This window comes from Patella vulgata, chromosome 9 (genome assembly GCF_932274485.2).
Source record: "Patella vulgata chromosome 9, xgPatVulg1.2, whole genome shotgun sequence".
NCBI classification, from domain to species: domain Eukaryota; kingdom Metazoa; phylum Mollusca; class Gastropoda; family Patellidae; genus Patella; species Patella vulgata.
In genome coordinates, this window is record NC_065887.2 from 1,882,482 (window position 1) to 2,010,205 (window position 127,724).

The 127,724-nt window shown below is 36.9% G+C and overlaps 5 protein-coding genes across 12 annotated transcripts; 3 read left to right on the forward strand and 2 right to left on the reverse strand.

Annotated features, from left to right (window-relative positions):
* The first annotated feature begins 5,266 nt into the window (after window positions 1–5,266).
* LOC126831625 (calmodulin-like protein 5) lies at window positions 5,267–9,087 on the forward strand. Its single transcript, XM_050562206.2, has 4 exons — window positions 5,267–5,535; window positions 7,732–7,826; window positions 8,012–8,163; window positions 8,510–9,087. Exons 1-4 carry the CDS (start codon window positions 5,386–5,388, stop codon window positions 8,782–8,784), a joined length of 672 nt encoding a protein of 223 aa, XP_050418163.2. The 5' UTR covers window positions 5,267–5,385; the 3' UTR covers window positions 8,785–9,087.
* A 2,660-nt stretch (window positions 9,088–11,747) lies between these two features.
* On the reverse strand, window positions 11,748–26,209 carry LOC126832469 (kinesin-like protein KIF9). Its single transcript, XM_056103406.1, has 12 exons — window positions 26,189–26,209; window positions 24,817–24,872; window positions 24,213–24,303; window positions 23,384–23,553; window positions 22,930–22,959; window positions 16,860–17,027; window positions 16,316–16,401; window positions 15,360–15,482; window positions 13,975–14,154; window positions 12,945–13,063; window positions 12,418–12,522; window positions 11,748–11,889 (listed from the first exon to the last, which is right to left on the reverse strand). The coding sequence occupies exons 3-12, from the start codon at window positions 24,297–24,299 to the stop codon at window positions 11,770–11,772; spliced, it is 1,188 nt and encodes a 395-aa protein (XP_055959381.1). The 5' UTR covers window positions 24,300–24,303; window positions 24,817–24,872; window positions 26,189–26,209; the 3' UTR covers window positions 11,748–11,769.
* Window positions 26,210–35,096: 8,887 nt separating this feature from the next.
* LOC126807981 (alsin) lies at window positions 35,097–105,564 on the forward strand. 3 transcript variants are annotated; one of them, XM_050532989.2, is made up of 31 exons: window positions 35,097–35,212; window positions 70,308–70,546; window positions 72,268–73,983; window positions 74,485–74,617; window positions 75,613–75,709; window positions 76,217–76,291; window positions 76,868–76,980; window positions 77,452–77,515; window positions 78,301–78,469; window positions 79,369–79,451; window positions 80,583–80,755; window positions 81,347–81,515; window positions 82,406–82,537; window positions 83,395–83,594; window positions 84,040–84,106; window positions 84,663–84,856; window positions 85,219–85,284; window positions 85,562–85,654; window positions 86,380–86,546; window positions 87,022–87,131; window positions 87,358–87,435; window positions 88,254–88,408; window positions 89,921–90,091; window positions 91,013–91,133; window positions 92,173–92,330; window positions 93,342–93,482; window positions 94,436–94,612; window positions 95,658–95,703; window positions 98,108–98,233; window positions 99,518–99,700; window positions 101,299–105,564. In XM_050532989.2, the coding sequence occupies exons 1-31, from the start codon at window positions 35,187–35,189 to the stop codon at window positions 101,341–101,343; spliced, it is 5,487 nt and encodes a 1,828-aa protein (XP_050388946.2). In that variant the 5' UTR covers window positions 35,097–35,186; the 3' UTR covers window positions 101,344–105,564. The 3 variants fall into 3 exon arrangements, with proteins under 3 accessions (XP_050388946.2, XP_055959134.1, XP_050388947.2); XM_050532990.2 differs by lacking the exon at window positions 35,097–35,212 and adding an exon at window positions 66,539–66,627; XM_056103159.1 differs by lacking the exons at window positions 75,613–75,709; window positions 76,217–76,291; window positions 76,868–76,980; ... (22 more) ...; window positions 99,518–99,700; window positions 101,299–105,564 and having other exon boundaries at window positions 74,485–74,621.
* Window positions 43,112–68,732, reverse strand: LOC126807982 (uncharacterized). 3 transcript variants are annotated; one of them, XM_050532993.2, is made up of 2 exons: window positions 68,576–68,732; window positions 43,112–46,667 (listed from the first exon to the last, which is right to left on the reverse strand). In XM_050532993.2, exon 2 carries the CDS (start codon window positions 46,631–46,633, stop codon window positions 44,930–44,932), a length of 1,704 nt encoding a protein of 567 aa, XP_050388950.2. In that variant the 5' UTR covers window positions 46,634–46,667; window positions 68,576–68,732; the 3' UTR covers window positions 43,112–44,929. The 3 variants fall into 3 exon arrangements, with proteins under 3 accessions (XP_050388950.2, XP_050388948.2, XP_050388949.2); XM_050532991.2 differs by lacking the exon at window positions 68,576–68,732 and adding an exon at window positions 53,959–54,104; XM_050532992.2 differs by lacking the exon at window positions 68,576–68,732 and adding an exon at window positions 48,584–48,856.
* Window positions 105,565–110,941: 5,377 nt separating the features above from the next.
* Window positions 110,942–119,907, forward strand: LOC126807985 (toll-like receptor 7). Of its 4 annotated transcripts, XM_056103439.1 has the most exons (4): window positions 110,948–111,079; window positions 111,185–111,325; window positions 116,467–116,565; window positions 117,579–119,907. In XM_056103439.1, exons 3-4 carry the CDS (start codon window positions 116,542–116,544, stop codon window positions 119,019–119,021), a joined length of 1,467 nt encoding a protein of 488 aa, XP_055959414.1. In that variant the 5' UTR covers window positions 110,948–111,079; window positions 111,185–111,325; window positions 116,467–116,541; the 3' UTR covers window positions 119,022–119,907. The 4 variants fall into 4 exon arrangements, with proteins under 4 accessions (XP_055959413.1, XP_055959414.1, XP_050388951.2 ...); XM_056103438.1 differs by lacking the exon at window positions 111,185–111,325 and having other exon boundaries at window positions 110,942–111,079; XM_050532994.2 differs by having other exon boundaries at window positions 116,467–119,907.
* The last annotated feature ends 7,817 nt before the right edge of the window (window positions 119,908–127,724 follow it).

Consider the following 127,724-nt stretch of genomic DNA (forward strand, 5'->3'; position numbering starts at 1 on the left):
TAGTTTACATATGCAAAATCAGGAATTGTGAAATGAAATAAAATAGGGTTTAACGTCCTACTGTTCTGCACCGACAGATATTTTTGCAACGTGCACCCATCAGATATTTTTGTAACGTGCACCTCTCAGATATTGTAACGTGTGACAAGATAAAAGGTGTAATTATTTTTAACTTACCTTTCAATTTGTAGATGACGGGAATATTTCAAAATGACTTGAAGAGTTAATCGCCCTCTTTACCAAAACATTTTGTATCGTTACTCTCAAGCTTGGCGAACAGTGATGAATTCCTGTTTCCGGTTTTCTGTTCAGTTGTTGTCGCTTTTGGATGAGAATTTCGGAAGTAGATTTTAATTTTTCCGGAAAACTCGAGCTATATAGAGTCCAATCACTGCCTTGGCATCAAACAGAGTTCGATAATGACTTTATCTACCTGATGATTAGAATGTTGAGTTGGATGTTAATCACTGTCCAGTCCACTATCATATATCTATTACTTGAAATAAATAGGAAGGATGAGACCAACAGCTTCTCTCATTTAAAACACGTATTAATTACATGATACAATACTACTTTAGTTCCTTGGCGGCAAGACCTTTTCCTGTTTATTAGCATCTGCTTTCACAAAAGCGATATCGCAGGCAAGACCAGGAGAGTTGACGCCTTTTCCTGAATATTAGCGTCTTTTTCCACAAAAGTGATGCAAGACCTGGTAGAGTCGAAGCCTCTTCCCCGTATATTCACGTTTGCTTCCACCAAGTAATATCGCAGGCAAGACCTGGGAGCGCTGAAGCCTTTTCCTCTATATTAGCCTCTGCTTCCACCAAAGCGATATCACAGGCAGGACCTGGGAGAGCTGAAACTTCTTCCGGTTTATTAGGAAATGATTTTACAATCTGGATGTGAATCTTTATGTATTAGCTGTAGGATGGAGATGACCAATGGCTATCTGGTTTAAATATGATTATAGTAATTTAGATGGAAAGTGTTTAATAATTGGATGATAATAGATCTCAGCAGTCGAGTTTATTTTTTACCTGTATAATGCGATAATTACCGCGATTAGTTTATTAATCAACGACAGATTTAAAGGTAGTGTGTATATCACACCTGAGGTTCTGCTATTTGAGAGGCGGTGGTGGTAGAATGGTCTATTGCGTACACGTTAGATCATAGGGTCTGTAATTGAGTCAAGTGACGTAGTTTCGAGCTCAAGCATATACGTGGGAGGGGGTTGGTTGTTCGAATGGTCTGTATCTGTCTGCATCAGTCCGGTTGGTGCAAAAAAGTAGGTCGTCAAATCCCATTTCGTTTAATTTCAAGTAATTATTGGAGGTATAATGTCACCTCCTCCTTCCCCTGTCCCGTCGAATACTACGTGACAAAAGATGGTCCGCAGGGGGTTGGGGTGGTCGATTGGTCCTTTGTGTACACTTTGGATCATAAGGTCTATTATTGAGTCACGTGTGTGACAAGGAATAGGGTCGTCTGGCCCATACAGTGTGCTATGAGGGAAACTTTTCCCGGACAGGGGCAGTACGGCCTACTCCAATATCGAATTCCAACTGTCAAGGGATCTTTTACGTGCACGCCAATCTGTACACAGGTCGGAATACCTGTGTAGGTCGAGAAGACACTTGTGCTGTGCTTAAGCACGCTTTCTCACTGATCTGTGATGGCACCTGCGGGGCCAACAAGGAGTGGGGGGAGGGGGTAGAGGGCCTGTTGATGATCGCACCCGTGGGAGATAGAGTGGTTAAATGAGTGTCGATGATATTTTTCTTAAAAATGTAACGCCCAATACATTGTACGTGACATTATGGACAGGTTGATTTAATAAAGTTATTTACATATGAAAGAGTAATGAAAAAATTGGGTAAAATATAAAAAGAAAAGACAAATTTAAATTTCGCTGTCTCCCTTCGTCATAATAAAGGCAGGTTAAAACAAGAGGTCCAACTGATCGATGTTTGGTTTCCTCAATTCGGCACCCGATCCGCCTATTATTAGCCTGCTAGTAGTAGAAAGTTGTTAGTCGAATCCGGATAGAAACAAAACGTCGGGAAAAAGAATCCGCTTGTTTGATGTGTAAAAGCGAAGTTCTCGCCGTACAAACCACATAGCTGGACCTGTGGATTATTTACAAATTAAAATCTGTGCGATTATTTCCTTAAAATCTGTTCCTAAGTTCTTCATAGTTAAAAAAAAAAAAAAAATTCTTTAAAACTTTTTAACAATTAAAATCTGTGATTGCCAGTGGTGACGCTCCTTGGGCCGAGAAGGAGATGGGAGGAGAAGGAACCGTCTGGTGGGTGTTGATGATCACACCTGAACTAACACAGAAATCATAATCCATTCACTAATTACTTGATTTAATTACCTGGTCAGGTGGATAGTTGTTGATTTAATTACAAATTAACCTATTATGATGATTGTTGATCAATTTTAGTCTTAGAACCTAAAATCCAGATCTAAACCTTGGACTTTGGCTTGGCATGCCGGGGACAGGTGAGGGTGTGGCGGTGTGTTCCCACTATGCCGGCAGACTGTTAATCCTTTAATTGACCTTAAAACTATACTCTGTTTAAAAGTAGTCACTCAAGAACTGTTCACTAGTGTTCAGCGTTAAAGAGCTCTTAAAATCCCTCTTAACAAAATTTATTAACCAACTAATGAATGACATTTTGAACACAGTCCATGCCGGCGTTATGCCTTCAAACATGAATTCAATTCACTATATTAATATAAATAGATGGTCGATCTGTGTCGAAATTATATTTATTTTAAGAAATATCGACAACTTGAAAACACAGTTATTAAATGGCACTTTAATTGTAAATCAGTATGGAACAAATATTTCCTATATTTATATGTGAAATGAATAAAAAAAGAATTAAATAAAAAATAAATAAAAATATTAAAATTTCATGAAAATAATGTGTATTTGCTATGACAACCATAGTCCACCATATATGTGTAAATTAGTTAATGTTATTTAATAAATGTTAAATCTGTTAAAATCAACACATTTTTATATGTGTAAATTATTTAATGTTATTTAATAAAAGTTAAATTTGTTAAAATTCATACAGTTTTATTCTTAAAAAAGATATGGACTATAGTTTATAACCCCATTTTTCTAGGATTAACCCTGGATTAGCGGCAAAATTTGACATCAAAGCCTGCCGGCAAAGTGGGAACACCCCGGTGTGGCGGCACTTTCCCCTTCTATACTCGAATATATACGCAGATAGAGCGAGGACGAGAGGGAGAGAGAGGGAGAGAGAGAGAGAGGGTGGGGGGTAACGTCCACTCGACACAAACTAGGTCATTTTGGGACTAACATATGGTTCAATTGTATTTCATGTAGAGGTGAAGGGGTCTTTAGCAGTGGGAGGAAACCGGAGTACCCGGAAAAAATCCACGAGGTTGAACAGGCGACCCTACCCCTTGTCACGTACAACCGGGGAATCGAAACCACGCCAGTTGACTCAATGACAGACCTTATGATACAGCGCGCACGTGCTAACCATTCGCCCCCCCCCCCCATACGCAGATCAAGTGATCACATGATCCATCCTACTTTTCGTCAGTGGGACAAAATACGATTGCAGCGATAATATTTCGAATCTGGTGATGATGACTGAGTACACTTTTTTTCTTTTTTCTTACTATACATTAATTCATTTTTTAAACTTATGTTGAGGAGAGGGGGAGGGGGTATTGAATCAAGGTGGCGCAGTTCCGATCCCACTCTTGTTCGTGACAAGGAGTCGCCTGTACAGCCTCGTCCTCCGGGTTTCACCCACTGCTAAAAAAATATCTAGGCGCAAGCGAATCATTGAATTAAAATTGAACCATATGTTAGTCCCGAATGACCTAGTTTGTGTCCGGTAGACGTTAACATCCCCTCATCTCTCCTTCTCCCTCCCCCTCTCTCTCGTTCTCTCTCTCCCCCCTCTCTCTCTCTTCTTCTCCCTCTCTCTCTCTCCCTCTCTCTCTCTCCCCTCTCTCTCCCTCTCCCTCTCTCTCTCCCCTCTCTCTCTCTCTCCCTATCTCTCTCTCTCCCTATCTCTCTCTCTCTCCCTATCGCTCTCTCTCCCTCTCTCTCCCTTCTCACTCTCTCCTTCTCTCTCTCTCCCTATCTCCCCCTCTCTCTCTCTCTCTCTCTCTGGGTTTATTTATCCAGTTAATTAGTTTGTAATTAAACCACATGTTATCGTGGATAATATAAAGCAGATTATCTCCTGTCAATTACCTGTTTATATCGACATCGTCTCACACCTGATCAGATACAAAACATTCTAACATTTACCTGTCCGATTCTCTTAATCACCGACAATGACCAACCAACGCGTTCTTTAGTATATAAATACATAGGCGTACGAGCTTTGGGGGGGGGGCTGGGGGCCGGCCGCCCCCCCCCCCCCATTTTGGGCACCAAATGCTGGGAATATTTGGGCACACAATTGTACTTTGTAAAAGTTGTATAAAAAAATATTGTGTTCTTGAATGTGTCCAATTTAACAGCGAATTTCTTATTATTATGTAATATACTAAGAACCTAACTACATTTTTTGGGCACCAACCACCACCGCCCCCCCCCCCCCCAGTCAAAAATTTCCCCGTACGCCTATGTATAAATATCCCTAAATATTGCAACAAGACCAAAAAAACCGCCCTTGTCGATGATTAGGACCCAACAAATGAAATGAAACTGCACGAACCGAGTTAATGAAGACTGGTATAAGTCATGTAGTGTGCTATGAGAGCAATGGTTACCCGACCAAATTGCATCAACCGGGCTAATGAAGACAGGTATACGTCATAGAAGGTGCTACGAGGGACATTTTTACCCTGGCAATGGCGTTTCCATTTTGTCTTCGTTGAGTTCTATTAAAGGTTCTTTACGTGCGTGAGTGTGTGGGTGGGTGTGTGGGTGGGGGGGGCGGGTTTCCTTGTCACATATTCACAATGCAGCATCGTGTTTATTATTTATACATAAAAACGATTTTTCATACCATCCCAACGACTAGGCGGTTTTCCTTGCCAGATATTCATAATGCCGCATCGAGTTTATTTATTTATAAATTTTAAATAAAAAAAACAACACGAGCGCCGCCATAACATTCATAAGGAATGTTAATGTAATTATACTCTCTCTGAAACTCGATCCTGAAAACATAAAATAATTCTCATGGTTACAGCCAAGTTAAAGATTACCAGGTGTAGACTCCAGCTAAATATACCTTGACTCATCAAAACTAGGAACCCAGATCGAGGTTCTTTCTTAATGTAATTTTCTCTTTTGGCAGTGTTGTTAAACATAACGCCATTTTGCTACCGTGAAGCAGACGTGAATAATTTCCAACACAATTCTTTAAAATGGCCGGTGACTGGGCTCAACTCCAATGGGAGAAGTTTGGACTGCAGTTTGATGAGGTGGATGCCGATAAAAATGGCAGTTTAAGTTTGTGTGAAGTGGAACAAGTTTTAATTAAATCTGGATTCAATGGAGATGCAGAGACTGTCAAGGTAACGCACGTGAATCATACTCACTCATTCCTTTGTTGGATATTGACAAGGCAGCGATTTTACTGGACTTTCGATCGTCATAATTTTCGTTTCGCTAGATTTGTCTCATTCATAAACTATATTATCTTGCCCCGTATTTTTAAAACACAACTCATTTATTTCTTTGTTGCGGTCTACGCCCAAAGAAACGATATTACCACAGCAGCGACTTTACTGGACCTTCATCATAATTTGCGTTTCGCAAGATTTGGCGTCATCAGAACAATATATGTTAAAAACACATCTGACTTTTTGGGGAATAAAATTTTATTCAAGGTTACAACGATGTATTTCGAGATATCATCATCAGTTAGGCCAAAATACAATATCAAACATTCTTCTGGCTTTACTCACTATATCTTTTCTCTCAGCGACAACATAAAGACTACAGAGAGAGAGAGAGAGAGAGAGTGTACACGGGGCCTCAGTGTTTCGTCACATCCCAACGATTGTCAGCCCCCCACCCCGCCTCCCCGTCCTGCACCAGTGACAAGGGGAAACTATCTCGATGCACTATCTCGGCCAACACCGGGAGGGGAGCGAAGCCACGACCTCCATGCTAGCTAGCCAGTGTCTTACCCACTTAGCCACCGTGGCCCCAGAATGAACAGAACTGGAAGTAAGCCTCATAGTATTTTGTTAACCTCTTTTGGCCACCTGATATTATTAATAAACATTTAACTTTATAAGTAAAATTTATTTGGCACCTTTGATGAATTGTATCGTTATGTAGTATTTGTTTATTTTGACGGGTTTGTTTATATTTTGTTCTACGTGGCTCTGTCCGCCATTCCAGCCAGGGGCGTGTCGCGCACCACACAGCGGGTTTTTACGAGGGTACTGTTATGGACAGGGGGCAGCGGTGGTTCGTTGAGTAAGACGTTGACTCGGTGACCAGGAGGCCCCTTATTGTTCGAGCCCGGTCTTAACCTAGAAAGTACATCGGGATTTCCGACGTGGTTCCCTCTTGTCTTTGATGCCGGACGTGGAGGCCTGGCGTTGGAATTCGAAATAAGAGTAGACCGTAGTGCCGCTGTCCGGGCAAAATTGCCAATGTTGACAAATTCTTATTTCAGCATATCTTTGTAAATTTTTCGAACTATATTCCTTTTAGAGATTCGGCAATATTTACCCGTTGTATCTCGCAAGAGATTAACAATCCCTTAAATGACGACCATAGGCTTAATAATAGTTAATAACACCGCCCCCCCCCCCCCAAAAAAAAAAAAAAAGAACAACGGTACAACACCAAATGGGCATTATTCAAAAATATTTTAAGTACCGTAGCTGAAACTGTTGAAATTTCTTAATTAAGATATGTATTCAACCCTGTCCGATTAATAGGACAGATTATTCTGACTTGCTGTGTTACAGTATGTTTATAATAGAACCAAGGTTAGAAGAACTAACAGTAGCGAAAACACGATGTAATCTGATATATATATATATATATGTGTACTACTCGACCGCTGTATACTTATATATTCTATATCTACTCTTCCTCCTACATACATATAGTTTAACCATAATGATATTACCATTTACCTGTCTATTTACCTGACCATTTACCTGACCAGTGACCATTTACCTGGTCGATTACCTGACCATTTATCTGCCCAGTTACCATGACCGGTTACCTGGTCATTTACCTGTCCGTTTACCTGGCCATTTACCTGACCATTTACCTGTCCAGTTACCTACCCATTTACCTGGCCGGTTACCTGGCCGTTTACCTTCCCGGGTACCTGCCCAGTTACCTGAGATTTAAACAGACTGATATGTAAACACATGGATAAATCTACATTTAATAGGGAAAACAACCCCTCTGCATAGAGTAGGGGGTTTAATGCCTCGTCACACAATACTTCTGTTATTTTGAGACTAACATAATGGTAAATGTCTTTGTCTGTGATTACATGTGCAATGCAAGGTAGAAGAATTTTGCCCGGACTAGATTTCTATGTTTGTATATTCTATGTTTGTATATTCTATGTTTGTATATTCTGTGTTTGTATATTATATGTTTGTATATTCTGTGTTTGTATATTCTGTGTTTGTATATTCTATGTTTGTATATTCTATGTGTTTATAGTTTCTATATTTCATGTTTGTATATTTTCCCATTTGATACACATATATATTTTTATATTTTACTAGTTGATATTCAAGAATCTTGATACCGATGGAGATAAGAAAATATCTAAACAGGAATTTCAAGCTTCTGTTAAAGAACTACCCAAGATAGAAATGCAGTAAGTTTTCATTTCATGACTCCACTATAATACCCTTTTAGACATATCGTTTGATTAACGTCTTTAACGAATTAACGTGTGTATTAATAATAAAATATAATATTTCACAATTAATGTTGTATGTACATGTAGAGTTATACTCTATCACACTTTTAATTAAAATTGAAAATATTTTATTTCCCCAGGGAGATGTCTTTGCGACGTGCTTTTAAAATGATGGATACAGACAATAGTGGATTTCTAACCAAAAGAGAAATTATTGATGCTGTCAAGACGCTGCCTGGGTTAGATGTCTCGGCTGAAAAGCTGGCTGATCTTCTCATTTTCCAAGTTACAGGTGAGAAAGTATATTTATCGAGCGAGAGGTTTTGCCAGGATCCCGATATTACGACATTGTTAAGATCCTATTGTTTTACACCGACTAGGCTGATGAAGACATGAAATTAAATGGGGTTTAACGTCCTACTGTGCTGCTCCGAACGGGGCTAATGAAGACGGGCTTATGCCATATAGTGTGCTATGAGGGAAATTTTACCCGGGCAGCGGCACTATGGCCTACTCTTATATCGAATTCAAACTGCCAAGGAATCTTTTACGTGCACGCCAATGTATTTACGGGACCTCGGTTTTTCTTCCCATCCGAACGACTAGACAGATACATAATACTATTTTATTTGTTGCAGATAAAGACAAGAAAATCAGCTTTGACGAATTTCTACACGTGTTCGGTATCGAGGCTGCTAGCGCCCACATGAGAGAGGTCTTTAAAAAGATCGACAAAGACAACAGCGGATTCTTATCCAAACAGGAAATCATCGACAGTATCGCTGCCGACTCGGAGTTAAATTTGAAGGCGAAGAAAATCTCTCCTCTTCTCATTCACTTCAGTAAAAATAAGGGAACAGATAAAATAAATTATGATGAATTTATTACTTTGTATACAACCGAAAAACCTTAAATTAAAAATGTTCTGTCATATTTTTAAACGATAAAGGATGAATTCTTTTCAAATACGTGAATGTAATCTTTTGGTAGTAAATATTAGAAAAAAAGTTGAAAAAGAATGAAATGACAAATTTGGACATTTTAAAAAATGATTCCTAAACATAAAACTCGCCGAAATATTACAAGTTATTAAAATTCTATGAACACACAATTTTATATTTAAGTATTGTTTATAATTTCGAATTTATAAAGGAAATTAAAACCAGGTAATTTTGTAAAGGTAATTTGTAACTATGGTTACCTGTATTTTGATCAATATTTATTTAATTGTTGTAAAATTGTATTAGATATTATTTTATTCTATTTAAACTATCTTTAATTTATTTTTAACTTATATTATTTTGTCTTACTATGTTAATAAAGATCTTTTTAATTTTAAATTCTCCTTAAAGTTTGTTCAGCCAATATGATGACACCAATGTATGTTGTTCCGGGACACGTATTAAACTATGCTTCCTAATTGGGTGCTAAACGATTCCAAACAATACACAGGTCACAATTCTTTGGAATACAATTACTGCAACGTTTCGACTAGGCTTCTCTGGTATTTATGAAGCAATGATTTTTGACTGTCACATCTTCATACTTACCGATATATTGTTCCAACTGCTTATTCCTGAACGATGTTTCCACCTGGGATCTCTATTACTGAAGGTAGTTAATAAACCCGGCTCATCTCGGCTTTTTTTATTGTCCTTTTTTTTGGGGAGGGGGGGGGGGGGGGTCTTCTCTCCGAGGAATAAGCCCAAGTCAGGTTTGTTATCATATCTGAGTTACTGTATGTTTGAACAATATGGTTATGATGTGATGGAGATCAGAATCTTATAACAGCGATGATTACCCCATCGAAATCTACCCATTTGGTAAACCGAAGAGACTGCAAACACACAGGAGATACAAAAACCGAAACGCGGGCAAAAACACAGGGCATAAATCGGAGCCTCAACCCAACCCCTGCTGCCTGGGAGGATGACAAAGGCTGGGTATAAAGTAAATATCTATGAATACTAGGCTCAGTATGGATTTAAAACCATTTGTGTTGATATACTTATCCAGACGTTACTTTCCTATTTCAGATCACTCAACAAATATTTCTGTCACGTTTCAGCTATAGGAGTTTTGGTCAATTTGAAGACTGTGACTTTTACTTAAAGATGACCTGGATTAGATCTACCACATGACCAAGGGGACTAGTGTGTAATCTATCACATGACCAAGGGGACTAGTATTTAATCTATCACATGACCAAAGGGGACCAGTATGTAATCAGGGCCGTAACTAGCTCAGAGCAACGAGGGGGGCGGGAAGTGTTCTTGGGGGTGCTGTAATATTGACGGACAATGCATATCTATTTTTTTTAGGGTTACGGGCCTGTATGTAATTCTGTATTCAGTCACATGACCATGTAATCTGACATACACCATACAGGGTGCTATGAGGGACATTTTGCCTAGAAAAAGGCGCTATGGCCTACTATTATATCAATTTCCACAGGACCTTGCTTTATAAGCCCATCCCAACAACTATACATTGTCCCTTGCCAGACCCCGAGACCCTCCATCCTACACCACTGACAAGAGAGAATCATCGCAAAAACCGGGATCGAACATTGGGTCAGCAGGTTAGCGAGCCAAAGTCTTACTCACTGATTCACCGTGGTTCACAGTTTGAATTATCCAAGAGGACTCGAGTTTGGTCTCTCATTATTACCCAATAATAAAAACTAATTATTATTTTCATGTTTGTATATTAATAATAGATGTTATAATATATTTATATACATAATAATAATACTAATAGATATCACAGATAGACGTTATAATATATTTACAATAAAACATCAAATATTACATAATCTGTACTTTCATTTCCGGGACTGAATTAAGGTATAAGTTTAAGGGCAGCAGTCCAGGGGCCTCTGCCATGCAGCTGGTCGACCTCCAAAGACTGATGCTGAATAAAAGTATAAGTACTATAAAATATCTCTGTAGCGTACATATATTTGTGGTAAACATTACTACATTCAAAATAAACACTGTTCTGTATACCAGGGTTGGGGACCAGATAGACCCTAAAAAATGTTAATCCATCTTCGATTATTTGAGGTTGGTTATTATTCATTAACAATTAAACTAAAGTAAAATCTACCATCTTTAATTAAGACTGTGTTCAATAAAATATACACCTTGTTACAATGTTATAGGTGAAATATAGATCTAATAATGCTGATTGAGTATACAGGCACATTATTGTCTAAATGACCAATCTCTATATACAATTATACAAGCTGAATATATTTTATTGTATGATTAGCAGTATATAACGGTTATGGTTATTTAGGCACATTTTATCATGTAAAAAGTTTACGTTTCTTAATGCTAAGTGTAATCGTTATGTATATTTTGTTAATGCTTGAATGTAATTTAGGCACAGATTGTTTTCAATAATACTAGGTTGGTAATGGGACTATTTTATCTCTCGGGTTAATATTATAAAAAATTTAAAATGGGGGTGTCCACTGAGTTATCCCCCCTAACTCTCCAGAAAAGATAACGTACTAGATGCACATCTTTGGGTATAATAATTTCATAGCATGTGTGTAATATATATAGTGTTTAGATACTACATGAAGTCCAGATGATCAAGACTATACATCAAGTGACTTTAGTGTCTGGGTAATCTGGATGATATATAAGAGAATAAATACACCACGGTGTGTGTTGTCTTTTTAAATATATTCATATTACACGCATATTTCTAGAAATCAAATAAATGATGATATTTTGAAGGGCCAACAGATATTTAAATCGTTTCTAACAAATAAATTATTAAAATAAAATTTTGATCTAAAAATCACAAATTTGTAAATGTATAAAAAGCACATCACTAAAAGGTTTTTTTCCCTTAAAAGTAAAATTTTATAAAATTTGTAATATTTTTAATACTGGACTTGTAGTAATGTTGGCGGACGGTTTCTAATGTTCATGGTGGGTGTTCCGACACTTCTTTGCTGGTTGAAACTAGGTTGGGGCTGGGCCATCGCTGATCCGTAAGTTTTCTGAAAACAAGTAAAATAATAATATTTAAACGGATTGTTAATCACTTGATAACAACAATATGGTGATGAATTGTTTCAATGGCATGGAGAGAAAGAGAGAGAGAGAGAGAGAGAGAGAGAGGGTTTAAGTCTACTCAACACAAACTAGGTCATTTTGGGACTAACATATGGTTCAATTTTAATTCTATAATTCGCTTGCGCATAAGGGTCTTTAGCAGTGGGCGGAAACCAGAGGACCCAGAGACAACTCACAAGGTTGGACAGGCGACCGACCCTACTCCATGTCACGTACAATTGGAATTTGATATAAGAGTAAGCCTTAGCGGTGCTGTCCAGACAAAATGTCCCTCATAGCACACTTGTTGTAGAGCATATGCCCATCATTTGTAGCCCAGTCGGGGCAGAACAGGAGGACGTTAAAAAAAACCATTTTATTGCATTAAATTATATAGACAATGCTTAGTTTCTCAAAAGTTGGATGTTAAACTCTCATTTGATTTGATTCGAGTCGGGAATTATAGTACTTACTCGTCTTTGAGTTCTCATCTGAGCATTATAAAACGACATGGAATCCGGATCATTCATCAATAACTCACGTTGTAATCTATCAAACTTCTCTTGTTCATCTTCAGGCTACAATTATATAACATAACAATTACACATGATTTCATTACAATTACACAACATTTCATTGCAATTATACAGCATTTCATTACAATTACACAACATTTCATTACAATTACACAACACTTCATTACAATTACACAACCTGGTTTCTTTGTACACATTGGTTTGCGAATCAATGAACCCTTGACAGTTGGAATTCGATATAAGAGTAGGCCGTAGTGCCGCTGTTCGGGCAAAATTTCGCTCATAGTACACTGTATGGTGTATGCCCGTCTTCATTAGCCCAGGTTAGGAGCAGAACAGTAGGACGTTAAACCCCATTTCATGTCATTTTCATTTCCTATTATAAATGGCAACACTGACCCCTTTAAAAGAACCAGATAATTTTTATTGTATGTTATTTATATATATGTATAAATGTTACTTACTATAGGTTGTGTATTATAGGCCATTAAAACACCCGGTCTCATTCCATGGCCAGCAGCTAAACTCGTAGAATTCTCTTCATTTACATTTAAAAAACTCTCAGCATACCAATTATCAAACTCTACAATAATACAGGTGTAATAATTAAAATAGGTCTTTTTACTTTCTTTCACAAGCCGTTAGGGCTGTTGGGCGGCCATATTGTTTAGCATGTGCACCTTTGATCAGAGAGAAAGAGAGGGAGAGAGCGAGAGAGAGAAAAATGGGGTTTAACATGCACTTGACACAAACGAGATCATTTCGAGACTAACATATGGTTTATTTTTATTTCTATAATTCGCTTCTGCTGTGTAGGGGTCTTTAGCAGTGGTAGGAAACCGGAGGACCCAGAGAAAACCTACGAGGTTGGACAGGTGACCCTACAGGGGAATCAAAACCACACCAGTTGACTCAATAACGGACCTTACGATACAGCGCGCACATCTAACCATTCAGACATCCAACCCCCCAAATTTTGTTAACGGTTAAATACCATGGTTTCGATTTCCTGCTTGTATGTGACAAGGAGTAGGGTCACCCAGATAAATTAGTAGCTGTTTTCCATTAGTTTGTGTTATTGTTTAAAGATACATTAGTTAAGAGTTTAATAAAGGGTTGGTCATTCAAATTACATCATTCTCAGCCAAGTTATCTATAAAGTTGTGTTATCATTGTATGTAGTTTTGACAAGATGTGTGCACAGTGGTAACCAGGGCACTGGTAGAATGGGGACTTAAATTAAATTTTTAAATGGCGAACCGTTTTAATCTAATTAAAATCTCGAGTATCCGATGCCATCGAGAGTCGATTATGGTCTTGTTTTGTTAATAAATGTCTAATTAATAATTTATATAACATTTCAGGCCTAAAGAAAGACCTGCAATAGGCAGATTTAGCTCTTGCATAATGTATGTTTAAATATCATATATCTATTTAATCTAGCTGGAAAAATTTGGAAGTGAAAGCCATGATATAAAAGTATAAAATCCACACCTTGTATGAGTTTCTGTCGACATTGATCCACCAATTTCTGACAATATTGTACTTCTGATTTTAAATTCTTGAGTTCATCAAAGTTCACGCGATACGACTGCTTCATTTCTTTAAGTTGTTTGATCGTATTAAATTCCTCTTCACTGATAATCACATCACCTTCTTCATTAAACATCGTACCTGATAAAAACACAACAAATAATCACATCACCTTCCTACTTACTAGAAAGGGAGAGAGAGAAAGAGAGAGAGAGAGTCCACTCGACACAAACTAGGTCATTTTGGGACTAACACATGGTTCAATTTTATTTCAATAATTCACTTGCACGAAGGGGTCTTTAGCAGTGGGAGGAAAACGGAGGACCCGGAGAAAACCCTGATATTGGACCGGCGAACCTACTACTTGTCACGTACAACCGGGGAATCGAAACCCCGCCAGTTGACTCAATGACAGACCGTATGATACAGCGTGCGCACGTGCTAACCATTCGGCCATCCAACCCCCTCTACTTACTAGAGGTTTCCCCTTGTCAGTGGTGCAGGATGGAGGGCCTGACAAAGACAGCTGTCTAGTCATTCGGATGGGACAAAAAACTGAGGTCCTGTGTATACGTTGACATGGATGTAGAAGATCCCTTGGCAGTTGGAATTTGATATATAAGTAGGCCATAGTGCTGCTGTCCGGGCAAAATTTCAAACTGTTTGGCGTATGCCCGTCTCCATTAGCCCAGTCAGAGCAAAATAGTAGGCATTAAACCAGTGATGGGATTTCAAAATTTTACTTGTCGGACATTTTACCGAAAATAAAGGGGCATAACTCTTATCGTTATTTAAGCAGACGAATTCGTACCACAATTAAAAGTCACATGTCAAAATATTCAAATCCCATACATAATAAAAATAGGTGAACCTCGCTATTTTTCATATTTAATTCCCGTACAGTATTCAATTCATACCACAATTAAAAACCACATGTCAACAAAATATTCAAATCCCGTACGTAATAAAACCCCATTTCATTTTTATTTCATCTGTTTCAACACAATGTTTGATATTGTGATGTCAATATTCGTTGAAATGTAGAGAACTGAACTGTTTCCAAACATGATGAGTTTACAGACAGTGTGGAATAACGTTATTAATGAGCAGACATGATTATGTGTCACCGTTGTACATTACACCAATAAAAATGGAATTTGACTGAATGATTGTCAGAGATGTCTCTTCTTTTGGTTTTATCATTTATTTTTTTTTTCACTCTCATCAAGTTGCCTTGGAGAACTGATATTGGACTCTTCCTTTCCTTAATAATAGGTATGATAATACCAGATTAGTTTAAAAGTTTACATTATTATTATAATGTTTAATTAATACGCCAACCATACCTTGAGCCTCTCTATCAGCTTTTAAATGATCTAGCCTCTGTCTCAGGTTATCTATTTCTATCTTATTCCCGTTTATCGTCCTTGCTCTCTCTGTATATAACTTCTTCTTTACGGCCAAAATTTCTACATATTAATAAAAAAAATATCTAATACAATTGTATTATACACAATCATAATTTTATGCAGTGAGTTAAGTCATGTCCAGGGGCCTTCTTCTCAAAAACTTAAACATGCAAGAGCATATTACAAGTCTTTCTTTAGGCCTGAAATGTTATCTAAATTATCAATTAGACATTAATTAACTTATCCAGACCATAATAAACTCTCGATGTCAAGGCTAGCCTTTGATGTTGGCTGGATTAGATTCCTATATGCCGCTTAACGGCCATTGATAATTAAATCAAAACAGTGGATAATCGAGACTATGCTGTTTATATTAATGATTTTAGTAATGATGACCGAGACTATGCGAAAATTTCACACGCTTCATTCTCGGCTCATAGTTGATCAATTTGACTGAAATTTTCAGCAAATTACCTTTACATTATCTAGTTTTTAACTATTATAGCGAGAACTGCCATCTCTTTATCTTATCTCCCATAATGTATCTTTAAGCTCGGATACTGTAAGATTATAACCATTTCCTTGGCTTAGACTTTTAGCTCTTAATCAATGAATAGGTTGCATCCTTAAAATAATTCGGTCTTTCGTGGATAAGACCCCTGAATTGTCAGGAAAGTGAACGTCCTAAAACCGACAAGGGGTATCTAATGTGTAGCAATGTGAAGTGCCATCAGACGGTAGAAAGAGTAATTATCAACGACTTCAGATCAATGTTTTCATTATGCTTATCAAATATGGTCAGTGCCTCATCACCCCAAATACAGTGTCTGAACCAACCCCTTCCTCCCCCAAATAAAATACATCTTTGGTTATAATATAATAATGTAATGTACCTTTATTTTCTATAAGTATACTGTTAATTTTACTTCCCCTTTCCTGTTTAAATTCTTCAAAAGCTGTTGTTCTACTGGGTGGTGTGCTGAAACAGATAAAAAACAGTATTACTGGGAGGTGTGCTGAAACAGTTAGCAAACAGTATTACTGGGTGGTGTGCTGAAACAAACAGATAGCAAACAGTATTACTGGGTGGTGTGCTGAAACAGTTAGCAAACAGTATTACTGGGTGGTGTACTGAAACAAACAGATAGCAAACAGTATTACTGGGTGGTGTGCTGAAACAGTTAGCAAACAGTATTACTGGGTGGTGTGCTGAAACAGATAGCAAACAGTATTACTGGGTGTTGGGCTGGCTGAAACAGATAGCAAACAGTATTACTGGGAGGTGTGCTGGCTGAAACAGATAGAAAACAGTATTACTGGGAGGTGTGCTGGCTGAAACAGATAGAAAACAGTATTACTCCTTTAAATATAGTCTACATGTGAATTCAAAGCAGCTTCTGATCACCCATTAAATATTGTCTACATGTGATTTCATACCTGGGTCGTTCTTTTATGTTGGAGCCTGTTCCCATGGAGCTGATTGGTGAAGCCGTGCCATCGAGTTCCTTGTCCTCCTTCCTGTCTACAGGGGTATGGGGTGACTTTAATTCCCGATCACCTTTAGCTGAATGTGAAGGACTGGTGGATGCTTTACCAGCTACAGGACTGTAAACATACAACAATTATTATATATTAATAGATTCTAAAAACATGAAATATCAACTTATTTTCCTTGTCCATCGTTTGCATGTGACATTTGTAATAATTCATGTTTATAAGTTCGATATAAATGAAGGACGAAGACCAAAAGAGAGAGAGAAATGGGGTTTAACGGCCACTCGACACAAACTAGGTCATTTCGTGACTAACACATGGTTCAGTTTTTATTTCCATAATTCGCTTGAGCCTAGGGGTCTTTAGCTGTTGGAGGAAACTGGAGGACCCAGAGAAAACCCACAAGGTTGGACAGGTGACCCTACTCCTTGTCACATACAGCCGGGGAATCGAAACCACGCCAGTTGACTCAATGACAGACCTTATGATATAACGCGCACACGCTAACCATCGGCCATCCAACCCCAGTCTTTTTAAATCATCAATATGGATTAAGCTGTGAAAGAATGGATAATGTATGAAACGACAATCAGCTGTTCTAGATTAATAACTTTAGCATGATGATAAGTGGTATTAAATTATAATTAAAATTAACGAAAATAATATTAAACTACAGGAAAACAGAGAAATTATGAATGAATATGAAAAATGGCACAAGAATCATTAACGTTAAATATTATAGATTAATAATATAATATATTGATTATGCCTTTCATAATCAGTCAGCAAAGATAGAATTATTAGTTGTTACTTCGAGTTCAACAGGTGTCAATTGATTTAACACAAAAATTTCACCCAACAAGGTGTGCAGCAACTGAGTATGATTACATCGTGACCAATCATGAGAGGTGAAATCTTTGATTGATTACATCACGATTCTACTCATACCACATCTGTTTTCGTGATTGTTAGAACTGTTAAAGAACTCAATTATACGTTACTGTACTTCAAATCACGATCTTGTTAAGACAGCAACACACTAGGCTAAAGTTGGCACCAATTGATTTGACCGATGGATGCAGCCACTCAATTTGATTCAAATACACATCTATATTTCGTTCCGTTTTTTTTATACTTTTGATGGCCTTTACTACATGAAGATCTGACCAGTTGTAGTGGAAGGTCACACCAGGGGTCATACGAGTGGCTTTGAGTAACTTTAAACCCTATGATGTCGGACATTTGACTAACCAATCAAGGTTGATGTTTCTAGTAGGATACCCACAGATCCGCCCATTGCGCGCCAAGAATTTGGTGCAAAGGACCATTTCATTGGCTAATCCCTCACATCAACCAGAGCGTGCATTATATAACAACTCTTTAAGATCCTAGTGTAGTAAAGATAAGTAAAACGAAATTTTAAACTATAAAAAACGAAACGATGTAGGATCTGTGTTTTAACCAGATTGTTATGAGGGAGACACATTAGGTGAAATTTGGCACCAATTGATTTGACCGATGGATGCGGCCGAATGATTCGCCTAGTGTGTGCCTGCAGTACTAATTTGTAGGCCCCTACATGTGATCTCAGCTTTTCGCCCAATCTAAATAACTAGACATGTTCTCTTTGACAGCATCACAGGCACCAAATGTGAGAAGTGGGAAGGGGGTTTAAATATCCTGACGTTATTTTGTATTAGTTTCAGTGGTTTAAACCAGGTTAATTAATGGTTATATAATTAAATAAAATATTATAAATAATAAATTAATATCATATTATTAGAGAATTATATATACTCTTCAAAAAAAGTAGGGGATAATATTCAGAAACAATACAAAAGTGCGGAAATGCACTGCTGTTTTTATTAGAGGTAACCAGTGTATGTTAATAACAGGCCAATTGCCTACACATGAACATAAACAGTTCATATGGGCAGCTTATCTGACGGCCCAATTTCACTTGCAAATAGATACACTGTCAAAAGTGAAATTGGACGTTTTTGATTTTTGTCTTAATAATGAATAATTGCTCCACCAATCCTCAGACATTCAGCAATTCGTCATGTCATGCTCCTAATCAACCATCCAATCACGATTTGGGGCCATCTGACACACTCCTTTTGCAGTGCCATGGCCAATTCTTGCAGTGTTGTCGCTTGACCAAATTAAACTTAACACATTAAAGCAAAGATGCGCTAAACAGTAAATCTTATGCAAGAACCAATAGGAAAGCAAACATGGATAGGATAAACCAGCAAGGGGCAGTTTTCATCAAATTTGACAATGAACCCCTCCCACGTGTATGGCGCTATTGCGTGTCGCACATGCAGCTCAGTGGTTCTGTTGGGTCGATAAGTTCTTCATCTGTGAACATACTCTCAAAGCATGTCAAGTGTCCATGACTATTTCATATCACAACCTCCTACTTTTTTTGAAGAGTAAAACAATTGTATGACCTGGTCCTAAGTTCCCCAAGCATTCTCAGATTTCAACTTTCAATCACTGCATGTTTATGAGAAATATCTTTGATCCTTATTTGATACCTTATAACAACAAAAGTTTTATAAAGGGTCATATTTTAGTTAAAATAACGTGAACAATTTTGAGTAAATTCTTAACTTAAGTCTGAGAATGCTTTGTGAACTCAGGGCCTGAAATGATTTCTAAAACATTGTGATGATTTCACGAAAAAAAGATAAAGCCAGATGTAACAGTTTCTGAAATGATTATAAAACATTTGATAATTGTAAAAAAAATCAAGAAAACTTAAAATAAAATATTTTTAGAACACAACCTTTCGACTGATCAAGACGTTAAATTTGTGCTATAATTTTAGTGCTCAGCCAATAATTGAAACAATCTCTATTCTTATGTCGAGGCTTGGCTCCAGGAGACTGGTCACAACCATCGTTAGGCACAAATTATCTCATAATGTACGTATTTATTATAATTCAAGGCTGTGTGATAATTTATGTTGAGGCTTGGCTCCAGGGGAACGGTCATTAACATTGTCACACATAAATTATCACATGATGTACGTATTTATTATAATTCAAGGACATGTGATAATTTATGCCGAGGCTTGGCTCCAACATATAATACTATATTGTGTTATATTTTGTGTCTGACAGTATCTATGATAGGTGCCTTATGTCCTGGCTTGTGTATTGTACAAACAAGTGAGTGATTGAACGTGAATCAGGTGCTGCTGAGGCTGTTAAACTGTTAATTATGTCCAGTACCTGTCTTGTACCAATCCGTTAAAAGCACTCATGGCGTGTACAGCCGAAATAATCCTACTGTTAAATAATTAATAAAAAAATAAAATAAAGTTGAATGATGAAAAGAGAAACAAAGGAGTATATAAGAAATATTAACATGTAATAAAATTGCGTCGTATTCGTCAGGCTTTTCTTCTTGTTCTATTAGTGTTTAAAGTCTGCTTCCACCGAGGATGATAGCGCAGACAAGATGCTGAGCGCATGGGCAGTGATCTATCCTGCGGGGGGAGAGAGAGAGAAATGTTGTTTAACTTCCACTCGACACAAACTAGGTCATTTCGGGACTAACATGTGGTTTAATTTTATTTCATTAATTCGCTTGCGCGTAGGGGTCTTTAGCAGTGGGAAGAAACCGGAGGACCCGGAGAAAACCCACAAGGTTGGACAGGCGACCCTACTCCTTGTCACGTACAACCGGGGAATCGAAACCACGCCAGTTGACTCAATGACAGACTTTATGATACAAGACGCACACACTAACCATTCAGCCATCCAACCCCGCTCCTGCTCACACTAGGGATCAAAACCACGACCGCAAGCCATAGGTGACCGACCAGCTAGAGCTTAAAGTACAACACTTTAGACCACTAGACCAGCTAGAGCTTAAAGTACAACACTTTAGACCACTAGACTAGCTAGAGCTTAAAGTACAACAATTTAGACCACTAGACCACCCCAACCGTCCTGTCTAGGCATCTCACTTCAAACACTAATACCTAATTTTATTGCATGTATATTGAGTGAAGGATAAATTCTCCAACTAGTCCAAATATGATTTAGGGAGCATGGAATCTCCTGCTAGAAAATAAACAGAAATTGTTTCGTATGGCATATATCCTTCAGAAACAACTGCTAGTGTGCAATAAAGCACCACACCAAAAATAGGAATTGAAGGGCATTGAATGCAGCATGCCATTGTGATATGTTTTATAATGATTTATTGAATGCAGGATGCAAGTGTGATATGTATAATGATTTATTGTGACTAAAGACTTAATGTGTGTCCTGTGATTCATTGAGACAAATCATGCTTTAATCTGTTTGTCAGATTCTACTTACTTCATTCTATCCTCTAGACAGGCATGACATATATAATACATATCATTAACATAACACTATATCCTCTATACAGGCATGATATACAGAATAAATATTGTTAATATAACACGATATCCTCTATACAGGCATGATATACAGAATAAATATTGTTAATATAACACGATTATGACATCATTCTATACAGGCATGACATCATTCTATACAGGCATGACATCATTCTATACAGGCATTCTATACAGGCATGACATCATTCTATACAGGCATGACATCATTCTATACAGGCATGACATCATTGTATTCTCAGGCATACCATATAGAATAAATATCGTTAATATAGCATTACAACCTGACATATAGAATAAATAACATTTATATAATAAGAATATAACATCATAGAATAAATATTTTATCACAGTATTCATACATTATAAATCTCAAATGAGATGACATGACAACCAGCTAATATAAAAGACATAATTTCTATCGTGTAACCTATATTTAATTTTTTCGCTAACTTTTCTTTAAATTATCGTGCACCAGAACACATGTCAAATCAAATCAAAAATTAGTCTAATTTATATAAAGTCATATCTTGGTAGCAAGGTCTAAATTTCTTACCACAATTAATCTCATTTTAAAGAGAGCTAGATAGAGAGAGAGAAATGGGGTTTCACATCTACTCGACATAATCTAGGTCATATCGGAACTAACATATGGTTCAAATTTTAAAATTTGCTTGCATGTAGGGGTCTTTAGCAGTGGAAGGTAATCAGAGGACCTGGAGAATTGAAACCTCGGCACTTGACTCAATAACAGACCTTCTGATCAAACGTGTACACGTTATACTACTCCGCTACCCAACCCACCATCTAATTTTAAATTGAACTGAACATTAAATATAAATATTAAATGTTAAAATATTATATCTAAATCTATATTAATGCCATTTAAAGATAATATATATTTTAGGAAATATCAGATCAGATAGGATGAATTGTTCTAATATAATATCTGCAACTAAGCTGAGCTTTTATACTTGAATAAAATATAATATTATCTAATATTAGGAAGGATATATTTTGGATATTAAATGAGTTATCCTAGAATAGTAATAGTTGTAACTAAGCTGGACTCTATACTTGAATAAAATATATTCAATATTAGGAAGGATATATTTTGGATATTAAATGAGTTATCCTAGAATAGTAATAGTTGTAACTAAGCTGGGCTATATACTTGAATAAAATATAATATTATCTAATATTAGGAAGGATATATTTTGGATATTAAATGAGTTATCCTAGAATAGTAATAGTTGTAACTAAGCTGGACTATATACTTGAATAAAATATAATATTATCTAATATTAGGAAGGATATATTTTGGATATTAAATGAGTTATCCTAGTATAGAAATAGTTGTAACTAAGCTGGACTCTATACTTGAATAAAATATATTCAATATTAAGGAAGGAAGATATTAAATGAGTTTTCCTGTAACAGCTGTAACTAGACTGGGCTCTATATTTCAAAGCTAAATAATATATTGGGGTATATATTCAATTATGACATCTAAAAATATTATATAGTTATTGGTATCAGAAGCAATGTCTTTTAAAATGATCTAACTATATTATTACCTACTGTCTATAACAGTTTTATAAAATAACTTACACAAGCAGGGAAGTTTGTGTATTTTGACGACTTTAAAAGAAAACATTTAATGTATATACACGTGCATACTTTTACAAATTCAAATTATAATGAATTTTACCAAGATTAAAGAAGAAATGAAAGCATATTTAAACTGGTGAGAGTTTGTATATATAGAAATGGTCTAATAAATATTAAAGAACCTTGGTCCAAGAACTGAACCTTGTGGTACACCAAAGAAGTACCTATGAAAGTCATCATCAATACAAAAGAGCTAGGTTTAATATTTTCTATGTCATCAATAATCTTATTTTATTGGTTTTGATGACGAATTATCAATCAATAATCCAATAATTATGTTGTTTTTTTAAATCAATGTGGTTCGAATTTTTTTATTTTTACAGATTCAGTGTTTTGTCAGCGTTAAATAAAAGATATTTCAGATTAGAGAAAAGAAATCGTAAATAAAACTAACCTCTGTCTGTCCTTAAATCCCTTCTTTTTACTTTCTCTTTCCTTTTCTTTTTTCTTTAACTGTACAACAGCTGATGGTTCGGCTTTTGCGGATCTTGGAGCGTTACCGACACCGAATCCTGAACCGTCTGACTCACCAACCATAGAAGTGTCTTCCGATATCAAACCAGCCTGTAGAAAGAACAGGAAAAAATTTAAATAATTAACTGAATCAATTTCTACATATTAGTAATATAATTACAAAGTGGACATTGATTTGGCCTCTGATTACACTGTAAGCCGAGTACTATTTAATCTTGTGTATCTAGCACTAATTTCTTTCACATACTTTTAATATCAAATCTTTGTTTAAAAATTCGTAAAAATCATTTTCTTCTGGCTGATTATATTTATAAGTGTTCAATTTACAAGTATTTAATAAAAATTTAATCATTATATTTCAATAATCAATTGGGTTGTTTATTTTTTAACAGTGATCGAGAAAATTAAACGCTTGTAAATTGGACACTCATTATCAAAATTGAATGGTCAGCTTTAAACTGGACACAAGTACAAATTAGATGATTTGGGGTGATTTTAAATGATTTTTACGTATTTTTAAACAAAGATTGGATATTGAATGGATGCTAAAGAAATTAATGTTAAATACCCAAGATTAAATAATACCTGGGTTACAGTGGAATCTCTAAATGGTTGACCATGTGAACTTTTTAAACTAATATCTAATTCTTAATTTAGATATTGTAGAATCAATTCTACCTGGTCATATTACCTGTTTTCGCCACCTTGGAACGAGACCCTAAGAGTTGCCATAGTGACACGAATCTCACCTGTTGAGCTGCGGCTACGGCCATGGGATCGGTCCTATCAATCAGTGTGTATTTCTGACGTAATCTCTCCTCTATCTCATGCTCCATTTGTCTTAAATAACAATTTTTTTAAAAAAAAAACATTATTCAGGGGTACAACAAGCATTTAAATAACAACAAAAATTTAATCATATTTTATATAAAAAATAAGACATAACCATTTCTATGGAATACACAAGGCTGTACAAAAAAAATCTTTCCAAAAAATTCAGCCATGGAATATTTATAGTATTCGAGGGACCTTGATTTTTCAAACCATCCAAAGAACTTTTCATTTTTTCCATGACTGGCATGGATGACAGGAAAGCAGACTGGAAATTCTGAGTAACTTTCAAGTGTGTCCAAAATCATGGCCTAATTAGAACGCCTGTGAGACTTTAAAATATAATGACATAAAATGGATAATCAAGACTTTGTCTTGTTTCTCCAATGCCATTGCTACAATAATAAACAGTCAACACTACATCTTCCAAATTTGAATGAAATTTTCAAAATATTAATTTTTCATTATCTTTTTTTGAACTGTTTTAAAGATAAAGGGGAATTTTAAATAAAATAAACTTACAAATAAATTTCTTTAAAAGCTTCGTATGTTCCTTGAATTTGTCTGACGTTTATAATCTGCACAATTAGAAAGATAAAATAGATAATACATATAAAAATGAAATGAAATGAAATGGACATACACCATACAGTGTGTTATCTGGACAGCGGCATTATGGCCTACTCTTATATCGAATTTCAACTGCCAAGGGATCGGGATCTTTTATATGCACTTAAATGTGTACATGTGACTTCGTTTTTTCGTCCCATACTAATGACTGACTATACATTGTGTATTACCAGACCCTCCATCCTGCACCACCAACAAGGGGGAATCATGCCGGAAAATCCAGCCTCCGCAGGGATCGAACAGGGGACCGGCAGGTTAGCAAGTCAAGGACTTACTGAGTGAATGATACATGTAAACATGACGGAAACAAATTAACTCCTTATTATAAGTGGAATAAAATCCCTGAAACGGTGCTGGTACACCTTGGATGGATTAATCCCTAGTACACTGCTGGTACACCTTGGGTGGAATAACCCCTGAAACTGTGCTGGTACTCCTTCAGACCGTGGTTGAGGAATCTCTGATACAGTGTCGGTAAGAATGGAGAGTAACTTTAGTCAGTCAATGTAGGTAAAGTTGTTCACATAGTATCTAGACTTCAGTGAATATCAATCAATGACATTTTGTTTATGACAGTTGAGTTATTTCATCAGTTCACATGACAAAGGTAATTAATCATACCATGTTTATCACAACAAACAAAACATAAAACATTTATTAAATAAAATTACTGAATATAATAGAAGCTGTGTATTAACAATCACTCTCTGGTTGTGATCAAGCTTACACCATTGCTTGATAACAAGACAATCATTGTTAAAACTTTTCTTTGAGAGAGAGAGAGAGAGAGAGAGAGAGAGAGAAATGGGGTTTAACGTTCACTCGACACAAACTAGGTCATTTTGGGACTAACATATGGTTCAATTTTTTATTTCAATAATTTGCTTGCGCGTAGTGGTCTTTAACAGTGGGAGGAAACCGGAGGACCCAGAGAAAACCCACAAGGTTGAAGAGGCGACCCTACTCCTTGTCACATACAACCGGGCAATTGAAACCACGTCAGTTAACTCAATGACAGACCTTATGATACAGCGTGCACGTGCTAACCATTCGGACATCCTACCCCCCCTTTATTTTGTGTGAAGTTATGAGGGTTTGAAGTTTGGAGAAAATGTACCCTAGATTTTTTATTATCATAGCATCCATGGTACTTGACAAGTCTTGATTTTCTATTTTGTGGTTGAACTGTTAAATGACCTACAATAGGCAGGGTTTATCTCTTACTAAGACATCTTTAAATAATTAAACCCAATCGTATACTTACATCAACCTCGTCAACTGTTCCCTCTAGATAAGGCTTGTTAAACAATGAAACCCAATCGTATACTTACATCAACCTCGTCAACTGTTCCCTCTAGATAAGGCTTGTTAAACAATGAAACCCAATCGTATACTTACATCAACCTCGTCAACTGTTCCCTCTAGGTATCGTCTGACTTGTTGACGAACTTCGTACTTCTGTTGTTCTGATAACGCATCATAACTGATGTGACTTCTGTTAGCCTGGGTAGATATAATATATAGTTAAAGACACATTATGGGAGATAAGATAACGAGATGGCAGTTCTCGCTATAATAGTTAAAAACTAGATAGTGTAAAGGTAATTTGCTGAAAATTTCAGTCAAATTGATCCACTATGAGCCGAGAAAGAAGCGGGTGAAATTTTGGCATAGTCTCGGTCATCATTACTAAAATCATTAATATAAACAGCTTAGTCTCGATTATCCACTTTTTTTGATTTAATTATCAACGGCTGTTAGCGGCATATAGGAATCTAATCCAGCCAACATCAAAGGCTAGCCTTGACATCAAGAGTTTATTATGGTCTGGATAAGTTAATTAATGAATGTCTAATTGATAATTTAGATAACATTTCAGGCCTAAAGAAAGACTTGTAATAAGCAGATTTTGCTCTTACATAATGTATGTTGAATATATAACCTGTTATAGCCTGGGTAGATATTGAACCATGTACATGAGATGTGCTCTGGAAACAAAACTGGAGTGGACAGAGCCCTACCTTAAATTTGTTTGGGTTTGGATAATAAAAAAAAGGTTAATTTTAAGAACAACAATAGTTAAAGGCTTACCAAAGTATCATGCATGGCCAATTCAGATTTAAGAAAGGAAATTTCTTCTTGTAACTTTTTACACAAAAGCTGAAATAAATGAAATAAATGAAATAAATGAAATAAATGAAATAATGGAAGTTAAAAGTATTTTGATCTTCGGGTTTTGAGAGATGATAATCTAGACGATCTTGATAGAGATAAATATTGTTGAAATTTGATAATTACAGTTTCTAATATATCTGGACGCATGTGCAACTGAAATGAGTGAAAGAAAGTTCCGTTGCTAGGGAAGCAATCTTAGTTGCATGTTATAGGTATTTGAATGTGGCCATGGAATTGATGTGTAGTCATTGAAACGTTATATTGATAGTTAGTATATTTGATAATCAGAAAATAAAGACATGTAACTTACAGCAGGATCGTAAACTCTGTTGACAGCTGGTTCACTGATGACACACATCATTCTAGTAGCAAACCTTAAAGTTGATACCTAAATAAAACACATGGCAGAATTAATATTTTCTTAACCTGGGATTTTATTACTTACAAAATGACCCAAGTAATCTATATTTTTAGATGGGCGAGCTGTAAAATTTGCTTTACGTACCCTCGCAAAAATGTTTTTCAAAAAGTATACTAGACAGTTAACGCAACTGACGGTCAGGGAAGCTTGACATATATAAGTGAAACAACAACCTTTTTCAGTCGTCCCTACAAACGGGATTCAATAAATAGTCTACAATAAACTTTGGCCAACATTTAGTCTGTCCGCAGACACGCGTGAATGTCGACAAACGATTTTAGATGAGGCATTATAGTCCAATAGATGATTAACTTCAGCCAGGAAAATTCAGATTGAGGAGGCTACAATTGTTGCCATTCTAAATCTACTTCGTTTCGTATTTTTATAGATCAAAATTTCGTTTTACTTGTCTTTACTACACTAGGATCCGAAAGGGTTGTTCTGTAACCCGCGCACTGGTTGATGTGAGGGATTATCGAATGGATTTTGCCATTTTAAATATCTTTTAACGATGAAATTGTACGTAGGTATACTTACCGTTTCTTCCATCTGTGTTGCCTCCCCCCACATATTAGCGACCAGGACGGTATTACAGTTTCCACCAATAGAATCTTTTAAATAGTGGGTTAATTTTGACTGACGGAATGGTATGTGTTCCCGTCGTCTGTCAGCCAGTGCTACAATAACTTGTTCTAAAAATGACAGCGATTTGTTGATATACGTGGCCTCTGTTTGAGTTTTACCTTCCGACTGTAAAAAGAGAGAAAGGAAATGAAATGAGGTTTAACGTCCTACTGTTCCGCACCGACTGGGCTAATGCGAGAGAGAAATGAGGTTTAAAGTCCTACTGTTCCGCACCGACTGGGCTAACGTCCTACTGTTTCGCACCGACTGGGCTAATGCGAGAGAGAAATGGGGGTTTAAAACGTCCACTCGACACAATATTTCAATAATTCACTTGCGCGTAGGGGTCTTTAGCAGTGGGAGGAAACTGGAGGGCCCAGAGAAAACCCATGAGGTTGGACAGACGACCCTACTCCTTGTCACGTACAACCAGGGAATCGAAACCCCGCCAGTTGACTCAATGACAGACCTTATGATACAGCACGCACGTGCTAACCATTCGGCCATTGCCCCCCCCCCCTTCCGACTTGGCTAATGAAGACAGGCACATGCCATACAGTGTGATATGGGGGTAATTTTACCCAGACAGCATCACTACAAATATACAAGTCTCCCTTGGGACTATGGAGAGAAAGAAATCACAAACAAGTCTATCCATTAGGATATTTTGAGATTAACATGTGATATTGTGTTGGTACTGCAGTGCAGGATGACGGCACATCACACAACAACAAAATTAAACTTAAAATATATAAAACACATACATCCACTTCTCTAATGTAGTCTGTTTAAAAAAAAATGGTCCTCAAAACCATAAAAAAAAAAAAAGAATCAAAATCGTATGCAGTGATCCTTTGTCAGAATTGAGTGACATTTGAATCCTGTCGCGGTTCTGCCAATCGCAGTAACAGATGCGTAGTCAGCAGAATCGTTTTAGCTTTAGTGTCTGCCTTGCTGCCCTAAATTCTAGTGTTTATTTGATTGAGTTTTACAAGGGATTGAGAGAATTGAATTCCGGAACGTTCAATCAATTATCCTCTTCAGGAATTATTATTTGGTTACTCCAGCTATTGTTGAAGAATCAACTCACCTTTGTTTTTCCCAATCTTTCTGATCCTGCTAGATCTACGAAGTTTAATTTGGAAACGGTATATCTGGCATCGGATTGGACTCGAGATCGGGACTGGAAGATAAAAACATGTAACTATTAGCAACACATTACTCTTGATAAAACTAGTGGTATTACAAACTCACACAACACAGTAAAAGCCACCATGAACAAACTTCTCCACAATTTTCGTTTTTGTATCTTGTCAGTCAAATAATTTCTCGCACTACAAAATGATTGGATACTTGGCTGTAAAATCTTACAAGAATATTGTCAGCATGTTCATCAAAGGTTATGCCTGTCATGATAAGACTAGAGATAAGTAAAACTCAACGGAAGATTGGTAGAACAACACTTTAGATCAATCTGCCAATGAAACCCTGGTAAACTTACTAACCTCCAGATAAACTGTGAATATACAATGAGATCGTGATGACTGTTTATTTAAAGAATGAGCTGATATAGCACGATTCGTTTCTCCCTGAAAAAAAAAAAATAAAACTTAAATTCACTAATCACCCATTTGATGGATTGATAATCCGTTATAAACAGCAACATTTTGAAAATTGAATCTCTTAAAGGAATGTTTCAATTCCATTCAGTATTTATAAGATATGATAAATTGAAAATTCATTCGGCATGCACTGCAGATGATATGGTCAAACGCCAGGGCCACCAATAATAATCTTTTTCGTCCTGGAACTTTATCTTCCATAGATATTTTGATGTTTTCTTAATCAAATATTATCATGTTAGATTTAGATAAAGTGCTTCCAGCTCTCGCTATAAAAGTTCAAAAATAGATAGAAAAAAATTAATATATTGAAAATTTCGGTCAAATTATACTTAATTCTGTGCTAAATTATGAGTGTTGGGAGATGTATAGTAGATTGTTTATTACCGTAGCAACGGTACTGGACAAAGAACGCTGTCTTGATTATCCATTTTATAGCTAAATGTTTAAATCTCGTCAGAGTTCTAATCCGTTAAAATCTCTGCCATCCGATGGTGTAGAGTTATTGGTTTGTCAAGTATATAAATGTCTAAATAATATTCTATATAACACTGGAAGCCAGAATAAAGATATGCAATTAAGCAGATTTAGCTCTAACATAATGCATCTTTAATCTTATATTTAAAGCTATAATATGTTTTACAGCAAATTGTCACCTACCTCAAACAGCAGATTTAGAGCCTCTTCTTCATTTTGAACTAAGTGACATGAGAGACCTTTAACGAAAACACCATCACTATTCTCCGTGACAACCATCGGTTCTCCGTTCATCTGACCGCCATTAGCTTCAGGTAGTGTGGACAGTAAGTCAAACATTGTTTCATTATAAATCTCCATGTACGATATTCTATAGAATAGATAAATCATTATAAATCTCCATGTATGATATTCTATAGAACAGATAAATCATTATAAATCTCCATGTATGATATTCTATAGAATAGATAAATCATTATAAATCTCCATGTACGATATTCTATAGAATAGATAAATCATTATAAATCTCCATGTACGATATTCTATAGAATAGATAAATCATTATAAATCTCCATGTATGATATTCTATAGAACAGATAAATCATTATAAATCTCCATGTATGATATTCTATAGAATAGATAAATCATTATAAATCTCCATGTACGATATTCTATAGAATAGATAAATCATTATAAATCTCCATGTATGATATTCTATAGAACAGATAAATCATTATAAATATCCATGTATGATATTCTATAGAATAGATAAATCATTATAAATCTCCATGTATGATATTCTATAGAATAGATAAATCATTATAAATCTCCATGTATGATATTCTATAGAATAGATAAATCATTATAAATCTCCATGTATGATATTCTATAGAACAGATAAATCATTATAAATCTCCATGTGTGATATTCTATAGAATAGATAAATCATTATAAATCTCCATGTGTGATATTCTATAGAATAGATAAATCATTATAAATCTCCATGTATGATATTCTATAGAATAGATAAATCATTATAAATCTAAACTGGAAGTTTTAATTAAAATCATTTAAAGTTTCATTGGTTTCCATTAATTTCAGACCACAATCTTAATTTTCATTAGCTCAGTCGGAGTAGAAAAAGAGTAGAACGTAAAACCCTATTTCATTTTATCCTAAGACAATTAAAGTAATATAATTGTGATCTTTTTTCCCACAAGCCAGTCTACACATCATAAAGGTTTTTATAATCAGATGTGTTTAATTCAGTATTTGCATTAGAGGGAGCCACAGTGGCTCAGTGATTAAGGCGCTGGCTCACTAGTCTAGTGATGGCCGAGATAGTAGCCTTGGCTTGTCCAGCGTGGCGTCTCCTTGTCAGTATTACAGGATGGAGGGCCTGGCAAGCAACAGCGTCTAGTTGTTTGGATGAGATGAGAAACTAAGGACCTGTGTACACCTTGTCATGCATGTGAAAGAACCCTTGGCGGATCAAAATCAACTGACTGCCTGCACAAAAAGTCCCTCATAACACACTGTATTGCATCTGCCCATCTATATGAGCTTGGTTTGTGCAGAAAAGTAGGATGTTAAAAACCATTTCAATAATTCATTCTTTGCATTAAAATAGAAATGAAATGAATTGAAATTTGTTTTAATTTTCTACTGTCCTGCTACTATACTGAGCTAATGAAGACGGGCATACACCATACAGTGTGCTATGAGGGAAATTTTGCCCAGGCAGTAGCACCATGGCATACTCTTATATCGAATTTCAAGTGCCAAGGGATCTTCTACGTGCACGCCAATGTATACGTGCACACCAATTTTTCATCCCATCCGAACAACTAGACAGCTGTCCTTGTCGGGCCCTCCGTCCTGCACCACTGACCTGGGGGAACCACATCGGAAAATCGTGATGAACTTTCTCGGCCAAGGCAGGGATCGAACACCTGACCTCCAGGCTAGCGAGCCAGCATCTTACCCACTTAGCCACTGTGGCTCTCCGCATTAAAATAGTGCATATTTTTTAAATACCGGGAATGCGTATAAATCTTGACTTGTTGTGTCTACCAATCAGGCAGTATAATATTGTCAGATATATTTACCGGACATTGATGGAATATTCTGGTTTTTCCTCGATATCATGAAATAATTGAGAAATGGATCGTGGAATCAATCCTCGATGTTTATAACTCTCTGTAGCACCTGTCATGGTAAATGTTTTACCGGCACCAGTCTGGCCATAACACATCAAGGTTCCTGGAAATAAATGATGAAGTACATGTAGTTGGACAATAGTCTTTAAACTTACTTGTCATTCTCTATGTGAACAAAATATTTTGGGCAGGAGAGTGGATTCATTAGCCCAGTTGGAGCAGAAAAGTAGGATGTTAAACCCCATTTCATTCATTCGAACTTGATTTGTTAAGTACTGCATAGTATCTATTTTTATGTCTAACTGCACTCTCCCGGGATTCCCACATCATACCTCATTGGGGTCATAAAAAATATTACTATTATTACTCTTTATAAAACATTGTATCGTTGAGTAAGCAACAAATAACGACACTAAAAGATCAAAGTCGTCAGTTTATATACATAATGTGTATTAGTTAGTTAAAATTGTTAGTAATCTGCCAGTAGTCATTAAGTAAGTGTTTTGTCACTATGGTGTTAAGATGGTGACGATTGAATGATATACATCACAATTGTCCAGGTTTGTGTATTAAATAGTGATGGGTGTTATAATTAGTCACGCTTTTACACTAATAGTGACATCTTTTACAGTTAGTTACACACCTATTTATCAATGACAACTGTATAATTTCTAACCACTCTCTATACATACTAAACATTAGTTTATAATACTGACCACTTATATCATTTAATGACAAAAACAATCACTACTAAAAGTTCCAGGTTCATTATTGAATGGTATCAGATTACCAGTGAAAGATACCATTAGTTTACTATTTAAAAGATAAATTGCATGATAGACCACGGATGGTACAGACTACAGAGACTGCTTACTGTAATCAGTTGATATATAACTTTTCTGATCGCACACAGAGTCTGTGATTTGTGTTTTATTGGCTTCCTGTGTATTTGTGTTATGTTTGTTTTGCTTGTAAATGATGCATGGAGCAGTCATCCTGCCCTGCTGTGAATTTTGTTTTTTTAGTGTGTTATTATGCGACAAATCTCACCATTATAGCCATCTAAACTGGATGTAACGATATCAGATGCCAGGGTTTCATAGACGTGATCTTGACTGGCATTGTGGAATATTCCGTCCAACTTAAATCCCCAGTCCAATATCTGATTGTTAACAACTCCTTTTTTCGGATCTTTACGTGTGTGAACATTGACGCTCTGAAATAAAAACAATTTAAAGGCTCAATACCACTCTTGTTGTAACTGAATAATATGTCCCAATCTTTATTCTAGTCAACAAATTGCACTATTTTACAATATTTCAATTAATTCATGATACAAATTTCATCTTAACACACCTAATTTAAAAAATTGGAAAAATCCAACTAAATGATTTGAAAAGCCTAACGTAAACCTTTTCAAATGTGACTTGGATTTAAAAATATTTTCAAACCGTCCGGAGAAGTAAAATAGGGTGTAATGGATAATTTAGACAACAGGTAGGACACTTAAACATCTAGTACTTAGAATAAGGCTATTATTTATTTTCTGGATCTGTCAAGCCAGCAAGAGTGTTATTGTCCCTTTAATACATTTTTGGATGAATTGTTTTTTTTGTCAGACATACATAATTTAAATAAAATTGGAAATCTATAAGTGGTGGGTAGGTGTCTCAGAATTCTCTCAGGAAGCTACTAGTTTTGTTCTTATGCAAACTAGTCATTCGGATGGGACGAAAAAACGAGGTCCTGTGTATACATTGGCATGCATGTAAAAGATCCCTTTGCAGTTGGAATTTGATATAAGAGTAGACCATAATGCTGCTGTCCAGACAAAATTTCCCTCATAGCACACTGCATTTGATTACTGGTACCTACATTGGCATGCATGTAAAAGATCCCTTTGCAGTTGGAATTTGATATAAAAGTAGACCATAATGCTGCTGTCCAGACAAAATTTCCCTCATAGTAGTCATAGCACACTGCATTTGATTACTGGTACCGTACTGGTACCTCACGAATTTACTCACCCTATCATAAACTAGGCCAATGCGCAATGAATGGCCTATCTCATACTCAGAGTCCTGACAAAACTGTGTTAATCGCGATTCCTTGAATCCTTGTCTTGTCACCTAGAAGTACTAGTTTGATCTGCATTTCTACTAGTACTAGGCCTAATTCACGCCATTCATTTCAAGATTCCAAATTTTTAACCCAAATTTTACATTCTTGAATTGGACTTTTGCAAGTTGTTTTAACTATTTTTTTATTATTTTTTATTAGGCCTATATTACTTTAGTAGACTCTAGTCTTGCCATTTTAGTCCCGGTATTTTTTTCAGTTTATTAACTTTTTGGCTAATGACTTATTAAATTACCTTTCCATCTGGGAGTAATTCTAACGTATCTTCTGCAAAATTTGCTGTTGGTCGGATTCTTCCCCAAACGCAAACTTTCTTACTTCTTTGGTTTGTTTTACTACTCATGATGCTGACTTGAAACGTGTCACAAACATCCAATAACTACAACTATTCTTTTCCGACAAACTAAGCTTCCATATTTGTTTACAGGTTGTTAAGACCGCTACGCACGCGTCAGATGGGTTTCCGGCGGAAGTTTACGTAAGGATAAATTAGCTCTGATTATCCAGATTCTCTATCTGTTACCGAAACCATTGAAAGGTCTTGATAAACGCGAACCACAATATGTCTGCTCTCTAAAATGAAAACATCCGCTTTGCTGTAATTGCTGTGATTATTTCAAAGATTAATGCCATTCAAGATTAGTGATGTCACTCCTTTATTCGCCAGAAACGTAAGTAAACTTTAAAGTAACAGATTTCATAAGAAAAACAACAAGGTTCTTAATGGGTGTCCGCTTTGTATGCCATTTTTGTTGTTGGTCATTCTTGCATTTTATTGTTTTATTTATTTACTTTGACTTTGTTACTAATGTCAAAATATTTATTGATCTGTTTTCATCAATGACTTTGATGTACTTTACATAAAATGAATGTTAACACAGTATTCAAAATTTATAATACAATTGTATAAAATAAAATTGACAATATTGGTGAATGATAAACACAAAAGGTACCCGATATATAAATTGTAGATTTTGATATTTGTATTAATACTTCACTTGAACTTTGAACTGTCACTTGCAGCATCACTGATGAAAATTCTCAACAACTTGTTGGATGAGGTCTTTCAAAGTTCAATGCAATTACTGTCCACAATTTTGGCAACTAGCCACGGCTGACAAGGAAGTGTTTTTGATATATTATAAAGATTTGCCCTATTTGATATTTAAAGGATGTGTTTCTTGTGTTCATGTCATGTTTTATTTCAAATAGTGATGGTGGCAGTCTATATATACATGTATATAGAGTCAAGTCCATTTTAAACCTTGTGCATTCCATTTTTTCCTGTCTCATGACATGCTGCCTTCTGTTTTTTCAGTTTTGTATAATAATATCTATTTTGATACTGTTTGGCCATATTTGCATGAAAAATTTGTATTATTGACTGAGCTTGTTTCAGCTTTTTAGCAGAATGTTATAGATCAATTTACCTAAAGTCGTCATAAGGGAATTCTCTCTTAGTGATCAGTGGTATTGGAATTCAATGTTTTCGGGTGATTTATGAAAATAAAACGTTAGCTATAAGTGTGTTTTTTAATCACATAGATTTTTTTAAAAAATTGTATTTTCCGCGATATTCCGTTTCAGCAGATTGTAATACTGTTTCAAATGCCAGACTCCGCAATTTTTTAGTTTTTTCCTTGATCGCAGAAAAATCATCACCCCCACACATATCACAGACATATGGTCACACATGTGATATAAATTCAGGCTTTGTCATAAAACCAGTCTTTGATAGCTCCTTGCCATACAGGAGTGTTTACTTACCGCTTGCGGTTTCTGTTTCTCATCTTCAGTTGGTTTTTCACCGGAATCAACCTTTCATGATCAGAATCAGTGTGCTGTGATATGAGGGAATTTTTGCTCAGATAACCTTAGGCTAAATCTACTTGTTAAGGCCAGCTCAATTTTAGTCAAGGTCGCTGAGATGTAAATAAGATTAGGGCATGTAATTGTTGGTGAGATTGTAGGTTAGGGGTTAGGGTAAGCATTGGGGCTAGTATAGGGTTAGGGTTGGAATTAGCGCTAGCCCTGTTTACATCTGGTGACCTTTGACCAAACTTGAAGTTGGCCTTATCAAATAGATCTATCTGTTCTTTTTTGTGCACTGCATGCCAATATGTGAATTGGACGTCTGTTCTTCATCCCATCTGAACACCTTCTGTACCTCCGACATGCTGGAAAATCTGGGGGACCCTTTCTTGGACAAAACCGGAATTGTACTCAACCAGCGCCCTACTTACTAAATAACCGTGGCCCCCCCCCCCCCATGGCTTCATACATACATTTTTTGTAGTACAGTACTGCAACTTTTGTCATGAATACATTGTCCATTCTCGACTGGTTCATGTGTCAAAGGTCAAATAGTGCATTTTTCATGAAAACGACCTATATCATGCAAATTTTTATCTCCTCCTACAGTTTGGATCCTTCATCAAACTTTGACATAGTTTTCTACTGAAGAGACTTAGCAATCGGTAGGAAACCGACCTTTGAATTTACCTTTATTTCCAAATTTCCAACTCAGTGAACTTAAGTATAGTTGGAAAGCTTCAGCGATCGTTATCTTCTAAATTAATCAATGTATTGGAACCAAGCTTCACGGGAATAGTAGACAATGAAATTTGTTCATTTGATATGACATAATTTAACAGAAATCTTTGGATTTTGAAAAATTATTAAATCGTGTATTTTTCATGTACGTTAAAGGGACATTCTGGGAGATAAGATAGAGTTGATAGTTCTCGCTATAATAGTTAAAATCTAGATAACATAAATGGAACCGAGATATTAGCTTTTGAATTTTAGGCTATAGTCTCGATCATCATTACTAAAGTTGGTACGACAAAAAACAAAGTCTCGATTATCCATTTTTACGTTTAATTATCATTCACAAAATGTATTCCAATTGGCTAAATATCGCAGGCTAGCGATGGCATCGAGAGTTAATTATGGTCTTGATAAGTTAATTAATGTCTAATTAATAATTTAGAGAATATTTAAGGGTTAAAGAAAGGCCTGCAATAGGCAGATTTAGCTCTTGAATAATGTGTCTTTAAATTTATATTTTTAAATAATCGATAAAGACATGTATTTAATATGAACTTTAAAAGTATATTTAATATTATAATTTATCATCAGTCCATTGGTTCTCAAAGTATGTTCTACATTTTTTGAATGATTGTCGGCAATAGTTAGTTATCTCCCTTGCTATAACAAGATGATTTGAGAAGCAGTTTCACAGGATAGCCAGATCACAAACATGATTTGTAAATCTAACACTCTAGTGGCACGCTAGAGAATATCAGTAAACAAACGCCAAAAGGGTGAAATGTCGATTGCTTACTTTAATTTACTACTTGATGGTATGTGCAGGAGAACCACACCACACACAAATAGAAACCAATAAGACAAACTTGTGAGTGACACAAACTTGTGAACAGACATAATAAACAACAAAAACATCATCAAATCAACTGAATGGATCTGGGAAGGGGGGGGCTTGTCGTATATGTATGCTTCACAGTACATAGTCACACAGGCATGATATAGGCGTCACTGAAATGAAAACAAACTCACAACAATAGACGAAAATCTAAGATGAAAAGGGGAATATTTGCGAAGCATTGTATTATTCTAGTATATCATGATGGTGATGATCAGCTGTGTTTTTACAAGATATTTCAATGTCAGCACGCTGAAGAAAACGGTTTATAATTAAAGACAAGAGAGGCGCTCAATTGTCAGTCGGGAATTGACAGAATTGCAATTGATTGACGTAAAATTCAGTCCTGTCACACTTCTGTCAGTGCCCACAACAGAGGTGGTGTAAGTAGAATCGTGATGTAATTAAACACAATGAATATGTTTCAACTGTCATGGTTGGTGGAGATATTTTCTTATGCAGTCTGCGGTGGCGCATGCATTGTACCCCGAAAATCCCCCTGAGAGAATTCAACCCTAGTGCATTCAATCGAATATTCCAGGCTATGACTGTAAATAGTAATCACTAGTTGAATACTGTTAAATGTCCACAGTATATCAAAGCAAATTGAAGTGTACAACTATATGCTATTATTGGTGACAGCTTTATGTATAACCTAATTCAGTTTTATAGTTGATTTACATATGAAGATAAAGATAGACATGTAAGCATGTTATTTGAATATGGTGTAGACAAGGTTATTTGACCCTGTATTAGCTGGATATGATTGTCTCCCTTCCATGTGATTTAAATATGAAAATAATAGGTCATGCATAGACTGGTTTATTATGAAAAAGTTTACAAGTACTTTTCAAATATTTTAAAGCTGAAGTCCTTCATATATTATTTTAAAGCTGAAGTCCCTCATATATTTTAAAGCTGAAGTCCCTCATATATTTTATAGCGGAAGTCCCTCATATATTTTAAAGCTGAAGCCCTTCATATATTTTAGTAAAATAGAAATATGGGGTTTAACAGTCTGTGCACCAATTGGGCTAATGCGCCAGACAGTGTGCTATCAGGGAAATTCTGTCTGGACAGCAGCACTATCACCTACTCTTATTTAGAATTCCAACTGCCAAGGGATCATTTAAATGCGTGCCAGCAGGTACATGGGACCTCCTTTTTTTTGTCCCATCCAAACAACTAGAAGCTGTCCTGCACCAATGACAAGGGGAATAAGATAAAATCAAGTATGAACAATCCAAACTATTAGACAAAATTCAAAATGCTAAGGCTGACCTTAAAAATATCTTTGTTTCGCCTAACGCGACCGACTAACTAAAACCACCCCCGACTTAAATTATTTTATTGCACTTTTCCGCGATCTTTTTCTTTTATTTTGTGTGTCAACCTGAAATATATCACGAGAGTTATTTCCCTTTACTATGGCTATGGTTTGATTCATTATTGAAACTGGTTGATCAAGACGAAAGCGTCATAGGTGTCGCTTCTCAACAAAATGGTTGCAGACGAAAGCACGTCCATTCCCACGAAATGATTCTGCCTCTATGTCTGTGGGGCGTCGTTTTAAACATGACGACGATATTTTCAATATCCGTTTTCGAGAAAAATAAAGGCACAACCCCCGCGATCGTTAAAAACGTGTTGAGGGAGTTTCAAACGTGAGTTTGTCGCAATTTGTGTGCGAGTCGTGCATCAAGAAAAATCCCGATGTCATTGATTTGTTTGCCAATAAAAGAAGACGAATGTTTGCACCCGGAAAATTATCAAGCTGTCAAATTAGCTCTTAAAAAAAAAAATCTGAAAAAAAACCCGACCTACCGACCCTTCTCCTCGATTGTGGGTCGGGTTTAGTGAAACAAAGATATTTTTAAGGTCAGCCTAAAAAGAAAATAACAGGTATAGGCAAAATGGTGTATTCTGCAAATGGACTGTTCACCGTGTCTAAAATACACGACAAACAGTGGTAACCACCCTCTTCTTAGCCACTGAGCCAAAGTGGCTCCAAGGATGGGGGATCTAGATTTTAACTGATCTCATATCTCATAGTTTATTTTTTTTGCAAATGATTTTATCACAGTGAGAATTAATGTCTCCTGCCTCAGTAACAGAATAAATATATGCCAGACAATCATTAACTACTTACACATTTATCATTATATAAGACATCTAATTGTTTATTACTCTACATAATCTAAGTAGAAATGATTATTACCCAACTTAGTCAAGGTATGGTATAATGAAACTATAGAAGGCCCCCCCCCCCCCCACACACACACACATACACCCCCGCCTCAATTAGAAACAATGTTATTGTGTGAACTTGTAAACCCCATTTTATATCAGAAAATTAAATCTGGGATTTTATAATCATTTAAAGTTGTTAAGTGCCAGTCCACGAGAAAACCATGCAGAAAACGGGAAGGTGAGGGGTCGGCCGATTCCATTCATATTCATAGGGTTTGGTCATGCCCATGAGACTACTCGATAGCCAAAACCGCCGATCTCAGAAATTGACCATAGCTGAGATACGGTAAACAGGTGTTTTTGGGGGCTTTTTGCTCATTTTTTCGTCAATTTTAGGCAATGTTAGCTGCTGTTTTTCAGGTTGTAAATGAGTACTTATGAAACAAATGATGATTCGATATATTAGGCTAGGTAGTAATGTTTCAAAAAAATGAAAAAAGAAAAATCTATCTTTCCACTGAGGGGTGCCATTTGGTTATTCCTGAAGGGTATAAATCGAACCCTATAAAGTACCCAAATTTATGCCCCGATATCTCCACTGCCGCGGGGTCCCATGAATTCTTTTTGTGGTTGTTAGTAAATGGGTACAAGGCCTCTCGATTAAAAAAATAAAATTTCATATATCTTCATACGCATGCGCGATAACATTGTCTAAGTTTTGACAATTTTGATATTGAATCATCTGATATTGATATGTTCTAATCAATATAGTGACAAAATATGGATGCTAAACCATCGGCAATTGACAGACTAGCGTTTCGAACCCGCTCGGACAGTTCTGGTATCCAGCCATCCAAGATGGCGGCTGCTGTATGTGGTTTTTCGCATGTTTTATTGAAAGAGTATACTAAAGACATCAGAGGGTATCTCTCATTGGTAGCAGTGGATTTATTATGCGGACGCAAAATACTAAGAGTGATTACTGGTGATATCGGAGAGAGCATTTCATTGATATTTACTATTTGTCAATGACAGTAACATCGTCCTGCTCATATTTACTATTTTTCAATGATAGTAACATCGTCCCGCTGATATTTACTATTTTTCAATGATAGTAACATCGTCCCGCTGATATTTACTATTTTTCTATGATAGTAACATCGTCCCGCTGATATTTACTATTTGTCAATGATTATAACACCGTCCTGATGATATATATTTACTATTTGTCAATGATAGTAACACTGTCCTGCTGATAGATCCTGATATATATTGAGGAGATTAGATTCATGAGGTACTTCCACTGTTATATCCTTCTGATATTTTGTAAAAATTTATTAATGTAAATTGTGTATGATATTTTGCGAGCGTTCATGAATGTAAATTTTGTATAATACTGTATTTGATATTTTGTAAGGAAAGGATTCATTGAATGTCTCTGATATATTGTGAAAAATTATGAACGTAGTTTTTGTATTACATTTGATATTTTGTGAGGGTTCATGAATGTAATTAGATGTGATATTTTGTAAGGATTAGTATTCCCTCCCGAAAGTAAATTTTGTATATATTTGATATTTTGTGAGGATTAAGGATTGACTCACGAGGTCAATAACAGGCATTGCCCAAATTAGTATTTAATCTGCGATTGTATATTTTTACCTCAGAGAGCAATCTGCGTTTTCTGCTTTACGTACAAGTTAAAAAAAAATGTTACGAGTCAGAGCAACATGTATAAAACTACTCTACTACTAGTACCAATTGTTGCTGTTTGATATTCTGATATATACATATACCTAATATATTGCTACATTAAGCCAATTGAAAAAAAAAGTTTTTTGTTTATTTTGGGGGCTTTTTTGTGAAAATGATGATCACCGTACTTTAAGAGTGTAGGACTACTACTTGTAGGTAGGGTATAGTCTAAATATAGATGATTAACTCGTTGGTCGCAGGTAGAGGTAAAGATAACATCGGTCCTGAAAATTGAAAGAAAAGAAAAAATCTTGCCTTTTTAGTCATGCTGACCTGGAACTTTTTAGTGTAGAATTTATTTTCCAATCTTGATGATTTAGGCCTACATTTTACTATTCAATGACTACTGGGAGCTATGACAGTTCTCTCAACTGCAGCTTGTAATGAGATCTGTACATATCAAGAGATTTAAGAGTGAAATAATGCAAATTTTAGCAAATTTTCACTTCCAGTTGCAGTAAGAGTTGTCATACGAACATTATGTTGCGAAAACTTAGCAGCTGTGAAGGCGTCTGTATTATACTACATTTGTTTGAATATCAGTTTGATAATATTGGGGATAAAGCTTCAAATTTATCCGATTTTTGTCAAAATTACCCACTATTTTTGAGAGTGTAGTTATAGACATATATGAAATTTTATTTTTTTAATTGAGACACCTGATACCCAGTTACTAACAACCACAAAAGGAACTCATGGGACCCCGCGGCAGTGGAGATATCCCGGCATAAAGTTAGGGTACTTTATAAGGTTTGATTTATACACTTCAGGAATAACCAAATGGCACCCCTGAGTGGAAAGATAGATTTTTCTTTCTTCATTTTTTTGAAACATTACTACCTAGCCTAATATATCCAATCATCATTTGTTTCATAAGTACTCATTTACAACCTGAAAAACAGCAGCTAACATTGCCTAAAATTGACGAAAAAATGAGAAAAAAGCCCCCAAAACACCTGCCTGCCGTATCTCGGCTAGGGTCAATTTCTGAGATCGGCGGTTTTGGCTATCGAGTAGTCTCATGGGCATGACCAAACCCTATGAATATGAATGGAATCGGCCGACCCCTCACCTTCCCGATTTTGCACGATTTTGCATGGTTTTCTCGTGGACAAGCACTTAAGAATAAAAAAAACCAATACAATTAAAATGATGTTTTTGTCTTTAAAAAATTTATTTCTTAAATTAAAAAAAAGAAATACATGTATTATAAAAGAGTCTATACACTGTAGATTATTATATGTGCAGTCAAGTTATTATGAAATAAGATGAATTATACATGAATTACAATATGAAGAGAGGCATGTTTATTATGAAGACTAGTTTATTATTATGTTTAATCATCAAACAGCTGTCAGCTAGTAATAATAATATTAACATAGGCCTATAGATAATAATATTGATAATAATAATATAGATGCTTATATAAATAGGAGACAGCTAATGATTTGATGTATAACTGGACTTATTTTTTATTTTTTATTTTTTTATATATATAGTATAATTTATATAATCTAAGGAAATACATAGGTCTGGTGGTATATCACTTCTTGTTTCTTCAGGGTTATACTGGTATTCACGAAAATCCTATAAAAAAATTGTCACAGTGCTCTAGATGTACAATACATGGTAAAACAGCTGGTAATATTAAGCATACATCTGCCTATTGCAGGTTTTTCTTTAGGCCTGAAATGTTTTCTAAATTAGTAATTAGACATTAATTAACTTATCCAGACCATAATCAACTCTTGATGGCATCGGGTACTCAAGATTTTAACTAGATTCGAATGCGAAAGCGAGGCTAAGTCTTTAATATACCAGTGCCCGGGTTACCACAATGCACACATCTTCTCAAAACTACAGACAGTGATAACTTGGCTCAGAATAAAGTAATTTGAATGATAATCTATTGTTGAAATATTATAGCAAGCCTGGTCAGCTCGTTATCTAAATCTTACATAATGTATCTTTAATGATAATGGTTGTTATCATGATGATGGTAATGAGGATAAGAATAAAGATGCTTATAGTATTTAGAGAGAGAAATTGGGTTTAGCTTCTACTCGACACAAACTAGGTCATTTTGGGACTAACATAGGGTTCAATTTTATTTCAATAATTCGCTTGCGCATTGGGCTAAAATTAAAAGATTGTCTGTTTGCCCAAACGCGACCGACCCAAAAAAAAGCCGCCGAGTCAAATTCTTTTATTGCCGTTTTTGAAGATTTTTTTTTTTAGCAGCATTATTTTTACGCTTGACAATGACACCCAAACGCGAAATAATCGGTCGGGAGGTTGAACAGCCACTGTCATGTCTATACATAGTAACACCAAACTCGACATGTGATTTCCTTAAATCTCGTTATTTATCGCGATAGTTGTTGTTAAGGAACGATATGTGTCATGGCGGACAATTACTTTACACTGTCGTCTTCGGTAGTGATAAAAACCGAAAATAAAGTAAAACCAATCGTTTCGAACAAGTTGCAGCGATTTAACAACAGTAAGACATGGAGGGACGTCTTTGATGATGTCACTGTTGATGAAATAGACACGAAGACAACGGACAAAATGGTTATGACTGTTTCGTTAGGCCTAATAAAAAAGTTAGAGTTTAAAGTTTAAATATTGTTTTGTTTTTGCATTTAGTTCTCAAAGTCTGGTCCTCCCAAAAAAAAAAAAGAATTTGCCTACCTACCTACCCATACCTAATCATCATGAGTCGGGTTTGGGCAAACTGAAATATTTTTAACCCTGGCCTTGGGGTCTTTAGCAGTGGGAGGAAACCGGAGGACACAGAGAAAATCCACAAGGGTGGATGGGCAACAATACTCCTTGCCAGGTACAACCAGGGAATCGAAACCACGCCAGTTGACTCAATGACAGACCTTATGATACAGTGCGCACATGCTAACCATTCGGCCATCCAATCCCCCTATTGTTCAATTGTGGTATAGCTGGACTTATTTTTATTTTTTTTTGATCTATCATAAATTTATTATATTCCGTCAATTCCTGTAAAACAACAGGTAAAACATCGTCCAATAGAACTGCTCGTATATTTCGACACAACGTGAATGTTTCGGGATGACTGCGATCCCTGTTCTAGTGAATAAGACGAACTATTTCTCGTTGGAGTAAAACACGGAAAGCGAAGGGATCGATTAAACACTGGAACTGCTTTCTTTATCGCTGATTTCTCGAAGTAAATCGGTTCGGCACATGGTCCGATGGCGATTGGAATGGCTATTGACAATTTTCCACCTGATGACGAGAATTTGAGAACAGTTTTAACGGAATAAGTGACCTTGACCATATGACAGCCGAATAAAAACGAAGAAAGCATCGCTGTATTAGTAGACAGTATGACATCATAAGACGATGTACTCATTTGTTTTTCTGTCGTTACGACGGCCGTGGATTCTGGATTTTTGTTATGAAGTTCTATCAGTGAGTACGTGGCCCGGTGTCCCGGGGATTTCAGAGTCACATGCTGCTGTAACGTACACGTTATTTCTAATATTTTACGCTTTGATGGAATGGTGGCGCTTAGTTGCAGACGTATGTTATCTCCCGCCATAAAGACGCTTCTGTCTAAGCCCATGTTGATAGTGGCAGTGCTGTTGTTGCCACACGACAAAACGACCTCCTCCGTATGTGAAATGGAATTATTCCCATCTGGCAACATATTGATGTCGAACGGTCGTAACACATTGAATGGTCTTCTCTTAGATAATAGTGATTTAAATTTCGCGTTACCGCCGGACATGCCACTATATATAGAAGTGCTGCTTGGATCACCACATAGCCTTGCTTTCAAAAAATATGAAATGTCCAATCGTAATCCACTGCGATATTCTGAATAGTCTGTTGTCGTGGGAATATCTTTCGGCAGACGAAATCGAAAATTAGACACATATTTTCCCGGAGTCAAGACGGAAGTATATTTCGATTCGTTGGATCCAATAACACATGTTTTTTTGTATATATAACTTTCACGCTGTGTACTCAGTTTTCCGGATTTCATGATGGTCGCATTTCCAACTCCTATAATCATTAATTCCAGAAATCGAATTTCAAGATTGCGTGAAACGTCCATCACGACGTTTCCTGCAAGTTCTTCACCAGGTCGATATTGATAATCATGGGATTGATTCAACTCGATATCGAAATACGAGACAAGGTGGTCGGGAGAATCATGATGTCTGTGAGAATGAGTGGTATGCCCATGTCCGTGTCCGTGAGAATGGTTGCTAGGGTGATGTTTCCGCGCTAACGTCAGCTTCGAGAATTTAAGAGTTCCGTTATTAGCAACCAAGTGTCCACGACTGTGTCGTGATCGTGGTTTTGAAGGAGGTGATTCAAAGAGATCATCGGGGTATGATAAATGTCTGGGCTTTGTCGGCGTTTGACCGTCTGAAGTATTTTCAAATCCAAGATTCGTCACTCCTTGTGGAGTTCCAGTCACTAAGTATTTCCCACCGGACACACGACCTTGAGAGATGAAACCATTGACTACCGTCCGAGTTTGAGTTGGTGTGAGCGTATTCGACTTCACGTGCCCGTTTGCTTTATTCATTGTTTTTATTTGACCGTTTGTTACAGATTTTGATTTTGATTTGATCTGCACACGCTCACTGACAGTTCCAACCGGAATAGATCTAGAGGTTGTGACTTCTCGATTCTCTTCCCTCGTTCCCATTGGTGAAATATATGCAGGTTAAAGGTTGATAAAACTGAAAGTAGAAATAGAGAAAAATAGTACTGATTTATCGGCATTTGTTAAATGTCACTCAACCAAATTCTTACCATTTTTGTTGTAGTGTCAGTTGAATTTCAGACACAGGTTGACAATTTACACATTATAGAACATATTTGAATCATAAAATTATTCAAAATAAATATAAATAATGCTAGAATTATTCAAAATAAATATTTGAATAAAAGTTGAATGATAAACGTAAAAGTACATTTTTTTTGCAACAAACCCAGTGTGGAAAATCAAGAGAAATTTCTCAGGCAATACCCCGGAAATTAAGATCAAAAATATATTCTACATAAGTCTGTTTTTCATCCTGTCACACTCCCATTGTATACATGAGAAATAAACCACAATTTGAAGAAGAAATGCTGATCTCTATGGTCTAAGTTTGTCTTGAAATGACCTAATTTGTGTTGACTCATTTCTCTCTCCCTGTTTACTCACCACAAAGTCCACATTCAATAATAAACGTACAAGACCTAAAGAAATCGCTTACCGGTACATTTATTTTATTATAGTTTATAATCTATTAAATATGTATTTTTATTGAATGACAGATGTTGGTGACCATCCCAACCTACCCAAAACACAAATAAAACCTATGTGAGAAGGATTAATTATTTATTTGTGTGGGTAGCCTCCAGCAGTGTATATAGTACAGTTCATATAAAAAACAGATATACATCGTTATACAAGTTATCCACAAACCATACAAAGTATTATATTATTTTTTGTTAATTCATGATGTTGCATTTCAAAGGAATTTAAATTGGGTCACTTTTTTGAACAGATAGAGAATAATGTGTGTTTGTATACCGTTATATAAAATGACAACCTCCTTTTTATTACTTATAGTAATTATATTTATACCTCAGTATCTTCATTATCAATGAATTAAAATGGGGTTTAACGTCCTACTGTTCTGGGCCCTTATTCACGAAAACTTAAACTAAGATACAATCGAAATTTTAAGAAATTCTGCAATTCGATTCGCTGACCAGTAAAATCAATTTGCATATATCCAATGAAGTTGCAGTATTTCTTAAAATTTTGGTTTTAACTTAGTTTAAGTTTTCGTGAATAAGGGCCCTGCTCCGAATGCGCTAATGAAGACAGGCATACAAAATACAGTGTGCTATGAGGAGGGAAATTTTTGTCCAGAGCTTTTTGTCCCATCTGAACAACTTAACTAGACACTATTCCATGTTTGGCACTCTGTCCTGCACGACATGCAAGGGGAAATACCTAACTGCACCAAAATATAAAAACCAGTAATTTCTCTGTGGTTCAGTTGCATTTTTTCCGGAAAATATCAAAATTTTCACCGCTTAATCCACGCCAAATTATACTCTGAGTCATTTAACATTTAAATAAGAAAACAAAATTGGATTCAATCTAATAAAAAAGGGACCTATCAAAAGATTTCAGCGAAACTCATACATGACACTGGCTTCTGTTGACTTTATCCTATATCTTTACAAGGACCGCTGTCTTGTCATTCGGATGGGACGAAAAACTGAGGTCCTGTGTATACATTGGCGTGCACGAAAAAGTGCTGCTGCTCGTGCAAAATTCCCCTCGTAACACACTGTATGACATATGCCTGTCTTCATTAGTCTAGTCGGAGCAGAGCTGTAGAACATTAAACCCCATTTCATTTCATTTCCTATATCTTTGTGAATTAACAGAATTAAACCACTATCGAACTTATATTTATTTTAATAATTCCATTTTCACAATATATTATAGTTTGCAAGTGATTAACGGTCGCTCAAATGATGAGACATGAATTATATATAATTTCATAAAATTGGTAGTGAGAAAGACGAGACCAAAAAATATTTTTACGACATCTGAATATTTGAAGAATTTTTAAATAAAGTTATTTACCTTTGAGTACATTTTTAGATTTTATGCAGAAATATTTAAAATTGTGCTTTTCGTTATCCAGGATATGCACCGACTGATATTTTTCTTATTGGTAGTTTGCGTTTAGTGCTCTGTCCTTTTGGTTGTAGAGATATGCACTGACTGTAAGATCTTTCTTGATCTTATTAGTTAGCTTGCCGTCGTTTAAAATCGTCCTTTGGGTTGTCCAGAATACGCACAGACTGTCAGATATTTTGTGATCTTGTTAGTTAGAGGTCTATTGTTGAATACACAACCTACATGAAATGTCTACCTACATGTCTACTTACCTGATCACACCTGAATAGGTAAGACATGTGACTCACATACCTTCATAAAACACCCCCTGATATTATTATGCACTTTCTTAATGGATTCTAATATTTTTTTGATAAAACAGATAGGAAACAGAATTAATATACCATTCGCCTCTATTTATGGCTTGTTTTTCTATGCTTGTCATAATATCTTTAAATCTATCAATATCATCAATAAAATAAAACCATGTACGAACAATCCAAACCATTAGACAAAAACGCTATAGGCAAAATAATGTAATCAGCAAATGGACTGTTCATCGTGTACAAAATACACGACAAACAGTGGTAACAGGTGTCCGGAAGAGTAAACTTACCCTGCCTGGCACCACACATTATGCAAGAGCTAAATATTATGTAAATGATTACTTAAGTGGCTCTCACACTCTGCCGTGTAGGCCTACCGTGTGCCACCGTGCTCGAAAATGTCGGCGAGGGCACACGGTGGTTCGTTATCAAAGCGGGCAACACGTTAATAGGGCGTTGGCGCTTATTTACACCCGGTGGGACCCGGCGAAATTTTTGTGCATGTTCAAAACTTTGGCAGGCTGGCACCGGCCACAAGTAAGCGGCAAGAGGACGGTGTTGAACGGTATGAGGACGGTATGAATACGTTATGAAAACGGTCACATTCTATGAACACGTTCACAACATGCTCATAAACTGTTAGAGAACGGTGATGAACGGGCAAAAAAAAATCCACCGTCTGCAACGGGTTGTAAGCGGGTTGTGAACGTGTCATGATCGTATTGATACCGGGGACTCGCTCGCAGGACGCTCCGAGCGGTGAGGGGACGCTAAGTGACTGGTAGGTGGCTGCTACAAACCCGGTGCACACGTTCGAGACCCGGTATGGGCCCGGAAACGGCCGAAATTTTCAACAAAAGTCAATCTGGGCGGTGAAGACGGTAGAAGCACGTTCAACACCCGGTATGCGCCCGGTGAGAACGGTCAGAAGATGGCAACGAAACGGTGAAAAGATTAATTTTTTTTGCGGCCGGGGACAAGTTCGCTCAAAACCCAACGTTCTGCCAACGTTCTGGACTGCCAACGTTTTTTTTTAATAGCCCGGCAGGTGGAAATGAAATGAAATGAAATGGAGTTTAACGTCCTACTGTTCTGCTCCTAACCTGGGCTAATGAAGACGGGCATACGCCATACAGTGTGCTAAGAGGGAAATTTTGCCCGGACAGCGGCACTACGGCCTACTCTTGTATCGAATTCCAACTGCCAAGGGATCTTTTACGTGCACGCCAATGTGTACACGGGACCTCGGTTTTTCGTCCCATCCGAACGACTAGACAGCTTTCCTTGTCAGCCCCTCCGTCCTGCATCACTGACAAGGGAGAACCACGCCGGAAAATCTGGATGAACATTCTCGGCCAATGCAGGGATCAAACACCCGACCTCCAGGCTAGCGAGCTAGCGTCTTACCCACTTAGCCACGTGATCCCCCCCCCCGGCAGGTGGACGGTAGGCCTACACGGCAGAGTGTGAGAGCGCCATTAGGCATTAATTAACTTATCCACACCATAATCAACTCTCAATGCCATCACTAGCCTGCGATATTTAGCTGATTGGAATACAATTTTTGAAAAAATAATTAAGCGAAAAAAATGGTTAATCAAGACTTTGTTTTTTAATATTGTACTAGCCTAAAATTCAAACCTAATATCTCGGTTGAGAATGAAGCAATTTGATTGGAATTTTCAGCATATTCTATTTACATTATCTATTTTTTAGCTATTATAGCTAGAACTGTCAACTCTTTATCTAATTTCCCATTATGCCATTTAAACTATTTTCTGTTAAAAACTGTTTTCTTTTAAAAACTGTTTTCTGTTAAAAACTGTTTAATGTTAAAAACTGTTTTCTGTTAAAATATTGTTTTGGGCAATTCTGTCATATGTGTATATAAAGATTGCACTTGGTATACTGTATTTAGAACTTGGAAACAAGTTTAGAGCATATGGCCAACAAATTTACTCAGAAAATAAACATAGGGCAACAAATCGAAAAAAACAAAAAACAATTTAGAATTGGGAAACAAGTTTAGAACGGAGACTCAAGTTAAATTAGAACTGGGAAACAAGTTAAGATTTTTCAGAAACAAATTTAGAACCAGGACACAACTGGGAAACAAGATTAGAACTGGGACACAACTGGAAAACAAGATTAGAACTGGGACACAACTGGGAAATAAGATTAGAACTGGGACACAACTGGGAAACAAGATTAGAACTGGGACACAACTGGGAAACAAGATTAGAACTGGGACACAACTGGGAAACAAGATTAGAACTGGGACACAACTGGGAAACAAGATTAGAACTGGGACACAACTGGGAAACAAGATTAGAACTGGGACACAACTGAGAAACAAGATTAGAACCGGGACACAACTGGAAAACAAGAATAGAACTGGGACACAACTGGGAAATAAGATTAGAACTGGGACACAACTGGGAAATAAGATTAGAACTGGGACACAACTGGGAAACAAGATTAGAACTGGGACACAACTGGGAAACAAGATTAGAACTGGGATACAACTGGGAAATAAGATTAGAACTGGGATACAACTGGAAAACAAGATTAGAACTGGGACACAACTGGGAAACAAGATCAGAACTGGGATACAACTGGGAAACAAGATTAGAACCGGGACACAACTGGAAAACAAGATTAGAACTGGGACACAACTGGGAAACAAGATTAGAACTGGGATACAACTGGGAAACAAGATTAGAACCGGAACACAACTGGAAAACAAGATTAGAACTGGGACACAACTGGGAAACAAGATCAGAACTGGGATACAACTGGGAAACAAGATTAGAACTGGGACACAACTGGGAAATAAGATTAGAACTGGGACACAACTGGAAAACAAGATTAGAACTGGAACACAACTGGGAAACAAGATTAGAACTGGGACACAACTGGGAAATAAGATTAGAACTGGGACACAACTGGGAAACAAGATTAGAACTGGGACACAACTGGGAAACAAGATTAGAACTGGGACACAACTGGGAAACAAGATTAGAACTGGGACACAACGGGGAAACAAGATTAGAACTGGGACACAACTGGGAAACAAGATTAGAACTGGGACACAACTGGAAAACAACTGGGACACAAATTTTAATCTGGGAAACAAATAAATGGTTTAGTAAATTTTTAAAAAATTTTATTTTTATATTGAACCAGTGACAAGAGGGTCAGTACTGGAAGTGAACAATCAGGACCTCCAAGTTAGCAAGCCAATATGTTAACAAGTCAACGTTTTATTCACTGGACACTGAGCCACCGCGGCTCCTCCAGAAGCTTTTAATCAGGGCAGTAAGTCATTTATATTAATTTACTTAGACTTATTGCCTGTTAGATTACTTGTCGATATAATGTTTTTATATCAGGGCAGTAAGTCACTTATATAAATTTACTTATTTGACTTGCCTATTGAATTATTTGCCAATATAATGTTTTTATATTGTGATGATTTTATAGAAATATTATGTATATATGCACATGTATATTGTGTTAAGTAAGCACAACACACTTTAACATAAATATAATACAATTTTCAACAGAAGGTGTTTTGTTAGGTTTGATAAAAATATTATTTCACACCAAGGTACGTTTCAAGTACAAATAGTGTGAATGACTTGTATGTTGTAATGAAAACCAACACAGAAAAAATATTGCTTATTTATAAAAAAAGAATTAAAAACACACTTGTGAAATCTTGTTGAAACGTCGCAGTGAAATAAACCATAGTAATTGTTATTCCATAAAAGTGTGTTTTTGATTATAAAAAAAGAAGTCTAGATTGACTTGTCTGTAGTAATGCCAACCATGGCACAGATAGTCTAGATTGACTTGTCTGTTATTTGTAATGAATAGCATGGCACAAATACATGTAGTCTAGACTGATTGTCTGTTGTGATGAAAATGATGGAACAACTAGTCTTGATTGACATGTCTGTTGTAATGAAAACCATGGTGGGTAAATTAGGGGGTGGCCGGTGTCGGATTTAGGACTGGCATCTCACAATCTCCTGGGACCACTTCAGTCAACCTGATTACTTATTTCTGGTTTCATTAGCCCGGTTTGTGCTAATGTTTCATTAGTAAAATGTTAAGCCCTATTTTGTTTCATTCAAATTACTCACTTTGTCAGAGTTTCCTGTGATTCATATAATTCTTGTCTTATAATGAATAACTGTGGTAGGATGGCCATTAATGGGGTTGAACGTCCATCGACATAGACTAGATCATTTTGGGTCTAACACATGGTTGAATTTTATTTCAAAGGGGCCTGTAACCAGAGGATCCAGAGAAAACCCAAGAGATTGGACAGGGGACCCTACTCCTTGTCATGTACATGCGGGGATTCAAACTCTTGTCTCATTGACAGAACTAATGATCTAACGGGTACCCCTTAAACCTTTCCACAAGCCAATAATCCCCCCCTATGTCTGCAAAGCTGTTGAACACCATTTCAGGGGTTTGAAGTCTGTTGTAGACCACAATATTTTAAAAGCTAATTGTCTAAAGTAATGGTTCAATTCCACTCAGTATATTCATACAGATATAAATGAATTGAACATTTTGCAATGTTCAGCATGATCTGTTGATGATATAAATGAAATGAAATGGGGTTTAACGTAACATCCTACTGTTCAGCTCTGACTGGGCTAATGAAGACGGGCATACGCCATGATGGAAATTTTGCCTGGACGGCAGCACAACTGCCAAGGGATCTTTTATTATTGTACCAACGCCCAACAGTAGTAATGGCTATTGAGGCTAGCCATAAATTGAAGCGATAATATCTTGGTTCAGATTGACGCAATTTGACTGAAATTTTCATCATATTCTGTTTTCATTATCTATTTTTTAACTGTGATAGCGAGAAGAATTAGCTCTTTATCTAATCTCCCATAATTCCCCTTTGCATGTTATAATATAATCAATTTGTGTACATAGAATGAAGCTGGGAGAATTAGATATTGTCAAAATTAAAATTAAATTTACCTGTTAAATTGTCTGCTGTATATGACACCTGCCATGTCAATCAAGTGTCAATCATGTGTATATATGAAAATATCATATGTAAAATATCATCCAGTGTATTCATGTACTATACGCTTGTAACTCACAGTATGTGATCATACTAATATAGTGGTTTACAAGTAGATCTAGCGATACAGTAGATATTGTAATTAACACCCCCACCACTACATACTACCACCACCCTTATAAGCTAATTCGATATAAGAGAGCTGTCTAGTTGTTGGAATGGGACAAAAAACTGAGGTCCTGTGTATATATTGGTGTGCCCGTAAAGGATCCCTTTGCAGTTGGAATTCAGTATAAGAGTAGGACATAGAGCAGCTGCCTGGGTTGGATGGCCAAGTGGTCTGTCATTGAGTCAGCTGGTGTGGTTTTGATTCCTCGGTTGTACGTCACAAGGAGTAGGGTTACCTGTCTAACCTTGTGGTTTTTCTCCGGGTCCTCTTTCATATCAACTGCAAAGTTTGCCAAACGCTGAATTCAGCTTTCACAATATTTTGATTTGCAAGCGATTCAGAATCCATCAAATGACTTTCATTCGCTTGGATATTATAGATGGTGGAGAGCACAGGACGTGGGTCTGGTAAAGAATGTTGTCTAGTTGTTTGGATGGAACAAAAAAATAAGGTACCATATACATGTACACATTGGCATTAGGTAAAAAAAAAACAACCTTGAACACCCATCTGGGCAAAGAATATCTTTTACACATTGCAATGCGTATGTGTTTGAGTTAGTTGTATTTTACATCCGCTTCCATCGAGGTGTATGACGTACACCTGTATGACCTGTATGAGGTGTATGACAATGCGTATGATGGGTTAGTTGTATTTTACGTCCGCTTCCACCGAGGTGATATCGCAGACACCTGCGTATGACGTACACCTGTCTTTTATAGCCGAGTCAGTGCAGGATAGTAGGAAGTTAAAACCTCTTTTCATGTGATTTTGGTGCAGAAGGGAGGTCGCATATATTAACACAATGTTAGTGAATCCAAGCCTGAAGATCAGAAACTATTTTTCTGCACTAAAGAATTAAAAAATACTTTGATGAATAAATCATGTTATGACTTGTTTGTCATTAATGTAACAACACATGTCTTTGACTGCTGCATTGACGTAAAATGTCAAAAATAAAATATTGTTGGAAATTGTACTAAATTTTACTAAAGCTGTTAAGTTTTGGGCATAACTTAAAAGTTGAAAACCAGTATCTACCATTCAAAATGTAACTAGAATCTGCCAGTCAAAATGTAACTAGAATCTACCAATCAACCAGAATGTTACAAGTATCACCCAACCATAATGTTTCTAGAATCTGCCAGTCAAAATGTAACCAGTCAAACTATAACCAGAATCTAATCCTAACTTTGAATCTGCCAGCCCAGCCCAACCCAACCCAACCTAGTAATTCAATAATGTGGTATAATACGGTATCTATTTGTTGCCAATGATCTGGTCAATGGCTGTCTACTACTAAAACGGCCTATTATAACAATACCTCTCCGTGTCAATAGATTTTTATTTGAAAGGGTATCAATAGAAATAGATCCAACTTTACTTTCGACTGTGCCAGTAATACGACCCATTATACTGTATGGACAATAGACCCTACATTCACTCCGACCATAATCAGGTCACATATACACACTGCCTGTAAAGGGACATACTGGCCTGACATCAAAGGCCACCTGTGAATTAAAAAAAAGTGGTTTATAAAAGCAACTGCTCTTATAGGGAGATAATTGATGTATACAAATTTTATTCATTTGAGAGAGAGAGAGAGAGAGAGAGAGAGAGAGAAGAGAGAGAGAGAGTTTAACATCCGCTCGACACTAACATATGATTGAATTTTATTTCATTAATTTGCTTGGTTGTAAGGATCTTTAGCAGTGGGAGGAAACCTGAGGACCCTGAGAAAACTCACGAGGTTGGACAGGCGGCGACCCTACTCCTTTGTCACATATACCACAGGGGAATCGAAACCACGCCAGTTGACTCAATGACAGACCTTATGATAACGTTCACTCGACACAAACCAGGTCATTTCGGGACTAACATATGGTTTAATTTTATTTCAATAATAGGGGTCTTTAGCATTTAGAGGAAACCGGAGGACTCAGAGAAAACCCACGAGGTTGGACAGGCGACCCTACTCCTTGTCACGTACAACCTGGGATTCCAGTTGAAAGGGATTGATTTGGCAAAAGTTTCGAAGACTTCAAGAATCCTCATTATTGCAACTACCGGTAATTACTAATTGGATGATCTCTTGTTGACATTGTAAGGATTCGACCAGTTGTCAGTTTGTTGAATCTGGTTTTTCCTTGTCAGTGGTTTAGGAAGAAGGGTCTGTAAGGTCCTAAAAAAATTGAGGTACTGTGTATACTTTGGTGTGGACGTAAAGGATCCCTTGCCAGTTGGAATTTGCTGAAGAGTAGACGGAAATACCACTGGCAGGGAAAAATGTCTGTTATAGCACATGTACCGTATGCCAGATTCACGTCCATATTACCCAGATTCTCATTCATATTACCCAGATTCACGTCCATATTACCCAGATTCACGTCCATATTACCCAGATTCACGTCCATTATACCCACATTCACGTCCATATTACCCAAGCTTGTAAAGTTAAACCTTATTTCATTTGATTTCTTTCCCTTTCCCTTTATGAGGGGTTTAACGTCCACTTGACACAAACTAGGTAATTTCAGGACTAACACATGGTTCAATGTTATTTCAATAATTCGTTGGCACTTAGGGGTCTTTACCTGTGGGAGGAATCCAGAAGGTCCATTAGAAACCCCATGAGTTTGGACAAGCGAGCCATGAATCGAAACGATGCATTAAACCATTAACCCACGCCCCCCTTTTCCCTTTAAGACCAATTGCCCTGTCTATTAACCTCAATAAAGATCTGAAGTTATTTTGTATGTAAGACATGAATATTGAATAGATAAATTTGTTCGGTTGAATGGCCGACTTAACTTCTATTAAATGCATACCAGAGCTGACATACCATTTAGTTGAATCGATAGGGTCTCTATGACCATTTGATGATATTACATTGTAATCTTCTTCGACAAAAGAATTCTATATTGTTCGTACTTTTCTCACGGCCTACTGAAATGTTTTGGTAAATTGGTTACAATTGGATAGATTAGTTGGGGATAGCCAGCTTTTGATGTTTTTTTTTTAGGAAGAATGAAATACTATAGACATTAATCAGTCGTATTTCCAATCGAAGTTTTAGGTTCATGTATTGTAATGTTAAATACCTTCTCATGACTGCCAAGACAAGCCTGGAAATTGAGCACATGTCACAGATAATGCCAGGTTTCGTCAGGTACAGTGCCTGGTATGTATGTCTGAAACCGATTGTGTAGGGGGGTTGGATGGCTGAATGGTTATTGTGTGTGCGCTGTATCATAAGGTCTGTCATTGAGTCAACTGGCATGTTTCAATTCCCCGGGTGTACGTGACAAGGAGTAGGGTCGCCTGCCCAACCTCGAGGGTTTTCTCCGGGTCGTCCGGCTTCCTGCCACTGCTAACGACTCCTACGTGCAAGCAGCAAATTATTGAAATAAAATTGAACTATGTTAGTCCCGAAATGACCTAGTTTGTGCCGTGGACGTTAAACCCCATTTATCTCCCTCCCTCGCTAATGTGAAATGAAAAAATGTTAATCTCTTAAGTGGTTCTTTCAAAACATAACAAAACATGTCTTACTAGCAGGATACCCGGCTTCGCTCGGGGGTCATAACTCCGAAACCAGAAGTGGTAGACTAACGCCACCTGGCCTATGTTACTCCCCGGTCCGAGCTACCCCTATACCCCAAATTTCAGACTCGGAGCAGACCTAGTGTAGCCGCCAACCCGAACAGACAGACAGACAGACAAACAGATAGACAAACGACAGTCACAAATATTAGTATAAGATAGATAAAAACCGATTGAGTACGATTTTAAACATATAACCATACTGATGAAGACAGACAAGGTACAGAATAACATCTATTCTATCCTAAAATAAAAATCGTTATTTTCTTTCAAAATAATAAAAAAAAATGCATGTCATGAAATTGTTTTTTTTAAAAGCGATTGCTACGATTGAGTGAGATTATATACCCATTAAAGTTAACGGTTGATAAATTTCATTCAAATTAAAAATTGTATGGGTTTACATGTTCTTTTTCTAAATTATTATAGTCCTACATTCAAAGGGCGTACGACTCTTTTCTTCCGAACCTTACAATAGAGGAAAATGAGTTTAAAGCGAGAATTTCAAATTTTCTAAGAAAGTCAAAACATAATTATTTCTATGTCTTTTGCTCAATAGGTTATCAAATCACTATTATACGATCATGGGCATTATTTCCCACCCTTAAAAATCTATGACACAGGAAATAACAACACAATTACCTCCCCTGTTTTGCTATTGACAACATGGGGCAGCCATTTTCCAACGTTGGAATTTGAAGTTAAAAATGATATTTTTGCCAATTTCTCAGCTGGCAATAGTGAATTATAGGATTAATAGGATTATTCTTTAACAAGGTAGGACTGTTTATGGATACCATCTATTTTAAGGCTTTATTTTAATACATTTTAAAAATATAACTTGGAAATATGAAATTGTAGCTTTAATAGTACATTTACTTACTTGGAATATGAATACATGTAAAGCGATTTATATGCATTATTTAAAAAAGAATTTTTGTAATTCCTAATCAGTAATGTTTGGTTAAATACATGAACTTTCCACATGGAACGGTAGGATAGGTTTTTCTGTGTTCGTTGCAAATGACACACAAAACTATAGAAATACATGACTTGTGTACTGATTTTCAAATCTTCATTAAAGATACATTATGGAAGATTAGATAAAGAGCTGGCAGTTCTCACTATAATAGTTAAAAACTAGATAATGTAAAGCTAATTTGCTGAAAATTTCAGTCACATTGATCCACCCTGAACTGAGTATTTAGCGATTGAATTTGGGGCCTAGCCTCGATTTAATCAGAAGCAGCAGATTGGGCTGTAATACACTGTACAGTAAATATCATAGGCTAGCGATGCCATCGAGAGTTGATTATGGTCTGGATAAGTTAATTAATGTCTAATTAATCCTTTAGATAACATTTCAGGCCTAAAGAAAGACCTGCAATTGGCAGATTTAGCTCTAGCATAATGTATGTTTTATAAATCCCTTAAATATTGGATATATATATATATTAGGATCCCATATTTTTATGACAAGATGTAACAACATGAATAGTGAACTGGTTGAATCTTATGGAAAATATTGAGTATGACGTTCAGCACCTTTGAAATTAACCTTGTTCAAGGTCATAAAAAAATATCGTAATTTGAACCTTCATTTCATCGCGTGTTACCCTGAAAGGAAGTCGATATGTCATAGAAATGGTAAATAAAGGAACAATGAAAGGTGCAGCCGCCCGACATCAACATAAAAGTTGTAGGCCTACTATTTATACACTAGACAAAAAAAAATCATTTTTTTATAGATAAATTATATAAGATTTATGTTGGTAAACGAAAACAGTCAAAATTTCAATATAAACAATACTCATATATAACTGGTGAAAACTGACGAGGTTGGGCAAGCGACAGTACTTCTTGGTACGATTTTATGTCAGTAATTCACTAGTGCATATTGGTGAAAACCCATGAGGTTGGGCAGACGACTCTACTCCGTGGCACGTATAGTGAGATTGAGAAACATTTTCAAAGTAAATGAAATGAAATGGGGTTTAACGTCCTACTGTTCTGCTCTTATACTGGGCTAATGAAGACGGGCATACACCATACAGTGTGCTATGAGGGAAATTTTGCCCGGGCAGCGGCACTATCACCTACTCTTATATTGAATTCCAACTGCCAAGGGATCTTCTACGTGCATTCCAATGTATACACGGGACCTCGGTTTTTTGTTTCATCAGAAGGACTAGACAGCTGTCCTTGTCAAGCCCTCCATTCTGCACCACTGACAAGGGGAAACCATGTCGGAAAATCCCAATGAAATGTCTCGTCAAATGCAGGGATCGAACACCCGACCTCCAGGCTAGTGAGCCAGCGTCTTACCCTCTTAGCCACCGTGGCTCCCCATTTTTCAAAGTAACTGTACATGAGTCATGTGTTAGTTTCAAAATGATCGAATCATTGTGTTGATGAGACGCTAACCATATCTTACCAGGGGGGGTATCTTGAAAATTTTGACAGGTTCTGAACTTAAATTATTAAGTCCCAGCTGCCTGCGTGTGGGTGACATGGTGCGGCCCCCAGCTAAAATACTAACTTGTACATTGCCGTAAATAGAATCGGGAGCGATTTAAGGCATAGTGTAATGTATTTAAATGAGATTTGAGGAAGACTTGAACCATGTTGCTGTGTGTTTTCTTATAAAAATAAATTGAGAAATTTCAAATTACAATATGTAAGAATAAATATGGTGTTTAGATCAACATTTTATTTGATTAGGCCATATTACACTGTCAGCATGATAACACTGTCCATTGTTTTTCTGCTTGGTCCCAAGTTCACTATGAATTTTCAAACTTAAGTTAAGAATTTACTCCAAAATTGTTCGCCTCATGGAGACAGACCACCATTAATTTTCCCATTGACTTCAATGTTAATTCTGGCCTCTTTGACCACTTCCAACTTTTCCCCAAATTTTTGTTGAGCTGAATGCTTTTCACTACAGACAGAGGAACAAATGGACATGTCTTTGCACTAAAATTTGTATGAGGTTGACCACAAAAATATTGAGATACACAAACTTGAAGAAGCATACTAAAAAGATCTAACTAGTTGCCGTACATATCACCGTAGCCAACCTGATAACCCTGTTATCCTTCCGCCTCAAAATCATCAATATTTTCCAAAACCTGACAAAAAATGTTAATTCAAACCCTCTTCATCCATTCTAGACCAAAAAATCAACAAAAATGGGCATGCAAAAGGGGAAAATTGCTATAAATAGACGAACTACCGAAATGGTGAAATTTAATGGTGGTCTGCCTCCTATATATTAACTGAATTATAGCCCTTCCTTTATAAAACTTTTGTTGTTTTAATGTATCAAATATATCAATAAGAAACTATGTGCAAAGTTTTTTGCTTCTGGATCAAAGATATTTCTCATAAACAGTGATTGAAAGTTGAGTAAATTCTTAACTTAAGCCTGAGATCGAATGCTTTGTGAACTAGGGGCCTGTAGAACCTAACACATCCCCCAAAAGTGACAGATTAAAAAAAACAACAAATGATAATATGATATATACCTATATATATTATATTTTACATACCCTAATACACAATTATTGGTCCATTTTTTTAAATCTGTCAACCTCTAGTAGGGACAGATCTTTAGACATAATGATGGGTTATACAGGCAGAAAAACAATAATCTTCTTCAGCTGTATAACCCAGCAAATTGCTCTCAAGATTTCAAAATCCATTGATTATATCTCATAAAACATTTGATGCTGAAGTTTTTTGCTCATTTGTGATAAAATGTGTTGTAATATGTTTTATCTGAACTCAGTGATGTATGATTCATTTAAAAAATAAGATTTTAAATTGGATTGTGTCATATTTAAAAATATATTTATCTATGCGCCACATCTCAAACATACGTAGCTTTATTAATGGCAGAAACGAGGGCCACACCAATTTAAACGTTTATTCTTCGATAACTCGTATAAAAAATTTCACTGTCTATTTTGGGGAGGAGCCACAGTGACTCATTGTGTATGGTTCTAGGAAAACTGTCCAATCATTCGGAGGGACAATGTATAGTCATTCAGATGGGGAAAAAATCCAAGGTCCTGTGCACACATTGCTGTTCACGTACAAGATCCCTTGACAGTTGGAATTTGATATAGGAGTAGGCCGTAGCATTGCTGTCCAGACAAAATTTTCCTCATAGCACACTGTATGGCATATGCCGTCTTCATTAGCCCAGTCAGAACAGAAAAGTAGGATGTTAAACCCCATTTCATTTCATTCAGATAGGATGAAAAATGGGGTCCACTCCTGTAATTATTGGTGTACATGTAAAAGAGTCCTTGACAGTTCTCGCTATAAAAAATAGTTAAAGACTATATAATGTAAAGGGAATATATTGAAAATCTCAGTCAAATAACTTTCTTCTGATCGAAGTTATGACTGTTTGAAGAATAGTGTAGTCTTGATTGTCATTGCTACCGATAATAAACAAAGTCTTGATTATCCATTTTTTAATTAAATTATTAACTGACGATCATATTTAAATCCGTTGAAAATCACAGCCATCAAATGATCTAGAGAGTTGATTATGGGCATGTGATTTAATGTAATTAATAAGTTAGAAAGACCTACAATAGGCAGATTTAGCTCTTGCATAATGTATGTTTAATGTCTAATTAATAGTTTATATAGCATTTGAGGCCAAACGAAAGACCTGCAATAGGCAGATTTAGCTCTTGCATATATATGCACCTTTAAACTCAATATTTGAAAGTACTGTTATCGCACGTCTGTGGATCATTTTAATTTATGGGCGCGGTGTGTCAATATGATCATTCATTTCATCGCAATAGGTGTACAAATATTATACACATAACACAGAGTGGCGTAATCCAATTAAAATACAGCGTCTTTATAAACATAATAACCTCTCGATGCTAGGCGTTTCTGTTGACATAGCAACTGTTACTAACAATATATAATGTGTCAGAATCGTTTAAAAAAAAATTACCCCGCATTATTTCCGGGATATTATTAAAGGAGATATTGGGTGCAGTGATCACACATGTTTTTAAAGGACTTAAAGTTAAATAAATCAAGACATGAGTCTGTGCCTCCATTTTGACACACGCATCCATGGTCACCGTAATCTTGTATTCAAGTTCTCAAACAATGCAACTGCCCGTCTTTTTGCACGAGGGGTTTGTCAGGCTTCTGTTAAGGAAATTTGACAGTTGACAATGCATGATGCCGTCATCGTCTCTAAATTACGTAGGCATACAAACACACTGAACATTTTAAAGAGAGAAATCAAGCACCCCGTTCAATTTTTATTATGAATTAATAGGATCACATTGTGATTCAATTTCATTGGTACAAAGCATTAATTATGATATCACAGATGCCTATATCGTTATCTCGCACATTGAATGCCCATCCCATCCCACCATCTGATGATAAAGGATAAAGCACATGACCGTGACACTTGTTTTACTGTGGATCTACCCCTACGTCTTGATTAGCCCAGTCAGTGCAGAACAGTAGGACGTTAAACCACATTTTATTTCATTTCATTTATATGTGGCTGGTATTTTCAGTAGATACACACATATGCACCAACAAAATGAATTCCTAGAATGGGGTAGGTGGGAACATGCAAACTGTGGGCGATTAAAAGGTATGAGCATACCCAACCCCGTACATGACACCACATGTAACAGGAGCGATAGGGAACTGCATTATAGAAAAAAGAAAGATAATTGTGTTTAAGATCTTTGGCTTTTATTACGGCGCCACCTTCAGTCCTAGTTGTATAAGTCAAGTCAGCTTGGCATGGTTTCGATTCCATGGTTGTACATGACAAGGAGTAGGTTCGCCTGTCCAACCTCATTATTTTTTTTCAGGTCCTCCGGTTTCCTCCTACTGCTAAAGACCCCTTTGTGCAAGCGAATTATTGAAATAAAATTGAACCATATTATGTTAGTCCCAAAATGACCTAATTTGTGTGGTGGACCTTAAACCCCATCTCTCTCTCACCCCCCCAAACCCCACCCCACCCCTCTCTAACACCTACAGGATTACTCAGAGCCATTATACTAAAATTAAGTATGATTGACCCCTTAGGATGTATCTTGACCGATTTTGTTCAAGTTGAGATTTTAATTATACGAGAGTATATTGAAATAAATTTTAACAAGTAATTATTGAATGAATGGTATAAAAAGGGTAAGGGTGAAATGGTTGTGAACTAAGGGCGTAGAGCGGATCTGAAAGGAGTTTCTAAGAAAAGGCGTACGTCTATAGAAGGTTTTTTAAGGGATGAAGGATGTAGTTAGTAGTAGATAATATCTACCTATCACAGGTAAACAAATAAATACCTATAATAGAAGATTTAGAAGATGTGTGTTTAATTTTATATAAAGATGGTATATGTACTAATATACCACACCCAACCTATATCTTACTTTAATAAATCATAGACTATTCAATATATATACCAGTATATATCACCAATATACCACACTTTTATATATCATAGACTATTCTATATATATATACCAGTATATATATCACCAATATACCACACTTTTATATATCATAGACTTTCTTATACCGGTATATATCACCAATATACCACACTTTTATATATCATAGACTTTGTTATACCGGTATATATCACCAATATACTACACTTTTATATATCATAGACTAATCTATATATACCGGTATATATCACCAATATACCACACTTTTATATATCATAGACTATTCTATATATACCGGTATATATCAACAATATACCACAGTTTTATATATCATAGACTTTCTATATATACCGGTATATATCACCAATACCACACTCTACATATATCTTAATTTTATATATCATAGACTATTCTATATACCAGTTTCGTATAGGTTATATATTTTTCAGTGGAGTAATTTTTTCAATTTGTTCATTAAGGGGCGATTTTTTCAGCTCTCCTGAGGTCTTGTGTACACATTGGCGTGCACATAATAGAATCCTTGACAGATGGAATTAGAAATACTAATAGGTTGTAGTACCGCTGTCCAGGCAAAATTTCCTTCTAGCACACTGCATGGCGTAAGCCCGTCTTCTTAGGCCAGTAGGAGCAGAAGAGTAGGACGATAAACCCCACTTCCATCCATTTTTGGTACCTGTGCCAAGGGTTGCCAACAGCTGATCTAGACTCATCTGTTGGCCGTACGTGCTACTATGGGCAATATACGTGGACATTTTTTTTAGTAATTCCGTCCCTATGACTTATGCGTCACTTGCGTGTGTTCGGCACCGTAGAAGATCGCAGACTGGCCTTAGAGACTTTTGCTCCTACACATACAAAATTATCACCTGGTTTCTTGTGGCTGATCTACGACGCATGCGTGTCAAAACCAGGGCGGTGGGTTTTAAGCTAGGCTTTAGAACAAAGTATTGTACACGTATCCATAGAAATAAAGTATATTATATGTGTTTATCTGAAAATATACTCTGCAAATACCCATGCAGGTATTGATATGATAAATAGTCATGGACACTCGACATGCTTTGAGAGTTTGTTCACAGATAAAGAACTTATCGCCCCAACAGAGCCATCTGAGCTGCATGTGGGACATGCAATAGCGCCATACACGGAAAGGGTTCATTGTCAAATTTGACACTTCAAGGAAGGGTTGATGAAAACTGCCGCTTGCTGGTTTATCCTATCCATGTTTGCTTTCCTATCGGTTCTTACATAAGATTTACTGTTTAGCGTATCTGTGCTTTAGTGTGTTACGTTTAATTTGATCGGGAGACGTGTTCGTCGACGTCAACACTGCAAGAATTGGCCGTAGCATTGCAAGAGGAGTGGGTCAGATTGCCCCAAATCGTGATTGGACGGTTAATTAGGAGCATGCCACGACGAATTGCTGAATGTCTGAGGATTGGTCAAGCAATTATTCATTATTAAGACAAAAATCAAAAACGTCCATTTTCCATTTTGACGGTGTATCTCTTTGCGAATGAAATGGGGCCGTCAGATAAGCCGCCCATATGAACTGTTTATGTTCATGTGTAGGCAATTGGCCTGTTTTTAACATACACTGGTTACCTCTAATAAAAACAGCAGTGCATTTCCTCAGTTTTTTTTATTGTTTCTGAATATCCCCTACATTTTTTTGAAGAGTATATATAATGTTGACTGTATTATGGGAGTCACACGGCTAAGTGGGTAAGACGCTGGCTCACTAGCCTAGAGGTCATGTGTTCGATTCCTGCATTAGCCGAGAAAATTCATAAGGATTTTTTGGTGTGTTTCCCTTTGTCAGTGGTGCAGGATGGAGGGGCTAACAAGGACAGCTGTCTAGTTGTTCGAATGGGATGAAAAATCAAGGTCCTGTGTATACATGGGCGTGCATGTAAAATATCCCTTGGCAATTTGAATTTGATATAAGTGTAGACCATAGTGCCACTGCCCGGGCAAAATTTCCCTCATAGCACACTGTTATGGCGTATGCCCGCCTTCATTAGCCCAGTCGGAGCAGAACAGTAGGACGTTAAACCCCATTTCATTTCTGACTGTATTATGATATATCACGATTGATATAATTCTATACACAGCAATTACGTCTGCATGTTTCTTCCCTGAGGATTATAAACTATTTTAAGTTTAGAGCACAAGTGAATAATTGAGTGAAAAGCCTTTCAGTATTTTATATAGTTGTATAAATACGACAGTAAATTGCATTGTGACGTGTCAGTTCCTGTAGCTATATATATATTATTATTGTCAATATTATTAACATCCTTTTTTACCTGTACATTGTTTACCTGTACAGTGCTTATATCCATGGATAGTTGTGAATATGAAATCAGGTAATGGATCCAATACAATTCGTCGCATTTCTGATGAACCAACGAATCTGATATATTTAAGTATTGAGAATTATCTGTTGTTATCTCTGTAGCCATCAAATAATAACATGTATGTAAATGGCGTTCGGTGTCCTGATGTATATGTATGAAATATTAAGTCACAAATAAATGTTATTATTTGATGGCTTCAAGATAACAACAGAACGCAAATTTCAAACACATAATTCTCAATACTTAAATATATCAGATTCGTTGTTCACCAGAAATGCAACGAATTTATCTATGATCGTATTGACTGCATGTATTTCATATATTTCATTAAGTGCGTGATTGCTTGTGAATCATGAATTCCATTTGTTTGTACTGCTTGCTGACCTATTGAAAGTGAACAATTACCTAGCTACAGTGATCTCCTAGCCTTAGCCGACTTAAAATTCTCTCTAATATCCCCAAAATCGTGAATATTGTTTGTTTGTATGGCTTGTATGTAAACTGAGCAGTTACGGACTTGAAGATCACCCTAATGTTCCCGCAAAAATGGTAGAACTGCCATATTCTCTTACTTGTTGATATAGATTTCAACATATCCTTGCTCCTATTTATCCAATAAATCCTTGCTCCTATTTAGCAATAAATTCTTGCTCCCATTTAGCTAATATATTCTTGCTCCCATTTAGCAATAAATTCTTGCTCCCATTTAGCCAATATATTCTTGCTCCCATTTAGCAATAAATTCTTGGCATCATCCAATAAGTAAACAGTAAGTGCAGAGAGAGAGAGAGAGAGAGAGAGAAGGAGAGGGAGAGGAGAGAGAGATTAATGTCCACAACATGAACTGAGAGAGAGAGAGAGAGAGAGAGAGAGAGAGAGAGAGAGAGAGATTAATGTCCACTCAACATGAACTAAGTCATTTCAGGACTAACATATGCAGAAATAGTCCAAGACTGATAGAAATCAAATCAAGTGAAATGAAATGGGGTTTAACCTCCTACTGTTCTGCACAGAATAATAATTGTCAAGGCTTCTTTAGTGTGCACTACATCCAGTACACATGCAGACCTAAATCTTTTTGTTCCATCCAAAAAACTAGACAGCAACACTTTCAATGGGAAACAAGACTAGGAAACTGACCAATATGAAGATCGAATCACTGTTCTGATTATAATCAATAAAGGATTCCATTAATATAAAATATTTATAGCACAGCAATAAACACAGCACTAAATAACTATAATAATGATGCATTTATTGAGCCTTAATCCCAAGCCCTTTAGTTGTCTGTCCATCTATGCTAGTATATTTATAGGTTGCTTAAAGTCCAAGACATGATGCTGACCATCCCACATTAATATAATAATTTTATAAGATAATTTAATCTTCTTTCATTGCTGGGGGGTTGGATGGTCAAATGGTTAGCATGTGTCCGTTGTATCATAAGATCTGTCAGTCAACTAGCGTGGTTTTGATTCCCCAGTTGTACGTGACAAAGAGTAGGGTCGCCTGTCCAACCTTGTGAGTTTTCTCCGAGTCCTCCGGTTTCCTCCCACTGCTAAAGACCCCTACACACAAGCGAATTATTAAAATAAAATTGAACCATGTGTTATTCCCGAAATGACCTACTCAACATTAAACTCCATTTCTCTCTCTCTCTCTCTCTCTCTCTCTCTCTCTCTCTCTCTCCCTCTCTTTGATTGAAACAATGATAATAAAACCTTGGTGAATTTTAAAATAAAGGTGGTTTGTTTTTTGCAGCTTTGGTTTAATTGTTTCTTACCTGTATCAATAGATTATAGATTAAATATGAATAATACCTAGGTGAAATTTATATGAAAGATGTTTTTGTCTATTTTGGGTTTGTTTCATCTCCTGTAGATCAATTAATTGGATCATCTATAGATTAAAATTTACCTGTATGAATTAGTTAATAAAATAGAGCCATCATCCTTACCTGTATTTATCAATTAATTATATCATCAATAGATCAAACCATCTTCTCTGATCCTTGACTTTATATATATAGACCTTGCTGACATATCCTCTGTATATAGATTGAACGAGGACTGTCACCCGGCAGGTATATCGTCAGCCTGTGAACTCACTCACACCTCGACTAACTGATAACCCTATGGAGTGTGACAACCATTTCTCCAACATCCCACTTTCTTTACCTTGACAAGTTTATTGTTCACTCGACCGTGTCCTTTATTGTGACACCTCATGCATGACTGTTGTTCTTGTTTTATGCTATAGACGAGGATCGATTAGTGTGTAATAGCCTCCCGCTGTCAACAGTGAGTCGCTAAGGACTCTTTCTCACTAGTGGAAGAACATGTTGACCTGATTTGTTGTCTTTTGTTTGTATTCATACATTAATTAAATGATTATATTGATTTTTTTTTTATTGTGTTTTTATTTTTCTATGGAGATACAATGATTCAAGGTTGTATAGGAATATTTATATATTGAACTATAATGTTCGTGCCATTTTCTCCCACCACTCCCTCAATGATGGAATTCACTTCCTTAAAATAGAATTTCTTCCAACGAAAAATGAGGATTCACTTTTACTACAAAAACAAAAACATGAGATTCCCCCGAAATAGAATTCAATATTTCTTCAAAGAAAGGATTCAATCGTTAAATATAGAAATCAATACATCTTCATAGAATGAACTCACCCCCTTAAAATAGAAGTTAACGAAGGGCCAAACCCTAGTTTAAGCCTTGACGTTTTGTCGATAGATTATAATGCAGTGTATCTCTGATATGCATGAGCTAAACTTTCAGATGATGCCATGCTGACATCCTTGGAAGATCATCGAAAATGGCTGCCAATAGGCATTTATCTGGTTATTACCTCATGCTGAATTGTCGCTAGGGTGATCGCTGTGATGCTGAATTGTCGCTAGGGTGATCACCATCAATGACTATAATATATTTGATTACAATATTATCAGTAAGTACATATCACATGCTAATATGACAAAAGGAAGCAAGACAAATCATAAAAATTACTCAAGGTTGCTGCCATTGACCCTTAAAATATGCCTATCTCCTTGAAATATGACTCACTGAATTTTTTAGTTATCTTATCACCCTTGGCTTTCATAATGCTATGACAGATCAGGACAATAATCACTAGAATTACAAGCCAGTTACGCCAACGACTATGTCTTGACTATATTTTGTATTTTGACTATATTTTGACTTATGGTTTGTATTTGGACTATATCTTGACTGAGTTTTGTTCTTTAAGAGCTGTGTCTCTAACCATCACCTCCGATTGCATTTTGAATATAATTTGTCCATACATGTATTTCGTATTTATCTTGACAATGTTTTGTATTTTGATTATATTTTGGCTATGTTTTGTATTTTGACTGTGTTTGTTTGACCTCTGATTGCATTTTGACTATTATTTGTATTTTGACTATATTTCGTATTTATTTTGACTATGTTTCATATTTTTTTTGACTGTATTTTGTATTTATACTATATTTTGTATTTATACTATATTTTGTATTTATACTATATTTTGTACTTTTACTATATTTTGACTGTGGTTTGTATTCTGACTTTATGTTTTGTATCTTGACTATGTTTTGTATCTTCACTATGATTTGCATTTTGACTATATTTTGTATTTTGACTGTATTTTGACTGTGTTTTAATTATTTCAGGGAGGAGAAGTCAGAAGATGTAGTATATGAATGGCAGGGGTATTTTGGTGATATCAATCTCAACACATTTCCAGTATTCCATGGAAAAAAAATCCTCAAAGTATCTGTAGGGGACAGTCATGCCCTTTTTTTGACGTCTGAGCACCATGTGTATGGATACGGCAAGAATGATCGGGGACAGGTCGGGATTCCTGATGAAGAATTTTATCAACAACCACAAATAATTGACAGTCTTTCAGGTAATCTTATCACTTCCTGGATTGGGGTCATCCAGAGGTCTGGGTGCATTCAGCTAATCTTATCACTTCCTGGATTGGGGTCATCCAGAGCTCTGGGTGCATTCAGCTAATCTTATCACTTCCTTTGTTGGGGGTCATCCAAATATCTTATCACTTTCGGGTCGGGCTCAATCAGATGCCTAGTCATTCTGATTGCCTGAAAAAAATACAAAAATATAGTTGTTATTATTATTGGCAGTTGGAATTTGAGTAAGAGTATACAACAGATGCTGTTGTCTGATCCAAATTTCTCTTAGTCGCAGCACATTGCAAGGGTATGCAAGGTCTGGTCAGGTGGGTAATTCAGGTCTGATAAAAGGGTATTGGATGATTCAATACCTCCAAATTAAGGATCCTGTAGCGGTATCAGGTTGATTTCTAAGAATGATAGACGTAAGGAAGCTGTCCAGGTAAATGTCCAACTTGCTGTGATGTTTTTGACAGGGGTGTGACGACGAGTGTGTAATTACTTTCCAACAAACACTTGAGGATGTTGAGGATGCCGCAGACGCACAATCTGATTAAAACACAGATCCTATTTCGTTTCTTTTTTTATAGTTCGAAATTTCGTTTTATTTGTCTTTACTACACTAGGATCTGGAAGAGTTGATATGTAACCCGCATTCTGATTGATGTGACGGATTAGCCAATGAAACGATCTGTTACGGTGACTTCTTGCCGTGCTGTCCACGGAACTGTGGGTATTCCACTGGAACCATCAACGCTGATTGGTTAATCAGATGTCTGATGTCATAGGTTCAAAAGCTGCTCGTATGACCCTTGATGCGACCTTCCAATACAACGGGTCAGATGTTCATGTAGTAGAGGCCATCAAAGGTATAAAAAAACCGAAACGAAATATAGATCTGTATTTTAATCAGATTGGTTGGCAAAGAAAGTCCCTCTGGATTATTCTCTGTCAGTGGTTCGGGGAGTTGGATGGCCGAATGGTTAGCGCGTGTGCGTTGTATCATCAGGTCTGTCATTGAGTCAACTGACGTGGTTTCGAATCCCCGGTTGTATGTGACAAGGATAATGGTCGTCTGTCCAACCGTGTGGGGTTTTTCTTCCAGTCCTCAGGTTTCCTCCTACCCTTTAAGATCTCTACGCGCAAGTAAATTATTGAAATATAAATTAAATGTTGATCCCAAAATGACCTAGTTTATGTCAAGTGGACGGTAAACCACATTTCTCTCTCTCTTCTCTGGATTATTCCGTCAGTGGTGCAGGAGGTAGGTCCTGGCAAGGAACACTTCCTACACTTAAAAAAAAAAGAGAGAGAGAGAGAGAGAGAGATGTGGGGTTTAACGTCAAACCAGGTCATTTTGGGACTAACAATTTTATTTCAATAATTCGCTTGCGCGTAGAGGTCTTTAGTAGTGGGAGGAAACCGGAGAACCCGGAGAAAACTTATGAGGTTGGACAGGCAACCCTACTCCTTGTCACGTACAACCGGGTAATCGAAACCACGTCAGTTGACTCAGTGACAGACCTTATGATACAGTGCGCACGTGCTAACCATTCGGCCATCCACGCCCCTGCCTACACTTACAAGAACCATTGACTGTTATTATTGGATAAAGAGTAAGCCCACTGCATGGTGTATGTCCGTCTCTATCGGCCCAGTTGGTGCAGTAAACTAGGATGATTTAATTAAAAATATTGCCGTTTTATTTCTACAGATAAACGTGTAGTTGAAGTAGCATGTGGTGTAAGTCACAGTGGCGTCATCACAGATGACGGTGATGTATACTGCTGGGGAGATAATTCGCGTACACAATGTGGCCTGGATACGCCTGACAAAATTAACATCCCTTTGATAGTTCCGATCTCAGAGACTGGTGAGGCCTGCGAACATGGTGTAACAGGTGATAAAAAAGTTGTCGCTCGGCAAATAAGTTGCGGGGCTGTGCATACGCTTATTATATGTAACGAGGGAAATGTGTGGAGCTGGGGGCAAGGGGCACAGTTAGGACAAGGGAGTACAGTTAAATCCCCAAAACCGTGTCTTCTAGAAACACTAAAAGGTAAAAATGTGATAAAGATTTGTTGTGGTCATTCGCATTCTGTCGCCTTGGTTGCACGAACAGAAAGACAGCCTAAAAAACAGAAACTAGAAAACAGACATAGCACTGATGTTCAGATATCAAAATATTATCCATCACGATGCTCGGTATGTAACACAGAGATTTATACTTACACGGACAACTCGGACACCTGCATCATTGAAAATTATCATGTGTGTAAGGATGATAAAGTCCCTGTCGATAGAAGTGTTGATTCTCTGGGTGATGATAGTTTCACGTCTAGTGCTACTTCAGATTTAAAAACTAGTGCTATATCTGAAGGTAGTGGTGGCTCCAAGATTACTGAAAGTACTGATTCCAAAATTATTGAAGAAGATGAAAATGCAGTTTCACAGAACAACTCACACACCACAGATGGTGATGATGCTAAGGAACCCAATAAAGCTGCGGCAACTCCTGAAACCTCTGATCCACCTGATGCAACAGAGATTTGTCAAAACATAGATAAACCATCAGCAAATGCAGAAAATCCCAACATACCACCAGCAACAGAATCCAAAAATCTAGAACCCACAGATCCAGAATCCACAGATCTAGAACCCACAGATCTAGAATCCACAGATTCAGAATCTAAACAAGGTGATGTTGACCCAAAACCACAAGAACAAATAGACTCTGCACAAGATGCTTCTAAAAGCCAGAGCGGTGTCACTGCCACTTCAGTTGCTGACACTTCCATGAGCTCAGCAGGTAATTCCGATAGTGTCAATGAAAAATCATCAAAAGATACAATAATCCCCAGCAAAAAATGTGAGGCGAAAACTCCAGAAGAAATTTTACCCAAGCAAGAAGAAGATATTTGGAAAAAGGCACCAACTCCTGACAGACTGCCAGATATCAATCGAGAGTCCCCAAGTTCCCCAAGTAAAGAAGAGACAGTGAAGAATCCAAAGAAACAAACAAATGACCAAGAAGATGGCAAAACAGAAAGATCATCGTTTGGAGGCTTTTTTCATGGAGTCATGCAAAATATTGGATCAGCTGCAAGCAAAGCTATAACCGACATACAAAATCAGATACCTTACGGAGCAAACCCAAATACTGGGAATGGCTCTATAACCAAATCCAACAGCCAAGATTCTAATTCTCCAATGTCGGACAGATCTCCTGTTTCGGATCAACACAATTTTGTATTAACATGTGGTCCGTTAGACTCCCCTCGTCGTGGATCGAGGTCAAAAGAACAATCGCCAACTAAAGCCTGGTCTCCTGAAAAAGACCGAGTTAGTAAAAAGCCTCAATCAATAAAAACCTTAATGGATCGACAGGAACAGATGGAAAAACGAGCTTCCATGTCTTCACCGGGTAAAGGTAAGCATTGTTTAAGTTTTTGTTCGATTTGTCAGGGAGCGCAGGCTCACTAAGCTGTAGGTCCGTTTTTAATCTGAGTTAGAAAATTCTTCTATCTTGTTGTTTGGAGTGGGAGTTGGGGGGGGGGGGTAGGGTGGGTGGTCTAGAGGTTAAACATGTGCATGTGAAGCAATAAGGTCTGTGATTGTCGTGGTTTTGATTCCCTCATTGTTCGTGACAAGGAATAGGGTCACATGTCGAATCTCTGTTTTCCTCCAGCTGCAAAATGAAAGATTAGTGTAAGGTAGGCTACAATTGTCCAGGGCAAGAATATGTCAAAGTGACTCAGGCATCCAACATAATTAGTACCAACATAAGCTTACGTGGTCAAGTTCCTATGAAAGAATTCGTGATTTTAATACTTTGAGCTCCTGTGTTGAAGAAAAATGGCCCCGTTGATGACAGTCTTAAGATGAAATAAGAATATTTTTTCCTTATGGAATTTCTATGGATTATTTTCAGCTGTTGCTGCCTCTTCGATTGGTTCTGTTGAAGGATCTGCTGATGAAGACAATCCTGTTGTTATAGATACTGAAGTTTGGGTTTGGGGACGTAACGCTAAAGGTCAGCTTGGTCTAGGCGATTCTCTAGATCGGTAGGTTTATCTTTAGATCATAAGGCCTGTCAGTGTATCAGGTGGCGTCGTTTAGAACCCAAATTTTTTACGTGACAAGGAATAAGGTCACCTGCTTAACTGTGTGGATCTTCAAGTTCCTTCCACAGACCCTATGCACAAGCGAATTATTGACATATTTTTTAATGTGGAACTTATCAAGTGACTGGAGTGGTTTCGATTTCCCTGTTGTACGCGACAAGGAGTAGGGTCGCCTGTCCAACCTTGTGGGTTTTCTTTGGTTCCTCCCACTTCTAAAGATCCCTACGTGCAAGCTAATTATTGAAATAAAACTGAACCATGACCTAATTTGTGTCAAGTGGACGTTCAACCCGATTTCGTTCTCTCTCTCTATTTGCACTGAAAAAATTTTGCAGTTTAAAATAAGGTTAGGCGTAAGGCTGCTGTCCAGTCGTGATGTCCAGACATACTGCATGGAGTATGTCTGTCTTCATAACGCGGGTCTGTGCAAATATTACATTTAACCTAATTTCAGGTCATATTTAAATATTTAATATATTGTTTTTATACGCCCACATGGAATTCTATTGAATTTCAGCAATTTCCGTTTATTACTTCTAGAGTTATGGCCCTTGTGTCACTTTGTTGCACTTTGTGAACACTCTAACCTCTAAAGTTATCTGCCGATTTGTATGAAATTTATATGTGCCATTTAAGTAAGTAAAAAGAACAATCCTATTGAAGTACAGCAATTTCCATTTATTATGTATAGAGTTATGGCCCTTGTTTCACTTTGTTGAACCTTGTGAACCTTCAAACGACAAAAATTATAATCTTGTCTTGTAAAGGTCCCCAATTACCTACCAAGGAATAAATATGTGACAATCCTTGTCGACCACTCGGACGATTTAGGTAGTGTAGGTGTATGTTTTGTTGCTGGCAACCTATCTTTATGGGAATCTGTTCTTTGAGGGGAATTTGTTGCCTGGCAACCTATGTTTTATTTCTATTTTTAGAGACACACCTAAATGTATCAAAATGATGAATGGAAAGGAAGTGGTTGTCATAGCAGCTGGTCACAGTCACTGTGTAGCAGCAACAGCTAATTCACAGGTTAAACATAGAAATAATTAATTAATAACAGCTAATTCACAGGTTAAACATAGAAATTTTTAATTAATAACAGCTAATTCACAGGAATTAAACATGGCAATTACATAGGTTTAACATAGAGAGTACTTACTACATCTAATTCACAGTTGACAAGATATTTTAGAAATACAATAACTTTTTTAAATTTTTGGAAAAAAACCAAACTTTGGTTTGCTGGCGTAAACAAATAGAAAAACGCTGAGTAAGGATTAGGGCTGCCTACATTAACCTTGTGAATTTACTCTGGGTTCTCAAGTGCTGTAGACCCTTGCATACAAGTGAACTGTTAAAATAATTACTTACACCATATGTTAGTCCCAACACAACACCAAGTTAGTGTAGAGTGTACATTCAACCCAACGACTCCATTTCTCTGCTTACATTGATAATATGTTAGTCCCAAAATGAACTAGTTAGTATCCAGTGTATATTCAACCCCATGACCCCTTTTCTTTTGTTTATTTATAGGTTTATACGTGGGGTCATAATGGCTACCTTCAATTAGGACATAATGAAACAACAGTAACACCTTGTAGAGTCAAGGTAAGGAACATCTTATACCATTTCACTTTTACTTTGGAGAAGGTCACATAGTATTGGATATTTGATTATTTTAAAATGACTGAAATGTTCCACGCCATTGTATTCCTTTATATTGTGTTATTATATTTAATTTGAAATATCTCTTGATGGTTGTTTCTAACACTTGTAGTTTATAAAGGAATGTAATAAATATTATGATGTTGATGAATATTGTTATTGTCATAAATGAATATTAATATGTTGTTCCCTGTAATGGATATTATTATGTTGTTCCCCATAATGAACATTATTTAATTCAGCAATGAATATTATTTTGTTGTTCCCCATAATGAATATTATTCTAATTTTCCTCTAGTTTATGAAGGAATGTAATGAATATTATTATGTTGTTCCCTGTAATGAATCTGTCTTCATTATTCCAGTCGGAGCAGAACAGTAGGACGTTAAACCCCATTTCATTTCATTTCCCTGTTATAAATATTCCATGTAGTTTATGAAGGAATGTAATGACTATTATTCTATTGTTCCTCTGGTTTATAAAGGAATGTTATGTATATTATTATTTTGTTCCTCTAGTTTATGAAGGGATGTTATGTGTGGGATGTGGCAGCTGGAGATTCCTATTCCGTATTTTTAGCTGATAGCTCGGGTATGAAACCAGCTGTTTTCTACTGTGGCAAACATCCATAGTAAGTTTTCTCTTTTTATGCACTGCTTATGGTGGGAGACATGTTGGCTCGGTGAATCTTTTTATGTACCGCTAATGGTGGGAGACATGTTGGCTCAGTGAATAAGACGTTGGAGGTCCTGTGTGGGATCCCTGTGTTGGCCACAAAAGTTCATCAGATGTTTCTGGCGTGGTTCCCCCTTGTCAGTGGTGCAGTGTCTGGCAAGGAACAATTTATAGTTGGTAGGATAAGTGAAAAAACTGAGGTCCCCTGTACACATTGGCATGCACGTAAATTATATCCCTTGGAAGTTGGAATTTGATATACATGTAAGAGTAAGCCATAGCGTCGCTGTCCAGGACAAATTTTCCACATAGCACACTGTATGGTGTATGTCCGTCTTCATGAGCCCAGTTGGAGCAGAACAGTAGGACGTTAAATACCATTTCATTCAATTTCTCTAGTGGTCATATTTGTTATTTGTTGTTTCAGTAAAGACCCGACTGCTCCCCTGAAGAAAATTATGAATCCAACAATAATTGGACCCTTAAAAAAGGTAATGATATATATATATATATATGTAATGTGCAATCTCATTTTGTTTTAGAAATGAAAATTTTAAGAAGCCCCTCTTTTGGATTGGTCGCCTGTCCAACCTCGTGTGTTTTTCTCTTGGTCCTCTGGTTTCTTCACACTGCTGAAGACCCCCTACATGCAAGCGAATTTTTGAATTAAAATTGAACCATATGTTAGTCCCGAAAAGACCATTTCTTTTTCTCTCTCCTTCTTTTGGAATTTAGAGAATGAAATACCCCAATGGCAGATGTTGGCTGAGAAAGTTCCTCAGGATTTTACAGCATAGATGTTGTACATAGTACTGGTAGGTGTTGTACATGAGACAGGATATGCTTACTCTATCTAGAACATCTGATACCACCTAGTGTAGATATGTAGTATTGATAGATGTTGTACATGATACAGGGTATGACGGTGGCTCGCTAACCTGGAGGTCGTGTTCGAACCCTGCATTGGCCGAGAAAGTTTATCAGGATTTTCCGACGTGGTTTCCCCTTGTCAGTTGTGCAGGACGGAGGGCCTGACAAGGACAGCTGGGATGGGACGGAAAACAGAGGTCTCGTGTATACATTGGCGTGCACGTAAAAGATCCCTTGGCAGTTGAAATTCGATATACGAGTAGGCCATAGTGCCGCTGCCCGGGCAAAATTTCCTTCATAGCACACTGTATGGCGTATGTCCGTCTTCATTAACCCAGTCGGAGCAGAACAGTAGGATGTTAAACCCTGTTTCATTTCATTTGGTAATGATTTTTATATTTAACAGTGTGGTTGGGTGAGACAGGTTCAAGCCAGGGGAGATAAATGTTTTTGTTTGGTAAAACCAGGAGACGGGGTAACGGCCACCATGTTTGAGTTTGCAGCCTCAGAACGAGGATTCTATCAACAGTTAAATCGTATCATCAACGCTTTCATTAAACCACTACAAAAATCAGGTTTGTTGGTAGAATTATAAGAAAATAAGGATTCAGTATGTCGAAGCAATTGCAACAAGTGTGAAGAAGGATCCCATTCAGACGCTTATCGCCTACCTGCGACAGGGAGCTTGGGTGGTCGATTGTTTTAACACATGGACAATATGGAGGTGTTTTATATAATATGGACAATATGGAGGTGTTTTATATAACATGGACAATATGGAGGTGTTTTATATAACATATAACATGGACAATATGGAGGTGTTTTATATAACATGGACAGTATGGAGGGGTTTATATAACATGGACAATATGGAGGTGTTTTATATAACATGGACAGTATGGAGGGGTTTTATATAACATGGACAGTATGGAGGTTTTATATAACATGGACAGTATGGAGGGGTTTTATATAACATGGACAGTATGGAGGGGTTTTATATAACATGGACAGTATGGAGGGGTTTTATATAACATTGAGGGGTTTTAACACATGGACACTATGGAGGGGTTGTATATAGCATGGACAATATGGAGGGTTATATATAACATGGACAGTATGGAGGGGTTGTATATAACATGGACAATATGGAGGGGTGTTATATATCATGGACAGTATGGAGGGGTTTTAGATAACATGGACAGTATGGAGGGGTTTTATATAACATGGACAGTATGGAGGGGTTTTAGATAACATGGACAGTATGGAGGGGTTTATATAACATGGACAGTATGGAGGGGTTTTATATAACATGGACAATATGGAGGGGTTGTATATAACATGGACAGTATGGAGGGTGTTTATATAACATGGACAACATGTGTTTTATATAACATGGACAACATGAGGGTGTTTATAAGATTGATATAACCTGTAATTTATAAATCCAGACTGTGTTATTTGTTTATATTTACAGCTTTTTATACAAGTCTGGATGTTTACCCGTTTAAAACATGTTTACAGAATTTATTACAAGCTTTTATTGATCTCAGTAAAAAGGTAAATAGTTAGTCATCATCCAATATTGGTTTGTTCATTACCAGTGTGGTTTCAGGCTGAGTCTGTGTCGAACCAGGGAGAGTGAGTTCCCTTGGAATGCATGAGGAGGAGAGTAAGTTCCCTTGGGATGTATGAGGAAGAATGCAAGGGAGATAAATAATGAGAAGCCTAGTGCTATTAATTTTAATTCACAGTCCTATGTCCAGTTATTGATTGGAATAAATATGCTATGAGTAGCAACTCCACAAAGTGGCGATGAGGCGACAATACTATATTCCGGAAAACACCGGAAAACTACTGGAAAACACCATGTTATACTGAATACCGAAAACCACCGGAAAAACACTAAATACCGAAAAATACCCTAAATAGGTAACCCGGAGACTGGCACCCGAAATAGGTAACCCGGAGCCTGGTGCTCTGTGTGCCTGGGTTGGGTTAGGGTTGGTTTCAAGTTTATAGTATAGCCCTCCTCCGGGTTACCTATTTAGGGTGTTTTCTAGTATTTAGTGTGGTTTCCGGTATTTACCGTATTTCCGGTATTTTCCTGTATTCAGTATAACATGGTGTTTTCCGGTATTTTTCCGGTGTTTTTCAGTGTTTTCCGGTATATAGTATAGCCCCGATGAGGTGAAGGTTCTACTTGTATTTAGGCCCACCTACTTCTAACGTTTCTTACATGTCCAGTTATTGAATAAATATGGTATGAGTATCCACACCATAACCGGTAACACAGAGATAGTCTATCACTGTATCTTCTAAAAGATTTCATTTTCCGGTGTGGTTTCCCCTTGTCATTGGTGCAGGATGGAGGGCCTGACAAGGACAGCTGTCTAGTTATTCGGATGGGACGAAAAGCAAGGAAGCTTGTACACATTGGCGTGCACGTAAAAAATATCCCTTTGCAGTTGGAATTCGATCCAAGAGTAGGCTGTAACGCCAATGTCCGGGCAAAATTTCCCTAATAGAACACTGTACGGCATATGCCAGACTTCATTAGCCCAGTTGGAGCAGAACAGTGGGACATTAAATCCCATTTCATTTCATTTTATTTTCTAAAAGATTTCAAAGCACTTGGAATGTTAATGACTGATAGAGTTATTTCATCTTTTTTTAAATATTTTGTTTAAGGTTGGTGATGGAATAGCAGAAGTGAGCGAAATCATGCGAGAGAATCAATGTTTCTTTGATGCAAGAATTATGACACACTGTTCACAATTTGTGAAAGAATTTAAAAATTATTCCAATCTTTACGCGGACATGTTGGCTGTTGGTGGATTCGATTATTGTGGTAAAATGGGCACGTAAGTATTGTATATTTATTGTCCTGTTAGGTTCTATGACAACTAAATCTGTAGAGTGGACTATCGTTTATTTAAGGCATAACTTTTATAACATAAAAGTAGCACTACAACGTGCGTTTGTGACGAATATTAATAACTTTGACATTGGATTATCTTATATTATGGATTGACTTTACAATAAACAGTAAAGTAAATATAAATATGTTTACAAGTATCACTACAACTTGAGTATTCTGTAGTTGTACTGTTTTAGCAGGTGTTTCTGTATTTAATGTTTAGTTTTAAACCTGACATTATACATATATATATATATGTTTTGTACCTGACATTATACATATATATATATATATGTTTTGTACCTGACATTATACATCATTAATCAGTGTCTGTATATAATGTTTAGTTTTAAACCATTATTGGCAAATTGTTCAAATTTATTGAGAATCATAGAAAACCATTTGGTTTCTACTGTTGAGTAGTTTAAATGTCTGTCTAGATTGGATAATAAGTGTCGGGTTTATAACTACATAGTTTCACTAGCGGTATGGAGTAATTAATTAGTTTGTTAATAACTCAACATCTTTTTTTCAGTTCCTTTTTTGATCAGTGTAAGGATATATTCCCTGACTTGATAGCAGATAAATCGGCTGATAAAACACAATATTCCTCCGCCTTTAGACGTACCATGGAATATCCTTTTATTCGAGTTAAACTAGATTACAGAAGACTTTTTGGTAAAATGGCCGAAAATCTTCCTCAGGTAATAGTTTCTTCTGTTACAGACGTCTGGTTTTGGCTTCAGATGGAGAATTTCCTTCTTTCATCAGTTGCCCTTATAGATTCCAGTAATAGCTGTTGGGTTGGGTGGCCGAATGATTTAATATCAGCGCTTTAGATCATAAGGTCTGTCATTGAGTCAACTGGCATGGTTTCTGTGACAAGGAGTAGGGTTGCCTGTTCAAGTTTCTGTGACAAGGAGTAAGGTTGCCTGTCCAAGTTTCTGTGACAAGGAGTAGGGTTGCCTGTCCAACCTCGTGGGTTTTCTCCAGGTTCTCTGGTTTCCTCCCGCTGCTAAAAACCCCTTAGTCAATCTGATTAAAATAAAAATCTATATTTCGTTTCGTTTTTTTCTGCTTTCGATGGCCTACACTACATGAAGTTCTGACCAGTTGTTTTGAGAGGTGGCGTCAAGTTCAAACGAGCGGTTTTTGACCATATGACTTCTGACATTTAATTAACCAATCAGCATTGACGTTTCTAGTTGATTACCCACAGTTCCATGCACCTCACGCCAAAAGCTCGCCGTAACAGACCGTTTAATTGGCTAATCCCTCACATCATCCAGAACACGTCAATGATAACAATTCTTCCAGATCCTAGTGTATTAAAGACAAGTAAAACGAAATTTTGAACTATAAAAAACGAAACGAAATAGGATCTGTGTTTTAATGAGATTGCCAATACGCTCATGTAACCAGTCTCTAGTGTGTTTGGATGTCTTGATTGATGATGTATTTTTGACCCAGATTGAATTCAATATTTTTTTTTTTTGTTTATCATTACGATGAGAAGAATCTATTGATGTTTTATAAACCTTGATTTAATTCATTGATTTTATTTGTTTAGTTCTATAATTTTATTTGCTTCCAGGAATCAGACGAGAAGAATTTATTGAATCGTGTGTTGTTGAACTGGGAGAGTCTCAAGATGACCATGTCCACAGATCATCGGATAGCCGAGGCTACAAGGCTATTCTGGGAAAGTGTACATCCTAAAATATTGGTGAGTATTTCCTATTTCTATTTATTTTTTCATCCCACATTTCTTGTAGTCCTTGTCAGTCGAATGGGACAAAAAATGAGGTCCCATGTATACATTGGCGTGTACATAAAAGATCCCTTGGCAGTTGGAATTCGATATAAGAGAAGGTCATGGTGCCGCTGCCAGGGCAAAATTTCCCTCATAGCACACTGTATGGCGTATGCCTGTGTTCATTAGCCCAGTTTAGGAGCAGAACAGTAGGACGTTAAACCCCATTGTGGGTTTGCTCTGGGTCCCCTGTTCCTTGCTAATCTTGTTGGTTTGCTCTGGGTCCCCTGTTCCCTCCTTATCTTATGAGTTTACCCTGGGTCCCCTGTTCCCTCCTTATCTTATGAGTTTACCCTTGGTCCCCTGTTCCCTCCTTATCTTATGAGTTTGCCCTGGGTCCCCTGTTCCCTCCTTATCTTATGAGTTTGCCCTGGGTCTCCCATTCCCTCCTTCTACTAAAGACCTCTCTGATTAAATTACAGATCTATATTTCGTTTTTTTTTTTTATACTTTCAATGGCCTACACTACATGAAAATCTGACCAGTTGTTTTGGGAGGTCGCGCCAGAGGTCATTTGAGCAACTTTTGACCCTATGACATCAGACATTTGATTAACCAATCAGCATTGATGTTTCTAGTGGATTACCCACAGTTCTGTGCACCTCATGCAAAATCTTGCCTTAACAGACCGTTTCATTGGCGAATCCAAATCCTAATGTAGTAAAGACAAGTAAAACGAAATTTTGAACTATAAAAAACAAAACGAAATAGGATCTGTGTTTTAATTAGATTGTTCGTTAGGTGAATGTCTCGTTTATTTCTAATTTCAGGATGCTTTACGAGTTCCGTCAAAACGTCTGTTACGTGACAGTAAAACCAGCCCTTTAATGTTGCCACATGCCGGTCGATTCTCGAATCATGTGATAGCTCTGTTTAACGATGGATTTGTTCACATCCAGAACACAGCGTATCAACATTATCCGTTATCTACGTTATGGGTCGAGTCTCATAGTTCAGAAGCAGAACAACAGTATGTATTTTATATCATCTCGTTTCTTCGTTCCCGGCAAAGCCATGGTGGGTCAGTGACGATAGTTCTGGCTCACGAACCAGGAGTATGTATTTATATCAAATGGGAAATTGGGAGAATGAAGGGTCTAATCCCTGCACTTTAGATCATAAGGTCCGTCATTGAGTCAAGTGGTGTGGTTACGATTCCCAAATTCTTTCCTCCTACAGGAAAGACCCCTACACGCACGTGAATTATTGAAATAAAATTGAACCATATATCACTCCCAAAATGACCTAGTTTATCTCTCTCTCTCTCCCTTCTCAGTGGTGCAGGATTTACCTCATCTTACGACTATATTGTCATGACATTTATTAAAGTTTATGAAGTATTACTTAAGTATTTATTTTTCCAATAGATGTGTATTTATTTCCTTGTACAATGTTCTTTTTATCTGTTATTGTAGAAATGTAATTATTGTAACCTCTCCAGAAGATACACTAACCTTAGTTGCCAGTACACCAGAAGAAAAGGTAATATCTTGTTTTAGTAGGACATATAACTTGTTTAATAGGTATATTGATACTGCATGAGGACATTACATAAACAATGATTGAATGTTGGGTAAATTCTTAAATCTAAGAATGTTTTGTGAAACCGAGGCCCGACTTGTCCACTAATCAAAATGTCTGTATTGGTTTACAGCGGCTCATTTTGTGGTGGATTATGGAAATTTGGGGATTATATAAACAGAAGTGTTACAGATAGAACATGTTGGGTGGGGGTGGGTTGAACGGCCTTGTGGTCTAAAGTATCACGCTCCAGACTCTATCTAGACATTCACCTCTTGCTTGCCATTGTGATTTTGATTTTGATTCCTTGTGTGACCATATGTTGATTGGAGATTATGGACGTGTTCTCAACCTCGTTGGTTTACTCTGGGTACAGGAAAGACCCCTGTGCAGTAACTTAATACACTAAAGTTAAAAATAAAAACTTTTCTCCGATATTACCGGATGTTAAACGCTAACAACTATGGTTTGATAATAACCCTGCTTGTATTTAAATTGGTTATGTTTTGTTTTACAGGCCGAATGGTTAATGACTCTGAATGCTGCGATCAATAAAGAGTTGTGTATCCAGAAAGCTGTTTCACAAAGAAACAGCGCGGAGAGATTTACACCTCCGTTAATACGTCATGTGATCCACACATTCACAAAACACTGTCTGTATAAAGACGCGACGTATAAAGGTTTCATGTTGAACGGGAAGATGCATGGCCAGTAAGTATGCTTACTCTATCTAAAACACCTGATACCACCTAGTGTAGATATAATAGTATTGATAGATGTTGTACATGACACAGGGTATGCTTAATCTAACTAGAACACATAATACCTTCTTTAGATAGGGTGACTAAAGTCAAGTTACCTCTTTAAACTTGGACTTTTCCTACTTCTAACCCTCATATCTATGGTTACTTAGACTGTGCCAAACCACCTGTAACTATGGTTACTTAGACTGTGCCAAACCACTTGGTGCCACATCACTTGCATATTCCGATCACAAATCGACCAAGAAAACCCATCTTAAATAAGAGATAGATTATTGTTTGGATTTTAATGTGAAATTGTTATTATTTTAGGGGTGAAATGAGTTGGCACGATGGTAGAAAATATATTGGTAAATTTAGTCAGGGTTTACAACAAGGGTACGTATTTATATGTAGTATATGTATTATTTAATAGGAAAACTAAAAATCTACTGAAAATCAACTGTAATTTAGATTAATTTGTAACTTAAAATCAGCTGTAATTTAGATTAATTGATTGTTAAAACTATATTTATCGTTTGATTGAGCTACTGTACAAACTAGTCACTATTGACCGACTGATATAATTCTGAAGTAGTAACACTGATGGAAATATCACTAAATATGTTGCACCGTTGGTACAAAAAATCAGTTGATATATTTTGTGTGTTTGTAGCCATGGACAGTATATTATACCACGATCAGAAGGGTTTGAGATTCAAGATGGTAACTGGAAGGATGGTAAATTAAATGGTTATGGTATTATCAAGTAGGTTTTACTTATCTTAATCCAATCTATTTACAATCTGATCCCTTAATGAGAGAGAGAGAGAGCGGGAGAGAGAGAGCGGGAGAGTTTAACGTCCACTCGACACAAACTAGGTCATTTTGGGACTAACACATGGTTTAATTTTATTTCAATAATTCGCTTGCACGTAGGGGTCTTTAACAGTAAGAGGAAACCGGAGGACCCGGAGAAAACCCACGAGGTTGGACAGGCGACAATACAGCTTGTTACATACAACTGGGGAATCGAAACCACGCCAGCTGACAGACCTTATGATACAGCGATCACGTGCTAACCATTCGGCCACCCAATCCCACCTATGTGAATATGACTGTCAAGGTTTCAATCACGATGTTGTCTGAGAAAGTTTCTCAAGATTTTCAATCTTAGTTTCCTCCTTATCATTGGTGCCGAGCCTGGCAAGGAGAAGGTACATACCACTGGAAATGGAAAAAAGAGTATGCGTTCTATTTCAGCACAAGCATGGCATATTCTTGTCTTCATTAGAACGTTAAACAAGGAACCACATACAGTCGCTTGGATGGGACAAAAATCTGTGGCGTGCTCGTAAAGACCCCTGGAATTGATGAAGAATAGGAGAAGGCATCACTGTCCAGGAATAATTTCCCTCATATCACACTGCATGGTGTCATCACATCTTCATATATAACTAACTAGGATATATGTATGTTTTGATTTATTTACAGATATGAGAATGAAGATAGTTATAAGGGTTATTTTAAAGATGGACAACGGTTTGGACATGGTATATTTAAACAGGGTCTACACATGTCAAACGCTGCTAGTATATATATTGGGGAATGGTATAATGATAAACGTCATGGTTACGGTGTTCAGGATGACATCATGAAAGGTTAACATAAAACAATAGTTGATTTATTTTTTGTTTCTCTTATATTTCAGTAAGCGATAAACAAGGTGTGATATCATTTGTTGGACTTAAAAATTAAGTCTCACAGTCACACTACCGGTAGTTCATTTCATTTGTGCCATCTCATTTGTTGGACTTAAATAAAGGCTCACAGTCACAAAGGTCCAATTATTCCATTTGAGGCATCTCATTAGTTTATTTATGGGGGTGGTACAATTTGCGATTTTCAAATGTTGCTAAAAAATTTTTTAATTTGTAGCAGTATCTGAGAATATCATTAATATCAGAGATATTGAGAGACTGTTCCGAAACTAACTGTTTGCATACATATAACTATCATAGATAACTACTCAGAAACTTGCATTACTTTATAGCTATTGCTAATGTTACAAGCAGATCTATGGTGAATAACAATTACAATATTATTATCTACCTGTTTTATTGATTATTTTTACAGGTGAGAAGTATATGGGGATGTGGCAGGAAGACTGTTGCCATGGTAAAGGTGTTGTTGTTACATTAGATGGCATGTATTTTGAAGGAAACTTCGTTTATGACAAACTCACAGTAAGTTTCATTAGGATTTGTAATGAAATTGATAACGTGCCCATTTGGGTTAACAAATACACTTTCAACTTTTCATGTGTTCATGTCTTTTGTATTGAAGAAATGTGTATTTAATGGAAGGAAAATGTTCATTATATGTTAACTTCTGTAGTTAATTTAATTTTTTTCAAGTTGAGCGGACGTCCATCTGTAAATCACATCTTTGTATTTCAAATGTTTTTTTTAGGGTTTTGGTTTGATGTTAACAGATGACAACAGTTGTTATGAAGGAGAATTTCAAGGAGTGACTTTACTTCAAGGAAAGGTACATTTTAAAACTTTTCGTCAGATGGCTAAAGAATAAAGATAAAATTGAAATTAAAATAACGCAAACTGGTCCAAAAATGCTCAAGGTGTGTTGAACAAATGAAAATATTTAATTTGAATATTTTGTCCTGCTCCTGATGCCAGGTCATAGAACAACAGTCATATCATGCAATGTTAACTTGCACCATCTTCGAATGAATATTGTTTTAGGGTTTTTTTGGTGGTGTGAACTTTGGATTGTAAGGATCAGTTTAAATATCACTGTTTCAATCCCATGTTTCTATGAGACAAGTGGTAATGTAGTCTGCTTAACCTTGAGGATTTTCACTGTCTTCCCGCATTACTAAAAAACCCTGCACACAAGCAGATTATTGAAATAAGAAATTACAATATGTTAGTCCTCAGACTTGCCGCTGTGGCTCAGTGACTAAGACTTAGGCTCGCTAACCAGGAGGTCCGTTGTTCGATCCCTACGTTGTTCGATTTTCAGACGTGGCCCCTCCTTATCAGTGGTGCAGGACGGAGGGCCTGGCAACGGACAATGTATGGTCATTTGAATTCGATATAAGAGTAGGCCGCAGTGCTGCTGTCTGGGAAAAATTTCACTCACAGCACACTGTATGGCGTATGCCCGTCTTCATTAGCCCAGTTCGGAGCAGAACAGTAGGACGTTAAACCACATTTCATTTCATTTCTGTCATTACTGACCAATTTATATTTATAGTATTCTTGTAAGTTTTATTTTAGCAGTTGTTAATTGAAAGACAGACTAATATATATTTTTGGGGTTCGTTAACTCTGTAGGTTTTATTGTAGGGGTCGTTAACTCTACCATCTGGTGATAAATTAGACGGTGTGTTTAACGGAACCTGGAATGAAGGATTGAAATTTAACGGAACGTTTATCCGAGCTGAGTTATCCCATTCAGGCCCAAGTAAGCCTAAATCACACATGTTAGATATCAACAACAGGTGAGTTATACTTGGAACGGGGGTGGGGGGGGGTCCTAGAGGTTTAACTCGTGCGCATGAAATCATTAGGTCTGTCATTGAGTCAAGTGGCACGGTTTTGATTCCCTGCTTGTACATGACAAGCGTGACAAGTAGGGTCGCTTGTCCATTTTCAAGGGTTTTCTCCAGGTCCTCCGGTTTCCTCCCACTGCTAAAGACCCCTACGCTCATGCAAATTATTGAAATAAAATTGAACCATATGTTAATGACCTAGTTTGTGTCAAGTGGACGTTAAACCCCATTTCTCTCTCTCTATACTTGGAAGATTTTACCTAGTCAGAAAGATGGAGTCACATTGGTTCAGTGATGAAGGCACTGGCTCATTTGATTTCAACTGTGATCTGATATATGACTATATTTTACATATTTGCAGGCTTTAAGATGTACCTGACAAAATGTCAGGCACTAATGAAATAGTACCTGACATTTTCAACTTAGTGCTGGACATGTATTAATAATATTAATAAAAAAGACAAATCAGTGCCGGACAAAATAAACAGGCACCAGAGGTTTAGTGCCTGACAAAGTCTGAATCTGTGCCTGACATTGTCTGTGACAGGTGCCTTATTTCCAGGCTTGCATATTTGGTGTTCTGTGGGTTGGATGGACCAATGGTCTAATGTCTTTCATTAAGTTAAATGTTGTGCATTGATAAGCTAGGGCAGTAAAAAAACACCTGTTTGATCCCAAGGGACGTAAAAAAAATTTTGAATCCACTAGCCCAGGGCTAGTAGTCTACTGTCAGGCACTAGCCCGGCATTAATATCCACTAGTCCAGTCCATAGTTTGACAAGGTACAAGATTTAATCTTCAATATTTTGGCATATGTTTTGTTGCGTGCCAACCTATTGTTTTTAATAAAGATCGTAGACTTGATTGCCTAATAATTAAGGATATATATGCTACTCAGTTAACCGGTCAGTTTGATGTGCTGGTATAATATTAAAATAGACAGGATAGTAAAATTGTTTATATTATCAGGAAATACCTGACATGTTAAATAATCAAAATTATCTTGTATTTAAAAATACAAAGGTATGCTTTCAAATATTTATGTCAGAACTAATCTAATATAAAGTATAAGTGAGTCTTTTGTTTTTAAATCAACCTGATTTCAACTGGTTTATACATGACCTGTCAAAGCGTGCAAGATGGAGAAATGAAATGTCAAGAATGAATGAATAGAAGGGGTACGACTCTAAGTTTTACTACAGAAAATCTATTGTTATGATTGAGTTTTCAGTGGAATTTGAGAAATAAATGTGGGATGTTTTACAGTTTATTTATCTATATCGCCACTAGTTTAATTCACAAACCAGTGAAAGGGCACTAGCCCAGGACTAGTACGGCTAAATAGATCACTAGCCCGTAAGTTATTTTTGGTAGCCCCGGGCGTCGGGCTAGTGTATTTTTACAACCCTGTATTATACCCAACCGTCTTTCTCACTTCCTGGTTTAAAATTTATTTTACAGAACATATGGTAAATTATCAGTACCAGCTGATAGTAAATGGTCGGATATATTTAAACATACCCTGGCATTATTAGGGTATCTGGAGAGTAAAAATAACCCGAATAAGGCATGGGAAGTGGTTGCTGTTAAATTAACACAAGGACAGAAAAAAATCAAAGAACTTGAAAAGAAGTAAGATATATTTTATTATACTTTATAATGTGCTTAGTTATATGGAGGGGGGCGGGGGTGGATGGCCGAATGGTTAACATGAGCGTGTTGTATCATAAGGTCTGTCATTGAGTCACAGGGCCTAAAATATAGTTAAATTCTCGTAGCACGGATTCTGTGTCCGAAAATTCAGAACTGACAAATGGCATCTGTGGACTATTCTGACGCAGTTTACATTGGAGTTTATTTGGCTATGGACAGATTTTTTTTGCATGAAATCTCGACACTAGGAAGACAACACACCACTTTTGTTACGATAATTTTTAAATCATAATTTAAATTCTATTATCACATCAACATCAGAACTAAAATTATATCAGTAACAAGGGTACTAAATAAAAAAACCAAATCTGATTATTGTCTTTTCAAGTCTCTTCAGGGAGTCAGCGCTACCTTACACTTTTTTCAGAGCACTACAGCATTTTGTTGAGAGTACGGTTTTCTTATTTCCGAAGCACGGATTTTTCATTTCGAAGCATGTTCGTGCTCATAGGCATGTTATTTTAGGCCCTGTTGAGTCAACTGGCGTGGTTTCGATTCCCCAGTTGTACATGACAAGGAGTAGGGTTGCTTGTCCAACCTCTCATGGGTTATTGAAATAAAATTAAACCAAATGACCTAGTTTGTATCTTTTGGACGTTAAACCCCATTTTTCTCTCTCTCTCGCTTAGTTATATTCTTTTGTAATAGGCTCAAAGGTCTGACTAGTCATTTGCACGGAACAAAAAATACAATTTTGTTTCGAAATTAGTTGTGTACATAAAAGATCCCTTGGAAGTTGAAGCAGGTGGAAAGAGAGTTGCCTGAACAAAAATCTTCTACGCACTCTGCGACTCATTTATCACCTATTAGTTATTTTATTAGTGATTGTAAATATTTCAGGTCCCCAACTAAAGCCAAGACTCATACAGTAAGTCTGGAGAGTTTACAGACCATACCACCCTATAATACTGGTAAATTATCTATAGAAAGTTACAATAACATAGCAGCTTATTTATCTAAGGTAAACAAATCTTGAATAAGTTCTGGTGTCAACTTTAGCATATCATGAGATCTATAACAGAAGGGGGGGGGGGGTCAGGTGGCCGAACGGTTAACACGCGTGCATGTTACATCATAAGGTCTGTCAATGAGTCAAGTACCGTGGTTTCTATTCCCCACTTGTACGTGACAAGCAGTAGGGTCGACTGTCCAACCTTGTGGGTTTTCTCTGGGTCGTCCGGCTTCCTGCCACAGCTAAAGACCCATACAGTTAAGCGAATTATTGTAATGAAATCGAATCATGTGTTAGTCCCAAAATGACTTAAATCGTGTCAAGTGGACAATAAAAACCCATTTGATCCCAGTGTTGGCTGAGAAAGTACCTCAGTGGTGTAGGAAGATAGCCTGGCAAGGAACAACCTGTAGTCGTTGGGATGGGACGAAAAAAAAAAAAATCCCATGTACATGTTGGCATTGACCTATAAGAACCCTTGAGAATTTCAAGATGATGGGAGGTCATAGCACATTGCATGTCTTATGCTTGTCTTCATTAGGCCAGTCGATACAGAACAATTGCATGTAAAAACCCCTTTTTATTTCATTCCATAACTTTATATAGGAGTTGTGTTAACCCTAGGTTTTTATTATAAACCATGTCTGCTCCATGGAGTCGTGACTTTTAACAGTCCTATTCTGATGAATTCATCTTTTTGTGTTGAGAAGAATTGATCTGCGCTGCGTTGATGCAATCTGGTATTCTTGTATTAAGAATGGCAAGATTAAAACATTTACATTAAATATGAAAAATAGAGAGGTAGTAATCATAAAAATACTACCTAATATTTGTAGTGGGAATCTTTTAAAGAGAATGGAAGCTTATTGACCTTATTTCCTGAAGCGGACAATAACTTCTTGTGACCTTATTTTGGCCTCTGTTAACTGCAAATCAAAATGCCCCACGAGCAAAATTTTGAACGGGCATCCCTGATTGACAGTCATCTATTTATAAAAGTGATAGGTTTTTATCGGTTCTCAATATATTGTTTTATATCTATCAACAGGCATTTGATAATCCTTATCATCCTCTCGGCAGTCTGGTAGATGGTATTGTGGATGTTTTCCGTGCTGCATATGTTGGTGTCGGTGCCCATCCTCGTCTTCTACATCACGCTGTACAGGAAATAAAATCATATGTTAAACGTATCTATGTTGTTGTCAGGTGAGTACTCATTAACCTTCTCTTGTTGGCAGTTGGAATTCGATATAACAGTAGGCTGTGGAGCTTGTTTTATTAGGCCCAATCATATTAGTTCTCTGGAGTTTTCATACATCCGAGAAAATTCAACAGGATTTTCCAGCATTGATTTCGCAGTGGTGCAGAACGGAGAGCTTGACAACGACAGCTGTCTAGTCGTTCGATGAGACGAAAAACCGAATTCCCATGTACACCTTGGCATGCACATAAAAAATCCCTTGGCATTTGGAATTCGATATAAGAGTAGGCTGTAGCGCCGCTGTCCAGTCAAATTTCCCTCATAGCACAATGTATGGGTGTGTTCGTCTTCAGTAGCCCAGTAGAAGCAGAATAGTAGGACGTTAAACCCCATTTCATGTCATTTGTTCAAGTCTCGTATTTGGATCATGGTTATCGACCAAGTCCCCGAGATAAGAATATAACGATTGTGTGATGATTTGTACTGGACAAAGTCTGTGATAGGCCATACTCCTGGCAGTGTTTCGTTTGATTAGACATAATCCCACTCAAGCACTGCCGTAAAGAAAGCAAACTTCTGTTCCAAATTATGAACGAATACCTAACTGCCTAACAATGTAATTCAGGTTTAAATAGAGCTCCACATTGTTTACATAACGTTACGTCATGACTACAAAATCTATATGTACGATTAACCGGTGCATAGCAGAATATTGCAGAGAAACTAATTGCGTAACAAACAAGGCTATCAACGGTTACAATGTAAACAATACTGTATGAAGACGAACAATACTTTCACCATTTTTAATACCTTAAATCACTGTCCAAAGTTTTAGGGAAGACCTCAGATGAAACGAAGGGCTGTCATATTGCTGTACTTGGTATAGATTTGATTGAACAGGAAGAATAGACACACTCCCTCAAAAGCTCAAGTATCATAAATCAGTCCAGCAATGGCAATGGTTAAAAATCTTTTATTTCCAATCGTATCCAATTCAATTTTGTTTCCTTTTGTAGACTTTTATTTCCTGATCTGCCCGTTAAAACAGGTCCAGTTAATATTTATACAGAAACCTCGGATAAAACACAGGGTATACCGTTATCAACTGAAGCTGCTCAGGCCTTCTTACGCAGAAACTCTGATGATGATGAACCAAGGTCAGTAGATTTACGGTATATATAGGTCTGTTTGTTAAACTAGATCGTAGTCTTATTAAGGAAGTGCGTCACAAGATTTTAAAATTGAATGATTAAACAATCGTTGCTACGATGATAAACAATCTAAGCTACATTTTTAAACACTCATAAAGTAATTTGAATGAAAATTTTCAATATATTCATTTCTTATTATTTATTTTTGATCTAGTTGTTCGGATGGTATGAAAAACTGAGGTCCGGTGTACACATTGACGTGCACGTAAAAGATCCTTTACCAGTTAGAATTCGATATAAGAGTAGGCCTTAGTGCACCAGTCCATGCAAAATTTCCCTCATAGCACACTGTATGGCATAAGGTTTGTCTTCATTAACCCAGTCGGAGCAGAAAAGTAGGACGTTAAACTTAGGCTAAGCATGATGTGGTGCTCTATAATAATATAACCCAGTCGGAGCAGAACAGTAGGAAGTTAAACCCCATTACATTTATTTATTTTTGAAAATGAAAATGAAATGAAATGGAGTTTAACGTCCTACTGTTCTGCTCCTAACCTGGGCTAATGAAGACGGGCATACGCCATACAGTGTGCTATGAGGGAAATTTTGCCCGGACAGCGTCACTACGGCCTACTCTTATATCGAATTCCAACTGCCAAGGGATCTTTTACGTGCACGCCAATATGTACATGGGACTTCGGTTTTCCGTCCCATCCGAACGACTAGACAGCTTTCCTTGTCAGCCCCTCCGTTCTGCATCACTGACAAGGGAGAACCACGCCGGAAAATCTGGATGAACTTTCTCGGCCAATGCACAGATCGAACACCCGACCTCCAGGCTAGCGAGCTAGCGTCTTACCCACTAAGCCACGTGATCCCTATTTATTTTTGAACTATGATAGCTAGAACTCTCAGCTGTTACATAATGCATCTTTAACTTGTTTTTTTTTTTGTTTCAGTGAAATTATCTCTGCTGCTGGTCTTCTGTATCCAATATTATTACCGAAGATTTATCCCCCCTTGTCTGACCTGTACGGGTTATATAATGATCGGGATGATAATACGTATTGGGAGAGAGTCACCAAGTTAAATCGTCAAGGTGATATGGCCTTAATGGCTTTCCTCGGTATTGATGAGTAAGTTGACATTATCTATTTATTGTCCTCAGCCTTTCAAAGAAAACAGGGGACTATTAAAATGGGTCTGTCCGTCACACTTTTTGGGACACAATAACTTTCCTTCTAATTGAGCTAGAATCTTCAAACTTGGTGTAGGTGTTTATTAGGTGAATGCCTTGACGAGTGTTCAAAGATGAGCATTTTCTGCTTAGGGTAAGCAGAGATCAGCAATTTGATTGGTTGATGGTTTGGGACACGATAACTTTAGTTCTAATAACGTGAGAGTGATTAAACTTGGTATATAATTTCATAAGTTCGATAATGATCATTTTCTGCTTGGGGTAAGCAGAGCGATAAGCAATTTGCATTGGCTCAGTGGATGTGGCGCCAGCTCAGTAACAAGGAGATGCCAGGTTGGATCCTGGTCGGGGGAACTCCCTGGGATTTTCCATTGTGATGTTCCGTGCAAGGAAAAGTGTATAGTTGGTCGGATGGACAAAAAAATGAGGTCCCGTGTACACATTCGCATCCACATAAGAACCTTTGGCATTTGGAGAGCGACAAAGAATAGGTTTAAACGCCCCTGTCCAGGCAAAATGGATGTCTTGATTTGCCTGGTTGGGGCAGAAAAACCAGACGTTAAATTTCATTTCTTAAAAAATTCATTAGGCTCACAGGGGGGTTGGATGGCTTAGTGGTTAGCAAGTGCACGCTGTATCATTAAGTCTGTCATTGAGTCAACTGGCGTGGTTTCGAATCCCCGGTTGTACGTGACAAGGAGTAGGGTCGCCTGTCCAACCTCGTGGGTTTTCTCCGGGTCCTCCGGTTTCCTCCCACTGCTAAAGACCCCTACGCGCAATCGAATTATGGAAATAAAATTGAACCATATGTTAGTCCCGAAATGACCTAGTTTGTGTCGAGTGGACGTTAAACCCCATTTCTCTCTCTTTCATTAGGCTCACAAGCTATAAGAAAACTACGTATTGGAAAATATAATTTTATTTTCTTGTAGACGATTTTGGTTGATGAAAGTTAATGTAAATATAATTTTATTTTCTTGTAGACGATTTTGGTTGATGAAAGAAGTTTTATTACAAGATAAAAGTCAGGTAAAATTATATTAATAACAATAATATGAACATGTAAATATTGCCTCTCCATTAATAACATATAACAACAAAATATAATTATATAGCGTTTATGATTAACATGTAAAATTCTGTATTTTTTATTAAATGTTTTAAAACTGATGTTTTACTTTATATTTAGTTTAATTGTAAAGTTTGCCCTGAAGCAGCTGGAATTCTCAGTGCTATACAAATTAATATAATAGTTATTTTTTAAACGGGAGCCACATGGTGGCTCAGTAAGTAAAATGCTGGCTTGCTAACCCAGAGCTTTACGTGTTTCATCCCTGGGCGTGATTACAGCTTGTCAGTGGTGCAGGGATGGGGACCTGGTGAGTGACAACGTGTAGTTGTTCGGATAGAACGAAAAACCGAGGTGTTGTGTACACATTGACATTCGGATTTCGATATAAGAGTAGGCCATAGCGCTGTTGTCCAGGCAAAATGTTCTTCATAGCACACTGTAAGGTGTATGGCCTATCTTCATTAGCCCAGTCGGAGCAGAATAGTAGGACGTTAAACCAAATTTAAACCCCATCCTTTTCTCAATTCTTATGAAACGAAATGTCTTCTATAAAAAGCCTTATATGAATTAGCCTAGAGGAACCATCAAGGTCTCTATCGGTCCTTAACTGACCCTGATTATTGTTTTGAGAATATACTTTTTATACGCCCACATTTAAATGTGGTCGTATATTGTCGTCGCCCCCGTCTGTCCGTCCGTCCGTCGGTCCGTCCGTCCGGCGTCCACAATTGCTTGTGGACGCTCTAGAGGCTAAAGTTAATATCCGATTGTTCTTAAATTTATACACAGTGTTTAAGGTCATGAGACGAAGAAACCTATTGATTTTCAGTGATTTCCGATAATTAATGCCAGAGTTATGGCGCTTGATCACTTCAAAAAATCTTGTGGACGCTCTAGAGGCTAAAGTTAATATCCGATTGACTTTAAATCCATACACAGTGTTTAAGTTCTTGAGACGAAGGAGCCTATTGATTTTCAGCGATATCCGATTAATTACTGCCAGAGTTATGGCCCTTGATCACTTCAAAAAATCTTGTGGACGCTCTAGAGGCCAAAATTGATATCCGATTGACTTTAAATTCATACACAGTGTTTAAGATCATGAAACGAAGAAGCCTATTGATTTTTAGCAATTTCCGATAATTACTGCCAGAGTTATGGCCCTTGATCACTTTGAAAAATCTTGTGGATGCTCTAGAGGCCAAAGTTAATATCCGATTGACTTTAAATTTATACACAGTGTTTAAGATCATGAGACGAAGAATCCTATTGATTTTCAGTGATTTCCGATAATTACTGCCACAGTTATGGTCCTTGATCACTTTTAAAAATCTTGTGGACGCTCTAGAGGTCAAAGTTAATATCAGATTGACTTTAAATTTATACACAGTGTTTAAGGTCATGAGACGAAGAAGTCTTTTGATTTTCAGTGATTCCCAATAATTACTGCCAGAGTTATGGCCCTTGATCACTTTGAAAAATCCTGTGGACGCTCTTGAGGCCAAAGTTAATATCCGATTGACTTTAAATTTAAAATCACTTCAAAAAATCTTATGGACGCTCTAGAGGCCAAAATTGATATCAGATTGACTTTAAATTCATACACAGTGTTTAAGATCATGAGACGAAGAAGCCTATTGATTTTTAGCAATTTCCGATAATTACTGCCAGAGTTATGGCTCTTGATCACTTCAAAAAATCCTGTGGACGGCTCTAGAGGCCAAAGTTAATATCCGATTGACTTTAAATTTATACACAGTGTTTAATGTCATGAGACAAAGAAGCCTATTGATTTTCAGCAATTTTCTATAATTACTGCCAGAGTTATGGTCCTTGATTCAAAAAATCTTGTGGACACTCTAGAGGCCAAAGTTAATATCCGATTGACCTTAAATTTATACACAGTGTTTAAGGTCATGAGACGAAGAATCCTATTGATTTTCAATGATTTCCGATAATTACTGCCAAAGTTATGGCCCTTGATCACTTTGCAAAATCTTGTGACGCTCTAAAGGCTAAAGTTATCATCCGATTGACTTCAGATTGATACACAGAGTTTAAGATCTTGAGACGAACAAGTATATTGAATTTCAATGAAATTTTATGACTTGGGACAGCTAAATCCATGATATTAAAAGTTTTGTATACAAAACGTTAGCTTGGGGCAGAACTTTATAAAAACCAAACAAATTCTAATGGTTTTCTGAGTTGTTGCTCTTAATCAGATTTTAGTGTATTATAAATGTTTCATTACCGAAAAAAGTAAAAATATGCGACAACTCTTGTTGACTGCCCGGACAATTTAGCTGCTGTGGGCGTATGTTTCGTTGCCTGGCAACCTATCTTGTTTTTTTATTGTAGAAATTATCGGCAGCAAGAGATCAATGCTATGCGTCTGCTGTGGATACGTTACAACAACTTAGTACAGCATTTAGTCCAATAGAAAAACTCAGAGTTATTGAAAAAACATTCCAGGAAATTACGGAGGTAAATATTTAACATGGATTATATGGAGTAAATTATAAATCTCTCGCTGTTGAAATATCATTCAATCAATCAAATGCCTGGAAACACTGTCCCTGAACAGTCAACCGTATAAAAAAAATCAGTTAAGTTTAGTTATCATGTGATACCAGGACTCTTCTTACCGTTGTGACTAATCATCAGTGAAATTAACCGACTGGAGAACTTAACATGAAATTTTAATTTCAAAAAATCTTAGAAAAATAATAAATATAGTTTTATTTATAATAGTTGGTTTTTATTGCTAATTAGAGTTATTACAAAATACAACAAAAAGTAACTGGCTGACAAAATTTTGAAGTGAACGGCCTATGGGTTCAGACTGGGATGAAATCCCAATTGCATTCATGAATTTCTAGAATCCTGCTATAGGTCTTTTTGGGACTAACATATGGTTCAATTTTATTTCCATAATTCACTAGCTTGTAAGGATCTTTTAGCTGTGGTAGGTAACTGGAGGACCCGGAGAAAACCCACGAGGTTGGGTAGGCGACCACACCACTTGACTTGTGAAGAATGCGCTATATACATATCAGGCATACTTATTATTAACCCGTTGATTATATAACGTCCTGGAGAACTGCCACTCACTGTGTGTAGGGCGTAATATAACGCCTTGGAGGTATTTTCCCCAACCTATTCTTAGAACATAGTACATAGTTCTTTGTCACTTCGTCACTTCGTCAAATTAATTACACAATAGGGGGTAGTTAACGTTTTAAAAACGTCACGCTTAACGGGTTTATACAGTGTATTCATCTCAATCTGATTACACCACAGATCCAATTTCGTTTCGTTTTTTATAGTTCAAAATTTTGTTTTACTTGTCTTTACTACACTAGGATCTGGAGGAGTGGTTATATAACCTGCGTTCTGGATGGCGTGAGGGATTAACCAATGAAACCATCTGTTACGGCGTCTCCTTGGTGTGCGTAAACCACTAGAAACGTCAACGCTGATTGATTAATCAATGTCTGACGTCATAGGGTCAAAAGCCGCTTGTACTACCCCTGACACGACCTCTCAGTACAACTGGTCAGATCTTCGTGTAGTGTAGGCCATTGAAAGTATAAAAAAAACGAACCGAAATGAAATATAGATCTGTATTTAAATCAGATTGTATTCAGATTTATATTACCTTGTATTCATATTGATGTATATTTTAGACTGTTGAGACATCTTTGTATTTGTATATTTTCAACTGTTCGAGCTTTCTTGTTATTAATACAGTGTATTTGGATGTTTTAGACTGTTCAGGCATCATTAAAAGATGATCATGTATGGTGTATGGATGATCTGTTTCCTATATTTCAATTTGTTGTGGTTCGTGCCAAGATTCGTCACCTGGGAGCGGAGGTTCACATGATAGACGATCTCATGGAGACACACCTGGAGTTCGGGGAGCTGGGGATCATGTTCACAACTCTAAAGGTATGATAAACACCAGTCAGTCAAATAAAACAGTTTTAAACATCCTTGAGAAAATAGGGGAAGGTCTATGTCTCATCGGCAAAACAGTGTGAGTGGAAATCCAACAAACATCGATTGTAAATCTAGATTACAATGAAAATATATTTCATACCAAAAACATGAAACCTTTTTACATACTTCATTAGTGTTTTGCGAGAGTCTATCAGGATTATTGCCCTTATTGTTGAAATTGTTTCACAGTCTAACACATGAGGTCAACTGGCAGACTATCACCATTGAAGAGCTGAACACTGCCAAGATTAGTTGCATTATTTCTGTTACATCTCTTTTGAAAAATCTTTTTTTTTTTTATTTCAAGTATAACCTGTACCATTACAGGCACGAGACTGTACAACACAGTCTGATAATGTACATTTGTTTATGATTTCTATTTATTTGTGTCTTGTCCGTAGATTTGTTTTTTTGTAATTATGTGTGTTGCAGTCGGACTGCACTTACTGCTAATAGAGAGAAATAAATAAAAAGAGGATTTTCTGTACCAACTAGGCTGATGATGAAATGGGGTTTAACGTCCTACTGTTCTGCTCCGAACTGGGCTAATGAAGACGGGCATACGCCATACAGTGTGCCATGAGGGAAATTTTGCCCGGACAGCGGCACTACTGCCTACTCTTACTGTCAACTGTCAAGGGATCTTTGACGTGCACGCCAATGTGTACACGGGACCTCGGTTTTTCGTCCCATCCGAATGACTAGACAGCTGTCCTTGTCAGGCCCCCCGTCCTGCATCACAGACAAGGGGGAACCAGGCCCTCCATCTGCATCACAGACAAGGGGGAACCAAGCCGGAAAATCCGGATGAACTTTCTCGGCCAATGCAGGGATCGAACACCCGACCTCCAGGCTAGCGAGCCAGCATCTTACCCACTTATCCACGTGATCCCCAACATGTTACATACCATAGTGTCTTCTTTTAGGGAAATTGGTCAAATAAACTGTCATGATTTCTTGTATGCTCTTTCATCCCATCTGAACAACTAAACACTTTCCTTGACAAGCCCTACGTTGTGCACCACTTACATGGCAACAAAATCTTGAGGTCTTTTACGTCCAATACTAGGACTGAATCCAAAACCTCCTGATAAGTGGATCAACGCTCTATTCGATGTTTATTGTTTATTGTTTACATGTTTACTGTAAGTAATGATGCCCGAACCATGCTGAAAAATCCTGAGGAACGCATAATTACCTAATCTATCCTGCCTATTATCAATGATAAATGTGATGAGGAGTAATTATACAGTCATACAGTCAATATATTTTTGAAATTTGAATATTATTGATATCTGATTGGGCATATTCCTGGTCGGACATTTGAAAAGTCGCACTGGACATGTCCGGATTATACAGGCCTAGTAACATCCCTGCTGGGGAACCATTTATCTCCTGGCTGGTTGACCAATAAACAACAGACCTTTGATTTGGTGAGTTCATGTATGGAAAAATATCAAAATGTCATTTGATTTTGTTGAATGTTTTACGTTTTGGTTGGATATCTCAAACTGTTTTTCACATTTCTTTAACCTTTTTTTTTTCAGGCGTGTTATTTTCAGATTCAAAATGAAAAAATACAACATCACTGAAAACTGTCAATGTGTAAAAACAACACAAGATGGATCCAGACAACTCAGTCTATTTATAACCCACAGTTGTAATATATACGCTTAAAGAAATGATACTTCTGCTTATTCTACGATAAAATGATTATTTAACATTTAATTACGCGAAAAGAGAGAAACATAGATCAAGTAAAGTGTACTATTTACATAAAAGGGGTAGCATTGATGATGGAATTTCCATTTCATCATAAAGGGGTAGCAGTGATGATGGAATTTTCACTTTATCATAATAGGTGGCATTGATAGATGGAATTTCCACTTATCATAATAGATGGCATTGATAGGTGGAATTTCCACTTTTTTCATAATGGGTGGCATTGATAGATGGAATTTCAACTTCATCATTATAGGTGGCATAGATAGATGGAATTTCCACTTCATCATAATAGGTGGCATTGATAGATGAAATTTCCACTTCATCATAATGCGTAGCATTGATAGATGGAATTTCTACTTTATCATAATAGGTGGCATCAATAGATTTAATTTCCACTTCATCATAATGGGTGGCATTGATAGATGGAATTTCCACTTCATCATATCTTTGTAAACATTGAATGTAATGGGGCCATTTTTGGACAGATATTCCTATAAAAGATTCACGATTTCCTTTATAGATTCTACTTTTATAATATTGTAGTTTGCAAGAGTTTCTTATATCGCTAAAATTATGCCCAGATAATTTGTAGAAAGCAAAAGAACTAAATATCACCTTATTTAATTGTGGAACTCTGCCCCCAGACCTTGCCATAGATGAATTTGTGGAAAGTATCCCACGGAATAATATTGTCAGTGATTGTTTTCCATGACTTTAAAAAGATTTCAGGTTTATTGTGCTGTATACATAAACTATGATAAACAACAACAGATCATTGCAGATGTGTCTTGTATGAAAAAATAGAAAGCCAGCAATGAAAAAAACAGGAGAATTCAGGAGATGTTTTTATTCATCATTAATACTATATTCACAAGTTTTTAGCACTTTATAAAATTGTAAAAAGATGTCACATTACTTGAATCCATAGCTTTACCAATTCTATTATGCTTTTTATACGCCCACATTGAAATGTGGTCGTATATTGTCGTCGCCCCCGTCCGTCCGTCCGTCCTTCCGTCCGTCGGTCCGGCGTCCACAACTGCTTGTGGACGCTCTAGAGGCTAAAATTAATATCCGATTGACTTTAAATTTATATACAGTGTTTAAGGCCATGAGACGAAGAAGCCTATTGATTTTCAGCGATTTCTGATAATTACTGCCAGAGTTATGGCCCTTGATCACTTCAAAAAACCTTGTGGATGCTCTAAAGGCTAAAGTTAATATCTCATTGACTTTAAATTTATACACAGTGTTTGAGGTCACGAGGCGAAGAATCCTATTGATTTTCAAAAATTTCTGATAATTACTGCCAAAGTTATGGTCCTTGATCACTTTGAAAAATCTTGTGAACGCTCTAGAGGCCAAAGTTAATATCCGATTGACTTCAGATTGATACACAGAGTTTAAGATCTTGAGGCGAACAAGAATATTGATTTTCAATGAATTTTTATGACTTGGAACAGCTAAATCCATGATACAGTATTAAAAGTTTTGTATACAAAACGTTAGCATGGGGCAGAACTTTATAAAAACCAAACAAAGTCTAATGGTTTTCTGAGTTGTTGCTCTTAATCAGATTTTAGTTTATTATGAATGTTTCATTACCGCAAAAAGTAAAAATATGCGACAACTCTTGTTGACTGCCCAGACGATTTAGCTGCTGTGGGCGTATGTTTCGTTGCCTGGCAACCTATCTTTGTAAATTGGATATGCCACCAGAAGCTATATTTATTGTAGTATTGCATAACGCTTGTTTCTTTTTTGATGGATACAGCAAACGGAAATTCTTTTCCCTGGGATTCTAATAATTTACACATGTAACGTTTTCTTGTTTGTGGGTGAATTGTCAAAATCGCAGAGATGTTTGCTCGCCATGATGAAAAATGGAACAATCCTTGTACACTTCACTATCATTGCCTAGAATTAGATATATTAGTGCTAGAAGTTATAATATTATTTATCTCTCTTTTAATGATTTGATTACCTCACATTCTTTAATGTAAAAAAGGCCCAGAGTGGTTGTTTCTAGGCCCTGTGTGGTGGTTTCTAGGCCCTGGGTGATTGTTTCTAGGCCCTGGGTGGTTGTTTCTAGGCCCTGAGTGATTGTTTCTAGGCCCTGGGTGGTTGTTTCTGGGCCCTGTGTCGTGGTTTCTAGGCCCTGAGTGATTGTTTCTAGGCCCTGAGTGATGGTTTCTAGATGCTGAGTGATTGTTTTTAGGCCCGAGTGGTGGTTTCTAGGAACCACTCCCGAGGCCCTGAGTGGTGGTTTCTAGGCCCTGAGTCGTTGTTTCTAGGCCATGAGTTTTTGTTTATTCTAGGTCCTGTATCAAGGCCTTGTTCTGTATATGTTTGTATCTATAAGTGATGTTTGATTACCCTGTCATATATTGTCTATTTTATCATGTAAAAATATCATTCATTATCGTTATACTCCAAATGTCATTCATTATTATATATTCAACATTTATTTTTATTCTCCACAAATAGCAGTCAATACGTGGTTTGTCAAATATCTCAACATTGACTGATTTATCAAGTTTTTAATTAAACAAGGATCTCTATTTCTATTTCCAATTTAAAATATTTTGATTTTAAAAACTTCAACTTACAATTTTAAAACCTATCAGACATTTTCTTTGTTGTTATTCTGTATAAAATATTGTAAATATTATGTTTATTTATTCCTGTCAGCAATATATTTCTAATTTGTAAATCCATTATTAGTTGTTTGGTGTAGGGATAAACTTTTAACTTACAGCAAATCATATTCATATGATGTCTCTTTCAGCTTGTGTAGGCATATTCTTTAAACAGTTGTGGTAACGAGTTTTTGTCAACTCATGAACCATTGCTATGTCCAACATCTATTACATATATGGCCTGTTGTTTTAGTTGGCTCACCAGCTTGGCTTGTCAGCTATAAGCTAAATTATACTAAACATCTTAATTCAAACGGGCAACTTATAATAAGCTTTATGGTCATACCCCCAGCAGTGTTTCGTTTGATTAGAACTAATCCCCCTAAACACTGCTTTAATGGAAACAAATTTCTGTTCCAAATTATGACTGGTTAATAGTACGATTAACAACCAATAGCTTACTGTGTAACAATTTGATTACGCTTTTAACATAGCTCCACATTGGACCAGCTCCACATTGGACCAAATATGTTTACATCACGGTACATCATGACTCAAGATTTTATTATGCCCAATTAACCAAACCATAGCAGAATATTGCAGAAAAACTAATTGCGTGACAAACGAGGCTATCAACATTGATACAATGTAAACAATACTGTTTGGAGACGAACAACACTTTCACCGTTTTTAATACCTTAAATCATTACGCAAAGTTTTAGGGAAGACCCCAGATTAAACGAAGGGCTGTCATGTTGCTGTACTTGGGATAGATTTGATTGAACGGGAAGAATAGACAAAATCCCTCAAAAGCTCAAGTATCAGAAGCCAATCCAGCAATGGCCAGAGAGGGATTTCTTGGGCCATTGCTTCAGGAATATGCTTTATGGTAATCATTATAAGGTTATGAATCCCCATTTAATTTCATTTTAATTTACCCTGTAGCAATGGTTAATGAGATGATTATGTCCACAACCGTTACTTCAGCACATTTAAGCACTTATTTTCCACTTATATATCCTTGGGTAGTTATATTGTCCTTATTTATTGCCCATTTCCTTGTAATATTTTTTGTATTTTCATCATTTTTATATTACGTCTAATTACTGTAAGTATTTTATAAGACATATCCTTGAGTATTGCCCATATCCTTGAGTAGTGCCCGTATCCTTGAATTGTTGCTCATATCCTTGAGTAATGCCCGTATCATTGATTATTGCCCATATCCTTGATTATTGCCCATATCCTTGAATTATTGCCCATATCACCGAGTATTGCCCGTATCATTGATTATTACTGTTAATTTTGTATTTTAATCAGTATGGGATAAGGTTTGCTTTTAGTTTATGTGTCGTCATGGTTAACATGAAATAAAAGATATAATAATAGACCTCATTGTTTTTTAATTTTGTACAAATTACATGTATTACATAAATTTGTTTTTCTTTCTTCGAGTTTCCTTGAGTTGACTTAATTTTTCAACCTCGCTTGTAATAATGTATCTTGTCAGCAGGGGCGGATCTAGGGGGGGGGGGGGGGTTGGAGGGCCCCCCCATCCCAACTCATCTAGATAAAAAACAATTGTAAAACAAAACTTTTGATGAGAATAGTGTAAAGGCCGTGTGCTTTATCCTTTATCATCAGATGGTGGAGTGGGATTGGCATTCAAAACGCCAGATAATGATATAGTGTTACACAATTGAGGAAATATCAATTTACACCTTACTTACATTAGCAATTTTATCAGATTAACAGAAGATGAGTATCATCTGGCACTGACTTGACACGGTGAACAGCTGTGCGAATGTCGTTAACTGAAGTCATTAATCATCACAGCTGACCCGAGTTACGCAAGGTCTTGGAATGATAAAGCAACCTGTACAGGAAGCTTCATCTGTTTATTATATAATGACCAGCTGTAATCTCCGGCCATAATTGAATCTGAAATATAATACCTGGCCATAGCGGATTGGTCAATGACTATCTGGCCGATCGGGCATCCACCCACCCACCCCAGACTGATACTGACCAATCAGGTCACGGTGCATGGGTGTGGTTTCCAAATTCAAGGCTAGACCTCGATCCGGCCCAGTAATATATAAATTCAAACTAAATGTTTTATCAACAATCCGGCCCAGAGAGCCGAGCTGGGAACAAGACTGCTACTAGATGAAACACCTGTAACTTAAGTATTGTAGTACGAGTATTGTAAATATGTTTATAGCAGAATAAAAAGTATTGTATGAACCTGAAACTAGTCTTGTCATCCGAACCTGATTAAAGAACCAATACTGTCACAATAGACATATGCGGTATCACAATTAATGCTTTGTACCAATGAAATTGAATCACAATGTGATCCTATTAATTCATTGTAAAAATTGACATCAAACGTTGTGTTGGATTTCTCTCTTTAAAAAGTTCAGTGTGTTTGTATGCCTACGTAATTTAGAGACGATGATGCCATCACGCATTGTAAAATGTCAAATTTCTTTAACAGGAATCTGGCAAACCCCCTCTTGCAAAAATTCCTGGATCCGCCCCTGGTCAGCTGGGCTATTCAGAAGTGTCGCTAGTCATTCGGATGATACCAAAACCTGATTGTCACCCTGACGGAGTTCGATAAGAGCAAATTACTTCAACCGATAGTGGTCTAACGCATGCGCTTTAGGTCATAAGGCCCGCTATTGATTCCACACATGTTCGTGGCAAGGAGTATGGTCGCCTGCATAACCTTGGGGTTTTCTCCTGGTCTTTCGGGTTCCTCCCACTGCTAAAGACGTCTGCGCCTTGTGTTAAAGAGAGAGAGGTGGGGTTTAAAGTCCACTCGACAGAAACTAGGTCATTTCGGGACTAACATATGGTTTAATTTTATTTCAATAATTCGCTTGCGCATAGGGGTCTTTAGCAGTGGGAGGACCCGGAGAAAACCCACGAGGCTGGACAGGCGACCCTACTCTTTGTCACGTACAACCGGGGATTCGAAACCACGCCAGTCGACTCAATGACAGACTTTATGATACAGCGCACGCACGCTGACCATTCAGCCATCCAACCCCCTTTATGTGTTGGATGTTTACATGTCGTCTGTATGCTTGTGCATGACAAGGAGTACGGTCGCCTGCCCAATGTCGTGGGTTTTTTCCGGGTCCTCCGCTTTCATTCCACTTCTAAAGACCCCTACGTGCAAGTGAATTAGTGAAATAAAATTGAACCATGTTAGTCCCGAAATGACCTAGTTTGTATTGAGTGGACATTAAGAGCCTTCACTTTATTTCCATTTCCAAAACTGCCAGACGACACTTGGTTTTTTTTCGTACATTTCGTACAGTCGAGTTTAATTCGACTTTAGCGTACAACAGATGTCATCAAAAATACTGCTTAAGAAGACCTCCGACTCTTCCTTCCTACCTTAGGATGAGTTAATTCGACTTCCGCCTACAATATTAATTTTTTTCCTTAAAAGTTGGGGCCAAAGGTGAAATTGCCAAAACTGTCGATTTAAGTCAACTTCAGCCTACAAATATCACCCTTCCTGCCTTTGTAAACTTACCTCAGATGACATCAAAAACTCTGCTTAAAGGGCCAATCCCGATAATATTTTAGAGAATAAAACTGCTTAATTTTGTGTTAAAATCCCATAAAATCCTCTACCTTAGAGCCGAGCAACTAACTCAACATATGTGATACGTTTTCATTCTACTTAAACCTGTCCGTCTTCATCTGGAAATGGAGACCGGTGTCTGGATAAAAACAGACTTAATTTATAAAAACAATGTGTAGGTGAAATTTAACTTTCGTTATCAAGTACAGCACATATGAGTCATTCATTGTATAGACCTCTAAAGGAACGGAAATCGATTATCATGTCACCTAACTAAAGAATTGACCCGAAATCTTAAAAGTGTTACGTATCCGGATAAGCTAGTTTTGACGTTCACGTCCACATGACTCAATATTTTGAGCTGAAATTTTAAGACATGGTAATTACATCATTCCTCTATAATTTGGCCCTTAAATTTCATACGTACTCCGACTTTTATTTTTGAGGCTCTGTTCAAATCGGGATGGTCCCTTTAAGTAGATCCCCGACCAATTCTTCACTCCTTAAGAGCACCCCCTTTACCCCCATCAGAGATGAGTTAATTCAATTTCCGTGTTCAACATTAAACGTTTCACTATTAGTCCACGGGTTAGTACGGGTTTTGTATAGCGCGGCTCTCGGAGAAGGGAGCCGAGTTAGTTGATGACCCTATAAAAGCTCCTGACGTCCATTCTGTTTCACAAAAATACAGTCTGTTGGATTCGTCGTCAAAACTTATGATTTTCCAAGATCTTCCAGAGACAAGCCTGGAAATAAGGCACCTGTCAGATACAGGCTTTGTCAGGCACTAAACTTCTGGTGCCTGTCATTTTGTCCGGCACTGATTTGTCTTTTTTATTGATATTATCAATACATGTCTGGTACTTGGTTGAAAATGTCAGGTAGGCTACTATTTCATTGGTGTCTGACATTTTATCAGGTACATGTAAAACCGTTATTTCCAGGCCTGACTAGGGACTCCAATGAATTGCTCTCGTACTGTGCTACACTCAAGGGAAGAAGCCTTGATTTGATAGTTCTTGAAACCCGTATTCGACAAATTTCTACACCACTGGATACATGACGATTACATCACTACAAGTTGATCCCATTAGTCCTTTGATCAAGCAATGCCTGGAATTCACATATGTTACATGGGGGTAAAAACTATTATGGACAGATCCATGGTTTACCGATGACACAGTGAAATTTCATTACGGCTTAATGTGGAGTTCAATGTATTTGTGCTGTCAAGTGACGATTTGGTTATTAAATGGGCAGTGAAGTTTTTAGGGGGGGGGCACAGTCTACAGTAGGTATTTTAGAGCTATGCTCGGCAAATTTATTATCGGTTGGTGAAAAAAATGTTTTGTCGTCATGAATAAGGGGAGGTAATTCCCTACATGTCTGTCGTGTGGATGCAGACCATCATTAATTTCCCCATTGACTTCAATGTTAATTTTGGCCTCTTTGCCCACCTCCAACTTTTCCCAAAATGTTCGTTGGGCTGAATGCTTTTCACTATAGACAGAGTAACAATGGCCATGTCTTTGAACTAAAATTTGTATGAGGTTGACCACCAAAATGTTAAGATACATAAACTTGAAGAAGCATACGAAAAATATGTAACTAGTTGCCGTACATATCACCGTAGCCAACCTGATAACCCTGTTATCCTTCCGCCTCAAAATCATGAATATTTACCAATACCTGGCAGAAAATGTTAATTTATGCCCACTGCGTCCATTCTAGACCAAAAAATCAACAAAAATGGGCATGTAAACGGGGAGGAAAGAGACAGAGAGAGAATTGCTATAAATAGACGAACTACGGGTACCGAGATGGTGAAATTTAATGGTGGTCTGCCTCCGTGTCTTTTTCAGACATGAATTAACAAGTTGCCACCAGTTTTTGTTACCAAAGTTTTCCTTGTCGTTAATTTTGTCGTCAAGTTTTGTAAAATATTCGCGTTTGCATTTTCGTATAAAATCAATATAGTTATTTCTAATGGTTCTGTAATCCTTTACTGCTTTTTTGTGAAGTCTCTTTTTCTTTTTACCCATTTTCCTTATATTTTTATTCATTCATGGCTGGCCCCTTGGTCTAATATAGTTACTAATTTGTGTGGAATGTGTCTTTTGGCATGACTTTTCAATTCATTTGTGAAATTATTACAAGATATATTTATACGATTAGTGTCGATAGAATTGTCTCAGTCGGTGGATAACACATCCTGTCTCAGTCCTTCCCTCATAGTTGATATTTTTGTATTCTCGCATAGTTCTTTTATAACATCTTGTTTTAGGATTTTGGAAACATTAATCAACAGTACACAGGGCAGTGGTCGCTACAGAAGTTGTCTAGACGTCGTGAAACCTTAAAAATTGGTTATAATCAAGTACATTAAAGGTTTAATTCCTTTACTGTCGTATCTTGTAGGCTTGTTTATAAGTTGATTTAATTATAGGCTTGACATTTGAACAATAAAAATTGTCTAAATAATAATAAATAATAATATCAGGTTTAAAGCCACAAGCAAAACCTGCAATAGTGAATGAATATAACTGGTGTGTTCTGTGTGATGGGCTTTTAAAACCATCAACTAGCAAACTGATTGTTTTCATTTCTCAATACACTTTGTTGATACATATTAAAAATACATTATGCAAGAGCTAAATCTGTCTATTGCAGGTCTTTCTTTACGCCTGCAATGTTATCTAAATTATTAATTAGGCATTAATTAACTTATCCAGTCCATAATCAACTCTCGAACCGACTTTAGTAATGATGATCGAGGCTAGGCCGAAAATTCAATCGCTAAAATCTCGGTTCAGAGTGGATCAATTTGACTGAAATTTTCAACAAATTCTCTTTACATTATCTAGTTTTTAACTATTATAGTGAGAACTGCCATCTCTTTATCTAATCTTCCATAATGTATCTTTAAAAAAGGAAGCTTACACATAATGTTCCCTGGTTGCACGGTTTGGTGCATTATTTAGATTTAATCTAATATTCGTAGTAGGCACGCTAGATATATTATTTTACACAGTTTAACGGTCTGATGTATTATTTATTTTAATATAATATTATCCGTATAGATCAGCAGTTTTCTACACGAGTTTATTTTTTCAATCTAACACCCTGTATTACATGCAATAATATCTGGCAAAATATCCCCCAAAATATCTATAAATAGATTATAAATACGTCACACATAGTTGATACATGTACACAATAGATGATGAAACCTGTGCTGCAGCACGTATTTAACTTACTTCCCAGTCGAGTCAGATGTTGAATGTCTTGAAGTAGGTGATATCTTAACCCAGTTCATCCGTACAAATATCCTGAAGATTAGATTTGGATACTCTGAATTTGGTACGTTGGTGTTTTTTTTTTTTTTGTGGGGGGGGGGGGGGTCTGAAAACAAACTCATGATGTTGGTATTCTCTGAAATCAACTTAATTTGTTAAAATTCTCTAGGTATAATAATATACTGTTTCAAGACCGCACCACAGATCACAGTTGCCTAGCAATACAGATCACTGTTGCCTAGCAATACAGATCACTGTTTCCTAGCAATACAGATCACTGTTGCCTGGAGATACAGACACATTAGATAAAGTGAGTGGATTTTATGCCGTTCTGATCACTTATTTGCGAGAATTTTAAGTACTGATGACACGTTATAAACACAGTGGATCAGTTAAATTATGAAGATTGGGGGCCAACCCTAAAAAGAATTGCTAGACAAGGGGTTTTGATGGTTTGTTGTGGCATAGGCGTACGAGCGGGGGGGGGGGGCTGGCTGACTTTTCGGACAGACGGGTAAAGTGAAAACAAAAATTATATTGGCAAAATAAATTGACCGAAATCTGATGAAGACACTAATTTTACTTTTCTTTTAATTGAATACCACGACTTTGTACTGAATTTGTGACACTCTGGGGACACGTACTCTAGCTGTGTCCGGACGAATAAATCTGCTGTGTCACACTGTCGTGTGTCTAAGTAGGACTAGCCGTTGTGATAAATAAGACTTCAGACTATTTTCTGTTCTCTGGAAATATCTTTCTTAGACTTGACTCACGGTTCCTGCTACCAGTTATTTCTGGAAGAGGGCTACTGTTGTGTCATGATTCGTTAAAAATGATATCCTATTACGTTAACGACATTAGGTCAGAGGTCTCCGCACCTTTGGTACAGTGCAAATTAGGGTTTATATAACGGCGTGCTGTAATGCAGCTCTTGCCCAAACATAGTCAAGGATCCTCCCTAATAGTTGAAGCCCCTAACATTTTTATATAAATTGGACCAGCGCGTTTTCCCGGGAGACGGTTGGGTGAAATAGCCAGGGTAGACATCATAGGTTTTAATCGTGGTTAACGTTTAAATACCTAAAGAACAATAGCTGTGTCGATGGTTATAGTTCTTGAGAGCAAATATTTATCGTTATTCGGGAATCACGTGGCTAAGTGGGTAAGACACTGACTCGCTAGCCTGGAGGTCGGGTGTTCCATCCCTGCATTGGTCGAGAAAGTTCATCCCGATTTTCCGGCGTGGTTTCCCCTTGTCAGTGATGCAGGACGGAGGGCCTGACAAGGACAGCTGTCTAGTCGTTCGGATGGGACGGAAAACCGAGGTCCCGTGTACACACGTAAAAGATCCCGTGGCAGTTGGAATTCGATATAAGAGTAGGCAGTAGCGCCGCGGCCCGGGCAAAATTTTCCTCATAGCACACTGTATGGCGTATGCCCGTCTTCATTTGCCCAGGTTAGGAGCAGAACTGTAGGACGTTAAACCCCATTTCAATTCATTTCATTTCCTCCTTCGACCGAGAAAAAATCAAAATATCGTCTATATAAGCGACGACAAAGTGCTCGAGACCTTGTAAACAAATGGTCATTAAGTTTGAAAAGATACTCGGACAATTATTAACACCGAATGGCATAATATTGAACTAAAAAAAAAACCTTTGTGACACACAAACGCTGTTTTTTCTTTATCTTTCTCATCGACCAAAATTTGACAATATCCAGATTTCACATCTAACGTCGTAAAATATGCTGATTTATTCAAATCGCGTATATGGTCGTCGATCAGGGGGAGGGGGAAGGCGTTGGCCTTTGTTTTGTTCCGTCTTTCTTATCAACTATTACAATGGAAGACTGGACGCTGAACGACTGACAATGCCAGCGGTGAGCATATCATCAACAGCTTTTTCAACGACCGGTCGTTTATTCATAGGAGTACGGTAAGGTCGATATTTTATGGGTGGATGTTCACCGGTATCAATGGTCATTTTAATCGTATCTGTATGACCTAGCTCTATATCGTATGCCGCTAATAGATCCTGACCTTTCTTTAAAACTGATAGCAAGTTACTCCGTTCGTCGTCTAGGACTTGAACAGTAGCGAATTTATCATCTAGTACTCTCTCAGTTGGCATAGGTGTATGTCTCAATGTATCAGAAACAGAATTAACGTTGGCCATATACAAAGGTAGTACGCGCCCAATTAAACAACCTCGTTTTAGACGGAAAATCTTATTTGTGTTATTAACAATGAGTATAGGTTTTCTTTTGCCGTTGTGTCTAGCTTTACTCAAAATAAATAAAGAATTAGCAATCATCAATCCAGGTTCGGTAGTCGCGTAACCTGTTGAAAAACTTTCGATCTCAAACAAATCTCACTTAGATGTTATATAGCTATGAGACTTTAACTTTGCATTACATATATTTTTATACGTCCACATGAAATGTCGTCGCCCCTGTCCGTCCGGACGTCTTTCCGTCCGGACGTCTTTCCGTCCGTCCGTCCACAATTTGTTTGTGGACTCTCTACAGGTCACAATTCTTGTCCGATTTTGACGAAACTTGAAATATAGGTTTATCCCCAAACGATCTCGGCTGCTTTCGATATTGGCATATATCGGATAGAAACTTCATGGATTATGGCCCCTGTTTGTACGAGAAATCACGTTTTTAGCTTGTGGACCCTATAGAGGTCACAATTGTTATCCGATTTTGTTGAAACTTGAAATGTAAGTTTATAACCCAAAGATCTCAGTTCCTTTTGATATTCGCGCATATCGGACCGTAACTTCCTGAATTATGGCCCCTGATTGTACGAAAAATCGCGTTTTTAGCTTGTGGACCCTATAGAGGTCATAATTTTTATCTGATTAAAAAACCGTATTATAATATCACCATTACACCCTAAGGAAGGCTGAGTTCGAATTTCGTGAAAATTGGACCAAAATTGCCGGACAAAATGGCCGCCGTTTGTATGCGAATAGTGTAAAAATATGGTTAATCAAGGTTGTGGACCCTGTATGGGTCGCAATTTTAATTCGATTTTGATGAAACTTGAAATGCATGTTTATAATCTAAAGATCTTGGTTCCTTTCGATATTATCGCATATCGGATCGTAACTTCCTGAATTATGGTCCCTGATTATACGAAAAATCGCGTTTTTAGCTTGTGGACCCTATAGAGGTCATAATCTTTATCCGATTTAAAAAAACGTATTATTATATCACCGTTACATCCTAAGGAAGGTTGAGTGCGAATTTGGTGAAAATCAAACCAAAACTGTCGGACAAAATGGCCGCCGCTTGTACGCGAAAGGTGTAAAAATAGAGTATATCAAGGTTGTGGACCCTGTAGAGGTTACAATTTTAATCCGATTTTGATGAAACTTGACATGCAAGTTTATAACCCAAAGATCTTGGTTCCTTTCGATATTTGCGCATATCGAATTGTAACTTCATGAATTATGGCCCTTGATTGTAGGAAAAATCACTTTCTTTTTAGCTTGTTCTCTATCCATCTCTCAAAAATGTGGGCGTATCCTGCCTGGCAGCCGCTGGTGTTTGAGGTTTTAATACCACTCCATCTGCCATTCGCAGTATTAAAGAAATGTGGATGTCTTCTTCAAGGGAAACAAATGTTTTTTCCTACTCCAAGACAACTTAAATCGTAATAGAGCCTAACACCATTCTCAATTAACCAATCTCTACCTAATATTAGATACCTATTCATATTGGTAACAACGTGAAAAGTGTGATTTAACTTTAGCCCCTTCATTTCGAAGTCTAACTAAACGGTATATTTAATTGATCGCCGTTTACAGATTGTAATAATATTTTATTTTTATTTATTTTTGGCTTATTATTTAACGAATTATGAATTCGAGCATGGACTAAGGAGACTTAGGCTCCACTATCAACTAGGACTCGATGTTTGTGGCTGCCTATTTTTATTAAACAAGAACTAGTGCTACCTACCAAATTTATGTGAAACAATGGTGCATAAGCTGAACTCTTTTTGTCGGCTCCACGAAAAGAGTTTAATGGTTTCCGTGGTTCCCTAACGGACGTGTTTGAAAAAGTCTCTTTCTTTCATCTAAGGGTGGGTTTCTTTTCATATATTGGAGGTACCTCCTACCATCTCTCTTGTAGTGTCCCGTGATCCCACAGAACCAACAGTCCCTAAGAATTTTGGTTTTTATGCTGTCGTTAACCATACCGTCAATGAAGAAGTTAATTAGCTGCCTATCTATTTCCGGCTCCGCATTGTAATTAGTGAAAGCCTCATTCGCCAACTCCAGCAATCGTTCTGCATAGACCTGTACATTTTCCTCGGGTCTTTGCTTAATTCTCCTTAGCAACGACAGAGCTTGTTGTGGATCGGTTATTTCGGCGAATGTATTTGTCAGCTCTGTTTTTAGCTGATCCCATGTCGCGTCTGGGGTTGCAGTCAGGTATCTCTGAATGAAATTACTTACCACTCCTACTCGCCTGAAAAGCGACAAGCTTAACCCTGTTTTGCGCTATTGTTGCCAAAAGACTATATTTTTCTATATATTTTATCCAATCTCGAAAACGTTCTTGGATCGCCATTATAAGGTTCAATAATATTTGCAACAGAATTTGTTGACATCGCTGAAGACAAATCCACCAATTGAGCTATTAAATTTTGATAAAATGCTTCAGCCATTGTTTATTCGAGATAAGTAGACAGAGAAAGTAACTTACTTGACTGTAAGATCCTTGGTCGTGACTGCACCAAAAAAGACAATGTGACACTCTGCGGACACGTACTCTGTGTCCGGACGGCCATATCTTCTGTGTTATATATTTAAAGTAGCTAAGTCTCTAACTCAATATCATCAAAAATTTTCGACATTGAAAACACGAATTATTTGTCAATTCAAATCAGCATTGGTCTTCGGATCTTACAGGGAAAAGATGGGCTTCTGATATCCAATATTCAAGACAAAATAAACATTTTACCATTGGTACACGAATCGTGTACCATAATGCGTTTCAGCGCCATTTCGAACAAGGGACCCAAAGAACGCGGCTAGACATATTCCACAAGTCATGTCAAATGGTGACGCTATATTCTTATCTGGAGAGCATGCGCAATAAATATCATCGGTGTAGACTGGAATAACCAGACGCTAAATATTGCCATTCACATGAGATGATGTGTATTTCGCCGAACATAAATGATTAGAAATAACAGTAAAAACAGAAACGATTGAATGTAAATCAGTTTATATACATACACATTACATTATTATATGCGTTGCGACCTATTTGTGTCAATTTCTAGGTCCCAAATATTAGCGATTTAGCTCCTTTAAGTATATAAGGTATCATTATTTTAAAAAAACACAATTTATCACATTCCACCGAGTATAATGTGACCTTTTATTTAAAATTGACCTTTGATAAATTTATATATTTTCGCTTCAGCACCCCAACCAAAACCAAGCATGAATATGGACGTGGTTTGTGTTGTATTCGTCCTGGTTGTTCAAATGTTTAAGAATGGAGAGACCTCAAGTTCGAGATGTAAATATAGTGTAGATGAGCACCATACTGGAATCTCTGTGGACTGTTCTCATCACAATCTGACCTCTGTACCAGTCGATCTGCCTGCTAACACAACAACTTTAAATTTAAATCACAACAAATTTGAACATTTATTAAACCACCAATTCCTATATTTACACCAGTTAAAAAGTCTTAGTTTAAATTCCAACCCGTTGTATGATATTCAAGAAGGCGCTTTTAATAATCTGACGTACTTGGTAGACCTTCAAATCATGGGGCATCGACTCAATTATTCTCTCCCCTCTCTACCCAGAGAAGTTTTTATTCCGTTGATGAATCTGAAGACCCTGACTCTTCGAACCAATTACTACGGCTCAAGGTCGCACTTAATTTTACCCGATGAACCCATCAGTTATTTAACAAATTTGATAACTTTAAATATTGACACAGGAGACACAGTTGAATTTGGAACAGGATTTTCACAACTAAAAGCTCTATCAGAATTAATATTATCAAATTATGTCTTAGACAACCAAATTGTGTCTTGTCCACTAAAGCAGATTTATGATAGCACATTTTCGGTGTTTCAAAATATCTCTATTGCTACCCTTGATTTAACAGGCTGTTTTCTTAATGAAATGGACAGGAATGTTTTTGCGCCGTTTAAACATCTGAAGAATCTTATCATAAAAGCTGACGTAAATACCAAGCTGGCTTTACCCGATGCTATCTCATCTTTACACGTATTTAGAAACAAAAGCCTGGAATCGGTAACAATAAACGGTGCTGCATCCAGACATTTGTTTACGACTACGGCGGGCTATTTTCTCACTCTTGACATATTGAAAGACATCTGCATTTCCTTCCTGGACTTACAACTCAATCAGATAAACATGGTGGAAACTTCTGATTTTTTTAAAAGCCCCCTTCCTAGATTAACACGGTGTTTAAAACATATTGATTTGTCCAACAATAAAATTGCTGCACGAATAAGTCCTGTGGAAATTTATTTAAGTTTTTTCCTTTTTCAGAATCTTGAGTATCTGGACATATCGGCCCAATCCATCGCTAATCCGTTAGACGACAAATCTAACTTTGAAGATTTGGAACACAATGACAGACATCATACGTACCCATTTGTTTTGCCGAGTAAGCTAAAGTATTTTTACTTTGGCGGTATTAATAGGATTGGCTTCGTTACTAATCTTATAATCACAGGAGGAACAAATATTGTTGCCCTGAACATGTCGTACAATTTTGCTGTTTTTTCGGACACAAACATAACGGGTATAATGAACCTACAGATTCTGGATTTAAGTGGCAATAGTTGCTTTTATATTGCTCAGTCGTTTTTTGACCGTGTTCCAAATTTAACCCAATTAAGACTTAGCAATACGCATTTGAATGTCGATGCGTTTTTCAATATCGGCAAGCGATTACTGCAGCCATTATCCAAATTAGAAAGGTTAGATCTAAGTAAAAATGCGCTGGGTATATTACCCCGTGATATATTTCAAGGATTGTCCAATTTAAAAGAAGTTTGGCTGTCTTATAATAATTTAATTACCATTCCCGCTCTGTCAGGTCTGCCCAGGCTGCAGCAGATTTATCTGAGTAAAAATTCCATAGTAACGATAGACGAAGACACTAGAAAAACTCTGGATGAACTCACATTAAACGGACATAAACTTCACCTTTCTATATCTGGAAACATGTTGTCTTGTAATTGTGAATCGTTGAGTTTATTACAGTGGCTGAATCAAACCCACGTTAACTTGGACGGTGGAGATTATCCGTGTATTAGTTTCCAGGGAATAAAAACAACTACCGGAATCGTTACCAGGCGATTCCATTCTTTATACTTACATTGCTACTCCTATTTGTGGCTCACTATTGCTGTAACCGGAATGAGTGTACTTGTGATCGCATTGCTGGTATCTTTTGTATTCGTTAAAAATAAACTAAAGATAAAACTAATTTTGCTACGAATGATCGGGCGATATGTGAAAGCCAAGAAGCGAGAAGAGTTCCTGTATGACGTATGTGTTCTGTATGCTGATGACGTGTACCAATGGGTGTGTCACACTCTTCGTGACGAGTTAGAAGTGCGACGGGGATTAAAACTTTATCTTCGTGACAGAGATGAAGCCCTTGGGGCTGATAAACCAACTGAATTATACAACACCATGGAGTCTAGCTGGAAAGTTTTTCTTATTTTAACTCCTGGATTTCTGGCTTCTGATTTCTCATCGTCCACGATGGCTATGTGTTTATCGTTTATAACATTAACCACGCCCAACCGATTGAATTTAATTTTGGATGTTAATCTGAATATACCGACTAATATCGATTACTTTCTGGAGTCTGTTAATGAAGAAAATATTTACCGTTATGACATAAATCACATGGACGCGAATAACCCACATTTCTGGAATAAAATTTATCACGGAATAACGACCGTGGACAACAAATAACATAGTGATCAATCAGGGACGTGGAAATTATTTCAAATATAAATAAACAGTATTAGTTTTTTGTCTATTTCTAGAATATATAATGTTGTTTTTTTCTATTGATGACTTCAACACGTTACTTATTATTTTGTTTTACTTTTTGGGGGGTATTTCTAGAATTGTATGCTAAATATGTAGTGGAAAACAAATAGCCTAACATTCAGATGGAGAAAGACCTCAGATGGAATGGGGAAAGACCTCAGATGGAATGGGGAAAGACCTTTAGATGGAATGGAGAAAGACCTCAGATGGAATGGGGAAAGACCTCAGATGGGGAAAGACCTTTAGATGGAATGGAGAAAGACCTCAGATGGAATGGGGAAAGATCTTTAGATGGAATGGAGAAAGACCTCAGATGGAATGGGGAAAGACCTCAGATGGGGAAAGACCTTTAGATGGAATGGAGAAAGACCTCAGATGGAATGGGGAAAGACCTCAGATGGAATGGGGAAAGACCTCAGATGGGGAAAGATCTTTAGATGGAATGGAGAAAAGACCAATCAGGGGCGTGGTAGAAAGATAAATAAAAACTATTATTTTTCCTTTTGGTGTTTATTTTTATTTCTTAGACCGAAATAGCTTTTTTGTCTTTTTCTAGAATACAATTTTATTGATTAATTACTTAAAAACGTTACTTGTTACTTTGTTTTACTTTTTGGTGGTATTTCTAGAAAAATATATATTTGGAGTGCACGTATTTCTAGAATTGTATACTAAATATATTTTAATACATTTTAGTTATTAAGTTAGAAAGGTTTTTTTTATTTTTTTTTTTACTTTTGTATTTCTAAAATTATTGTATATTAATTGTATTTTGAAATGAAATAAAAGGGGGTTTGACGTGGCAGTGTGAAGTTAGCTCGATATTCATTTCGTGTTTTGCTATTGGTGAATAACGAAAAAAAAAGTAGCTCGTTTTTGGATATTCAGATCTGAATCTAAAAAAAAAAAGACTTTATTAGCTCGCTTTTGGATATTAAGATTTGAATCTAAAAATAACACAGATGTCTCCCAAACACATTTTATTAAATCAGCTCTCTAAACCAACTAAAGAAATCAGCCGTGGATTCACATGAAATGTGTTTCTCAGTTATTCTCTGTTCATCCATGAATTTTTTTTTATATTCAAATCTGAATATCGAAACACGGGTATTTTGTTTTTTGTTGTTCGCCCTACTCACCCCGTCCCCATCCCCACACCTCTTTACCGAAAACCTGGTCAATGCAATAGGGGCTATACATGTAACGATGTACTTCTCTGTTTAGTGTATCGGAGTCATTACGCACAAATGTGCGACAGAGATTTGGGGTAAATAGCTACCTTACACTTAAAAAAAATAAAATGAAATGAAATGGGGTTTAACGTCCCACTGGAGGTCGGGTGGTCGATCCCTGCATTGGCCGAGAAAGTACACCGCGATTTTCCGACGTGGTTTTCCCCTTGTCAGTGGTGCAGAAAGACGGGCCTGACAAGGACAGCTGTCTAATCGTTCAGACGGGACGAAAAACCGAGGTCCCTTGTATACATTGGCATGCAGGTAAAAGATCCCTTGGCAGTTGGAATTCGATATAAATTTCCCCAATATGTAGCACACTATATCCGTATGCCCGTCTTCATTAGCCCAGTCGTAGTAGAACATTTCTCATGATCATCCGTGCACCCATCCCAGATAACATCACAGTAATCAAAATGAGGTTAAACGAAGGAAGTGTATAAAGTCTGCAGGGTGTTTCGATTCAGCCTATATTTGAGTGACCATAAGGAGTTAATTAGTTTGCTTATTTCATTAATAATCGAATCTATATGCGAGTGCCATTTACAGTTTGACTGGAGGATTAAGCCGAGATATTTATGTTCGTGGACTTCTTTTAGAAGAATTTGACCATTCTGTAGGCATTATCACCACCTTAATCAAAAGAGGCAAAACCATTTGTGACCCCGAATCCCTCAACCTGGAAGTACAACACCTAAAAGATGTCATCATCCAACACAATGGCTATTCAGAACATACGATAAACAAGTCCATCAACGCCATATTATCCAACCTTTCAAAACTTGATAAACAAAAAAATGACACTCCCCCCCTAAAAAAAAAAAACCCGAGTGTTTATACCATTCCGCGGCAACATCTTCCACCAAATTAGAATGGTTTTTATACGCCCACATTTTCATGTGGACGTATATTGTCGTCGCCCCTGTCCGTCCGTCCATTGGCATGTATCGGACTGTAAATTCATGTATCATGGCCCCTGATTGTACGAAAAATCACGTTTTTAGCTTATGAAAACTGTAGAGGTCACAGATTTTATCCGATTTGGTTGAAACTTGAAACGTATGTTTATAACCCACATATCTCAATTCCTTTCGATATTCGCGCATATCGAACCATAACTTCCTGAATTATGGCCCCTGATTGTACGAAAAATCACGTTTTTAGCTTGTGGACCCCAAAGAGGTCACAATTTTTATCCGATTTAACAAACTGTTTGAATATATCACCGTTACATCCTAAGGATGGTTGAGTTCGAATTTCGTAAAAATCGGACCGAAACTGACAGACAAAATGGCCGCCCTTGAATAGTGTCACAATATTGTGTATCAGGGTTGTGGACCCTCTGGAGGTCACAATTTTCATTTGCTTTTGAAGAAACCTGAAATGCATGTTTATAACCAAAAGATCTTTGTTCCTGTCTATTTTCGTACAAATCGAATAATAACTTCCTGAATTATGGCCCCTGATCGTACGAAAAATCGCGTTTTTAGCTTGTGGTCCCTCTAGAGGTCACAATTGTTATCCGATTTAAAAAAAAAATGTGTGAATATATCACCATTACACACTAAGATCTTGATTCCTTTTGATAATCGCGGATACTCGAACTTAACTTCCTGGATTATGGCCCCTGATTGTTCGAAAAATCGCATTTTTAGCTTGCGGATTCTCTAGATGTCACAATTTTTTTCCGATTTTAAAAACCGTTTAAATACATCACCATTCCACCATAATGAATGTTGAATCGAAATGAAAGTGCCAGACAAAATGGCCGCTCTTTGTACGCAAATTGTGTAGAAGTGTGTAATACGAAGGTTGTGGGCCCTCTAGAGGTCACAATTTTTATCCGATTTTGATGAAACTTTAAACTATATCTTTATATCCCAAAGATCTGTCCCTTTTGATATTTGCACATTTCAGACCATAACTTTTTGGATTATTGCCCCTGATTGTACAAACCAGCGGCTGCCAGGCAGGATACGCCCACATTTTCGAGAGATGGATAGAGAACAAGCTAACAAGAAAGTGATTTTTCCTACAATCAAGGGCCATAATTCAGGAAATTACAGTTCGATATGCGCATATATCGAAAGGAACTGAGATCTTTGTGTTATAAACTTACATTTCAAGTTTCAACAAAATCGGATAACAATTGTGACCTCTATAGGGTCCACAACCTTGATATACCATATTTTTACGCTATTTGAGAACGAACGGCGGCCATTTTGTCTGTCAATTTTGGGCCGATTTTCACAAAATTCAAACTCAACTGTCCTTAGGGTGGAACGGTAATATAATAATACGGTTTTTTAAATCGGATAAAAATTATGACCTCTAATGGGTCCACAAGCTAAAAACATGATTACAATTAGATATGCGCGAATATCAAAAGGAACTGAGATCTTTGTGTTATAAACTTACATTTCAAGTTTCAACAAAATCGGATAAAAATTGTGACCTCTATAGGGTCCACAACCTTGATATACCATATTTTTACGCTATTTGAGATTGAACGACGGCCATTTTGTCTGTCAATTTTGGGCCGATTTTCATGAAATTCAAACTCAGTCGTCCTTAGGGTGTAACAGTGATATAATAATACGTTTTTTTTAAATCGGATAAAAATTATGACCTCTATAGGGTCCACAAGCTAAAAACGCGATTTTTCGTACAATCAGGGGCCATAATTCAGGAAATTACGGTCCGATATGCGCGAATATCGAAAGGAACCGAGATCTTTGGGTTATAGACTTACATTTCAAGTTTCAACAAAATCGGATAAAAATTGTGACCTCTATAGGGTTCACAACCTTGATATACCATTTTCTTTCGCTATTTGAGAACGAACGGCGGCCATTTTGTCTGTCAATTTTGGGCCGATTTTCACGAAATTCGAATTCAGTCGTCCCTAGGGTGTAACGGTGATATATTAATACTTTTTTTTAAATCGGGTAAAAATTATGACTTCTATAGGGTCCACAAGCTAAAAACGTGATTTTTCGTACAATCAGGGGTCATAATTAAGGAAGTTACGGTCCGATATGCACGCATATCGAGAGGAACCGAGATCTTTGGGTTATAAACTTACATTTCAAGTTTCAACAAAATCGGATAAAAATTGTGACCCCTATATGGTCCACAACCTTGATATACCATATTCTTACGCTATTTGGGAACGAATGGCGGCCATTTTGTCTGTCAATTTTGGGCCGATTTTCACAAAATTCAAACTCAACTGTCCTTAGGGTGGAACGGTAATATAATAATACGGTTTTTTAAATCGGATAAAAATTATGACCTCTAATGGGTCCACAAGCTAAAAACATGATTACAATTAGATATGCGCATATATCAAAAGGAACTGAGATCTTTGTGTTATAAACTTACATTTCAAGTTTCAACAAAATCGGATAAAAATTGTGACCTCTATAGGGTCCACAACCTTGATATACCATATTTTTACGCTATTTGAGATTGAACGACGGCCATTTTGTCTGTCAATTTTGGGCCGATTTTCACGAAATTCGAATTCAGTCGTCCCTAGGGTGTAACGGTGATATAATAATACGTTTTTTTAGATCGGGTAAAAATTATGACTTCTATAGGGTCCACAAGCTAAAAACGTGATTTTTCGTACAATCAGGGGTCATAATTAAGGAAGTTACGGTCCGATATGCACGAATATCGAAAGGAACCGAGATCTTTGGGTTATAAACTTACATTTCAAGTTTCAACAAAATCGGATAAAAATTGTGACCTCTATAGGGTCCACAACCTTGATATACCATATTCTTACGCTATTTGGGAACGAATGGCGGCCATTTTGTCTGTCAATTTTGGGCCGATTTTCACGAAATTCGAACTCAGTCATCCTTAGGGTGCAACGGTGATATAATAATACGTTTTTTTTAAATCGGGTAAAAATTATGACTTCTATAGGGTCCACAAGCTAAAAACGTGATTTTTCGTACAATCAGGGGTCATAATTAAGGAAGTTACTGTCCGATATGCACGAATATCGAAAAGAACCGAGATCTTTGGGTTATAAACTTACATTTCAAGTTTCAACAAAATTGGATAAAAATTGTGACCCCTATAGGGTCCACAACCTTGATATACCATATTCTTACGCTATTTGGGAACGAATGGCGGCCATTTTGTCTGTCAATTTTGGGCCGATTTTCACAAAATTCAAACTCAACTGTCCTTAGGGTGGAACGGTAATATAATAATACGGTTTTTTAAATCGGATAAAAATTATGACCTCTAATGGGTCCACAAGCTAAAAACATGATTACAATTAGATATGCGCATATATCAAAAGGAACTGAGATCTTTGTGTTATAAACTTACATTTCAAGTTTCAACAAAATCGGATAAAAATTGTGACCTCTATAGGGTCCACAACCTTGATATACCATATTTTTACGCTATTTGAGATTGAACGACGGCCATTTTGTCTGTCAATTTTGGGCCGATTTTCACGAAATTCGAATTCAGTCGTCCCTAGGGTGTAACGGTGATGTAATAATACGTTTTTTTAAATCGGGTAAAAATTATGACTTCTATAGGGTCCACAAGCTAAAAACGTGATTTTTCGTACAATCAGGGGTCATAATTAAGGAAGTTACGGTCCGATATGAACGAATATCGAAAGGAACCGAGATCTTTGGGTTATAAACTTACATTTCAAGTTTCAACAAAATCGGATAAAAATTGTGACCCCTATAGGGTCCACAACCTTGATATACCATATTCTTACGCTATTTGGGAACGAATGGCGGCCATTTTGTCTGTCAATTTTGGGCCGATTTTCACGAAATTCGAACTCAGTCATCCTTAGGGTGTAACGGTGATACAATAGAACGTTTTTTTTTAAATCGGATAAAAATTATGACTTCTATAGGGTCCACAAGCTAAAAACGTGATTGTTCGTACAATCAGGGGCCATAATTCAGGAAGTTACTGTCCGATATGCGCAAATATCGAAAGGAACTGAGATCTTTGGGTTATAAACTTACATTTCAAGTTTCAACAAAATCGGATAAAAATTGTGACCTCTATAGGGTCCACAAGCTAAAAACGTGATTTTTCGTACAAACAGGGGTCATAATCCATGGAGTTTCGATCCGATACATGCCAATATCGAAAGCAGTCGAGATCTTTTGGGGATAAACCTATATTTCGAGTTTCGTCGAAATCGGATAAGAATTGTGACCTGTAGAGAGTCCACAAACAATTGTGGACGGACGGACAGGGGCGACGGCATAATACGTCCACATGAAAATGTGGGCGTATAAAAATCCCGTTTGTTTTTAGTTTGTTCTCTATCCATCTCTTTTTTAAAACAGAAGCAAGCATAGAAACCACATTCCTCAAAGGCGCAACAACTAATTAAGGGATAGTAAATGGCGCTAATAGAAAGTCAAACCACACAAAGCCTACCTTCCCTAAAGGCTGTATATTATTGGTGAATTCAAACGACCCTAGACCTCAGAATTAAGGAGCATGTGTCGAAAGCCCCTATCAACCAATCTGATCGAGAACCCACGGTGTCAAGTCAGCTGGACCAAAATAAATAAAAAACAATAGAAATGGAAGAATACATGAAGCTATCTAAATCAGAAGACATGAACCAAACCTTAATTGAGACCCACGCGTTTACATCTCCAGAACTTATGACCGCATCAACAAACCCCAGATGTTTTAATGTAATTCCCCATGTTCAACCTATATATATACTTCTTAGTATTGCATATATGTTATAACTGCATAGAATATCATAATTAAATATATAAACATCACAACCCACATATATGTTATAACTGCATAGAATATCATCACAACCCACATGTTATAACTGCATAGAATATCATAATTAAATATATAAACATCACAACCCACATATATGTTATAACTGCATAGAATATCATAATTAAATATATAAACATCACAACCCACATATATGTTATAACTGCATAGAATATCATAATTAAATATATAAACATCACAACCCACATATATGTTATAACTGCATAGAATATCATCACAACCCACATATATGTTATAACTGCATAGAATATCATAATTAAATATATAAACATCACAACCCACATATATGTTATAACTGCATAGAATATCATAATTAAATATATAAACATCACAACCCACATATATGTTATAACTGCATAGAATATCATAATTAAATATATAAACATCACAACCCACATATTTATAATTCTTAAACTGTTCCGTCTTCATTAGCCCAGGTTAGGAGCAGAACAGTAGGACGTTAAACTCCATTTCATTTCATTTCATTTTCTTAAACTGTTTTCAGTATGTGGATAAATTATGTTGTATGTTTTCAATTTATCTCCATTAATACATTATTTTATCTTTTTTGATTGTACATTCAGCTAATCACAGTAAATACACCTATGTAACTTTAATAATATATCAGAACCCCCATATTTATGATTGATTTCAATATATTTCTATAAATATTTTATTTTATCTTTTTGATTATATATAGCTGTATTTAGCTATCAACACATATATATGTAACTAAGTTACCATATCACACCACCCTCAAATGTATTGCAAGATGGCGGCTTAAAGTTGACATACTCCAATGGCAGAGAAGGAAAATGTGGTTTTTTTTAGTGAAAATCTAATGCACGGAGCCTTAAAAGATTGTGATAGTTCTGGATCTGTTATACTGTGCCATTTCTGATGTAAATTATCAAGTTACAATTATGCGATCTTGCTAAAATGTGAGTTTGTTGTGTCAATTTTCTGCTGACTAAATCTGCTCACCTGAGTACTACTTTCTAAGCGTCCAGGTTTGGATGAGTGATTGGTTACAGTCAGTCTTATGGATATAATTATTTAGATTTGTTGTGAGTTATCCCCTTTGACATCTATGACGGAATTTACTAAATTAACATTGATACATTATAACTAAGATTGGAAATTTATGAAGGTTTGTTTCTGTGTCAGATATACTGTACTCATCATAGTAAATCGTTTCCGCGTGTGACAGTGTCTCTCATAAACTCTGTCTTCACTCATTTATATACTAGTATTAGTAAAAAAGTCATTTCTTTTTTATATAATCAAAATGATTCGTCCTAGAAATACAAGGACATCCCTTATTAAAAATGCTTTAGACGCTCTCCTCCAGGATGATAACTCGATGAAGTCCTTCTCGGCTGAATTACTAAAGCGAGACGTGTTTGTTAACCACCTGATGAACTCAATTAAACCTCAAATATTAACCGAATTTAATGAAAAAATTGAAAACCTGGAATCAAGAATTGATGACCTAGAGCAATATTCCCGACGTACGTGCCTGAAGATAAGTGGTATCAGCGAGTTGGCTGACGAAAACACG

Coding starts and splice junctions, on each gene's coding strand:
- LOC126831625 (XM_050562206.2), top strand. CDS start 5,386: ATGGCCGGTGACTGGGCTCAACTCCAATGGGAGAAGTTTGGACTGCAG. Junction 5,536..7,731: donor GAGATGCAGAGACTGTCAAG/GTAACGCACGTG, acceptor ATATTTTACTAG/TTGATATTCAAGAATCTTGA. Junction 8,164..8,509: donor TCTCATTTTCCAAGTTACAG/GTGAGAAAGTAT, acceptor TATTTGTTGCAG/ATAAAGACAAGAAAATCAGC.
- LOC126832469 (XM_056103406.1), bottom strand. CDS start 24,299: ATGGAGCATGAGATAGAGGAGAGATTACGTCAGAAATACACACTGATT. Junction 22,960..23,383: donor GGATTTAAGGACAGACAGAG/GTTAGTTTTATT, acceptor TTTCTTTTAAAG/TCGTCAAAATACACAAACTT. Junction 12,523..12,944: donor CCTATAATACACAACCTATA/GTAAGTAACATT, acceptor ATATAATTGTAG/CCTGAAGATGAACAAGAGAA.
- LOC126807981 (XM_050532989.2), top strand. CDS start 35,187: ATGTCACTCCTTTATTCGCCAGAAAC. Junction 83,595..84,039: donor AGTTCAGAAGCAGAACAACA/GTATGTATTTTA, acceptor CTGTTATTGTAG/AAATGTAATTATTGTAACCT. Junction 88,409..89,920: donor ATGTTAGATATCAACAACAG/GTGAGTTATACT, acceptor TTTATTTTACAG/AACATATGGTAAATTATCAG.
- LOC126807982 (XM_050532993.2), bottom strand. CDS start 46,633: ATGGGAACGAGGGAAGAGAATCGAGAAGTCACAACCTCTAGATCTATT.
- LOC126807985 (XM_050532994.2), top strand. CDS start 116,487: ATGAATATGGACGTGGTTTGTGTTGTATTCGTCCTGGTTGTTCAAATG.